This window comes from Mastigoproctus giganteus, chromosome 6, assembly GCF_048544385.1.
Source record: "Mastigoproctus giganteus isolate SK-2022 chromosome 6, ASM4854438v1, whole genome shotgun sequence".
Taxonomy (NCBI): domain Eukaryota; kingdom Metazoa; phylum Arthropoda; class Arachnida; order Uropygi; family Thelyphonidae; genus Mastigoproctus; species Mastigoproctus giganteus.
Window position 1 is genome coordinate 208,130,206 of NC_143580.1, and position 144,179 is coordinate 208,274,384.

Here is a 144,179-nt window from a genome sequence, read left to right on the forward strand (position 1 = left end):
AAACTGTAGAGCCACTAGGCTTTTTATCCTAATTAAGAGATACTGTTCAAAGCTTAGACCCAAATGGAAATCATAGACACAAAAATTGACCACAAGTCGCATCAGATGAACTGAAGAGACTTGTAGCAAATTTGAGTTTAATCAAATTTGAGTCTTGTCAGGAATGCAGTTCTATTGCAGTCACAGCATGGATTTGTTAGTGGCAATGTTGACTGACCAATCTGATTCAATAATATGATGCAGTAATAAAGGAACTGGATATAAAAAATATTCTGAAATCATATACTTAGATTGCAAGAAAGCTTTTGATACTGTTGAACATAAAAGATTGCTGTATAAATTGGAGCAATGTGGCATTAGAAGGCATGTTACTGCTATGGAAGGCACTGCTCTTCTCGAACTAACGTTATTAGTGGGGTCCTTCAAGGTTCAGTGTGCTCAGCCCACTGTTGCTTTCAATATTTATTAATGATGATGAAGGCATATCATGTTTAATGTCTAAATTTGCAGATGAAAGAAAGTTGTTGTTGTTGTTTTGGTTTTTAGGAGCATTAGCAACTAAGGCCATATTGCTCCGGGATATGCGGTGGTCATTCCCTGACCTTTCCACATCTTCCGTATTTGGTGGTGACGGGCTCGAACCCCGGTCTAATCAAGAAGCATATGATATACACTACTGCTCCTTCCCACCTGGCTACGGAGGCACCCTGATGAAAGAAAGGTTGACAGGTTAGTTAATGCGGTGTCCGACAGATGTCGAGTATTGCTGTGTTTCCCTCGAAAATTTAAAATATTCCGCGGCATGCAGTTTGGGAAACGCTGTTTTATGCAATACCCATTTAATTCCATAATTATTTTCATTATCTTTTACATTGTATACAGTTAAAAAGTTATGTAAAAGAGATTTTAAAATTCTTTGTGGACATTCCAGAAAATCAAGGACCAATTATGATTTTTCCTATTGATTATTATATTCGATTAACGCGTTTCCGTTTTGCGCGATGAATCAATTGCGTTAATCGAGGCCAGCCTGTATTTTATTTTTAAATAGCATTATAAAATCTGCATTAGTATTAGTATTGCTATTAGCCATATGGTGCAAGGAAGCATGAGTCTTTTGCTGCACTAGCAAAAAATAAAATAAAACAAAATAAAAACACACACACACGCACGCACGCACGCACACACACACACACACATATAAATAAATAAATAATATAAAATAAACTACCTATGCATTTGACTTCCACCTCATGTAGGTACCTATCCAGCTAACTTTTGAATCTCTCCTAGCTGTTGTCCTCAATAACCCCTGGAGGAAACTTACATCAATATTCAACAACTTGCTGGTAAAAGAAAACTTCCAGCAATCTAGTGTAAACCTCTTTCTCCTAATTTGAAAATATGGCTCCTAGTTCTGAAATCATTTATAATAGCGAAAATTTCACCCTCATTCATTTTATTTTTCTCCTTTCAGAGCCTAATAAATCTCCACTAGGTTTCTTCTATGATACCTAGTTACCATACTCTGTAGCCCACATATTCAAAATATTTCCTCATTCCAATCTCAGGACACTTGATATCTTTTTTTTAGGTGCAGTCCCCATACACAGTATTCCAAGTGTGGTTTTACATTGATTTGGCAGATTATGGCCTGTGCCCCATTATCCACCAATTCACCATTAAAAATCAGAACAAATTAAAGCAGTTTTACAATTGTCTTATACAGTGGTATTATAATTCTACAGTAGGATTACATTCTGTAAGTTGCTAGTTCATTATGGCTTATAGCCCTGTATTGTGTACGGCATGTGCCTTTTGTATGCAATTATGTTAAAATTGAGGGGGCTCACAACCATATATTAGTATTAGTAGTGGAAGATGATGAACGGAAGCAAGCATTTATAACATCAGTCAAAAAAAAAAAATTATCCACCTCTTTTTTATATTTCCTCCAATACTCTACCCAACCCTTCTTTAAATTTATTCAAACTACCTTCCAAAACACCAGATGCAGGTTTTTACTAACAGTTACTGTCTCGTTGAAATAAATATTTGCACATCTATCCTGCAACCATCCTTTCTCAATTTAAATTTATTCTCCCCCCCCCCTTGTGTGTATAATCTGAAAAAGAGGAAGGATTCCATTGTCATTGAGCTTACTCAATCCATTCAAAGTCTTAAACACCTCAGCCAAATCTCTTCACAGGTGCCTGAATTCTAGATGATGTAATTTGCAAAATTGGACTTTCTTGATATGAGTACCCTTTTGTTCCACTCATTAATATTGTTGATGTTCTCTGCATGCATTCCAGCAGATCCACATCCTTCCTAAAATTAAATTTTCAGACTTCTATCAGTATTAAAGATGTGGGTCAACTATTTCCTTGTACACTGACATAATAATGTAATCACAAAACCCCATGAGCTATCCTAGCAGCCTGTATGTACTTCTCAGAGAATTTGTTGCCTGATGGCACAATTTCATCACCCCCAAGTCTTTTTTATTCTCCACTACCTTGATTGTGGTACCACATAGATTGTATGTTACTCTGGGTTTACTGCAATCCATTTGCAATACCTTGCATTTTTCAACGTTGAACTTCAGTTGCCACTTCTCAACCCATCTGCCTCATGTTTCTAGATTTTGTTGCAATAGAATATCCTGATTACTGCTCAAGGTAGTTCACAGTTTCAGTATTTCTTATTAAGTTGTTTGGACCTAACTACTAAATGGAACTGTTAGGTATTTCTTTTGGTCTCGGTGCTCCTTTAAAAACTTACTGAGACACTAAGGGCGCTGTGAACCAAGAAAGTTTGGAAACCTCTGACATAAAATACACAATGAAGAAATGACTGTTGCAGAAATATTTGAACAGTGTTGACTTTCTCTTTTCATCAATCAATTTCCGATAGCCGACAACAATCTTCTCTGGGCCCTGGCAAAATAAATATCGCAGAAAACCTCAAACCTTTTGTTTGAGGTTCTCTGCGATACGAAAGATTTCATCTAATTCTTTTACCATTATCTCTTCGTGGTAACATTTTCATCTGGCTCATTTAAAAATTTGAATTTTTATGCAATTGTGCATTGACTTTATTAGCAGGAGACAAACAAGTAACATGTCTTCGTCTGATGGTTGATGGAACACACCGAGGCAGGCAACAGGCAAACGTTTGTTTATTGACCGTACGACTTGCGGTAAGCTTAACGCACGATTCAAATCTTTTTCAACTATCGCATAAAAAAAAAAAAAAGATCGCATTAACTGGAAATTTGCATCATGTAAAGTGAAAAGTGGTACAATTTTTCAAATAGCATTAACTGAAAATCGCATTAAGCGAACTCACGTCATGCGAGGCCTGCCTGTACTGTTTAACATTGATTTTTCCTTCTTATAATGTTATTTATGTGAGTAATCTGTCTTGAAATAAATTTGAAATATTTTTCAAAATAAAATTATTTTTCACTGTGTCAAATTTAAGTGTTTTTTAGTTTAATTATTGAGCTTTAACATTTTTTTTTTCCCAGTAGGAAGGCTGCAAGAATTAAAAGAGAAAAATTATAATCTAAAATTTTAATAATGGTGTTATAAAAATGTGTTCTATAATTTTTTTTTGCAGTAGAACAACTGAATTCCTACATATAATTTAGTATCCCTTAACAATGGTTAGAACTGAAATTAAAGATTCACTTATTTTTCTGAAACCAGAAATAAACTACAAAATAACAGTGATATTAAATATTACATTAAAAATGCAACAACAACACAAGACAGATGTTTAAAATCTGAGCTATACTATAAAAATAAATAAATAAATAAACTATAAATCTACATTTTATAATAAAACAAATAAATATCAGAAAATATCAATAAATATATAAAAAAAAATAACAAATTTCTTCAAAATTTTTAACTACTTACATCTTTCATAATCCTATTAAAATAAATTCAAAATCACTGAAGTTTTTATGATTAAAAACTGCACTTTATTTTGTAGTATTAAAACAAATATACTTCCCATTTTCACCATCATCAAACATGCAAAGAATTGTGAAACTGCAAAATACCATACAATAACTGCCTGGCTAAGTAGGTGCATCAAGGTTCACACCACTTAAAGTAGTTATCAGCTTTTCTAGAGTTTCAGAAACATCAAATTCTGATGATGGTATGTTTGGTATCAATCCATGTTTGCTACCATTTGGCCTTGGTAATTTACATGGAGAGCATGGCAGAGGAGAAGTAAAAATATATGGGTGAACTAGTGCCTGTAATAAAAAAGACATTTATTAATAAGTTATTTTTTATTTTGAATATTTAATAATGCAGACATACAGAGTAGTTTTATACAGACTAGTATTAAGTAATTCATCTGTAATGCTACTAAATAACACTGACTCGAATCTATAAAATGCCTTTATTATGATAATATAAAATAAAATATGTGCACGCTGATTGTATAACTGTATATTAAAATATTAAAACAAAATAAAATAAATGTTGTATAATAAGAATAAAATACAATAAAATATATAAAATTAAAAGTAATAAAAGTTGTTTAAAATCGCTAGAACCTTCTCGTGCATTGGAACGGGAAACTGGACGGGCCACTCTAAACCGTTCGTCTCTTTGTAGGATAAGGGCTTCAAAGAGTGGATGAATGCGACAGTCCTTATCCCTATTACGACTGTAGTGCTCGGACAAACATATTCTTAAACTCTCCAGACATTTCCGGTTCCAAAAACCATGTGCCTTATCCATGATCACAGCTTTGTTAGCTGTAATGCCATGCCCAATTTCCCAGGCATGTCCCACTACAGCTGAACCTCCATAATTTGCAGTCTTAAGGGCTCTATTGTGTTCTCTCAGGCAATCCCACAGTCTGCGTTTCGTTTCCCCCACATAACACCCCCTACAATCAGGACACTTAATTTCATATATGACTCCACTAGTGTCATTACCTGCAATAGGATCTTTGGTTGCAGACACTACTGTGTGCAGCCTCCAACCTGGCAGCTGCACACAGCATATCTTACTCAAACGCAAAATACAGCAAATAGATTCCGAAATGCCTGGATAGTAGGGGATGTATGCGGTGGAAACAGGTGTTAAAGCATCCCTGGGTCTGTTGTTCATACCTCTTAAATACCTCTTAATGGTGCTCTGGGGGCAACCGCACATTACTAGGTCCGCTGTAACATGTTTAATCTCGTGGCCTCTCTCTCTCTTCAGACGAGGAGCAGTGGGACCCCACCCTTTCCATTAAGGCCTTAACCACACTATTTTTGTGGCAACTGGCCTGAGCTGTTTTGAAGTGTGTGTATTGGCCCCGACACACAGGTTTTCTGTAAACCTTAGTTTTCAAGTGTCGGCCTTCTCTGTATATGCACACGTCTAGGAATGGAAGGCCCCCCTGCTCAACCTACAAAATAAACCAAATATAAGGTGACCTGCTATTCAACCAATTGAGTATTTCTATTTCATGTCCTCTTTGTATAACCGTAAACGTGTCATCGATATATCTCTTCCATGTACATTGTCACCAACGTATCTCTTCCTTAATGTCCATACTGTTTTTCAGTGTGTAGCACATACTTCTTGATTAGACCGGGGTTCGAGCCCGTCACCACTAAATACGGAGGATGCGGAAAGGTCAGGGAAGGGCCACCGCATATCCTAGAGCAATATGGCCTTAGTTGATAATGCTCCTAAAAAACCAAATAACAAGCGATAACAAGCCATACTGTTTGAATTTGGCTATCTCAGTTGAAAATTAATGACACATTTTCTAGTCAGCTGTTTTATTTCTGATATTTTACTGATAAGAATTATTCTGTGTATAATAAGATAATATAAATTAAATAAAAGATTAATATGTTAACTGGAGATCGACACATATGTGCATCATGAAGTTTTTAATCTAATTGGATGAAAAACTACCCAACTTTAAGAACCAATTTCTTCTCATTTAATAGAAGAAAAACCAGACATTTTTGTTAAACAACCTTGACCAGTGACTGGCAGATTAAGTCACCCATAATAAGAAGAAAGCCTAAAAATGTTCCTGCCTACCTTAATCCGGATTGACTCAATCCCATAAGTTTTAAATTTGGTTCATGTCACAAACAAGCCAGCAGTAAAGGTATTAATTAGCCTTTGTTTTACTTATATCACCTTATTATACACAGGATCGTTCAAGGCAGTCAAATAGCAATAATAAAACACCTGAACAAAAAAAATATTTCATTACCCTTTAATCTCTAATGAGCACTATACTCCATTCAAGCAGAAAAGATTCATCCAAATTAATAGGAAAAAATATGCTCTTTGATAATGCCTTGTGTGTGTCCGTGTGCATCTATGAATGAATGAGAGAGAAGGAGGGAGAAAGAGAGAGAGATGACTATTACTAATTACAAGCTACTTTAAAATGTACCAATGGTCTCAGAAAGTTTTTAAATTCTGTACAGTGGGATCAACTGACGATGTTACCAACAGTAAATTCTAAGTGGGAAGCATTCAAGGAATTAATTGTGGATGCTACTAAAAGCTACCAAAAGTTTCATACCTATTAAGAAATATTATTCAAGGTTTAGGCCTAAATGGTTATCTAATGAACTAATGAGACTCGTAACAGAGAAGTAAAATGCATGGGATGCATATAAATTATCAAGCGAATATGGCAGATGTAAGCCTATATCTGCCATATTCCTATGGCAGATATAAGCTAGTCTGTAATCAGGTCACAAAGGAGGTTAGGCAGGTGAAAGAAGATTAGGAGAAATCCTTGGCAAAAGATGCTAAGAAAAACAGCAAGGATTTCTTTACTTGTATAAACTCTAAAAGGAAGGGGATGAATCTGATTGGTCCAATTGACATCGATGGTTCGACTGTTGATGATCCTGCTCAGATAGCAAACAAACTGAATGAGTATTTTGCATCTACATTCACACATGAGGAATTATTAAGGTTTGAAGATGGCAGAAGGTTATCAAATTGTAGCAGGATACTTAATGATTTTGTAATAACTGAGAGCAAAGTGGAGGAGAAATTGTTGAAGTTAAACTGGATAGATCCCATCCACCTGGGGTGGATGGGATCTATCCAGTTATATTAAAGGAGCCGGCAAAGCAACTAAGCAAACCCTTAGCCATAATTATGAGAGCATCCTTGGACTCGGGGGAGGTCCCCACGGACTGGAGATGTGCAAATGTATCCCCAATTCACAAAATGTGTCACTGGTTAAAGATGCATTGCAGGATCATCTAGACAAGACTGCAGCAATAATTCAGACACAGCATCGGTTTGTTAAGGGAAAGTCTTGTCTGACAAATTTGATAGGATATTATGTTGTGGTTATAAAGGAACTGGATGCAAAAAATAATTTTAATATCATATATTTGGATTTCAGGAAAGCTTTTGACAATGTTGCGCATGGAAGACTATTGTACAAATTGGAGCAGAATGGTATTAAAGGTAAGTTGCTACAATGGATAAAAGGATGGTTAAGTGGGAGAAGACAGAGGGTGGTAATCAATGGGTGCTGCTCTTTGTGGACTAATGTTATTAGTGGAGTCCCAGAGGGTTCGGTGTTGGGTCCACTGTTGTTTTGTATATTTATCAACGATATTGATGAAGGTATATCAGGCTTAATGTCGAAGTTTGCAGATGATACAAAGGTTGGCAGGGTTGTTAATGACAGTAATGGCAGTTTGCTACTGCAACAGGATCTAGATAATTTGGGCAGATGGGCTAAGAAGTGGCAACTGAAGTTTAACCTTGACAAATGCAAAGTACTGCATATGGATAGAAGTAACCCCGGAGAAACGTACCAACTGTGTGGTACACTTAAGGTGGTAGAAAATGAAAAAGACCTGGGAGTAATTGTGCAGTCAGATATGAAGTTTTCTGAGCAATGCAGACAGGCTGCCAGGGCAGGTCATGGGGTTTTGTCCATGATATATAGGAATTTTGCTAGCAGGGAAAAGGAGGTGATTGTCCCTCTGTATAAGGCAATGGTCAGGCCACGCCTTGAGTACTACGTACAGGTCTGGAGCCCTCATTTTTGGAAGGATGTAGATTTATTTGAGCGTGTACAGAGAAGGGCAACAAGATTGGTGAGGGGAATGAAGGGATCCTCTTACCAAGAGAGGCTTAAGTTCTGCAAATTGCAGTGGCTGGAGACTAGGCACCTGCGCAGTGATCTGATTGAGGCGTATAAGGCCTTGAATGGGTTGAGCATGCTGAATTCTGATGGGAGCCTTCCACTTGTTCAGATTACGAACCTAAGGGGGCATAAATTCAAATTAAGAAAGGACAGACGTAGAATAGATGTGCGGAAATTTTCTTTTAGCCAGCGGGTGGTTAATTGCTGGAACAAACTTCCATCTGTCGTTGTGGAAGTTGATAGGTTGAATAAATTTAAGGAGGAACTGGAGAGGCATTTGGAGGGAATGGTGTGTTTTTTTTTTTTTTTTTTTCGGCTGATGCTGCATAAGCTCATACACTTGCTTTCTTGCATCAGATGCCGCCACTACTACTAATGTCTGGAGCAACACAAAATTACAGCATTCTTAGACTGATAATTAATTTATGTTGTTCTAAATACAGGGTGATACACTTAAAGGAAAGATATATTTGAAACAAATCTGGATAACTAAATTTACTTTCAAATGTAATCTTATCCTACATGTGATCCCCATTACAAGAGTCTGTGTAGCGTATTTTTATAATCTTCAATTTATTTTGCAAATTTACATGGCATTCATAGATTTTCATTTAACAAAACAAAATTCCCATCTTTGACTCTCGTTATAATATCCATTTTTTATTGACTAGAAAATCACAGCCTGTTTGTTATACAGGAAATTTGCTCATAAGTAACTTAACTGTTTCCTGGCTCTGTCAAAAAATTGCTTTTCTGATAACTCACTGGCTACTTTGATATGATTCACCCAGTCAATTAATAACTTTGATACATGATTTTATTTGCTGAAGTTACTCCCAGGACTGCTTGGGAATCTCTTAATCTAACCTGACATCATAAATAAAAAAAGTTACTAGTTTCACCAACACATAACTTGTTAATTGTGAATGAATTTCCCAATTTCCTTGGACTCAGGGGAGGTACCCATGGACTGGAGATGTGCAAATGTGACCCCAATTCACAAAGGAGGATCAAAGGCTGACACAAGTAATTATAGACCTGTGAGTTTAACTTCTGTTCCGGGAAAATTAATGGAGGCACTGGTTAAAGAAGCACTGCAGGATCATCTAGACAAGACTTCAGTTATAGCTTGGACACAGCATGGTTTTGTTAATTTCCTCATGCTGTGCTATAACTGATAAAAGATATTTGGAAAAATTTAGAAAATAAAGCAGTGGAAAAAACTACATCTTTCACAAACCAATAAAATACAGTGGATTCCGGTTATTTGGGCCACTGATTAATCGGGGCAGCCGTTTGTTTGGGGCAAATCTTAAAAAACAGATCCCAATCAAGAAAATAGCCAGGGTTTACTTCGCTTAATTGGGACAACATGCCGTTTTATCGGGGCAGGAGACTGCAGCACTGGAAATTACTCTACGATTGTCTCCAACCAAACCACCTGGTTCGGTCGGATTTCTGGAGGTCACAACCATAAAAAAATAAAAACAATTAGCAGACACCTGTTTATTGGGCTTTTCTGTTAGTGGAATCTATCATAAACGGATAGTAAACTCGATCTTATTGAATTTGCGATAATACAGACAGCTGGGATTCTGTGGGTTATTATGGTGAAATTTGTTTAAACCTCCATGGAATCTTCAATCATATAAAAAAATTAATTTTCAGAATCTTCTCTTCCTATTTTTAAAGCTTCGTAACTCATTACTCCATTCTCACTTGCACATATCGTGTTACTTGCAATTTGTGTGTGCCGTGTTCTTTGTTATTGATTGCTTATCTTTTTACTGTTTTAAATTTTAACCCCCACCCACAAATGTCAACTAATTAGTATGTACATATTATAGTACGTATTAATTATTCCGATTATCACGTATATTCTTCCGAGTTTCACGTATCGTTTAATTTTTTAATTGGTAAGGTAATAAAGGGTAAATTTGTGCTTAATAAATCTTTACTTTGATAGCCTGTGGACAATATTCCTCCTATCTTCGCTAATTAGGACCGCTGTTTAATAGAATTAAAATTCAATTCACAAACGTGATCACAATGACCTGCACTTACTACACATCATATAGTGAACAGTACTTTACTATGGAGTGTCCATTGTAATGTGATTTGATTGTACAGGGAACCAATTGTAAAGCGGACGTCCATTGTATCGCGAAACTTCGGATAATTGGGGCAGCCGCTTAATCGGGCCAAAATGTACTAGTCCCTATGTGTCCCAAATAACCGGAATCGACTGTACAACGAAATAGCATACTAGTTTCCCATCTCACCTTAGCTGCAATGTCCAGGCTTAACTGCCCATGCGTAGCATTAGATGCATTTTATATATGTAGAGAGAGAGAGAGAGAGAGATAATTCCTATAGAATCCAAGTTCCCCGTTCAGTTTATGATAACTTATATGTATTCGAATTATGAAAACAGGTAATTTTATCACAGCAATAATTATGTGCCTTTTACATCAGTGTTTGCAAACCTTTTTTGCAGATACAGACCACTTTTTTATTTGAAGTGGAAACTATGGATAACTTTTTATATTTGAGGGAGAGACCATGGACCACAAAAATATTAAACTATAGTGTGCATGCAATATATTAATAACTATATTTTAAACACAATGATATGTACTTATATATAATATATGTAGTATACATTATGTTGTTATTAGCATACTGAATCTCCAATCACTATTAACATTAGGCACAAAATGGCTGCTGTAGCCCTTGTGCCATTAAACCCTAATGATGACGACAACAACAATGGGATAAAAAATCTGTTTTATTGTCAAGTCCTGAACCACTTTCATAAGTTACACATACCACACCTGGATCAAAGAACACTAATTGGGAAACACTGTTTTACATTGCTATAAAAAGATTGAAAACACAATGTGCAAATAGACAAAACTCAAATCGTTTTTTGTTATGAAGCTTAAAACTCCAAACTTTAACTAAGACAAACTTTAATCTATGACTTCAAACATTAACAACCTTGTTAACCCTTGCAGATGATACAAAGGTTAACACAGTGGTTAATGACAAGAATCAAGGGATGTTACTGCAATGGGACCTAGAAAAATTAGGCATATGGACTGAGAAGTGGGGATTAAAGTTTAACAGTGATAAATACAAGGTACTGCATACAGGCAACAGTAATACTGGCAGTAATCCTGAAAGTAGGAAAGAACAAAATGATCTATAGGTAACTGTAGTCTGACATAAAGTAGTGCAGACTGGCTGCTAGGGTAGCTCATGCGGTTCTGTCAATTACATACAAAAATTTTGCCAGCAAGAAGAAGGAGGTGTTTATCCCATTATATGCAGCAATAGTTATGTTACATCTCGAGTACTGTATACAGGCAGGTCTGGAAGCTCATCTTATGAAGAATGTGGAACTGTTGGAATGGATGCAGAAAAAAGCAACAAATTTAGTCAATGATACACAGGGGTATACCTACCATAAAGGACTTCGGCATTTTTACTCTTTCTCAGACAACATGCATAAAGGAATATAAACTGAAGAAGGATGGCTGCAGGATAGAGGTCAGAATATTTGCTTTCAGACAAACAGTAATTGATTGTTGGAATAAACTTCTAGCTAGTGTTGTAGAAGTGGATAATTCAAATAAATTTAAAGAAGCATTAGATAAATTATTAGACATGATGGACAGATGATGTGAGCATATTTTTTTTTTGTATGATGCTGTATAAGCTTGCTTCCTTGCATAATTTGCCACTATTATAACTCGTAATACTAACTCCTTTTATGAAGATGTCACAAATCCTGAAATTTCCATCCATTCAAATGTTCCAAAAATCTTATTACACAGTTTTGTGATTGGTTTTTGCAATATAGGCAGAAAAGTTGGATGTCAGTTCAATATTGCTAAGTATAATATATTTTAAATTTATACAAAATAAGTTACATATTTATGCAAATGAATTACAAGAAAATTTCACTGGTTATAAATAGTTAATGGTATCTGATAAGAAGAGAGAATAAATAAACCACAGAGAAATTAGAGTCTCTCTTTCTGAAGTCAACTGCAATAATATTTAATTCAATATGATACATCGGTAATTTTATCATAATAGGCTTGCATTCGAGATAAAATATAAAATTTAATAAATACAATCAAACACAGTTACATCAACATTAAGGGAATCATGATATTCTTAATGCTAGTTTAAGTAACACCATAAAAATGCTCCCAAGCAGAGGGTAACTAACTGCATATATTTGCTGACCATATGTGCAGGTGACACTAGACATACAATGACATATATATATCTCAGACTAAGTTGAGCTTAATGTGGTACATGCATAGGTCATATTCAACCAGTCGAGAAATATTCCAAAGTTTGTTATTATCTCTCTCTCTCTCCAGTTAGAAATATATAATTATCTATACTTTTGAGTCTCTGGAATCTTAAAATAAAAATAATTTTAATGAACATACTTATCAAAACAGATATTGGATAATTGAGACTTATACATGCTAGAAAATAAATGGTAGGGTCAATTAAAATTTTGAGTTTGGCATTTGAAATTATTGCATTATCCCATGTCATACATCAAACAGTATGGCACACCATAGCATTAATTAATCTTACAATGTGTTTTTCTGTAGGTAATCAACTGCATGACCTCATAAATTAAAGCATATCAGATTCCATTACCATTCAAACAAGACTGGCATGCTGTTTATGGAGTTTTTGGAGAAAGGCATCAACAGAAGATAACTGCATGTCAGATTCCATAACTTTCTACACAGAATCAGCATACTGTTATAGTTTTGAGTGCAGAGGGTGGCCAGCTGGAACATATTCATCCTGTAATGAATTCCTTCTAGCTAACAGCCATGGAATAGGATGGGAGATATTGGAGCATCCCCTTTCATTCTGGATCTCCCTCTTGTAATTTTTGTATCTTTGGGTTTCTGTAAAAGGCAATGAAAGAATGGCAATTCCAAGGTGAATGAGAAGAAGCAAATTGTCTCAGATTACTTTCATCAGCAAATGATGGGATTCTACAAGTATAAGAATGATATTAGCATTAGTAGAGGCATATGATGCAAGAAAGAAAGCTTATGCAGCATCAGCTAAAAAAAAAAAACTTCCACTTCACCCCTCCCCGTTCGTTCGAAATACCTGTCCAGCTGAGCCTTAAATTTATTTAGGCTATCAACTTCCACAACAAGGGATGGAAGTCTGTTCCATCAATCAACTACCCGCTGGCTAAAGGCAAATTTCCACACATCTATCCTACATCTGTCTTTCCTCAATTTGAATTTATGCCCTCTCAGGTGATTATTCTGAGCAAGAGGAAGAATCCCGTCACCATTGAGCATGCTCACACCATTCAAGGCTTTATACACCTCTATCAGATCACCAAGCCGGTGCCTAGTCTCCAGACACTGTAATTCACAAAACTTATACAAGGGAATAATCACCTCCTTATCCCTGCTAGAAAAATCCCTGTATATCATTGGCAAGACACCATGAGCTACTCTTGCAGCCTGTCTGCACTGCTCAGAGATTTTCATATCTGCCTGCACAATTACCCCCAGGTCCTTTTCATTCTCTACCACTGTCAGTGTAGTACCACAGAGTTAATACGTTGCTCTGGGGTTGCCACCTCTCAGCCCATCTGCTCAACCTTTCCAGATCCTGTTGCAGCAGCATAGCGTCAGTAGTGTCCTTAACAACCCTGCCGACCTTTGTATCATCTGCAAACTTGGACATTAAGCTTGATATACCATCATTAATATTATTTATAAATACAGAAAACAATAATGGACCCAACACTGAACCCTGAGAGACTCCACTAATAACATTAGTCCACAATGAGCAGTGTCCATTGATTACTCTCTGTCTTCTCCCCCTCAACCACCCCTTTATCCATAGCAGCAATTTTCCTCCAATGCCACACTGCTCCAATTTGTGCAGCAGTCTTCCATGTGCAACAGTATCAAAAGCCTTTCTAAGATCCAAGTATATAATATCAAAGTTATTCCCTGCATCCAGCTCTTTTGTGACTGCATCATAGTATCCAATCAAATTGGTCAGGCAAGACTTCTCCTTATTTCATATCCAAGCTGTGTCCAAGCTATAACTGAAGTCTTGTCTAGATGATCCTGCAGTGCTTCTTTAACCAGTACCTCCATTAATTTTCCTGGAACAGAAGTTAAACTCTCAGGTCTATAATTACTTGTGTCAGCCTTTGATCCTCCTTTGTGAATTGGGATCACATTTGCACATCTCCAGTCTATGGGTACCTCCCCTGAGTCCAAGGAAGCTCTCATAATTATGGCTAAGGGTTTGCTTACTTCCTTTGCTGCCTCCTTTAATATAACTGGATAGATCCCATCCTCTCCAGGTGCCTTTCTTGTGTTTATCTTTAACAATTTCTCCTCCACTTTACTCTCAGTTATTAAAAGATTATCTAGCTTACTGCCAGAGTTGAATACACCTCTGGCATTCCCCCTCGCTGAACAACTCCTCATGTGTGAATGTCGATGCAAAATATTCATTTATTTTGTTAGGTACCTGAGCAGGATCATCAACAGTTGAACCATCGATATCAAGTGGACCAATCTGATCCATCCCCTTCCTTCCAGAGTTTACATAAGTAAAGAACTCTTTGCTGTTTTTCTTTGCATCCTTTGCCAAAGATTTCTCATAATCTGCCTTTGCCTGCCTAACCTCCTTTGTGACTTGTTACAGACTAGCTTATATCTATCATAGGCTTCTGTGTCACGTGTTAATTTATATTTATCCCATGCATTTTTCTTCTTTGCCATGTGTCTCATTAGTTCATCTCACATCCATTTAGGCCTAAACCTTGAACAATATTTCTTAGTTGGTATGTAAAGCCTAGTAGCTTCCAAGATAAGCTCTTTGAAGAGAAGTTCTTCCCATTTTGAATTTGCTGTTGGTAACATCATCAGTTGGTCCCACTGTTTAGAATTTAAATACTGTCTCAGACCATCATAATCGCCTTTACGAAAGCAATAACCCTTCCCTTTACCTCTGATGGTAGTTACCTCTTTGAGTAAATCCCACTTCAGCACACTGTGATCACTGCCACCTAGTGGTTCCTTTATCTGCAGATTCTTAATGCATGAAGAATCACTACTGATAATCAAATCAAGTATATTATTCCCTCTAGTTGCGTCCCGAACATGCTGATGTAGAAAACAATCATCCAATAAATCCACAAAAGCCTTGCTAGTGTGTGAGTGACCAACCCACAAATTCCAGTCAATATCTGGGAAATTAAAATCCCCCATTATAAGACTCTCTGATTTACTGGCCCACTCTATTTCCCTGTACATTTTCTTATTATACTCATCAGAGTCATTAGGCCTATAGCACACTCCTACTCTCAATTTTGATCTCCCAATGCTTGTCACACCAAACTGACTCGACACTGCACTGTCCAGCAATGTCAACTGGCTTCACTTCCTTGGATTTTATGTGTTTCTTAACTAATAACCCCTCCTCCTTTCCTATCCTGTCTATCCTTTCTGTAGACGTTGTACTCCTTATATCTTATCTTATGAAACAATGGAATGAATGTGTTAACATTTAGGGATATTTTATGTGATTACTTTATAATCACAAGCAGACACTCTCAAACAGTTTCTACTGAAGCTTCTTCATATGTGAATATTATATTTGTAATATGACATAAGAAAGAGTACACTGAAAATGAATATTATTTATTAATACTCAATTTATAAATAACATTATTTATGATAAAAATATATTGTACTTATTTCTATAATTAACATTTTAAGGCGCCTCCATAGCCAGGTGGGCAGGAGCAGCAGTGCGTAGTACACGCTTCTTGATGAGACCAGGGTTCGAGCCCATGACCACCAAATATGGAGGATGTAGAAAGGTCAGGGAATGACCACCGCATATCCCCGGAGCAATATGGCCTTAGTTCCTAATTCTCCTAAAAAAAAAAAAAAACAAATAACAAACCAATAAATTAACATTTTAATAATTTAACCCACCTCATTAGCTCGGATACGTTTATCTGATGAATACTTCAAAAAATTACTTAGTAAGTCAAGAGCTTTCTCAGAGGCATCTGGTACTAGTACAGTAAATGGTGTTGGGTCATAATGTGGAAACGAAATTTTTTTGTAGTCTGGTAGCTTAGTCATGCCCTATAATGAAACAATAAATTAATATACCATACAAAAAAGCCTAAATCTTATCTTTTATTATTTAATGTTTTTTTTTTTAAGCAATAAGTAATTACATGTTCATTTAATTTTTTTTTTTTTTTTTTTTGGTAGTTGTTGGCGCATCGGCTTCTGTGGCCATAATGCACCTCCCAAGGTTTTTGCAGTACTTTGATCCAAGCCCGAGGCGGAATTCGAACCCGCGACCTTTGGGTTGCCAGGCAGGTACTTTACCCACCAGGCTAGCCCGGTCGGCTTTAATTTTGTAATTACTGAAATTTAGTACAGTGAAACCTTCCTTAATGGACGCCTCTTACTGTGGACATTCAGGCTTGTCATGGCCAGAAGTACTAAAAATTACCTGCTGTACGACTTTCCAAAACAGAAAATAATAATGATGTGGACACTTTAATAGGTATCCTTTTGGCATTTTCAGCCTCCCCAGATGGGACACTTTCAAGAGTAATTGACATACACATATGCATTTTTGTTGGTCAGTAGGCATTTGCAATGAAGGCAAGTGAAGGTCAAAGTCATTACTGTAATATTAGTTAGACTTATGATGACCATGTATTACTACAGAGCAGAATGCACAATATGTTCTTAATATACTCACCACTTCTGGTAAAGAATGTTTACAAATTTATTTGAGTTGTTCAATGCAGTTCCACTGCCGCACATCACTTAGCAAGGCAATAAAAACTGAGAGATGCTATTTCCAGAAATAAAAAATAAAAAAAAAAGTACTGTAGCAAGTCTGTATGCAGGATTCAGTTTGTGGTATGTACACACATACAAAAAAAAACTTACTAACAGACTGCATAGATAATTTTGACCAGTAGACCATGAAAATTTTCTGCATCCACAAATACTGAGTATTCACAACCCTCCTTTATGAAACTTAAGCATTGTTGTGTGAATACAACATTTCAAACAGAAGTCATGATAAGTGGAGAATTGTCACCTTGCATAAATATGGCACAGATAGAGAGCTGGAATGACAAAGTTAGCAATCAGTATTTACAGATTGTGTTTAGGGGATCTCTTGAAATAAAGAATGGCCAATGAAGAATTACATGGATAATAATAAAGAATTTATCATACAAACTTTGGACCATGGCATAAAACAGGAGAAAACAACAAGCACTGTTGGTTCCATAAATCCACATCATATAATGACCTTATATGGGTGCAGTAACGCTTACTGAGAAATGGAATGTATTTTGTCCAATTCTGTAGTAAGTACAGTAGCTCTGCTCATAAAATATTCCATGATTATCCACTATCAACTTCCTCTAAGAAACCACAGTACAAAATCACCTGAATTTTCAGAAGTTGCTTACACATGATCAATATTATATGGATAATAATAAAGAATTTATCATACAAACTTTGGACCATGCATACAACAGGAGAAAACAATATACACAGTGGGTTCCTTGTGTATTTACCAATGTATCATCTTCTATCGCCATAGAAATATTCTCTACCTCACATTTGGGCAGTGTTGGATTAAGGTATGTACTAGCAGGGCCCTTGCCAGGGCTCTGTTCTTTAATGGGTGCCAAAAACAGAAGAATCTTGAAAAAATAAAATAATAAAATAAATATATATATATATATCCTTAGTAAAAGGGCACCGAAATATCTTTCTGCTCAGGGTACCTTGGTCCTGCATTCAGGAATAGATTTTTATCATGTTTCTATCCGTCCCACTACTATCAAAGCTGTTTCTTTTAATTTCAGTTTTGTGTTACTACTTGCATACACTGAACCTTGCCTTAATCTATTCATCCAGAAGCACATGGTTTTTTAATGACACTATGAATAACACTGGTGATGACATTATGAATTGCACATATGTTGTGTCAATCATAGTGTCATCACAGCACATGGCTCATTTTCATAAACCTGACCACATATGTGCTTGAACATATGAAATTAAATAATTTTTTACACATAATTCTTATCTGCATTATCTACACATTATGCCTTTCAAATAATACAAGTACAGTGTGTGCTTTTTATCAATTAACTTTCTCTGCAAATATGTCAAAATGGGAGAGGTTTAATTATAACCATCCTGTATACAGTTAGATTATAATTAAAATAGTTAGGAATTTGAAAGTTAATTAACATGTTTGCTGCCTTTATTCACATAAGCATAAAATGGCACTACAGGTGATGTGCCACAATGCACATCTGAGTTCAAAATGCATCCAATGCTATAATGCATAAGAGCAGTCATTCTTAAGCGGTCAACCATTAAGTGCCAGAAACGTAAAGGAGCATGAAATTAACAACTAGTCAGTATTGGAACACTGAATGCTTTGCAGTAATGCTTGGCTTTTGTTTATAGACTTTGACACAGTTTTATTTGTTCTCTATTACTGTTGATGTTTTATAAACTTTTTATAAAATTTTAATATTTGTTCTGATTTACAGCTCAGCACAAAAGTAAGTGTTCATTTTTAGCAATGAATTGCAAACTTATAATTTTTAACCATTATGTATGAATTTTTGGAATGCTGGGGATGTCAAAATGTTTTTTTAACGTTCCAAAAATTACCGCACATTGAATGAGTTCTCTCACATTTGGGTGACAATGAATATGTTAATAGGAAAAATTTCTTAAATATAATAAATATGGGTAACGTCGGTAACAAAAATCAAAATGCATACTGGCCATGTTTCTTCTGTGGGTGTCCCTAAAGCTCGAAGTACAAGGCATAGTTGCTCTATATCATTTTCACCCTAAAAAACAGGAATTTTATATCTCTAAATTTATTTGAAATATTTCAAACAGATATTCTTTTACAGTTTACTGATATAACTGGAACAAACCAGTTAATTTCTGAAACTTTAAACAGCTGATTAAGAGTGATATTTCTCTTTAATTATATTTAAATTAATATAGAACTTCAGAAACTGAAAATGAAATACATAAGAAACATATACTTCTCAGAACACACCATCCATATTAAAATTAGAGCACTGAATTTTCAACTTTTAACTAATTTTACCAATTTTTAATCTCCCAACTTAATTTTAAACAAGTTAGATAATGTACATAATATGTTATGTTTAAGGTTTGATTTTTATATCTTAAATTAATTGGATTTTTTATTTTTTTTGATTAACAGAAGTGAAAAGCAAATAACTAATTATCTTGTTACTAATTATAATTAAATACGGTAATAATATTTAACAGTAATTGTTTTCTCTCACTGTATGTACATAGAGCGTATGTACATAGAGCGTATGTACTCAGAGAATTTCATGTTGTTATGTTGTTATTTGTTATTTGGTTTTTAGGAGCATTAGCAACTAAGGCCATATTGCTCCGGGATTTGCGGTGGTCATTCCCTGACCTTTCCACATTCTCCATATTTGGTGGTGACGGGCTCGAACCACAGTCTAATCGAAAAGCGTGTGCTACACACTGCTGCTCCTGCCCACCTGGCTACGGAGGCGCCAGAATTTCATGTCTGACTACACAATTAAACCCAGGACTTTTTCATTCTCTACTAACCTGAGTGTAGTACAGTTCATAAGCTACTCTGAGGTTACTGCTACTCATGTGCAATACTGCCATTTCCCAGCCCATTGACCCAATTTTCCTAGATCTTGTTGCACTAGCTCATCCTGTTGACTGGCATTAACTACCCTGCCAATGTTTGTATCACTGCAAACTTAAACATTAGGCCTGCTATACCTTCAGCAATATCACTGACAAATATTGAAAATAACAATGGACTCAGCACTGAATGCTGGGAACTACACTAACAACATTAGTCCATGAAAAGCAGTGTCCATTGATAACCACTCTGCCTTCTTTCTCTTAACCATTCATTTATCCATAACTTGCTCTTAATGCCACATTGGTCCAGTCGGTACAGCAATGTTTTATGTGTAACAGTATCAAAAGCACTCCTGAAATTCAAGTATAATACTGTCAAAATTATTTTTTGCATCTAGTTCCTTGGTCACTGCATCATAGTAACCTATCAAATTGGTTAGACATGACCACCCCTTAACCAATGGATGCTGTGATTGCAGTATAATTGTATACCTCTCCAAATGATTCTGCATTACTTCTTTAAACAATTATTCCATTATTTTCCATGGAGCAGAATTATTCATGTCGCCTTTTGATCCCCTTTTTGAATTGGGATATAATTGCACATCTCCATACCATAGAGACCTCCCCTGAATCCAATTTTTTTTTATTAAAAGGTTTTTAGGAGCATTAGCAACTAAGGCCATATTGCTTGGGATATGCGGCGGTCATTCCCTGACCTTTCCGCATCCTCCGTATTTGGTGGTCACGGGCTCAAACCCCGGTCTAATCAAGAAGCGTGTGCTACACACTGCCACTCCTGCCCACCTGGCTACGGAGGCGCCTCCTGAATCCAAGGATGCTCTCATAGGCAAACAAACACTTATGGCTAAGTGTTTGTTTGCCTCCTTTAATATAATTGGATAGATTCCATCCACCTCAGGTGTCTTTTTTAAGTCCATCCTCAACAATTTCTCCTCCACTTTCCTTTCAGTTATCACACAGTCATTTAGCTCCTCGTTAGAGTTTGATAAACTTTTGGCATCCTCTTCCCTAAAGAATTCCTCATGTGTAAATGCATACAAAATACCTATTCAATTTGTCTGCAACCTGAGCAGGGTCGTCGACAGTTAACCCATAGAATCAAGTGGCCCAATATGATTCAACCCTTCCTTCTACTGCTAATATAAGCATAGAAGTCTTTGTTGTTTTTCTTTGCCACAGACTTCTCCCAATCTGCCTGAGCTTCCCTAATCTCCTTTGTGCCTTCATTACAGACTAATTTATATCTATCACAGGTTTCTGTATCACCTGATAATTTATATGCATCCCATACACTTTTCTTCTCTGCCACATATTTCAGTAGTTCATTTTATATCCATTTAATACTAACCTTGGATAGTATTTCTTTGTGATATGAAAAGGCTAGCAGCTTCTTTGATTACTTCCCTGAATACATTCCATTTAGAATTTGCTGTTGGTAACATCATCATATGATCCAACTGCACACAATTTAAATACTGTCTGAGCCTCTGTAGTCACCCTTACGAAAGAAAAAGCCTTTTCCTTTATCCTTGACAGCAGCTATTCTTTAATTAAATTCCACATTACTACACTATTATCGCTGCCACCCAGTGGGTCTTTTACCTGCAGATTCTTAATGCATGAAGGGTCACTGCTGATAACCAGATCAAGAATATCGTTCCCTCTTGTTGCTTCTCTAACATGCTGCTGTAGAAAACAGTCATCCAAGGAATCTATAAGTCTTGCTAGTGTGTGTGTGGGACCAATCCACAAATTCCAATAAACATCTGGAAAATTAAAATCCCCCATTATGAGACATTCTAACTTGCTGGCCCACTCTATTTCCTTGTATAGCTGTTTGGTATACTAATCATAGGCATTAGGCCTATAACACACTCATACTCTCAATTTTGCTTTCCCAGTGGTTTTATAGCACAAAACTGACTTAATGTTGCATTCATCACCAAAGTCAACTGGATACACTGCCTTAGAATTAATACTCTTATTAACAAGAGCATAAACCCTCCACCTCTCCTACCCTGTCTGTCTTTCCTGTACACGTTGGACTCCCTATATTCAAATTCAGCATCACTTATATCTGAGTGACACTATGAATAACTCAAGACATAAGTGATTCCTAAAATGAATCCACTATTCCTAAAATGTACACATTTGATGACTAAATCAATACTTGAAATTCATCAAATTAATTTAAAATGCTACCAGAATTAGTGTACATGCACATGTTCTCACTCTTAGTTACCTTAACACAGCCCATGTATTCATTTGTTCGATGATGACCCACAGCAGGGCCTGAAATCCCAGACACCTTACTTTTCAGGCTGCTAAATGAGGCGCCTCCGTAGCCAGGTGGGAAGGAGCAGCAGTGCGTAGCACACGCTTCTTGATTAGACCGGGGTTCGAGCCCGTCACCACCAAATACGGAGGATGCGGAAAGGTCAGGGAATGACCACTGCATATCCCGGAGTAATATGGCCTTAGTTGCTAATGCTCCTAAAAACCAAATAACAAACAAACAAACAGCTGCTAAATGTCCCAATAGCAGTAATGCAAGAATCACTTTCACTTCTGCCTGCAGCTCTAGTTAAACTGTCTGTGTATTAGTCTGTGTATTACCCCAAGCCAGCAGTTTTCTAACTCACCTACCACTGCCTCAATAGCATCAGCAAATATTCTTGCACCCCTTCTATTCAATTGTATCTCATCCCTGTAAAAGCAGTCTCTCCTGTTAATAAGCACAGACCACGCTGAGAAAAATTCCACACCATGAGTCTTGCACATTCTCTCCAGGATCAAATTGATTGACATGGCTCCCAACGTACACTCCCTCCTATTGCATCTGGGCAGAATTGCAGACACTTTTAAATTCAATCCTAACTCATGGCTTTTTGCCAAAATTTCCCTATACTTGTTAAGTAAGTCCTCAGATCTCCTACGCTTAATATCATTAGTGCCAATAATATCACCTTTTGTGCCCTGAAAAACATATCTGCTCTACAATATCATCTACTTTTTCCCCCTGGCAGATATACCCTGGTCTTATCTCGCCTAAACAAAAATAACGTATTTTCCGTTTCTCTGACAATAGAGTTACCAATGATAACTAGCTCCTGTGGAACCAGTACATTCTTCTTTGAAGATTGTTGCTGTGTTGACTGATGCACAAGAATGAACTCTGGCATTGACTTGTGCAGCTGAGAGCTTGATGGGCCCCATTTTAACTCTTTCAAGGGCATCTACCCTATTTTTCAAACTCTTATAAATGCCCATCAGACCACTGAGTTAGTACTTAATTTCTTCACACTCTCTGCACCTAGCACATACAAATACATCTTCCTTGGCTGGATCATGTCCTGTTCCAGAAAGGACTGCAAGCATTTCATAAGTTGCACATTTTTTAGGCTGTGATGCATTGAAGAATTGCCCCCTATGGTTTGAGCCACAGCACAGCAAAATTGCTCCCTATGGTTCGAGCCACAGCACAGCAGAATTGCCCTCTCCTTCCAGCCACAGCACTCCAGCTACTTTGTGACTATTGCTTTGCTGCTCTAATCTATGGCATGATTTCTGTTTAAATACAATTTAATTGAATAACAAAGAAAATTAATAAGATTAATAAATTTAATTGCTTAATTGACAATACTTCACTAAGCTAATAGATTCCTAAATGCAGTTATACGTATTATGCTATCAAGTTTTACATTATACCTCACCTCACACTATCAAGTTCAAGGTATATGTTAGGTGCCTCCGTAGCCAGGTGGGAAGGAGCAGCAGTGCGTAGCACACGCTTCTTGATTAGACCGGGGTTCGAGCCCATCACCACCAAATACGGAAGATGCGGAAAGGTCAGGGAATGACCACCGCATATCCCGGAGCAATATGGCCTTAGTTGCTAATGCTCCTAAAAACCAAATAACAAACAAACAAGGTATATGTTATGCTATACCATGACAATTGCAGTATTAAATTAGTTATATCCTTGCTAAAAAGTAAAAAAAAATTATGTATACTGAACATGCATGGTAGATAGTTTTATGTGAAACATCCTTGGTTTGGAAGGATGTTTAGATAAATTTTATTGGTACAGTAAGTAGCAGGCTCATGCCTGCTACTTACTCTACCAAATAAACATTAGTGACTGCATTAATGTCATTTAGGAAGTGACATAATTTGCATCATTTCCATGTCACATTTTCATGACAAATTCGGTAGAGTAAGTAGTGGGCACGAGGCTGCTACTTACTCTACCGAATCAACATTAGTCAAATGGTAGCTGCATAAAGGATGATTGCAACAATACAAGTTATGATAATTCGCCTCTGGTGGAAGCTGCAGATGACGTCACTTCTGCATCGCATTTTCGTGACTGATCAGATATACTTGGTTAGGTTGCCTCAAGGATGTTTCGCAACAAAAATTCCTTAGCTAAATACAAAAAAGATATATGCCCAAAAAGTGATTAGAACCTTCGAACTACTTATTTATCACAATTTAAACCCAACTATTCCTCTGCACTACTCGTTACAGCCTTCGATATTTGTGCCAAAACACCATACAATAGCAGTATGAATAGTAAGTCATAACTTACAAAATCACTAGTTAAATTTAAAAATATGCTAATGAACATGCCTAAGACTATTTAAACACAATTTGTAAAACACAATTTAATATGTTAATTAATCAAAAAGACAGTAAAAATTTCCAAGAGATTCAAATTGATGAAGAATGGTTGCAGGACAGAGATGAAGTTTGCCTTTAATCAATAGGCAATTAATTGTTGGAACAAGCTTCCATCTGGTGTTGTTGAAGTGGGTAGTTTGAATAAATTCAAGGAAGAACTAGACAAACAATTAGAGAGGAGAGACAGGTGACATGGGAAGTTCTTTTTTCTTTTGGTGATGCTTTATAAGCTTGCTCTCTTTCATCGTTTTACCACTACAGGTTGCTTTACATAAACAACTCCTACACTTAATGAACCTAAAAATTCATGTAAAATTCAAAAAACAAAGTTATAGTGAAGTAATTAATATTTGGTAATTAAATAAGATTGTGAAAATGTACAGAAAATGAATAATGAGAAACAAATTCATCCAAATCACTTCCACATACTGTATCAATCAATTATTTACATTGTGTTTAAAGTGAATGTGTCAGTATATAAGTACCTTCCATTTTGTTCCCATGTTTTGAGTTTTTCTGTACTCCATGTTTTTTATTTTTTTTTTCTATGTGTTATTTCTCTGTTTATTCTATTAAATCTACTTTTTTTGAAAATATAACACTAAACAGAAAATTTGAAGACAGAAAAACCCTATCTTCCAGATCTATCACCCAGCCTCCAGAGCTGTAGTAATGTGTTAATGCTATTGCCTAAAAGTTTAAGCAATAGCATTAAACTAGATAAAAAAAACCCAAATGATATTAGGTAAACAAAAAAAAAAGCCCACAAAAGATATTTTATGTGAAAACAAATTTGACGAAAATGTGAATATGAAATGACATATATTACGTCACTTCCTAAATGACATCAATGTGGCCACTAACGTTGGTTTGCTAGAGTAAGTAGAGGATGTGAGCCCACTACTTACCAGTGGAAGGTGAAAGATGTCATTACCAATTCCAGCCTGTTTGAACTACTTATCAAACCAATTCTCTTTCCAAATGTTGGTAGAACCATTACCCATGTTTTCTCATTCCATTTCTTCGTTTGATTTTCTATTATGCTGTCACTTGATAGGTATATAAGTTACAACAACAACTGAGGCGCCTCCGTAGCCAGGTGGGAAGGAGAAGCAGTGCATAGCACATGCTTCTTGATTAGACCGGGGTTCGAGCCCGGTCTAATGAAATGAATTGAAATGAATTATAAAAATAAATTGCACACATTACGGTATCTTCATTAACTAATGTCTCCTTTTCCATAAAATGAAGAGCTTCTGCTCGCTCATCAGGGATATCCAAACTATCTTGTTCTTAGTTTGTATAAATTTTTTTGCAATTTAGACCAACTGATTTTGTTTGCACTTAGAGTTAAGAACGTAGGTTTACCCAATTGTCTGATCATTGCAAACAGATCTCTTTTACGTTTTGTCCAGTAATAAGTTGAATTAAGAATCGATTTCAAAAACACTAAATTCTTTTCAATGCAGTTATTGATGTATTCTCAAGATTGGATTTGTTCTTTGGTGAGCTTAGTGTCTTTTCTGATGAATTTAAAAGCAACTGTTAACGAATATCAAGTTCTTAATCTCATTATTTCCATGGCCATATAAAGATGATAAGGTGTCGCAAGTGCTGATCTGAACGACGAAGTTCACTCGATGCCATCATAAATGGTGTAAATTTTAAATTATCTGTAAACTCTCAATACTGATCAAGGTAAATTCTAGGAAAGGACGATTCTTCGGCATATTCATCAAAAAGAAACCTTGTGGAACATATCGTTCACAAGCAGCTATTCATAAATATTTGTCATCGCTACATAAAAGTTTGTTGTTGAGCGACTAAACTTTCTTCAATAAGTATAGCTTCACTCATTTCATCATGTTTAGGAGCCTCATTGTGTTCCATGTCTTCATGGAAGAATGCGCCTACACGTTAACGCAATAATCATCATCTATTCTCTGAGGCAACTAATCAATCATCAAATTAACATTTACAGGAACATTTATAATTTGGCCCAAAATTCCGTATCGGCTGAAACCATGTCTTAGTCTTCTAATTTGCATGAATGGTATATGAGGAGAAATGAGCCCCACTATCACTAAATCCAATTGAGGCAGATGAGGTGAAATGGCAGGATAAACTAAACCGTTGTTCTTCGAAAATATTGGAATGGAGATGCTCGACAAGTATTACAAGCCTTCATAGTCATAACGACTATGAAGTCTGCAGTTGAAATTCTAGAAGTAACGGGCTCCAAATATATTTTTCAGAGTTTAATAAAATTTATTTTTTTTGAGAAACAAATTTTATTTCTCAGAGAAATAAAATCTTGAGAAGCAGGTTTTATTAAACTCCGCATTTTTTTTATGTTCTCTATGTTTTTGAACTCGTTCTTTTGTCAACATGGGAGGCTTTTTCAGTGGCTTTAAAGCTTTTATTCTTGCATACTTTTCTTGATTTCGCTCAGCTGGAGTTTTAACCATCTTTGAAATAAAGAAGCACTGCAGGATCATCTATACAGGACTTCAGTTATGGCTCGGACACAGCATGGTTTTGTTAAGGGAAAGCCTTGCCTGACCAATTTGATTGGATACTATAATGTGGTCACAAAGGAACTGGATGCATGGAATAACTTTGATATCATATATTTAGATCTTACAAAGGCTTTTGATACTGTTGCACATGGAAGACTGCTGAACAAATTGGAGCAGCGTGGCACTGGAGGCAAATTGCTTCTATAGGTAAAGGGACGTTTGGGTGGGAGAAGACAGAGAGTGGTAATCAATGGACACTGCTCATCGTGGACTAATGTTATTACTGGAGTCCCTCAGGGTTCAATGTTGGGTCCATTGCTGTTTTCTTTATTTATAAATGATATTGATGATGGTATATCAAGCTTAATGTCCAAGTTTGCATACGATACGAAGGTTGGCAGGGTTGTTAAGGACACTAATGACAGTATGCTGCTGCTACAGGATCTAGAAAAGTTGAGCAGATGGGCTGAGAGGTGGCAAATGAAGTTTAACATTGACAAATGTAAAGTACTACATATGGGAAGCAGTAACCCCAGAGTGACGTATCAACTCTGTGGTACTACACTGATAGTGGTAGAGAACGAAAAGGACCCGGGGGGTAATTGTGCAGGCATATATGAAGTTTTCTGAGAAATGCAGACAGTCTGCAAGGGTAGCTCATAGTGTCTTGTCAATGATGTACAGGAATAAGGAGGTGATTATCACCTTGTATAAGGCAATGGTCAGGCCACACTTTGAGTATTGTATACAGGTCTGGAGGCCTCATTTTAAGAAGGATGTAGAGCTGTTGGAATAAGTACAGAGAAGGGCAAGATTAATGAATGGAACAAGGGGTTGCTCTTACAAAGAAAGGCTTAAATTTTGCAAATTATAGTGTCTGGAGACCAGGCACATGCGAGGTGATCTGACTGAGGTGTATAAAGTCTTGAATGGTTTGAGCATGCTCAATGCTGATGGGATTCTTCCTCTTGCTCAGAATAGTCACCTGAGAGGGCATAAATTCAAATTGAGGAAAGACAGATGTAGGATAGATGTGCGGAAGTTTGCCTTAGCCAGCGGGTAGTTGGTTGGTGGAACAGACTTCCATCCTTTGTTGTGGAAGTTGATAGCCTAAATAAATTTAAGGCTGAGCTGGACAGGTATTTGTAATGAACGGAGGGGTGAAATGGGAGTGGGTTGTTTTTTTTTTTTTCTTTTTTTGGCTGATGCTGCATAAGCTTGCTTTCTTGCATCATATGCCTCTGTTAATGTCTGAGGTTTACAGATGATTGAAAGGTTGGCAGGGTAATTATTAACAAGAATACTCTTATAGATTGTTAAGTGAAATCAGATTTGGTATTTTTACAATTCAATAGTTATCAAAATCCATTTGTAGACTAGTATGACGTCATAACCAAAAACTACTACAAGAAGTGATTGTTGTTTGTTCAAGTGATTGTCTTATTGTTGCGTTCTTGAATCAAAACCGTTTAAATTTTTAAATGGTTTAATCAAAACTTAGTTACTTATGCTACTTAGAAGGTTGATCTTGAGAAGCAGATTTTTATTAAAGTCTGCATATTTTTCGTTCTCTATGTTTTTGAACTTCTTAGATTTCAACATGAGAGGCTTCGAAGCTTTTATTCTTGCATAATATTACTACCCACTGCTTACTCTGGGGTGATTCCATGTCAAGTGGCGTAATTTTGAAGATGGTCCCTGCTCGACCATCTTCAATTTTGTTGAAACTTGGTGTAGATGTTTAAACAGGTTTCCAAAGAAGCTGTGCAAAAATTCAGTTCAAAATATAGTATGCTTGAGGCACCAACACCTTTTTTTGTGGAAGTCAGTTGTGTTACGCAGAGCAAATCGCAAAAAATTTTCAAAGTTTTAAGTGTTACTGTTGCACAACATTGAGAGTTAGTGCTCTGAAACTTGGTATACCTAGTTAACTTTTGGCAGAGAATGCAAAACTTTTGGTGTCCCGGCTCATAAACCTTTAGATTTTTTACAATGTGGTCTAAATCTGGCAACAAAAATTTGTCGCTACAAAGTTAAGCAAGACTTCTGAAAGTCATAATTTTGAAATAAAAACCTTTGGTATCTTCTTCTTTGGGTTCCATTTAACATCTGCATGAATTCAGCCTAACTAAATATGAGCTCTTATACTTGTTTGCTGGATGAGATATTTTCCTTCAAAGATAGACTCAAAATTTGACCTATCTTAGGGGCAAATATCTTAATGTGGGACTTCTTCAATTCTCTCATTTTTGTCACTATTGGAAACAGCAGGTTTTAAGCAACAAGAATCATGGTTTTTCAGTTTTGTATCTTGCTACTTAAGACCTAAAAAATGTCCTTAAACATTTCATATTTTCCACATAATATTTGCAAACTTATTTGATGGTGAAGTTTCACATCTCAATAAGGACAGAACTACTGCATTTCCAAGAGTGAAATTTTCTGCAATTACTCTGCCCTATGGTTTAAGGAGAAACAACATATTGTCAATGCACAAAAAGATCTGTGTTTTTTTACGATGGGGGTGCAAATGGCAAGAAAATAAATTGCATGGTTTCTTCAGTGCAAGTTCCCAAGCCTGAAAAGTACTATTTATTCAGGATTCCAAGCATAAAGATGATGTTCTATTGGTTTCTAAGCTTGAAAGAAGTTATAACTGTAACAAAATTTATTTAAAACGCAATACAATTTGAAATAAACAAGTGAGTGTGAAGATACTGAATCACTGCTTCGTAATGGACTGGAATTTTTCATTGATGGTTGATATTACTACTTCAGTCAAGCTATATTGTTGTCCCATTGTTGTTGTTGCAGCTGGAAGATTGGCAATAATTTGTTGTTCAGGAATCCAGCAGACACCTTGTATAGAGGCCAGTGTAATGAGTGAGCTGCTCCACGAGGATGGAGCAGCTCACTCATTTCACATCATGTTCCTCAAATTAAATTTCACAAATATTTCCAATCCACCAATTATTGTCATAAATACAGGCAATATATTGGCCAGGTTGTAAATTAACAATTGGCACATATTGAATATTGGTTTCACTAGTCTGATCCACATGAGCTACAAATGATGATGGTGTGTCATTTAAATGGATACTGTGTAAACATGAATCTGTCTTGCATCAATAGGAATGAAGTGATGATTTTCTCTTGTTCCAGAAATAGTATGACCATCTATGAATTTTTTCTCTTGAAATGGCCTTATTTGCTCAATTTCCTCTTTAGAAACAAACAGAATTTTATTCGAGTCACATGCTTGTCACAAAATTCAAACATGTTTCTTGGTGTCAGGATTTGGTTTTCAATTGGGCATTGGAGACTTGCACGTGCTGCCAATCGTTTTATTGTTCCACCAATTCCATCACATGATGATTTGCCATGGCTAGTGCCAAAGAAATTCCATTAAGCACTGATATCAAAATCCTTTTGATGATGATACAAGTTAATAAAATTCTTGAAATTCTTGTATTGAGCTGCAGAACCATCATCATGAAGTAGTAAATGTGCCTGATTTCTGTCATGAAAACCTTCAAATATTCAATTAAGATGGTTAGAAAGACATGCACTGCAATTGTGTCATGTCGAAGGCAGTCACTGATTATGCAGAAACTTATATTCTGAAGTTCAACATCCTTGTAATATATGACAAATGGATGCAATGTAGCCTGGATATTCTCCCAGTGGAACTCTTGAACAGCATCTTGCACAACAAATGAATAATTTTCTGAAAAATCCATCAAGATGACCAATTCTCCTGTCATTTGGCTTTCCTTTGTTGATTTCAAATGGTAGCTTTGATATTTAGCAATGTAGTGATGACAGGAAAGGTTAAATATCTTTGTACTCAACTCTTCAATAAAATCTTCTGTTGTTAATTGCTGTGTCCAGTGTATCTTTGTCAGTGTGTATCCACTGCTTGAATTCAATATCTTCTGGTTCATTTTTTTCAAAAATATTCTCTAGAAACTTTTTTAATTAATCTATTTCTGGGCATTTTTCACACCAATGAAGCATACAATCTTTTGGCTCCAAATCACAGACTTTTATTAATGAGAACCTTGTAATCACATTCAACAGAACTTGCTGCTAGCATTAACTTGACATTTTGATGGATTATGCATACTCATACAGAATGTGTTCTTGGTGCACCAACTGTGACACACAACTTAGGCCAAAGTTCACAAAATTTAGAAAATCCAATGTCAGATCCATTTCTATCTCAATAAGTTATAAACATTTCCTTCAAGTTGTTGAGTAGTAGTCGCTTTTGTATTTGCATTTTTGTTCCATCTGCATTTCTACTGGAAATGTAATCTTTCTTTCCAAGGCATATCTGACTAAATTCATCATCTTCAAAAAATTCCATCACCTTTTGCTTCACTTGCTCAGAAAGATTTTTTCCTTACTTTTTCCAGGTATGGCCATGATTCCTTCTTCTGCTTTAAGTTTTCTAGCTTTCTTGACCATTCTTTCTGAGACACTAAACTCTTCCATTGTTTTCTTTATGGACCAACTAACTGGAGCTAGTGTTAATATTTGAAGTATTTCTGAATGACTTGGACATCAACTTTTCTTTCAATATTTTCAGCAGCTCATTGTAAAACAGATAAACCATGATCCTTGTAGCTGAAACTCTGCTAACACTCATTCCAGAGGTGGCAAAAATGAGAGAATTAGAGGCATTCCACATTAAGATATTTGCCCCTTAAGATAGGTCAAATTTTACTTTCAAATTTCGAGTCAATCTTTGAAGGAAAATATCTCAGCCAGAAAACAAGTATAAGAGCTGATATTTAGTTAGGCTGAATTCATGCAGTTGGTAAGTGGAATGTCCAAATAAGGTACCAAAGGTTTTTATTTCAAAGTTATGATTTTCAAAAGTCTGGCTTAGATTTGTCATGACAAATTTTTGGTGCCAGTTTTAGACTGAATTGTAAAAAAATGTGAAGGTTTTTGAGCCTTGACACCAAAAGTTTTGCATTCTCTGCCAAAAGTTAACTAGATATACCAAGTTTCAGGGCACTATCTCTCACCGTTGTGCAACAGTAACACTTAAAACTTTGAAATTTTTTTGTGATTTATTCCGCATAACACAAGTGACTTCCACAAAAAAGGTGCTGGTGCCTCAAGCATACTATATTTTACACTGAAATTTTGCACAGCTTCATTTGAAACCTTTTTAAACATCCACATCAAGTTTCAACAAAATTTAAGATGGTAGAGCAGGGACCCCTAGGCCACTTGTCATGGAATGACCCTCTACCCAATCAACATTGGTGACTGAGCTGGCATTATTTAGGAACTGAAGTCATTTCCATCTCTTAGTAAGAACGATGCAACGTTTTATTCTCACAGCTGCTACTTACTCTACCAAATCAATGTTAGTGACTGAGTTAGCATCATCAGTGCCATTTAGGAAGTGACGTCATTTGCATCATTTAAAATCTAACCGCCACTTAATAGAAAGTGACATCATTTGCGTCATTTCCGTAAGAAAATTTCGTTACGAATAGGTTTTACTCCAGTGCCACCATAGATGTTTTCACATCAAAAAGGTTTATGGGTTTTTTCAAGGTTAATATTTTTATAAAAATTATGTGGAAGCCATTGTAGATAGCCACTATTCATCAATGCACTTTGAAAATATATAAGTGACACTAAGTCAATTGATGCCTAGTAAGTTTCAGTAAATAGTGAAAAGTGATGAAAAAATGGCTACTCCAATTAGTTATTCGAGTTTACTTTATAAGTATAAACAAGGCACAAATGCTACACAAAGGCTATACGAAAATTGGTTCAAAAATTTAAATCAGGTGGTAAGTCACTAGATGCACGGAATATCCAACCAACATTGATGATGAGCTGAAGGTACCATTATGCCAGATTCAAGCTTAACATACAAGATGCTCTCAGAAGGATTCAATAAAAGCAATGAAATCATTCATTTGCATCTGCAACAACAAGGAATGGTGTAACAAACTGAGCAACTGGATTCCACACAAATTCCACTGACAACAAACCCCAGAGACTATTAATTGTTTGTTGTTACTTTTGCATCACAATACTGAGGCATTTTTGCACTGTTAGTTGTTGTGCAACGAAAATGGCTTACATCGGCAACATATATAGTTATTCAATAGCATTTAAGCAAAAATGACTCTATATTTTCATAAAATATGGATTCCACACAAACTCCATTACTTTATTAGCAACATTACAACTTGTTATAATTTTGCTAATAAAGTAATGGAATTTTTTGCTTGAATAATAAATATCATGAACCTAACAGCAAACTACAGACAAATCAGAATCACTAATTTTACCAGTAAGAGACCTTTTCTTTTTTCATCTCTTTTGAGAGATGAAAAAAGAAAGCCTTCTCTAACCTGACAATGAATAATTTTACTATAAATTCCAATCACAGAGGCTTACATAACTGTTAGGCTACAACTTTTGTCTCTTGTAATAATGAAATGGTATCTTAATAAATAATGCACACTAGAGGTGGAGGTTTCAGTTAACCAACAGATAAGCCCTTTACTGCAATCGGCTAAAATCCTGTGTAATTTCTTATGTTTGGAAAATAATGATAAATCTAGCCAATTTAAGAAACATTAAATATGGGAACAATAATAGTTTACCTCTCTGCCTATTTGTTAAAATGTATCTTGCTAATTTAAGATAGAATTCACAAAATACTCTTAACTTTATTTACAAAATAAGGGTATTGCATGACTTATGCCTTATTTTATTTTATTTATGAAATAAGGATTGAGCATGGTTGCATTGTCAAGTACTTAGATTTCAACTTCTTCCAGTCAAACATTAATTGAATTTTCTAAGAACAACACGGAAAAGCAATGAGGATACCAACAGAACAAGGAATATGCATATTTATGGTTTTGATACAAAGGAATCTCCTCTTTACATTTTTTTTAAAATGAAATAGCAACATAATATGAATTTTCCAATTACTGACTAGTTAGGATATTCTTTCATGGCTTTGGTCAAAGATGCAAAACCCAATGTGACACCTAGCCTGCCACTTTTAAGTCTAAAATATTGATGGGCTGATATTCATGTCATACAGTTCAACTGCATAAGAAGAATTTCAACAAAGTCTGATCATTCTGTGCCAACAAAATATCAAAGTACTTATACTTTGGTGATAGTGGGACTGTTAGGAACTTTGGGTATCCTCCCCATCTCCCACATGTGATAAGCTATGAAGGGTAATCGAGTTGCTCTGCACCTCAGGTAGAAAATATGAACAACAATGCAAGTATTTTTATTTTTCAACATGATCTCCTGCAACACCAATACACTTTTCCCAACAATGTACCAAGGCTTTAATTCCTGCTAAAAAAAATTGTTTATAAACATTTGTTGGCCAGAGAATTACATAACCAAATGAGTAATATTTAAATCAAGAATTCACACCCACCCACCAAAAGTTTAGTGCAAAACAACATTAACTACAAAATCATTTTGTAGTCGACATTTTTGCAATTAACCAAGAAAAGGTCATTTTAAATTTTCTTGGTTTATGGAAATGTACTTACAGCCTAAGCTAACTTTTAAACTACCAGACAGATACAGTTCTGACATGATATGCATTGTTATTTGTATAAAGTAAAACTAAAGTTATCACAAAAAAAAAAAAAAAAAAAAAGCAGTTTTGTAGTTGTTTGACGCTAAATCCTCAACACATTATTAAAAAACATCACACACACTACAGGTAAAAAGACAGAATGACATCAACAATCTGCTTGTGGTAATGGTGGTCTGAGAATAAGAATATATTTACATTGAGATGGTGACAACCTAAAGAGAGAGAGAGAGAGATATTCAATGAGAGAGAGAGAGAGAGAGAGAGAGAGAGAGTAATTAATGAAGACTTTTGCTTGGTACTCCTTGGGGAAATATGCTAGCCAACCTTATCCAAAATACGTGAGGCTTCCAAGCATTTAAGAAACATTGGACCCTGCATGTAATGATTTTATTTGCAATGACTTCTTGAGTTGGGCCAGTTTTTAAGTCTGCTCAGGTTAATATTCCATAGAGAAGAGAAGAGAAGAGACCTTTATGTGAATAGCAGCTGACCCGATTTCAGCTACATATAACACAGACCAAAGAAGATATAGTAGAGGAAGATAACTGAGTTGGAGACATGAAAAACCCATTACTCAGCACTGCATCTTATGAAGAGATACAGTTTTAAGAAAGTTGATGCAAGAATGAAAGATAAGGTTAGTAATACACAATACTAAAAAATCTCTATACGACAGAACTGATTTAACACGAGGGGTAAAATTAAAAAGGAGATTTTTTTTCGAGAAGGAAATATGGAAGAAAATATAAGTACAGTTATTGAGATTAGTATAAAAGCCAAAAAAGGCTATAATGTGAACTCCTTTGCTGTGCCTCCTCAGTTGAATTGCAAATAGTCCAGATTTTAATATCAACAACATAAGTGATGAGGGGTACTTGCATATTAAGGTGATAAAGAGAAGGGCAGAAAGTATGCGACTCTGCAGAATTCTGCCAGATACTTTTTTAGTAATAGTAATAGTATTTGCCATATAGTGCAAAAAAAGCCACAGGCTTTTGCTGCACTGGTTTAAAAAAAAAAAAAAGTGTAGATAAGAATATACAATTTATACACTTCTCTCCTCACACAGGTAACTATCCAAATGACCTTTAAATAATTCAAACTGTCAGCCTCAACTACCTGCGAGGGCAACTTGTTCCCACAATCAATGACCTGCTGGCTAAAAGAAAACTTCCTACAATCTAATCTTTAGACTAGGCATCGGCGAGGTGATCTGATAGAGTGTATAAAGCCTTGAATGGTTTGAGCATGCTCAATGCCAATGGGATTCTTCCTCTTGCTCAGAATAATCACCTGAGAGGTCATAAATTCAGATTGAGGAAAGACAGGCGTAGGACAGATGTGCGGAAATTTGCCTTTAGCCAGCGGATAGTTGGTTGGTGGAACAGACTTCCATCCCTTGTTGTGGAAGTTGATAGCCTAAATAAATTTAAGGCTCAGCTGGACAGGTATTTCGAACAAACGGAGGGGTGAAATGGAAGTGAGTTTTTTTTTATTTTTTATTTTTTATTATTTTTATTTTTTTGGCTGCTGTATAAGCTTGCTTTCTTGCATCATATGCCTCTATTAATGCTAATGCTAATCTAAATCTAAACCTCAACCACTGTAATTTTAATTTATGACCCCTAGTTCTGGAATTCTTTATAACAGTGAGCACTCCACCTTCATTCATTTTACTAACCCCTCTCAGAGCCTTGTAAACCTCAATAAGGTCACCTCTGAGGTGCCTGGTTGCCAAACTCTGTAGCCCACAATCAGGGTCTTTCCTCATACAGGTGTCCTTTTGCCAATCTCACCAATCAAGTTGCCCACCTTTGAGGCTCAATATCTTTTTTCAGATGAGGTCTCCATACTTAAACACAGTATTCCAAATGTGGTCTTACAATTGCCTTATACAGCGAAATTATTACTTCCCTAGCTCTATAGGATAACATTTGATAAATCATTGATAGGACACCATGGGCTTTCCTGGCTTCCTGTTTACGCTGTTCAGAAAACTTCATATCTGCCCATATTGTAACTCTTGGATTCCTTTCCTCCTCCACTGTTTTTAATTCAATGCCACCAAGTGTATAATTTAGTGTGGGTTGTAAGACCTTGCATTTTGCTGCATTAAAACATAGATGCCACTTTTCTCACCATTTTTGAATCCTGTTCAGATCCTGAAGGAGTGCCGCTTGGCACTGACCATTAACAATTCTTCAATCTTTACATTGTCTGCAAATTTTAACATCACAACTTCTACCCTTTTGTCAACGTCATTTATGAAAATGAGAAACAACAGTGGTCCAAAAACTGATCCTTGGGGGACCCCACTCCTGATGTTACACCAATCTGAAGAATATCCATTAATCGCAAATCTCTGCCTTCTGCCCTGCAGCCACCCATCTTAGAATCTTTCCAGTTACCCCAATCTGTTCCAGCTTATACAGAAACCTCTCATGAGGGACACAACCAAATCTTTGCTAAAATACAAATAAACTTAGTAGAAATTGTTCTCTACATCCAGCTCTTGAGTAACTGTGTAAAAACAGCTTACTAAGTTAGTTAAACATGATTTTCTCTTAACAAAACCATATTGTGTGTCCTTCAGAATGCTATCTCTATCTAAATGTCCTTGGATTGTACTCTTAATCATTGCCTCTAAGAATTTCCTTACCACTGAAGTCAGACTAACCAGTGTCTGTAGTTACCAACTTCACTCTTAGAACTGCTTTTATGTATTGCCAATATATTGGCACTTCTCTAATCCAAAGGTGCCCTCAAAATTAATCTCAATGGTTCAATACACTGTCTCATGCTCTCCCTCAAAACTACATGGTATATGCCATCAACTCTGGGAGCCTTACTTGGCTTTATGCTCAAAAGATTTTTCTAATAAACAGTCATCCGTAATTAGGAAATCACTAATTTGATATGGCTCAGCCTCTTCTCAGCATGAAGGGTATTGGATCAGTAAATATCAATGCAAATTACCTATTTAATTCATCCAGAATATCACTGGCATATCTAAGACCTTCCCCACACGTAATACACAAGGGTCTAATTTTTTTCTTTCTTTCTTTTCTTTCTTTTTCTTTGTATTCATGTACATGAAAAATTTCTTGTCTCCATTCTTTGCTCTCTTAGCCAATGCTTTCTCATATGCAGCCTTGGCCTCCCTAACCTTATTTGTGGTACTATTACAGATCGACTTGTACTTATCAACATTTTGATAAGAAAGGAATCACTTAACTATAAAAGAAGGGTTCTATGGATGAGAGATTCCTCTATGAAAAAGAGCAAATTACCTTGTTCCATAAAATATTTCTGATAGGTAAAGAAGTATTGACTGGTGAACAGCAACAAATTCAGTCAAGATAAATCAAGTCAAATTGACCCTTGTGGTCCACGGCATCATATACCAGAAAGGTAGTTAGTAGAAGATTTATATTAGTATAAATACCCGGTTTTTTTTACAGTGAATATGAAAGAAAGGAGGAGATAGAATTTGTGGCATTACAGGAAGCAGAATAAAATTTTCTGAAACAATTTCAACAGTGGGGTGGATATGGTGATGGGCCACCAGTCTTTTAATAATTTAGTTTAGGAACTTTGGGAATGAAAAAGAAAGTAATCACACTAGCATGGAAGGAAATATTTTTAAGTTAAACATCTGTTAAATAGAGAGAGACTAATAATTCTAAAATATAAGCACTAGAAATTTTTATAACAAAGTTGGGAATATTACTGGGCCTGTGGCATTAGAGAGTGGGATTAAGAAGTCTCTGTAAAGAAATATCACACCAGGGATACAAGTACTATCTTTAAAGTGGAAGGAATTAGAGAAAATAATTAGGAAAAATGAGATGCTTGGTGGTCAAGGAAACTTATAGTTGAGATTATGACTGAAAAAGTAAATAGAACTGGGATGACTGCGGAATGTAATGAATGGACATCACTGAAATTCGAAATGAAACAACATACATCCATGAAATGAATTAAGAAGTTTTTGGGAGGTTTAGACCTGTTCATAGATAAGTTCATTACGTTCGTTTGATCATTTGCAATGCACTGATGTAGACATGTATATAAAATTGTGAAATTTTTAGGTATACCATAGGCATGGTAAGATATACCTAGTTCCTTAAAATAACATGTTCTTGGCAGCATTATCCCATGCATAAATATTACTTTGATTCCCCTTCAGTACAACTGGCAGAATGTGGCAACAAGATTATGAACTAGTTAATCTAGATGCCTCTTAGAGAGTTATACAAAATTTAGTCCAGCAGACTACTAGTATCTGGCCTGCTAGATCAACTTCAAATAAGAATGGCATGCAAGGAATATTAGTTCTCACCATGATGCCATCATAACCACAAAGATTCGCACTGTATGACAGACGAGATGGGGAAATGTTGGAGCTTACTGTAGAGGCTAAACATCATTTTTGCCATTTCAACCCTTTGTAAGCAAAGTGGTGTAGTGTCCCAAGTATTGCTTAATTCACAGAGGTTTGGCTAATCTTCTGTGTGATGTGGACTTCACATCTCAACCCCTGTTTATGTTGGTTCATACCAAGGTGAGAAAAAGGCATTCATTTCTCCAAATATACAACCAACAGCATTGCAATCAGAATGAGTAATTTATAAACTTCCATTATACAGGCTATATCAATGTCCAAGATTGCTGCTGGGAAGAAATTAAAGCTATACATGATAAAATATTATACAGCATATTTAGAAAAAATTGAAACCATTACAATAGGATTTATTTCCTTAAGTTACATTCTCACACCTTGTTTCCTTACATATGCTGGTTCATACCAGTGGCCACCCCTCCAGTATACTAGGCATTCATAGTATTTTCAAACCTTGCACATTGGGATATACTCAAGGGCTACTAACAATCCCATCAGTGTGAAGGCACAAGCAAAGGATTTTATTATCACAGAATGACTGAAGTTATCTAAAATTCAATGCAATTTGTCTCACAAGTAGAATCAGCTCCATTAGTACTTCTGACTTCCAAGTAGCGGAAGCGTTTTTCTTTTTTCTCCTCCACACTTATGAAAGTTGGTAAAAAAAAATCCAAATGACAAATGCACACATTTGTGTTAATATTTAATTGTTCTATATTTTATATAGTATTAAATTAAGTTTTCGTACCAACATATAACTGTGTTGGTATGAATGACATGAATATAAAGACATGACATGAATATGAAGTGGATCTAATGCTATACTTTAATAACTGGTCACTACATATTTATAAAGAACCTAAAAATTAAACTTTAGGGTTACTTACCCTGAACAATGGAAATTTATTAAGCATTTCTCCAAATATACAACCAACAGCCCTGCAAATAATAAACAAATAATTTCTAAACTTCCATTATACAGGCTATGTAAATGTCCAACAATAAGAAATTAAAGCTTTCATACCAACATATACAGGGTACATGTTGGTATGAAATAGGGTATACGTTTTATAAATACAGGGTATTTATAAAAAGTTACAACCATCATGATGGAATTTATTTCTCTAAGTTACATATTTTTACCATTTCTGGTATTATGCAAGAATGCTGGGTATTAGAATCTTATCAGGCTGCTTATAACAAACAGCATTAAAAAAAATTGCAAAGCAGCACATATTTATAGTGATTTTTTTTTTTAAATCAAATTGGCATAAAAATTTGTCATGATCCTCAATATCGCTGAGGTGCCGGGGGGCACCAAAGCAATGACTCTTTCTGACTACAAGCCATTCTTATTTGAAGTTGATCTAGTTAATAGTAAATCCATACTTAATAATACAGGTGCAAAGTTTGAAATCCAGCAACTGTGGGGCTTGGAAATTGCCAACTTCTGGATTTTTCCATTTTTTGGACAATAAATCTAACCAATCATGAAATGTAAAAATTCAAGCACTGATGAAGGGAGAATATGCATTGGCAGCATGACCATACAATTTTTTTTAGTTATTAATTTATTTTGATTAACTATTATTAATTTATTCTTTTATTCCGTTCCCCTCAATTTTTTTCTCCACCATATCCTTTATCAATCCCTCACTTTGCAACATATCTAATCCAATTTCTCTTCCAACTTCTGAATTATTTTAACCAACCGTCTCTTCTCATCCACCCTTCTCAAAACTTCGTTTTGTGCTTTATCAAACTATCTTTATCTTTTTCATCCTTTTCCATACCCTCATCTCAAAACTTTCCGATCTTCTATCTTCCATTCTCAATGTCCATGTCTCTGCTCCAAATACCACACTCCAAACCAGACATTGTACAATTCTTTTCCTTAAACCAACTCCTCATCTCGTAATGTTCTTTTGCACTTCTCAAAATCTTTTTTTATCCATTGATCTTGTTCTTATTTCTCTGCTGCTCTTTGCTTCTTCCATCCAAATACCTATACTTGTTCACCTGTTCTATTCTCTCTCCTCCTATTTCAATATTTAACTCATGCCTTTCTCTTCCTACTCTCATAACCTATTCTCATTGCTATTCTCATTCCTTCCTATTCTCATTGCAAACCTATCACAACTTTCCTTTAGTAACTAATTTCAGTAATCCTTCCTCAGAATCTGACACCATACCATATCATCTGCAAATCTAACTCAATAATTTCCCTTCCCCATCTTTACAATTATTATTCAATTACAATTATTCATTATCTATCATTTCCTTTATAAAATGGCTCTTAACAATTTCTTCTACATCTCTCTATAAATTAAAAAAGTTTTCCTCCTAGTGATATTTATATGAGACAATGGGAGAAGAGAGGGCGGGGCAATTATGTCATTACAAATGCACAGGTAAATAATTACATAGGTCATTTCCTGATTAGATTTCCATCAGCGAATTATAATGTTATTATTATACAAATATTTACGAAAAACTAAAATATTTACAAAATACTAAACTATTTACAATCATACCTCTACTATATCGGGACAATGTGTCCCTCCATCAGCTGACATTAATATACAAAAAACATTACAATGGAACATCAAACAATGCCGGGCATGGTCATGTGTTAGACAGTGAAGCATGAGCACGAGGTTCGTGAACGTTAAATGGAAGGAACACAAACTGGGCAGAATCAATCACTTGCTGTTGAAAATGTAGAGCGTATATGTGGGATGCATGCCAATGTTTGCAGCATTGAAAGACAACTGCCACCATAACCTTCACCAATCTCGTGCACGTGTTTCACTATCTAACACACGACCATGCCCGGCATCATTTGATGTTCCGTTGTAACATTTTTTTGTATATTAATGTCAGCTGATGAAGGGACCCGATATAATTTATATATTTGTAAATAGTTTAGTATTTTATAAATATTTTAAATATTTGTATAGCATAGTTTGTAAATATTCCATCAAAGCTTCTCTGGTGATGGAGAAGTGTTGATGGAATGAGCTAAACGAGTGAAAAGGACTGATGTCTTGGAAATCATTCAAAGTATAATGAACAAAAACCCACATGCGAAGATGTTTAAAACCCTTCACAAAGTGTATGAATCTGGCAAAGACAAAGAAGTGAGTTTGACATTAAGAAGGGGGTTGGCGAGCGAAGCAAGCAGGGGGAGGAGTCCCCTAGTATATATTAAAAAAAGTTGAGGATAATACCAGGGTACTGTCTTCAACATCTGGGTGGTGGTATATCCACTGAGAATAAGTAACTTTAGTTTTCTCCATGGGTGACGTGTTGCTTATTTGAGGTATTCACAATATGAGATATAACAAAAACGATGCCATTTCATCTACTTCAGTGGTTCACTATGTACTAATATAATGCAATTGCACAAACTTGTCCGTTTAGTGAATCTTTCCGTAGTTTGAGGCTTTAGCCCAAAAAATCTTCTTAGTCTATACTATTGCACATCATCTGGCATCTCTCATATTGTGGAGTTATACTTCATAACTGGGTTGTCACTTATTGTAACACCAGGGTACCTACCCACCCACCAATGACAGGCCAAAAAGTCTTGAAATGGTGCCGTCTGGGTGGTGGTATCTGCCAAGAATAAGTAACATTACTCTTCTCCACTGGTGAAGCATTGCTTATTCGAGGTAGTGCAATTTCAGGGAAATTCGTTGTGAAAGCATTCACAATATGAAATATAACAAAAACGATGCCACTTCACCTATTTCAGTAGTTCTCTACGTACTAATATGATGCAATTGCACTAACTTGTCCATAGTTTGGTGCTTTAGCCCAAAAATCTTCTTAGATCAGATTTAATTATAAAACAGCCAGATTATGTCACATTTGATTACAAACTTATTGATCACCTTTCATATATATGGTAGCTGTTCTTATTTTTCTATTTCATCACTGCCACTCAAACAAAGTACCTTTGAATATAAAGATTGTAATCAAATGCAGTGATTTCACCATAAAAATTTTGTAAGTCTGGCTAGTAAATATTTCTATCCATTTTAGGAAAACTATTGCTTCACATCTAAAAGTTTAAGTTTTAAATCTCAATTGCAATTTTATTTAAAAAATATATTAAAATATTAATATATTACCACAGATCCACACCTTCATCATACTGAGAAGCTCCATATAGAAGTTCTGGAGCACGATACCATCTGAAAAGTAAATAAATTCTCTGAAAAGGCTTTCATTAGTTTACCTATAAAGTTTCAGATTATAAAAATTTCATATAAGAAATGGCAGTCTCAAAACATAAATGGTTATCAATCATATTTTATGAGTCAAAAAAGGCAGTGGTGTAATCCTAAAAAAATAATATCAAGTAAATACAAAAATTAAATGTAAATTAATATGTAATGAATGAAAGGTTAATTAATTTACAAATCACGATAAATGAATGATAATATAATTTTAGTTTCTTATAATGTAATTTTATAATTAAATTAGGATTTATAATTAAGAAACAGATAAATCAATATGGGCCATTGAGAGAATAGACTAGTGCCTCATAATGTAAAGTCAATTAAACAATATAATTATTATAATGTAATCAGTATATTATTTAACATACTTAATATAGTTAAAATGGCTGTAATAACAAGTCAATTAAAACAGTGTTCTTAATACAGCATTATTGCAAAGTAGCACTAAAAGAGTGTATGACAGATGCATGTACTTATAATCATGCCAACCACTACCTTGCTTATTTTTTTACTTATTGGAATATTTTCATTCAGGCTTTTACAATTTATAAAAAATTGCAAAAAATATCCTTATATTCATATTAATAACAAAATGCATCGTCCATAGCAGCACAGTGAACATACCACCCTGCAACAGTTTCAAAATGGTAATGTTTGATTCCTTTTATAGATTGGAGAGCTCTACGATTTTTTTTTTTCCCCACCCAGGCTATAGCTATCTGGTCTTGGGTGAAAATGTATTTGCTCCTGAAAAATTTAGATTTTTCCTCTTTCATGCATCCACACCATTTACATATACTGGAAACCTTTGAACTTTGGAAAGCAGAAGATATCATGATTTTTATCGAAAAAAAAAGCAAGATACAGAAGGATTTTTTAAAAATATTTATTATTTTTTCTAATTTTTATTTATTTATTATTTTTTCTAATTTTTTTATTTATTTATTATTTTTTAATTTTTTTATTTATTTATTATTTTTTAATTTTTATTATTTTTTTATTTATTTATTATTTTTTAATTTTTATTATTTTTAAAATTTTATTATTTTTTTTCTAATTTTTATATATTTTTTGGTTCCAGGCCTTGGCCTTGAAATTAAATTTCGCTAATAACATTTTAATATTAGTATTAGCTATATAGTGCAAGGAAAACACAGGATTTCACTATACTGGCCAAAAATATATAATAAAATTAAAAATAAAATGAAAAAAGAAAATAAACAAATTACATGCTTCCTCACATGGATAACTGTCCAGTTGACCTTTGAATTTCTTCAAACTGTCAGCTTTAACTTGTTCCAGTAACCAACAACTCATTGGCTAAAAGAAAACTTTGTACATATCTAATCTAAACTTCTTTTCCTGCAATTTGAATTTATGGCCCCTAGTTGTGGAATTATTTATAACAGTAAAAATTTCAAATTGATTCATTTTAGTAACCCCTCTCAGAGCCTTATACACCTCAATCAGCTCTCCTCTAAGGACCTGGTTGCCAAGCTCTGTAACCCAGATAACTGAAGTCTTTCCTCTAACAGCTGCCATTCACTGATCTCACCACGAGAGTTATATTTCAAGAAGCTCAATGTCATTTTTTTAGATATGATTATGATCTCCCTATTTCTGTAGGCTATTGTTCAATAAATCATTGATAGGATACCAAGGGCTTTCCTGCCTACCTGTTCACAGAACTTCATATCTGTCCATCTCATAACTCCCTGATCGCTTTCTTTCTTTAGTACTTTTTAATTCAACCCCATAAAGTGTATAATTTATTTTGGGGTTGCTATTTCCCAAGTGTAAGATAGACTTTTCATTTAGCTGCATTAAAACATAATTGGCACTGCTCTACCCACCTTTGAAGTCTGTTCAAGTCATCCTGAAGGAGCACTGCTTGGCACTGATCATTAATGACTCTACCAATCTGTATATTGTCTGCAAATTTTGACATCATGTCTTCTATCCCTTCGTCGATGTCATTTATGAAAATGAGAAAGAACAGTGGTCGAAGAACTGATATTCTTGGGGGACCCCAATTTTGATGTTATACCAATTTGAAGAATATCCATTAAACACAATCCTCTGCCTTCTGCCCTGCAGCCATCTTGTGATCCATCATACAACCTTGCCAGCAATCTCAACATGTTCCAGCTTATACAGTAATTTATCGTATAATGAAAGTCTAAGTCAAATGCCTTGTTAAAATCCATATAAACCGAGTTGAGACTGTTTCCTACATTTAGCTCAGGAGTAACTCAATGTCCTTTAAAATGCCATGTCTACCTAAATTGTTTATCCCGAATGCAGTCTTAATCATTGCCTCCGAGATTTTCTCTACCACTGAAGTTAGACTAACCAGTCTGTAGTTACCAACTTCAATCTTAGAACTACCTTTACGTACTGGCAATACATTGGCACTTCTCAAACTAAAGGAATCTCTTTCAAATCCAATCATGCCCTCATAATTAACTTGAATGGTTCAATACACTCTCTGGCCACCTCTCTCAAAATTACTCCCTCAAAGTAAAGCCCTGGAGTTGATGGTATATGCCACCAACTCCGGGAGCCTTGCTTGCCTTTAGGCTCGAAAGTTTTCTTAATAAACAGTCATCTTTAATTTCAAAATTGCTAATTTCATATGTGTCAGCCTCTCCTCACCCCAAATGGTCTTTCATCAGTAAGGATCGATATGAAATACCTATTCAGTTTGTCAGCAACAGCAGCTGAAGACTTTTCCTCACCCAGTATACAAGAGTCTAATCTGATCAGTTGCTTCTTCTTTGTATTCACATACATGAAAAACTCCTTGTCCCCATCCTTTGCTATCTTAATCAGTGCTTTCTCATACTCAGCTTTGTAGCTGGTGTAGGTTTCACTATTTTTCATCACTCTGTAGCTTTCCAATGCCATCTTTTTCTGATCTATTAGATTGGCCAGGTCTGTATTCATCCATGTCTGCATCTTCCTTGTGCCATATTTTCTTAATGGCATATATGTATTCATGGCTTCTATGATTATTGCTTTAAAGGCATTCCATAGTTCTAACGTAGTCCAAACTGATAAATGCTATATATACTTCCATATTCCCCTTTTCTGACATTAAAACCCATGCCTTTATCTTTAACTATTACAATATCTTTCTTTATTTTCTAACTAACACTACATAATCACAACATGCCAGTGGTTTCTGTACCTTAAAGCCCTGTGATGTCATCTGATTCATGAGTAACAATGAGATCCTAAATATTCTTATTCCCTAGTATTTTCTCTAACATACCCCTAGTATGTTAGAGAAAATACAAATAATAATCATCTAGTTTATTTAAAAATACTTAGTCCAATCAATTAGAGGAAAATTGAAATTACCCATAATAAGACATACACACTTGCTTGCCCATTCCATCTGCATGTAGAGACTCTCGTCATATGCTTCACAATCTTCTGCTCTGCAGATTACTCCCACTCTTATTATACCTTTGCTTCTGACTAACTCAGACCATATAGATTCTATGCTGGCAGGCATAACTTCTGACACAGCAAAAGCTCTTTTTGTGCTCAGGCCACTTTTGATAAAAAGCATGACCTCACTATCCCTACTATCTTCTCTATGCTTTCTAAATACATTGTAGCATACCACAGTGAAACTCATCATTCCCAATTTCTGGATGACATAAAATTTCTATTAGTCCTATTAAGTCAGCATTAGGTGCCCTAACCAGGAGCTCAAATTCACCAATTTTATCTCAAATACTCCTGAGACTATGACTAAGTATTCTTTTATAGTTTACCACCCTGACACACCCCTCAAAATTATTTAGGCTTGTTTTCTTAGCTTTATCTTCCTGCTCATCCAAAATGTTGCATCCTCAAAACATCTTTCCAACATTGGCCACTGCAGCAACAAACAAGAATTCCTGAGATGCAAGAAGCATTATTTTGACTGACAACATCAGATAAATGCATGTCTATTTTACTCTTCTCCCCCTAACTATCAGGAAAAAACCCTTGCAACACCTTTGTTCGAATGAATACCATCTCTACAAAATAGATTCCTTCTACCCACAAGTGCAGGCAACTTGTGGATAGAAGGCTGATAAAAATTTCTTTCCAAAAACCTTGCATAGTTTCTCAAGTCTTGAGTTAATCCACAAGGCATTCAGCAATTCCTCCTATTGTGTCGGGGCAGAATTGCAGACTTATACACATTCTGATCTAACTTTCAGCATAAATTGTTAGGTCATGTTTGCTTAACACTATTAAATTCTAATGCTATTAATTTAATATCATTAGAATTTAAATTAAGAAGAAAGTATTACAGAAATTTAACTGTTACCAATATTTTATCCACTAGTAAAGTTAAAATTAAGTTACCAAAGTTACTGGAAAGAATGTAACTTAGCAGAAAACTTTTATATTAATTTTAATTTTTTTATTTAAATATAAATATAAATTTATATTTTATATTAATACAAACTTTTATATTAAGATAAAATCATAGGACTGTTTATCAGCATATTATGCTTTCAAATATTAGCATAATAGGAATTTTCTGTCTGTGGATTTGTCTTGGATTGTCTATTAGACACCATCTCCATCATCATTGCTTCAAGGAAATACTCTTGCAAACTTTGCCCTTTACAGACAAAGTGAGTTAAAGATTTTGCCAATATCAATGGCCCTGTGTCGAAATTTGGCTACTGTCAGAGGAAACACTCTTCAGACTGCTTCTCTAAGATCTGATAGGTTAGTGACTAAAAGCTCAACAATTTTGTTCATCACATTAGTAATGTGACCTTTACTACCCAACCAAATTCTAAAACCATATCTCATTCCCAGACAAGAGACAGTTTTGTTTTTTAGTGAATAACTTTTTTTGTTGTGATCACAATGTTGTATTGTTTCTCACTGGAAAAGGCTAAGATGTATGAATCAAATAATTCATTCTAACATTATTTAAATTATTTATGCAAGTTGCATTACATTAAATTTATATCTTTTCTGAATGCAGAGGGCATATTTCCTCAGTCTTAGTTCTATACCAACAATGTATCTTTCCAAATATACACCACAGTACAGTACATCATATCAGTATCTTTACCTTGTTGCTACTTGGTGACTGTAGTTTCTTCCTGTGCCCTTCTCAAAAAGTCGTGCCTGACCAAAATCAGCTATCTTCAGCCATCCTGTAGAGCTGACAAGTAAATTAGCTGGCTTCAAGTCCTAATATCAAATTCACATGTAAAAATAAATAAATAAAATACTCTTCATAAAAGTGTGTTAATGTATAAAAATAAAAATTAAAGGTGAAGCAGTGCAATGCGGAATTCATTAAAATAATGTATAAAAATATATGTATAAAATAACCTTATAAATTTTAAAAAATTAATATAAAAATAAATTTATACTGAATAAATCATCAACTAATATTTAGTGACCAGCCCTTAGTCAATAATAATCTACAGAAATAAAATCTGTTAGTTTACAGACAATTAATTGGTGACCAAGGCAATGAGAATTAAAAATGCAAAATGTTTTTCAATTTTGTTTTTCTTTGCATACATTCTCATTTTTTCGGATATTTTATACTTTTTATAAATGCTTTCATAATTCTTATGTGACTCATACCATACTAACATGCCATGCCATGAGCATCACTATCAAAAAAGTGAATTCTTCTGTACAACAAAAATGTTCATTCACATAAATGCCAAACATTGGCAGCATTTTCATTCATAAACGAGAAAGTTTTTTAAATTAAATGTAACATATTCTTATCGACCCAGCAACTGGCCACCAACTAAGTATTGTTTAGACTGACTCCAAGCTTACAGATATATTAGTAAATAAAAGATAGTTGTGAAATAGTAATATTAATAGGTGTATATGATGCAAGAAAGCAAGCCTATGAGCATAGCATTAGCCAAAAAAAAAATAAAAAATCACACAACCATTCCCTCTAAATGTTTGTCCAGTTCCTCCTTGAATTTACTTAAGCTATCAACTTCCACAACGACAGATGGAAGTTTGTTCTAGCAATTAACCACTGGCTAAAGGCAAATTTCCGCACATCTATTCTACAACTGTCTTTCCTCAATTTGAATTTATGCCCCCTTAGGTTTGTAATCTGAGAAAGTGGAAGGATCCCATCAGAATTCAGCGTGTCAACCCATTCAAGGCCTTTTACACCTCAATCAGATCACCTTGCAGGTGCCTAGTCTCCAGGTGCTGCAACAAAGGTTGGCAGGGTTGTTAAGAAATATTGTTCAAGGTTTAGGCCTAAATGGTTATCTAATGAACTAATGAGACTCATAATAGAGAAGAAAAATGCATGGGATGCATATAAATTATCAAGCGACTCAGAAGCCTATGGCAAATATAAGTTAGTCTGTAATCAGGTGACAAAGGAGGTTAGACAGGCGAAGGCAGATTACGAGAAATCCTTGGCAAAAGATGCTAAGAAAAACAGCAAGGATTTCTTTACTTATATAAACTCTAAAAGGAAGGGGATGAATCTGATTGGTCCACTTGACATCGATGGTTCGACTATTGATGATCCTGCTCAGATAGCAAACAAACTTAATGAGTATTTTGCATCTACATTCCCACACGAGGAATTATTAAGGTTTGAAAATGGCAAAATGTTATCAAATTGTAGCAGGATACTTAATGATTTTGGAATAACTGAGAGCAAAGTGGAGGAGAAATTGTTGAAGTTGAACATAAGAAAAGCACCTGGGGTGGATGGGATCTATCCTGTTATATTAAAGGAGGCGGCAAAGCAACTAAGCAAACCCTTAGCCAAAATTATGAAAGCGTCCTTGGACTCAGGGGAGGTTCCCACGGAACCTCCCCTGAGTCCAAGGATGCAAAATTCCTGTATATCGTTGCTATACTATACTGCTAGCAAAATTCCTGTATATCATTGCCAAAACCCATGACCTGCTCTTGCAGCCTGTCTGTATTGCTCAGAAAACTTCATATCTGACTGCACAATTACTCCCAGGTCTTTTTCATTTTCTACCACACAGTTTGTACGTTGCTCTAGGGTTACTGCTACCCATACGCAGTACTTTGCATTTGTCAATGTTAAACTTCAGTTGCCACTTCTCAGCCCATCTGCCCAAATTTTCTAGATCCTGTTGCAGTAGCACTGTCATTAATTAACAACCCTGCCAACATTTGTATCATCTGCAAACTTCAACACTAAGCCTGATATACATTCATCAACATCATTGATAAATATATAGAACAACAGTGGACCCAACACTGAACCTGTGGAACTCCACTAATAACATTAGTTCAACAAAGAACAGCGTCCACTGATTACCACCCACTGTCTTCTCCCACTCAACCACCCTTTTATCCATTCTAGCAACTTACCCTTAATACCATTCTGCTCCAATTTGTACAGTAGTCTTGTATGCGCAACAGTGTCAAAAGCTTTCTTGAAATCCAAGTATATGATATCAAAATTATTTTTTGCATCCAGTTCCTTTGTAACCACATCATAGTATCTAATCAAATTTGTCACACAAGACTTTCCCCTAACAAACCCATGATGTGTCTGAATTATTGCTGCAGTCTTGTCTAGATGATCCTGCAATGCATCTTTAACCAGTGACTCCATTATTTTACGCAGAACAGAAGAACAGCAGAACTTTTATCCAGTCTAGCAACTTACCCTTAATACCATTCTGCTCCAATTTGTACAGTAGGCTTGCATGCGCAACGGTGTCAAAAGCTTTCTTGAAATCCAAGTATATGATATCAAAATTATTTTTTGCATCCAGTTCCTTTGTAACCACATCATAGTATCCAATCACATTTGTCACATAAGACTTTCCCCTAACAAACCCATGCTGTGTCTGAATTATTGCTGCAGTCTTGTCTGGTTGATCCTGCAATGCATCTTTAACCACTGACTCCATTATTTTACGCAGAACAGAAGTTAAACTAACTGGTCTGTAATTAATCATGTCACCCTTCAATTCCTTTATTTGCAAATTCTTAATACACAAATGATCACTGCTGATAACCAGATCAAGAGTATTACCCTCTCTGGTTACCTTTCGAACATGCTGCTGCAGAAAACAATCATCCAATAAATCCACAAAATCTTGCTAGTGTGTGAATGACCAACCCACAAGTTCCAGTCAATATCTGGGAAGTTAAAATTAAGACATTATAAGAAATTCTGATTTACTAGCCCACTCTATTTCTCTGTATGATTGTTCGTTGTACTCATTCAAGTTATTAGGCCTATAACACACTCCTTCTCTTATTTTTTCTTTCCCAGTACTTAGGTCACATCAAACTGACTCAACATTGCACTGTCCGTCTATGTCAACTGGATGTACTTCCTTTGATTTTATGTTTTTCTTTATTAACAGCATAATCCCTCCTCCCTTCCTATTCTGTCTATCCTTTCTGTACACATTGTCCTCCCCAAATTCCAATTCTGCATTCCTAATATCTGTGTGAAATATTAAATATACATCACAGTCTGATTTTACATTTTGTGTGTATGCATACTCTGATTGTTGTCAAAAGGGAATATGTTTTATTTTACAATACACAAATTTGTTGCATAACAGTCTGGCTATGGACAGTGTTGTCTTTTTTAACACCTATCATGGTAGATTTGGCTTTCTTTTTTTTTTTTTTCATCTGAAACGAAAAACTGCAAGTACTAGAAATGAGTTATTACTATACTAACAAGAGACACATTTCAATCGTGGTTCATTTGATCCTCGCATATGGCATTCTGAACCTGACCAGTGTATTGGGAGGAACCCTTCCCGTAATTAGCGTTTATCCTGTGGTGTTCAGAGAGGGAATAAGCAATGACCAGGCAGAGTAAAACATCTACTTCGGCCACTACAAAGCATTAAGTTTTGTTAAGTTTATGATTTTGAGGTCCATTTGCCATTTCACAACAACATTCTACCCTTGTCTATTGCTCTGTTTCTATACAGCCGACAAAACCCGGACTTTGTTACTGGCCACGAATAATACATTTTATAACTGCTTTATATGTACTGTATAGAAAAAAAAGAAAATGTATCTGTTCTGTTTTCGTTTGTGGTGGGAAAATTTGTTGCAAAGTTAATTAAAGGAAAAGAGAGTGGGAAATGCAACAAAAAAATTCAGCCAATCACAAAGATTTTCATTTGCTTTATTGGCAGAAAAAGTTCTGCAGCGCTTATCAAGCATCATGTACCTTCAAGCTTCTCAGAACATGAAAAAATTTACTCATTACCACCATTTTTTTCCAACTTGTGATAGAAAGGCTGAAGATGTAAGTAAATTTATTATTCCAGTTTTCATTAGTTTCCAGTTTTTTTCATTAGTTTCCATTTCCATTCACAAATTGTGGATCATAATTTGTGAATGTGGGCCATTCACAAATTATGAATGATCCATGACGTTGTCCAGTTTTGATATAATACAGTGGATTCCGGTTATTTGGGCCACATGTTAATCGGGGCAGCCATTTATTTGGGACAAATCTTAAAAAACAGAACCCAATCGAGAAAATAGCCAGGGTTTACTTTGCTTAATTGGGACAAAATTCCGTTTAATCGGGGCAGGAGACCGCAGCACTGGGGATTACCCTACGATTGTCTCCAACCGTACCACGTAGTTCGGTGGGATTTCTGGAGGTCACAACCATAAAATAATAAAAACAATTAGCAGTCACTTGTTTATTGGGCTTTTCTGTTAGTGCAATCTATCATAAACGGATAGTAAACTCGATCGTATTGAATTTGCGATAATTCCAACAGCTGAAATTCTGTGGGTTATTATGGTAAAATTTGTTTACACTTCCATGGAATCTTCAATCATATAAAAAAAATAATTTTCAGAATCTTCTCTTCGTTCCTATTTTTAAAGCTTTGTAACTCGTTACTCCGTTCTCACTTGTGCGTATTGTGTTACTTGTAATTTGTGTGTGCCGTGTTTTTTGTTATTGATTGCTTATCTTTTTACTGTTTTAAATTTTAACCCCCACCCACAAATGTCAGTGAACAGAAATGTCAACTAGTTTAGTTAGTATGTACATATTACAATGCATATTAATTATTCTGATTTTCACGTATATTCTTCCGAATTTCAAGTATCATTTAATTTTTTAATTGGTAAGGTAATAAAGGGTAAATTTATGCTTAATATATCTTTGCTTTTATAGCCTGTGGATAATATTCCTCCTATTTTCGCTAATTAGAATCGCTGTTTAATAGAATTAAAATTCAATTCACAAACATGATCACAATAACCGGTGCTTACTACACATCATATAGTGAACGGTACTTTACTATGGTGAGTTCGTCATAATGTGATTTGATTGTACAGTAATTGTAAATGGTGGGGGGTACATTGTATTTTTATCTATTTACGTGAAACTTCGGATAATTGGGGCAGCCGCTTAATCGGGCTCATTGCTGTAGATTTATTTATTTTAATATTCTTTGCATTCTGTTGCAATTTGACAGAACAATTTGTAATTTTATTACTCTGGTGTCAGTAATTTTTTTTTTTTTTTTTATTGAAACTTTGTTGAAGGGTCATTTACAGATCAGAGAAAGATATAATATGAATTTCAAAAAGCTATTTTTCTTCTCGGCGCTTTTTTTTTTTTTTTTTCGCGCTTAGTGAACAATGAATGCGCACCTCTGAATAGAGAAGTATGCATTGATTTCCTTTGTGCGCAATGCAATGCCAACTTTGTAGTGATTCGGTAATAAGTGATTTTATTATTAAATATAAGTGAATTTATTAATCCAGTTTTCATAAGTTTACATTATGGACATTCACAAATTATGAATGGTCCATAAGTTGGCGATCGTCAAACGTTGTATAGTTTGTAATAATAATAATAATAATTTATTGTTATTATTAGTAGTAGCCATATGGTGTGAGGAAGAAAAAAAAAAAAAAAATTCCCAAGTTACCCTGCGAGAGAGAATCAGAAGTAGAAAGGAATCACCAAGAAAGAGAAGAATGATGATATCCAGCTCAGGACCCTTGGTGTGCCAAGCCCATACTCACCAGTATAGGCTTGGCACACCAAGCTCCCGGGGTTAATATGTTACTCATTGCTGTAAATTTATTTGATTTATTTATTTTTTTATCTATTCTTTGTCTGTGCACGTAGCACAGTGACATCACCACTATCCTTTCCCTACACTGGGTGGAAAAGGCCCAAGTTTGAATCCCATCAATGGGGCAAGGAACTTTAATGGGCTTTTTTCACTCCGTGGCTGAGTTAGTTGGTCTCAGGTTTAGATAGCAGTTTTTTTCCTCAGAAATGGGATTTTTTTTTTTCCGTCTAGCAAACAGGCAAATCAACCAGAGAACACATGCAATTTTTGGACAAAATAAATATATCGGTAGATGTAATCATTTATATGGGACCCTAATATTGTAATTTTTTTTTTTACTATTCTTTGCATTTTGTTACAATTTGACAGAACGATTTGTTCTGTCAAACAAAAAAAAATTGTTCTGTTGACAGACACTAAATATAAGAACTGATTCTGCAAATTAGTTGGTGATTATTTAAAATGTTTTTTGAAAATATTGTACATGCATGATGACAGCCAAATTAAAGGCTGAGATTCCCTTGTCTGCTTCAGTGAATGATATACACACTATCAAGTGTGTATATCAATCACTCCAACTAGTGGTGTTGATAAGTGTCTACCACGAAACAGATTTTCTTATTCTTCTCACACCCACCTGTTGAACAGGCTAAATATAAGAAGCTTTATAGTTTAAAAATGATGGAGTTCCACATATGATTGCTGATAAACCACAAAGTGCAGTTATTTTATAAATTTCATTATTCTACAACAAGTAAGTTGAAACAAAACATGCAAGAAAATTTTTTCTAATCAACTGTAATTATAATTTCTTATAATACAATTATAAGAAAATTATAATTTCTTTTTAGAATGTAAAAAAAAGAATAAAAGCACACAAAGCGGTAATGCTAAAAGGAAGAGGAAAAGAGAGTCCATAGCAGCACTATAAAAAGAATTTTTCTAGTGCAATAAAATCTGCCAAGTATTTTGCTGTTATTCTTGATTGTACATCCGATATCAGCCATCAGGAACAAGGCCAGATTAAGGTATTCCTGCGCCCCTTGCAGAAAGATTATTTCGTTGCCCTTTGCATATCCTAGAAATCTGGGTAAAGGCGCCAACTCCGAGCTATAATCAGCTTCTGGAGCCCCTGTGTCTGCACGGGTAGCACAATGGTATCGTCACCGTCCTCCCCACACCAGGTGGAAAAGGCCCAAGTTCGAATCCCGTCGATGATGCAAGGAACTTTAATGGGGTTTTTCACTCCGTGGCTGAGTTAGTCGGCCTCGGGTGTAGCTTGCAAGGATTTTCCCCAGAAACTGGGGTTTTTCGTCCAGCAACAACAGGCAAATTGACCAGAGAACACATGCAATTTATAGGCACAAAAACACATGGGTAGGTGTAATCAATTACGGGAGACCTTAATAAATTTATTTTTTCTGAAGCCCCTGTAAGAATGATGCCCTGGGCGACTGCCATATTAGCTCATGTCTTAATCCAGCACTGATCAGGAACAAACACCCCAGATAATTAGATACATCTCCAACGGCACATTCCCCAATACACCAGTCAGTGTGTATGAACAGTTCATAAAATTTATCAATGTACCGCAGAAAATTTGTACAATGTGCTGAAACAGAAATTCGATTAGGGTTAGACAACTAATATCTGAGGGCAAGGTTATGACACTGGAGCTAATATGAAAGGAAAAGTTTCAGGTGTTCAGGCAGAACTTTTAAAGGAAAATTCAAGGATATTTTTTACACCATCTGCTTGTCACAGTTACAATCTAGTTCTATGGGATATGGCCAAAACCTGTCCTGATGCAATGACCTTTTTTGGGACACTTCAATGTCTGTACGTGCTCTTTTCAGCATCAACAAAGAAATGGTCATTTTCCAAAAATATGTGAAGGATCTTTCTGTAAAGCCTCTCTGTGAAACAAGGTGGGAGTGTCGAATGCAGTGTAAGGTATCAAGTTGGTGATTTCGATGATGCACTTTTGGAAATATCATCAGAAGATGCCCAAGCAAGAAGTGAAGCTGAATCACTAGCTAACCAGATCAAGGAATACAAGTTTCTTGTTTCATTAGTATTTTGACATGATTTTTTTGTTTCACATAAGTAAAAAACTGCAAAATGATTCTACAGATCTTGCTACAGCTCTTTCTTTTTCATTTAAAAACCTTCTGCACTGAATGCCAAAGTACAGGCATACCTCGAATAACGAATAGGATGCGTTCCACGAAATTACTTCGTTAAGCGAAACTTCGTTTTCAGAGGTAAAAATACTATGGCCAGAATAGGGATACATTCCTACGTAAAGAAAATGAAAAGCTTTTTTTTTTCGAACAAAGAAAAGTTTTATTAAATAAACAGTCAACTTACATACAAAGTGAAATCTCATTTTAAAATATGAGCCTAAAGTTGATTGTTTATGCTTTTTCCCTCTTTCATTTAGCGATTGCCTATACGGAGTTATTGCATTTAACACTGATCGCTTAACAATAACACTTCTTCCTAAATCAGGATCATTTTCACTAAAAAAATTTGAAACGTTTTCAATGTCATTTAAGCACCTTTTTAAATCTTTGGTTGTTAACACTTTTTCGGCAGGAACTTCTTTAACTTCGTCTTCATCATCTTTGTCTTCGTTGCTAACAAGGTTTTCTAAATCTTCCACTGAAAAACCATCTTCTGCATTCAATAAATTTCTAACATCCTCTTCATCGACATTTTCGAAACCTAGTGATTGAGCCATCTGGATAACTTCATTTCTAATTTCTTGGATGTTATTTTCTTCTTCTAGTACAACTTCTGGCCATATTTTGCACCAAACTCCATTTAAGCATTTCTTAGTGACTTCTTTCCAAGAACTATCAACGTTTTCAATTGCGTTTTTAATGGTGTAGTTTTTCCAAAAAGTTTTAACTGTCATTTCCTCTTTATCCTCTAGTTCAGTTAAACTGCTTAATGTTCGACGCAGATAATAAGCTTTAAATGATGCTATTACTCCCTGATCCAATGGTTGAATCAGGGAAGTTGTGTTTGCTGGAAGAAACACAACTTTGACAGGAATGCATGTGTCCAACGTGTTAAGATCAGTAGGATGTCCCGGAGCATTGTCTGACAACAAAAGAGCTTTTTCTTCAAAGTTGTTTTTTTTGACAATACCGTTTTACTTCAGGACAAAAGTGGTTAACAAACCAATCAGTAAATAACTCCTTGGTAACCCACGCTTTTCTATTTGCTTTCCATATTACAGGTAAATTCATTTTTATGTTACCTTTTAACGCCCTCGGATTTTCTGAATGGTAAACTAATAACAATTTTAATTTATAATCGCCAGAGGCATTTGATCCAAAGAGTAACGTTAAACGGTCTTTGGCTGCTTTGAACCCAGCAGCTGATTTTTCTTCAATAGAAATGAAACTTTTTGTTGGTAGCCGTTTCCAGAACAAACCGCTTTCGTCAACATTGAACACCAAATTTGGAAAATTTTGACGTTCAATTATTTCCTTTAGTTTTTCTGGAAACTTATTTGCAGCTTCTCCTGTTAATTTTACACTATGAATCCTGGCCCGTTTTTTAAATTTCTCGAACCAACCACGAGAAGCCCCAAAGGTTTCCGTAATTTCTTCAGTTTGTTTAGATTTCAGGTGATTAAACTGGAATATTTTTTTTTTATGTTAAATGGGGATTGAAATTTCCGACTTCGTTATATCGAAGCTTCGTTAGCAGAGGTAACGTTAACCGAGGTATGCCTGTATAGGGAGACTGGCTTTCAACAAATCTTAGTTGATGTCACAAAAAAATTATTAATATTATTATTATTACCCGTAATTGATTACATAAACCCGTATTTGTGTCTGTAAATTGCGTGTGATCTCTGGTCAATTTGCCTATTTTGCTGGATGAAAAAATCCCAGTTATTGGTGAAAAAAACCTTGCTATCTACACCCGAGACCGACTAACTCAGCCACGGAGTGAAAAAAGCCCATTAAACTTCCTCGCATTGTCAGCTGGATTCGAACCCAGGCCTTTTCCACCTGGTGTGAGGACTGTGACGATACCCATGCAGACTAGTTGGTGCCACAGAACTTGCGACAGAATTGAAAGAATTTCCAGAATTTCACACAAGAAGATTACAAAAAAGAAAGAGGCACTTCAATTACCAGCCTGCTGATGAACCTATAACATATCCTAAGGAAGCTTACAAGGTAAACTGCTTTAATAAAATCATAGACAAGGCTTTGCAGCCCCTAGATTCATGTTTCTAGCAGTTAATAAAACATAATGATCTTTTTTTCTAAGAATTCCAAAGGATGAGTTAAGAAAACACATGCAGATTTAGAAATCACACTTTCAGATGCTAAAATCATTGAGGGCAACGAATCAGTCAAGTCTGTGAAGGTGGCAGATATTGATGGCCATATGCTAGTGGAGGAAATGGAAGCACTGAAACCAATTCTTCCAGAATCGTGCTTTGAAAATCCTTTAAATATTTTACAATTTCTAGCAACTAATGAAAGAGCCACTGGATTTTCGAATTTATTGATATCGCTAAGAATATTTTTAATGATTCCAGTGACTGTAGCGTCTGGTGAAAGAAGCTTTTCCAGATTAAAGTTTATTAAAACATAATTAATTAAATAATAAATATTTAAATTATAAATTATACAAATTATTCAATTAAAACATATCTAGGGTCGACAACACTTCAAGAGAGACTCACCAGCCTTGCTGTTGTATCCATTGGAAGAGAAGCAAAGAATTTGAATTTTGAGAAAGTCTTCAAAGATTTTGCCGATAAATGGGCAAGAAAAATATCCTTCTGATTAGTTTTGTTTATATTATCAACATTTCTGGTCAATTGTTAACAAATTGTAATATAAAAATAATAAACAATTATTATTAGTTTTAGTTTTTCACTATTTCAAAATATTGAGGGATTAATATCGAATTTTTCAAGAGGCCCTGCCGGCATATTCCAATCGGGCCCCACATTTGCTAAGGATGCACCGGCACATTTTGCTCAAGTTTTGACCTGGTATCTAACTAGAAGGTATGGTCAACGGTGGATAGATAGAGGTGGGCCTGTAATGTGGCCTCCCAGATCACCAGACTTAAATCCTATGGATTTTTGTATCTGGGGTCATGTAAAAAGCTTGGTGTATACTTCTGACATTAACACAGTTGAGGAATTGCAGCATCAGGTTGAAGGAGCTTTTCAGCAAAACAGAAATGACCCAGGAATGCCTGAGAGGATTTGCAACTCAATGTAGAGAAGACTACAAAGCTGCGTACAGATGCAAAGACAGCATTTTGAACACCTTTTGTAACATCTGTAAAATCCTGTGGTGTTGAAACCAAAAAATTAAAAATGTATTATCTTATGTTTAAATACCATCAAAAATATCTACATCTTGGCTAGAAATCACTGTCAACAACGTGCACTCTTCTGGCAGCATGTTTTGCTCCATTTGGTAAAAATGGGGCAAAACATGCGATTCAAAATTTTGGACACTAAATGTATGTGACTGCATTTATGCATACAAGTGACTTAGATGGTGCAATTCTCCTTGAAATTGATGAGCAAACTGCATATGAAGAAGAGGAAAACAATTCCAAAGCGGCACCAAAAGTATTTTCAACAGAAGATTGGAGAAAGTTTTTCGGGGGGGGGGGTGAGTAACATGGCCTGCGAGGCGATTATGAATGGAAATCCAAATGTTGAACGTAGCATCTAGATACGGAAAATTTTACAAGATGGGATTGAATGCTACAAAGACTTGAACGCCAAGAAAAAGAAAAGACGACTTCACCAGACTTCATTATTGAAATACCTAAATAAACAACCGCCTTTTAAAAGCTATTTTCTCATCTCTCGTGATGCCTTTTCATTAAAAAATTTTTGCAATATTTTTTTATTTCAAATCCTTTTAATTGGCTATCAAGCGCAAATTGTTTATAGATTTATTATAATTTGTTTATAGACTGTTTCTCTGGTATGCATTCAATTGAAACCCATTATAATTATAATTCAATCAGCATGGTTTCACATAACACGGAATAGTTTCAGTACCAATTTTCAGTGCTATGCGGGGTATTGCTATATATTGTTTGTCAGTACATGCCTACCTGTCAATCAATATATCATTCTCGACTTCTGTGTCCAGACTGATAATGCCTACCATCTGTAAATTACCGAGTGAGCAGTGATAGAGTGGGGCAGTGGCAAAGTAATTTTCCTGGTAAGTTAGCCAAAGTTTCCCATGGTTGTCGTGTTGGCTTCCTTTACCTTCGCCGATTAAGCACTTAAAAAGTGCTTAATCATATTATAGTGTTTTAATGAATATATCACACTCTTTAATTATATTGTATTGTATATCTGCCAACTTTTGACTTCTGCAAATCTGGAGATCAGGTAATTGTAAGCAGGAGGAAAATTTGGGTTTTTTTTTTTTTTTTTTGCTAAAACAAGCAAAAAATAAGAGTTTTTCACAAAAAAAAAAGCAGGTGGAAAATAGAATATTTTTTGGAAAAAGTAGGAGATTTTTTAAAGTCCACTGCACTAAAAATTAAATTTCACTAACAAATACTGTACATACATTTTATATTACAATACAGTCACAGCACCATTTATCAATATAAGTATCCTTTCAAGCATTATCTCACCTGGTATTTTTCTGTCTAACAATCCAAACCAGATTTCGGTTTGGATTGCCTGTTAGACACCAACTGATTGTGATTACTTCAAGAAAGACACTGTTGCAGACTTTGCCCTCTTCAAAAATGCTGAATCCAAGTTTTGTTCTTACATTTTGGAAATGTGTTTTGGACTACATTTTGGAAATGTGTAGTCTTGTGTAGTTGCAGAATGGAAACTAAGCTGTTTCTATTCTGCAACAGGGACTACCATACCTGACAGTGAATTTGTTAACAAAAAATAAGTAGAAATTTATAGAACTTTTTTCAAAATTTAAATTTTAACATTTTACTGTTTTGTACTGTTTTACTATTTTTTTTATATTTGCAAAAAGAAAAAAAACAAGAAAAAGTGAGATGGAGATTGAGTCAAAAATGCAGATTCTCCATCATAAACCCAGAGTTGTAATGTAAATTTAAACTTCTAGCATAACTATGTTTAGAACAAGAACCAACAAAGTCAGAATGAGTTGTTATGCTTGCACTGCTTAATGCACAGATGTTGAGAGAGAGAGAAACTGAGTGAGTGAGTGATGAAATGAAGAAATAAAGCAAAAAATTTATAAATCAACTCTTTTCCTCAGGCACTGAAGAAAAGAGCTGATTTTCTGGAGAGAATTAAATCAGGGGGCTCAACAGGTAATTACTATCCACCATAATACTAACATATATTTCCATGCATCTGCATGGCCAAATCAGCAGGTTCCACATTTCCTTTCCTTAGCGATTGAATTGCCCATTCTGGGCAATTCAATCGCTAAGGAAAGGAAATGTATTCTGTAGTAACAAGGATAACAGAACAGAACCAAGGAATGTCTGTCGGGTGCAAAATTTTATAATACTTCATCACCTTTTAAGGGTATAAAAGGTGATATTTTTGTACAAGTATTAATAATATTAAAACATAGATTGTTGTTGTTGTATTTGGGTTTTCTGGCACAAGGGCCTCTTGGGCCATATTGTGCCTGTTCGATATTTGCTTATCACAAATTTCTCATGTTATTGTGATCATAGGCTATTATAGAGATTTATCTGTTTTAAATAAGTAAACAGTTCCTCCAAATTTGCATCATTGCCAAGAATCTGCAATAAGTTTATCGGTTCCTTCAAATGGGATAGGGATGTAAAGGTTGATTTTCTGGTAGTTGAAAGTTGGGGACATTCAATGAGAATATGATATATTGTCAACTGCGACTGGCACAACAAACACTGAGGAGGGTTCTCTCCCATAAGCAAATACAGATGAGTTGTATGTGAATGTCCAGTGCGGAGCCTTGCTAGAATTACTTCTTTCGCCTGCTTTTCCTGATACTAGATGTCCACAATTTTGGCTCTTTTTTTATCTGCAGCAGTTTATTATTTATTTGAGCTTTCCAGAGGTCAGACCATTGCTTCCTACATGATGTTTCAATGATGGATTTGTAGTCGGTGTAGGGCACTGTTTGTTGCCTGGAAGTGCTTGAGTCAGGGTGTTTAGCGGCGGCGTCCGCTTGTTCATTACCTGGAATGCCTGCATGACCAGGTATCCAGCAGAAGGTAACCTTCTGGTTGGCTTTTTGACAGTAAAATAACTTGGACCGTATCTCTTTAAGAATCGGATGTGAGGGCGACATGGTAGTTTGAATGGCAGTGATTGCACTTAAGGAGTCTGTGTATATCAGAGATTGCTTTATACAGCTGTTGTGTATTCTATCTAGAGCTAGTTTAATTGCAAATAATTCTGCAGTATAGATAGTGCATTCCGTAGGAAGAGACACAGCAATTGAGAAGGCAAAAGAAACTGCTGCAGCACCAACGGCTGCATCTGTTTTGGAGCCATCAGTATAGATAGGTACTTTATCTGAGTTTTCCAACAAATGAGTTTTATGGAGCTGTTGATAGTTTATATTTGCCAGAGAGGATTTTCCCCATCTTGAAAAGAAAATGTCGCAGAGAGGTGAGAATTCAGTCCAGGGAGTTTCAGGAGTAGCAAGGTCTTGGAATATGTTGTGAAATTTAAGATCCCAACTGATCGTGAGTTCTTGCAGTCGAATCCCTGCGGGGCGGTTTTCATTAGGCTTATTGTGATATAATTCAGCATATTGAGGATCAAACAGGTACTGCCAGCTAGGGTGGTATGGCATGCTTTTAATTTTTGCTGCATAATTACACAATAAGGATTTTCTCCTGAGATGCAAAGGGGGTTCATTTGCCTCAATATACAGGCTGTGGACCGGAGATGTTCTGAAGGCTCCCACAGCTATCCTAAGAGCACTATGCTGTATGGTGTTCAGACGTAATGGTGAACTTTTCCTAGCAGAGTCATAGATCTTATCTTATTAAAGCTCTATACAGATGAAGGAGAGAGCTTCTGTCAGCACCCCAGGACTTAGCAGAGACTGCTCTCAGGATGTTCAGTTTTTTAAGACATGTAGTTCGAAGGAAAGCAATATGGGAAGCAAAATTAAGTTTGTTATCTAAATATAACCACAACAGACGGAAATTGTTAGTGACAGGAATCAGGTTGTTTTTTAAAAATATTTCTGGATCCGGGTGAAGTTTGCGTTTTTTACAAAAATGAATTGCACTAGATTTCTTTTCTGATAGGGAATAGCCATTCCGCAATGCCCATGATTCAATTTTAGCGATGTAAATTTGGAGTTGTCTTTCAATGGTATTCATGGTTTGGGATTGACAAGAAACAACAAGGTCATCAGCGAACATATACGATTCTACTGTATTAGGTACATCCTGTGTCATGTTTGTAATTCTTATTGAAAATAACGTCGGACTAAGAATGGACCCCTGAGGAACACCCTCCTCTTGTTCAAATGATTTAGATAAATTGTTCATGTATCTAACCTTCTCTCGAGCCAAAAGGATGAAGATCTTGAAGTACAGTCTGTCCTCGTATAGCACGATAGTTGCGTTCCTAGAAATCCTCGTGCAATGCGAAATCGTGCAATATAAACAACAGGCCCTATGGGAAAAGTAGGGTTAGGTGCCGACCACCCAAGATTGAACACACATTTGGAACCAAAACATTACCAAACAATAAATAATCGGGTAATTTTAATCGTTATAAAATACGTAAGCATTTTATAACGATTAAAATACGTAATAAAAATATTATAATAAAGTATTAGTATTTTTTAATACTAAAAAAGTATTTTTTACGAATAAAATACGTATTTTATTCGTAAAAAATTATTATATTAAATAAAATAGTCGTAATAAAATACTTACGTATTTTATAATACGTAAGTATAAATTATAATACGTAAGTCGTAATAAAATATTGCTAATGCTTTTGCTTCTATCGTAAGCAAACTTGCTTTTTGTTTGATTTTCTATCCAAACAGATGACAGCCGTTCCATCTCTTCCAATTCTTGTGTCTTAATCTAATGGATTTTAATTACGCTGAGTTGTTCCTGCTATGAAAGTTGTTTTTATTTTCTCCGCATTCTTTGTAATTCTCGGCGTTGCCTGATTTAGGTCTATAGCACGTGCAATATCACATGGCCTTTCATTTCGCTCAAAGCGTTTCACAATTTCATATAAGGCCTGACGTAGCCCAGTGGTCAGGAGCGAGAGTGCATAGCACGCGTTCCTTGAGTGGACCGGGGTTCAAGCCCGTGACTACTAAATACGATAAATATTTGTATTGACGATTTATTGTAAACTCTACTGACTTGGTTGTCGTGCCGGAGTATAAACAGAAAATTTATTTTTATTTATTTATATATTTTTTTCTATCGACAGAGGAGGACTGGTCATAAGCCTTACCCGGGAAATCCCGGTGGGCCGGAGGCCGGTGTGATTTTGGCCATAAACCGTAGTATGAGGCCACTATAAATTTTCCCGGTTAAGAATTTTTGATCCAGTCCGCCTCTGTTTATCGATATTGCTTTTTTTTTTTCTCTGAATCTGCAATGTCTTAGCCAGAACGCTTCCTTTTCACACCTTTTAAGTATTTTACTCATTTTTAGGGAACAAAGCACAATTACAAAACGAGGAGGCACGCTTGATACACATAAACAAAGCTGCGCGCGTGTAGCAACTGAATAAACAACACCGTAAAGGCCGAGATACACTATTAATTAACACCCCACATTTTACTAAAGCACATTTCTGGGGGTTACTACCATAAAACAATAAAAACAATTTCCAGTTTCGTTTCTGCTAGTGGAATCTGTTATAAACTGGTAGTAAACTCCATCTAATTGCATTTGCCAATATATCGATAGCTGGAATTGTGTTGGTTTTTACGTTATTATGGTGAAATGTGTTTCCCCTTCACTTATATAAAACACATAAATACATTTTCAGAATCTTCTTCATTCCTATCGTGTTGCGTTCAGTTGGGGGTGATTCCGCGTTCGACTGCCATTTCTTGTAAACACAAAGGCGAATCGTGTATAAGCGAATTCGGTTCGTGTTATATAAGATAACGTTCCCCTATTTATAAATCGTGTATGATCGAATTCGTGTAATGTAAACACGTGTTATACGAGGACCGACTGTACACCGTATCGCCAGGTGTTATCAAAGGCTTTCTCAATATCAAGATTGATCATGACCAGATGTTGTCCCCTTATGAAGGCATTTCGGATGTTTGCTTCTGCTTTTATCATTACATCTAACGTGGACCAGTTCTTTCGAAACCCGTACTGATTGTTATTTTGCAAGTTGTTAGTTTCCAGGAACCACGTTAGCCGCCTGTGAACCATTTTTTCCAAGACTTTGCCTAAGCAGCTGGTCAGTGAAATCGGCCTGTAATTATGTGGAAAGCTGCGATCCTTTCCTGGCTTTGGAAAGGCTAGTATAATTGAGTGACGCCAGGAGTTTGGGTAAGTATTTTCTAGAAATATTCGATTGTAATATTTTAACAATGCCCTTTTTGTTCTGTTGTTTAGTTGGCTTATCATGACGTAGTAGATCCCATCTGGACCAGCAGCACTACTGGAAGTTTTATTGAGCGCCCCTAAAAGTTCTGTTAATGTAAATGGCTGGTTGTACGGGTGTGAAACTCTAGTGGAGAAATTGATCTTATGCTGCTCTGATGATTTTTTAATTTTCTGAAAGATTGGGTTGTAGGTGGATATGCCTGATATACTGGCAAATGATTCGGCTAAGGCATTTGCAATTTCTGCCGGAGAGGACAACTCCTTTCCTTTCCAGTTTAATATTGAAGCCGGGGACTGGACATATTTGCCATCAATTGTTTGTATTTTCTTCCAGATGAGTCTTATATCTGTGTCCTTGTTTATACTAGAGGAAAAGCTAATCCATGCTTCTCTTTTTGCTTTCCTTCTTATTGGGCGGAACTTAGCTTTCATTCTTTTAAAACTAATTAGGTTACTGGTTGTGGGGAATTTGCGGAACAAATTCCAAGCCCTATTTTTTTCCTGTTTAGCGTATGTACAATCCGGATTCCACCAGTAATTATTGTGTTTGCATTTCCCAGGCAAGGACTTTGGTATTGTAGAGTTGGCAGCTTGTAATATTTGATTAGTTATATGTTGTGTGACATAATCTATGGGTTGAAGTTGAATTATTTCATCATCTAACTGAATGTTGTCCCCTTATGAAGGCATTTCGGAACATCTGAGGCATATTCATTCCAGTGTGCCCTACGAAATTTCCATTTGGAGCAACCCGGCAAAGGGGAGTTTACCCGTGTTTGCAGCTTGCAGAGAATTGGTAGATGATCACTATTTAGTGGATTTTCAAGAACAGACCACTCCGTATTAGTACATATGGAGGGAGAGCAGATTGAAAGGTCTATTGCACTCATGGATCCTGTAGAAAAATGTATATAAGTAGGCTGTCCAGTATTCAAAAGGGTAAGTTGGCACACATCGAGAAGATTTTCTATTTGTTTACCTCTTTTGTCGATTGTTGGAGATCCCCACAGCGAATGATGAGCATTGAAGTCTCCGAGCAAATAGAAAGGAGGTGGTAGCTGGTCTATTAGATTTTCTAGATTTTCTGAGGAGATTGAGGAATTTGGGGGAATATATATAGATGCTATTGTGATAGTCATGCCAATTTCTGCGCGCATTGCCACTACCTCAAAAGGAATCTGAAGAGCAACAGGTTTAGATGGCATATTATTTCTAACAAGAACCGCCACGCCTCCACGGGCCAGCGAGTCGATACTCCTATCTCTTCTGAACATGGTATAATTCTTAATGGTAGGACACACTTGTGGATTTAAATAGGTTTCTTGTAGGGATATACATGCTGGTTCATAGCAGTTTACGAGATCATGCAAGTCATCTTTTGCATTACGAAAGCCTCTACAATTCCACTGAAGAATACTTTCCATTATGCGATCTTGTTAGTTGTTTTTGCTTCTGACAGTTTTTTGGTTGTAGCTTGTTTATACCTCTCTATTTTTACTTTGTCTTTCTTAGGAAAGAAAGGACGTGTCATGTCCATCTCATCAGTTGCATGGAGTTCTAAAATTCCATCATCTGAATTTTTCTGCTGATCAATATCCATTTCCGTTGAAATCCGTGGAGGCACCACTGGGGTTTCTGTAGCTTTTGGTTTCATTGTTGACGCATCGGCTGGAATGGAGATTGGAGTATTGCTGGCTTGTTCAGTTGATTGTTGTGAAGGACACTGATTGGGAGAAGTGAGTATGGATCGTGCCCAATTCGCGATAGATGTATTAGGAGGAACTGTAACGTCTGTTTGGATACTTACTGATTGCACCTGTTTGGCAGCTGTGGCATACGTACGCTTTGGCTCCGTTTTGATTATTTCTCTTCTCGCCTCTGAATAAGTGACTTTGTTTTCCACTTTATATTTCTGTATTTTTTTCTCTTGCTTCCATAGTTCGCATATTTTGGAGAAAGCTGGGTGATTATCTTTACAATTTGGGCAATGAGGAGTGGTAGCATTGCAATCGGATTGGTTGTGGTCCTTCGATCCGCAGTTAGGACATATTGCCTCACCTCTAATGCAGTCTGAGAGTGTCCATATTTTTGGCACTTATAGCACCTGATTGGGTTTGGGATGTAGGGTCAGACACGGCAATGGAGATAGCCTGCTTTGACAGATGTTGGTAAGATGGGAGAGCTAAAAGTGAGGATTATGCTCCTTGTTGGAACAAGAGTACCATCTTTACGAGTCATGATTCTCCTGGCTTGGATGACTCTTTGTTCTCGTAGCTCTTTGACTATTTCCTCCTCTGATACGGTTACTAAGTCCCATTCTGCAATTACTCCCTTGGAGGAATTTAAGGTGGCATGGGGAGTTACTTTTATTGGATGTCCGCCAAAAGTTGTCAGATTTAATAACTTTGCAGAATGCTGGGATTTCATGGTCTCTACCAGAAGATCCCCAGACTGGAGTCGTCTTACTGATTTTGGTGAACCTGCGACAGCCTCTAAGCATTTTTGCACAAGGAATGGGGACAATTTACTCAAAGGCTGGTCTGATGTAGAGTGCAGTATGAGGAATGCTGGTATCTCCTCTTGAGGATTTGTTTTCAACCTCTTGGGTTGGGAAAAGTCATCATCGGTGTGTTTTGAGCTCGGAGGCTCTAAAGGTGGGAACGTATTGTTATCCATCTTTGCTCCTTTCAGCCCCGGGAGAGTGGATTTCTTCTCCCAGGTTACCGGCCCCGCCACGAGGAGGCAGGAGCAGTGCCGCTAGAGTGATCAAGCGGTATAAAAGTTAGTATATTAGTTTAAATGGAAAAAAGAAAGGTGATTTGCCTTTCTGAAACTTAGTTACAGATCGTAAGTCTAAGTTTACTAGTATTTAATGAAAACGTAAGAAAACTTTTTTAACTGAACAAAAACTGCAGCTTCGAGAAAAATGCTCTAGAAATCACTGAGAATCGCTTGATCACTATAACGCTTGGCACCCGGGGCCATTAAAACATAGACAATCTGATATTTTACTTCATAGTTAAGGGATGATATTGAGAAAAATCCATAAGTTAAGGCTCAATGGAAGTGTCTGGAATATTACACAGGCATGAGGAAGTATATGACCTGAATCTTGTCAATCAACTCCACCCTAAAAAGGACTGTGCAAGGCTCTTGGGGGAATTTTTCAGAGAATGGCCTGCACTTCTTGACAAAAGGAAATGTTTTTGTGTAGAGGGAATACAATTGAATAAAATAGGTGCAAAATGGTAAGTGTACGCAAAAAACAGGCAATGGTAAGTGTTTTCAGTGCGACTGTAAATGAGCTATGCATGGTGCATGTGAATATCTTAATCAGGCCCTGCATAGTAGTAAAGGTTATGGAGTTATACTTCAATGCAGACATTAAAATCACTTAAGTGAATGCAGAAATGCACACAATTCTTATAATAAATTTTCTGCAAAACCTAAAAAAATAAAAATGAAAACAAACACACACTACCTTAAAAGACATGCTATCTAGAAACTTTCTGGGAAACTGAAAGGGCTGGCAGGTATGATAACCAAATCTTTATGGCATAGAAGTTTGGTTATTATACTTTGGATGAGAACTGTTGATGTTGTCTGCAAATAATGTAATTTTGCATAACTGTTCATTAACCACTCAAAGATATTTTATTATGAAGAAGTAGCTACATCTTGTGGAAAGAAACTGATTTCATCCTAAAACAAGAGCTAACAGAAACAATAATCTTTTGAAAATTAGCCACCTCCTCAGGACTACAACCTACAAACTTTAAGAAAGCAAACTTAATAATTTCATATTAAGTCACTGAAGAATCTGTAATAAAATTAATTATTCAAAGCCAATTTAAATCTTCAAACCTACCCGATGCATAATTCCTATTTCATGACAATATTCTACTCCTTTTAGCAGCATGACAAGATAAGCCTTGATTTGATCTTCATATAACGAAAAGCTTGGATCATGTAACAGAACTGATAAATCAGTAGGCATATATTCAAAGACAAGTACTGTACTTGCACCATGAGGAAATACATCTAAGAGTTTCACTATCTATAATAAAAAAAAAAAAAAAATCTACTCAGAAATACTTATTACTATTTTGCAGACATGTTTAGTAAATGATAAAAAAATTTCAGGTTGGTGAGAAAGGACAAAAAAGTTTAATTTTACCAAGGTCTTACACAATATAAAACTCCAAAAAGTGTGAAGGATGAAATAAGAAAGTTTAAGTTATATTTATCCAAGCCTTCAGAATATGAGTGAGGAATTTAAACTAAAATCAAATTTAGATCAGCACACAAGGGACATATTTTTATCAAATACAAGAGCAAGCCAAATAAAAATTGGCTAAGATGCGTAATAAGAACTATTATATTTATTTGAAAATACTCTCCAAAGCTATTAATGCTTTTAACTCACTGTGTCATCACCTTATTCATATCATGTCCACAGAAAGATTTTACTAGTTACAGAATTATTTTGATAACTACATCAGTGATTTCATCATTCAAATTAAAATTATGGCCATTCTGCTTTACATTTAAAGCAGAATGGTCATAAGCCATGGGTCCAGAATGTATAATGGGTGCTTCAACAAACATTTGTTATTATTACTGTATGGAGGTTGACATTATTATGAAGAAATGTCCCATACCTGTTTTTGATGGCCTTACACAAATGCATCAGCATTTGAGAAAAGCATTGCTTACAAATTCTCTCTATGTCATACAACTCAACAAGTGTTCCCTTGTGGTCAGAGAATATTAGCAAAACTTTGAGTAACCAATGCAAACCTTACCTTCTTTGGTGATGGAGAATTAAAGCACTTCCAATGACAATTTCGATATTCTAATTCAGGTTCATAATTGCAACATAATGAGTCGTCACCAATTATGACAATGTGCAAATAAATTGAAACATTCACTACTCTAACAAAGTAAATGTGCCATTATCGTATCTCTTCAACATTAGTGTTTATCAAAAATTATTATAAAGTGTAATAAATAAATCACTTACCATCTTTCATGGTGGCTCTTTAATGATAATTTGCTTCACTGTTTTACAGCTGTTATTTTGTTATTTGGTTTTTAGGAGCATTAGCAACTAAGGCCATATTGCTCAGGGATATGCGGTGGTCATTCCTTGACCTTTCCGCATCCTCCGTATTTAGTGGTGACGGGCTCGAACCCCGGTCTGATCAAGAAGCGTGTGCTACGCACTGATGCTCCTTCCCACCTGGCTACGGAGGCGCCTACTGTTTTACAGCAATTAGATACAGAAAACATTCATTCTTCTATGAATCTCAGAAGACTACAAAGAAGGGCAACAAGATTTCTAACCAGAATCAGTTTCAAACCAACCAATCTTTGATTCCTTTGAAACAGTATGGAGTTGAGTATGAAATGTTCCAGTTGTTACTCTGTGCACATGCACAGAATTCTATGAAATATGATCAGAGACTGAACTAATGTTGGAAAATATTAGTTATTTTAACATTTAGTGGGTTTTTAGCATTAGCATTAGCAGAGGCATACGATGCAAGAAAGCAAGCTTATGCAGCATCAGCCAAAAAAACAAAATAAAAAAACCTCCCATTTCATCCCTCCATTTGTTCCTAATGCCTGTCCAGCTCAGCCTTAAATTTATTTCTCAAGGCTTCCACAACAAAAGATGGAAGCCTGTTCCACAATCAACTATCCGCTGGCTAAGGGCAAATTTCCGCACATCAATTCTACAACTATCTTTCCTCAATTTGAAACTGTGCCCCCTCAGGTTCTTAGTCTGAAGAATCCCATCAGCATTCAGCTTGCTCAACCTATTCAAGGCCTTATACACCTCAATGAGATCACCTGGCAGGTGCCTACTCTCCAGGCACTGCAATTTGCAGAACTTAAGCCTTTCTTGGTAAGAGCACCCCTTTGTTCCCCTCACCAATCTTGTTGCCCTTCTTTGTACTTGTTCTAGCAACTCTACATCCTTCCTAAAACTAATCAGAGGGTTACTGATTATTCAGATGGATTACTGTATACACTGATTCAAAAGCTTCCGCAACTTCTGGAAGCATTCCTGATAGGCTTCCTTTGGAATTGTGGAGCTGTGAGTGTCACATTCTGAATAATTCCTTCAGCTGTTGCGAATCTGTGACTTTTCAAAGGGGACTTTAAGCTTGAGAAAAAAAATCATATGGAGATAAATCCAGTGAGCATAACAGATGGGATACTACAGTGATGGACTGCTCTGCAAGAAATTCTTGAAAAGAAAACACCAAATGTGCATAATGCAAGTGACAATTCTCTGACACCCACTTTTCTGGACATATATACAGGATATTTCAGAGACTGCTGGGAGTCACTGCGGTACAAGTAACCACATGAGTTGTGTTAGGGTAGTGAAGAATAGGAACAGGTGCATGTATACTTGCATGAACACCAATGCTAGGAGTTTGGTAAATAAATTGATGAATTTGAGGTATTGCTCAAAGCATCAAAGGCGGATATTGTTGGGATATCAGAGACGTGGTGTCACACAGATATAAGGAATGCAGAACTGGAATTTGGGGAGTACAACGTCTACAGAAAGGATAGACAGGATAGGAAGGGAGGAGTGGTTATGCTATTATTTAAGAAACACATAAAATCCAAGAAAGTGAAGCCAGTCGACATCGCTGGACAGTGCAGTGTTGAGTCAGTTTGGTGTGACATAAGCATTGGGAGATCAAAATTGAGAGTAGGAGTGTGCTATAGGCCTAATGACTCTGATGAGTATAATAAGAAACTGTAGGGAAATAGAGGGGGCCAATAAATCAGAGAGTCTTATAATGAGGAATTTTAATTTCCCAGATATTGACTGAAATTTGTGGTTTGGTCACTCACACACTAGCAAGGCTTTTGTGGATTTATTGGATGATTTTTTCTACATCAGCATGTTCGGGAAGCAACTAGAGGGAGTAATACTCTTGATTTGATTATCAGTAGTGATTCTTCATGCATTAAGAATCTGCAGACAAAGGAACCACTAGGTGGCAGTGATCACAGTGTGCTGAAGTGGGATTTACTCAAAGAAGTAACTACCATCAGGGGTAAAGGGAAGGGTTATTGCTTTCGTAAAGACGACTACGATGGTCTGAGACAGTATTTAAATTCTATACAGTGGGACCAACTGATGATGTTACCAACATCAAATTCAAAATGGGAAGCATTCAAAGAACTTATCTTGGAAGCTACTAGGCTTTACATACCAACTAAGAAATATTGTACAAGGTTTAGGCCTAAATGGATGTCAGATGAACTAATGAGACACATGGCAGAGAAGAAAAATGCATGGGATATATATAAATTAACACGTGACACAGAAGCCTATGATAGATATAAGCTAGTCTGTAACAAGTCACAAAGGAGGTTAGGCAGGCAAAGGCAGATTATGAGAAATCTTTGGCAAAGGATACAAAGAAAAACAGCAAAGAGTTCTTTACTTATGTAAACTCTAGAAGGAAGGGGATGAATCAGATTGGTCCATTTGATATCGATAGTTCAACTGTTGATGATCCTGCTCAGGTAGGTAACAAACTAAATGAATATTTTGCATCGACATTCACACATGAGGAGTTATTCAGCAAGGGGAATGCCAGAGGTGTATTCAACTCTGGCAGAAAGCTAGATAATCTTGTAATAACTGAGAGTAAAGTGGAGGAGAAATTGTTGAAGATAAACACAAGAAAGGCACCTGGTGTGGATGGGATCTATTCAGTTATATTAAAGGAGGCAGCAAAGGAAGTAAGCAAACATTTAGCCATAATTATGAGAGCTTCCTTGGACTCAGGGGAGGTACCCATAGACTGGAAATGTGCAAATGTGACCCCAATTCACAAAGGAGGATCAAAGGCTGACACAAGTAATTATAGACCTGTGAGCTTAACTTCTGTTCCAGGAAAATTAATGGAGGCACTGGTTAAAGAAGCACTGCAGGATCATTTAGACAAGACTTCAGTTATAGCTCAGACACAGCATGGTTTTGTTAAGGGGAAGTCTTGCCTGAATAAACTTGATTGGATACTATGATGCAGTCACAAAAGAACTGGATGCAGGGAATAACTTTGATATTATATACTTGGATCTTAGAAAGGCTTTTGATACTGTTGCACATGGAAAACTGCTGCACAAATTTGAGCAGTGTAGCATTGGAGGCAAATTGCTGTTATGGATAAAGGGGTGGTTTGTTTCTTTGTTTGTTATTTTAGGAGCATTAGCAACTAAGGCCATATTGCTCCGGGGATATGCGATGGTCATTCCCTGACCTTTCCGCATCCTCCATATTTGGTAGTCACGGGTTCAAACCCCGGTCTAATCAAGAAGTGTGTGCTATGCACTGCTGCTCCTGCCAACCTGGCTACGGAGGCGCCATAAAGGGGTGGTTGAGGGGGAGAAGACAGAGAGTGGTAATCAATGGACACTGCTCTTCGTGGACTAATATTATTAGTGGAGTCCCTCAGGGTTCAGTGTTGGGTCCATTATTGTTTTCTGTATTTATAAATAATACTGATGATGGTATATCAAGCTTAATGTCCAAGTCTGCAGACGATACAAAAGTTGGCAGGGTTGTTAAGGACACTACTGACACTATGCTGCTGCAACAGGATCTGGAAAGGTTGAGCAGATGGGCTGAGAGGTGGTAAATAAAGTTTAACATTGACAAATGTAATGTCAATGTGGAAAACATTGACATTACATTTGTAATGGCAATGTTTTCCACATATGGAAACTATGGAAAACTACATATGCAAAACAGCAACCCCAGAGCAACGTATCAACTCTGTGGTACTACACTGACAGTGGTAGAGAATGAAAAGGACCTGGGGATAATTGTGCAGACAGATATGAAGTTCTCTGAGCAGTGCAGACGGGTGCAAGAGTAGCTCATGGTGTCTTGTCAATGATACACAGGAATTTTTCTAGCAGGGATAAGGAGGTGATTATTCCCTTGTATAAGGCAATGGTTAGGCCACACCTTGAGTACTGTATACAGGTCTGGAGGCCTCATTTCAAGAAGGATGTAGAGCTGCTGGAACGAGTACAGAGAAGGGCACCAAGATTAGTGAATGGAACAAGGGGTTGCTCTTATGAAGAAATGGTTAAGTTTTGCAAATTACAGTGTCTGGAGACTAAGCACCGGCGAGGTGATCTGATAGAGGTGTATAAAGCCTTGAATGGTTTGAGCATGCTCAATGGTGATGGGATTCTTCCTCTTGCTCAGAATAATCACCTGAGAGGGCATAAATTTAAACTGAGGAAAGACAGATGTAGGATAGATGTGCGGAAATTTCCTTTAGCCAGCGGGTAGTTGGTTGGTGGAACAGACTTCCATCCCTTGTTGTGGAAGTTAATAGTCTAAATAAATTTAAGGCACAGCTGGACAGGTATTTCGAACGAACAGAGGGGGAAGTGGAAGTTTTTGTTTTTTTTTTGGCTGATGCTGCATAAGCTTGCTTTCTTGCCTCATATGTCTCTACTATTGCTAATGCTAATGTTCTCTGAACAGCATTGTGCAATCACAGGGCAAATTCAAAATGAACAATGCCCTATGAGCCAAAAAATAAAGTAACGATGATCTTCATTTGAGATTATCTTGATTTTTTTGATCAGTCTTCCAGTGAGAGGGGTGACCTTTGTTTCCAGGTCACAGCCATATATCCACAATCTGTGGATGTATGACTGGATGGATGTATGGCAATGGTTATACCAATGGCTGTCACTGAGGACTCAGCAACAATTACTCAATAATTCCAGATCGATGAATGTTTATCAAGTTCACCAAATTTTGTGAGAAAGTGGTTGATATTGAGTGTGTTGCTGACAGCTGAATGTCCAAAATGACAGGATGTGGTTGAGAAGAAACCCATGGTTACACTATGTAAATTGAATAACATAATCATGGCTGTGACCTGGTCACAGCCAATCCATCCACAATGAAAGAAACAAAGTTTTGGTCAGCAGTAGCATTTTGACAACAATCCTGATATATGAGAACTCACTGCTCCCTGTAATCATCAGTAAAAATGAAAAGCACAAACTTTGCTGAAATGTTCTACATTCCCAAATCTTGTGTTAAATTGACTGATATGTCCCATATTGTGGTGTTGGCAGTTGAGGTGAGCGGATGCGCTTCGTCAAGGCTCCTCAGTTAAGTGGATTGGATTACTGTCGATTAGTGCTTTTAAATATTTGATTTATTTAGATATTGTTGGATTATTTTGTTATAGGTTTTCCTGTAACAGTTTGATTTTATTAATATTATAGATATAATTTTTTAAAGTTAATTTTCATTGATATTTGGCTAATTTTATAATGGTAGTTACGAGATCTGCCTTAAACATGTCACAGGGTATTGTGACTCACATGGAAATAGCCGATGGCGATTTACGGGTGAGTCATGATTTAATCCGTTGCAGAACCTGTGGAATGTTTTCCAAGGTCGACCTGGTGACTAATCATAGCTCACCTGGGGATTCTTTTCTTTGTGATTGATGTAAGGAGTGCGCCGATCTTAAATTACAATTTGGTGCACCGATGGAACAATTTGAGTCCCTGAAAAAACAGGTACTTGCCCTCGAAAATAATACATCTGGGAGCTAGTCAGGGACTCAAGACTCCAACAATATACCAAGAGATGCACACCCGATTCGGGCCTCAAAACATAAAAACCAAGTGCAAACTACTCTGGTTAAAAAGAACACTTGTAGGTAGAAAGAATTTGTTTTGTAAAGACAGGATACACTTAAACAAATGTAGTGCAAAAGTTTTTTCGTATTATTGAGGATACCTTAAAGGTTCAGGGAAACTGCTAGTTGGGGGGGGGGATGTGGGTAATACTGACACGTGTTTATCTGATAATATTGGTCAAAGTAACTCTTGCACATACCTCAAGAGTTCTTATCTGCTACCCCAACTAGACATATTATCTAGATATTCTGGGGGCAGAAATGTTTCAAGTGAGTGGGTAGCTAATGCCAGGGGAAAGAGCCTAAAAAACTTCAAGGGTTGTGTTAGGGTTGTTAAATATACAAGAACAGTAAGTCTTAATTGTTTATATAGTAATTTTAGTAGTGTCATCGTCAATAAAATGAGTGATTCAAACTGCTGGTTAAAACAAGTAACGCGGATATAATAGGGCTTACAGAGACATGGTGCCACCCGGAAATTGGGGATGATGAGTTTGAGTATGGCTTGTATAATGTATTTAGAAAGGATATGGTAGATAGAAGGGGTGGTGGGGTAATGCTTCTTATCAGAAGCAGCCTGAGTGCGACGATAGCTTTCCAGGATTCAGATGTTTCACATGCTAATATAGAATCTGTATGGTGTGAGATAGTTGGAAACAAAGATATAATGCGAGTAGGAGTAATCTACAGACCAGGTGATTGTGAAGATTATGACGAAAGCCTCTACATGCAAATGGAATGAGCAAGTAAGCGTCAATGTCTTATTATGAGTGATTTCAATTTGCCTCTAACTGATTGGAGTAAATGGGAAGGAACCTCGACATGGGGAACAAAATTTTTAAATCAACTAGATGACTGTTATTTGTATCAACATGTCAGGGAAAGTACTAGAGAAAAGAATATCCTAGACCTCATCATCATCAAATCAGATGACATAACAGGGCTGAGAGTAGAGGAACCAGTAGCAGGAAGTGATCACGGAGTTCTACGGTGGATGATGACGAGAGAGGTAGCAGAAGTAAAAGGCAAAGGAATGGGTTTTAATTTCAGAAAAGGAAATTACGATGCCTTAAGGTACTACATGGCCTCTATTAACTGGGTAGATATCGCGCTGAGAATGAATACAATTGAACTGTGGTACGCTTTTAAAATATTAATCACAGATGCCTTGAATGCGTATATACCATTAAAAAAATACTCCACGACAAGGGTTCCAAGTTGGATGAATAGTGAAGTTGCCACATTACTTGAGCAGAAAAAGGTGGCATGGAAAGGTTACAGAGCAATAAAAAGTACTGAAGCCTATAACAGCTACAAGATGATCTGTAATAGAGCCACAGAAAAGGTTCGACAGGCAAAGGCAGTTTATGAGAAATCACTAGCAAACAGAGCAAAGATGGGGGGGGGATAAGGAATTCTTCACATATATAAATGCCAAGAAGAGCAGGACAAACCAGATCGGGCCTTTACGTAAGGGAAAGGGGATAAGTATTAAATACACCAGCTTCCGTTGCAGATGAACTCAACAGTTATTTTGCATCGATATTTACAAATGAAAAACCTTTTGTGGCAATGGCAAATTGTGGAAGTGAAGTTGAAAAATGTGTAATTAATGATATTGAAATTTCGCAAGATTATTTAATGAAAAAACTTTCAAGCCTACAGGCCAGTAAGGCTCCTGGAGTTGATGGAATATACCCGATAATCTTAAGGGAGGCGGCAAGTGAGTGCATTGAACCATTGAGGCTAGTTATGCGAGTATCACTAGACTCTGGGGAGATTCCCTTGGATTGGAAAAGTGCCAATGTATCTCCCATACATAAGGGTGGCTCTAAGAGTGAAGTTGGAAATTATCGACCTGTCAGTCTAACTTCAGTGGTAGGGAAAATCATGGAGGCAATGATCAAGGGTGGAATTCAGGATCATTTGGATCAAATTAAAATTCTCAAGGATACTCAGCACGGTTTTGTAAAGGGAAAATCATATTTAACAAATCTGGTTCGCTATTTTGAAAGAGTCACTCACGAGCTGGATTTAGGGAATAATTTCAACACTGTTTATTTAGATTTCAGAAAGCTTTTGACTCAGTCCCACATGAGCGGTTGCTTTATAAGCTGGAACAGGTTGGAATCACTGGGAAAATCCTTAGATGGATAGCAGGATGGCTTCAGGGCAGGAGGCAGAGGGTTGTGATAAATGGCTATTTCTCAGATTGGGTTGATGTAAAAAGTGGGGTTCCCCAAGAATCATTATTAGGACCACTGTTGTTTTTAATTTTCATAAACGACATCGATGAAGGGATAGAGGGCGTGATGTCTAAATTTCAGATGATGTTAAAATTGGTAGAGTAGTTAATGATCACTGTCAAGCTGAGCTTCTTCAGAGAGACCTAGATAGACTTCAGGAATGGTCAGAAATATGGCAACATTGCTTTAATCCAACAAAGTGTAAGGTATTACACCTGGAAAACAGTAATCCCAAAATAACTTATTCACTTGGTGGAGTTCAACTAAACCCAGTACTGGAGGAAAGGGACTTGGGTGTTACGATACAGTCAGACATGAAATTCTTTGAGCACTGTAAACAGGTTGTAAGGAAGGCCCATGGTGTCCTATCGATGATCTATCGAACTTTTGCAAGTAGAGATAGAGACGTGATAATCCCATTATATAAGGCTTTTGTTAGACCACACTTGGAATACTATGTTCAAGTATGGAGACTGCACCTAAAGAAAGACATCGAGCTTCTTGAAAGGGTGCAAAGACGGGTAACTCGCCTGGTGAGATCGGCAAAAGGGCGTCCTTATGAAGAAAGACTTTGAATATGTGGGTTGCAGAGTTTGGAAACTAGACACCTTAGAGGAGATTTGATTGAGGTGTTTAAGGCTCTGAGAGGCATCAGTAAAATGAATGAGGATGAAATTTTCAAGATTATAAATGATGCTAGAACTAGGGGACATACATTCAAGTTACGGGAAATGTTTAGATTGGACTGCAGGAAGTTTTATTTTAGCCAGCGAGTTATAAATTACTGGAATAAGTTGCCTAAATGGGTGGTAGAGGCTGACAGTTTGGGGAAATTCAAAGGTCATCTGGATAGTACCTTCGGGTCTGGGAAGCGTATAGGATGATAGGTTTAATTTCCTTTTCTTTTATTAATTATTATTTTTTTTTTTTTTTTTATCATTGTTTTATTCAGGGTTTTTTTTTTTTTTTGGATGGTGCAGCATAAGCCATAGGCTTTCTTGCACCATGCGGCCATTACTAATACTAATATAAAATACCAACTCTGCATAAAGTTAAATGTCAATCACTTCTGATCAGATCATAAATATTAGTAATTGAATCACTGGTTTCTGAAGCTAAAGGGTGGCCAGAGTGAGGTTCATCTTTGACAAAGAAGTGGCAATCTTAAAAGTTTACAAAACTATTGAAAAGTTTTCATATGACACATAGCATATTTTCTGAAGCTGTCTTTAGCATTTTTGGCTTTTGTTACCCTAATTAGAAACAAAATCTGATGCACAGTAAAATCACTAATTTTAAATGGGATGAAACAAATACAGCACCTTCTATTCACCATGCACTAATTCAGACTGACTGCAGATAAATGGGAGGTTCGTGTTCAATTAATATGCCCAGATGAGTCACCAAACATTTTGTGACAAGTTGCTATAACACTACAACTTAATGACAGAAAGTCAGTCCTCTAACTTTTTTAAGTCCACACACCATCCATTTACACAACTGACAAGTAAATATTGATTCACATTCATTGACTTGCCATTATATTTATCATATTATCAAATAAAAATTTGCTTTTTGCAAATACTGGCAGTCCTTGGGCTTATGAAGATTTTTTCAAACTGATTGTTTCATTAAACCATGACTTAAGAGGGGAATCTTCTCCCTTTTCCCTCAATAATTTTTAAGATGAAATAAATCAAAAATGCTTAAAAGTTATTTTAAAAAATATGCTCTACATATGTGTTGTTGTTTTTATTTGGTTTTTAGGAGCATTAGCAACTAAGGCCATATTGCTCCGTGGATATGCGGTGGTCATTCCCTGACCTTTCCGCATCCTCCATATTTGGTAGTCATGGGCTTGAACCCCCGGTCTAATCAAGAAGCATGTGCTACGCTTCTTGATTATGCCCACCTGGCTACAGAGGCGCCACATATGTGTTTAGCACTGTAGTGTTTCTGGAAACAGAAACTTCTTTGTATGTAGAATTAGAAGTGAATTGAGGCATCATCATCATCATCATCATGCAAGCATATTTTTATATTTTTTAAATATTCTTTTTATGTATTAACACTATTAGAAATGTTAACCCATATAATTAATAAATAAATTAATATACATATATATACACGCACGCACGCACACACAAGGTGTATCATTTACAAGGGTAGCGAGGTCTATCTTGCTTATTTAAAGTGTACCTTTTTTATTGAAATTTTGCTAAAATTTTCGAATTTCATATGAAAATTGGACTATTACTATTTATATTTTATTTCACCAGAATATGTATGTATGTATTTTATGATTTCTAAATTTAAATTTTGCCTAATCAACTGTTTTTTTACTCAATTAGAAGTTGCTCCCCATTCTTGGTTTAGTCTAAAAACATCATCAGTGTATTTCTGAAATGGATGTAAACAGATTTTATTTAAAAAATAAAATAATAATTATAAGACAATGGTTGTAGCATGAGGAGATGTGACACAAACTGCCCTCTACAGCTAGCTGTTTTATATGTTGAAATGAGTGCACTGAAGATCAAACATTTCATACAATCATTGTGCTATTATTATTTTTTTAATTCAACAAAATTGGCTTACATTCATTTCAGAAGTACACTAATGATGTTTTTAGACTAAACTGAGGACAGTGACAACTTTCTAATTGAGAAAAAAGTAGCTGATTAGCAAAGTTTAATTTAGAAATCATAAAATCTAAATAGTATTTTTAGTCCAAATTTTAACACCAAATTCAAAAATTAGCTGAAATATGACAAAAAAAAAAAAAAAAAGTCCAAACAAATAGTCCAACCTATTTTTCCAAACAACAAATAATTTAAAAATATGTGAGATAAGCCCACAGCCTATTAATTGAAATATCCTGTATATACAGTATCCAGAGACTTTAAGTCATAACTTCAGGAGGTGATTCCTGAGGTCATCCTTCCATGTAGTTGCTGATAGCACGATAATGGGTGGTCAGCTTTGTACTTTAGACTTGAAAATAATATTGGGAGCTGACCACCCATTATCGGCAACCACATGGTCACTGATAATGTGATAACAGGTGGTCAGCTTCACACTTGAAAACGATATCCACACATAAAAATTGTCCTCTAAATGGTTGGGTTACTAGAATGTTTTCTATAGAGTTTTCTTTGCAGCTTTTAGTTTATTAAAGTTTGCTTTCCAGCTTGATTCAATATACTTGATAATTTTTTGTCTTTAAAATTACATGGACTGCAGGGTTTAGCATTAACATTAGTAGAGCCATATGATGCAAGAATTTTTTTTTTTTTTTTTTGGCTGATGCTGTATAAGCAAACTTATACAGCATCAGCCAAAAAAAAAATAAAAAATAAAAAACTTTCCTATTTCACCCATCCATTTACTCCAGAAATTTGTCCACTTCTTCCTTGAATTTATTTAAGCTATTAACTTCCACAATGACAGATTGTTTAATCTCTTATTAGAATTAGAAATTATTACATTATATTGTATAGTACAATGATCAAATGGAAAAGTATTATGTTACACAATTTACATAGTGTAACCATGGGTTCCTCCTCAACCATATCCTGTCAACAACACACTCAATAGCAACCACTTTCTCACAAAATTTGGTGAACTTGATAAACACTTTTCGATCTGGAATTATTGAGTAATTGTTCCTGAGAGTCCCCAATGGCAGCCATTAATATTACCATTGCAAAACCTATATGCAAACTATACGGAAAACAAACGGCATGTTTGCACTTGACTTACACAGTCATACATCCCTTCTATGCATACATGCTACGTTTCAAATAAACACAGCTCAATGACGGTTGAGAATTGGACCCGTGTTAATATAACATTTTGCACTCAGAATGACCTTGGCAATCATAAAGTTGCAGGACAACCTGTTATATATGAAGATAAATATAACATATATATATCCAAATCCTTAACATAAAGGGTGTTTCTAATTACACTGACAAAATTATAAGGGGTATTTTTAAGTATCAAAACAATTGAAAAAGTTTACATTAAAACAAGCAGACATGTACCGAATAAAACGTTGACTCATGATACATGTCTCCTTATTCTTTTTATTATTTTTTACTACTGAAAATACCATTTAAAATTCAATCAATTTCAAGAAATTCAATTTTAAATTTCAACATTCATGGCTCCATAACCATTCAGAATTGGACACATATTTATAAGAACTGTTTTACTATTCAGAACTATCTCTATAATTTTGTCAGTGTAATTTAAAAGTACTCTATATGTATAATGTACAAAATAAATAAATATAAATACACTTACATTTTCATGGTCAATTTGCTGTAGAGCTTTGATCTCTCTGCAAAAACACTTGAAATGTAACAAATATCATTTTATAAATTTTCATTAAACATAGTAATATACATATAATACATATCACAAAAATCTGGAGATACTTACATTAAAATATGAAATCAAGTGATGAATATCAAAATTAAAGGACTTAAAATTAGCAGAATCATTCACTATACAGGCCGTACTGAAGAGAAAAAAAATGGCTAAAGTAAAGAAAGCCAACATGAGAACCACAGGAAACTTCAGAAACTTTACCAGGCAAACTCGTTTCTCTCTCTCTCTCTCTCTCTCTCTCTCTCTCTCTGCATTCTCGGTAAACAGATAGTGCGTGTTATCGGTAGTGGCAGTAGAAGTCAATAACGATGTATTGATTAGTTTTTTTCTCATTATTAAAGCAGATTATTAGATTTCATGAATGGGCTGAAATTTAATACAGGTACACCTTCCAGACTGCTTATGTCTTATAGTGTTTATCCCCCCCCTTCCCGCTGTTTTAACCTGATAGGAAAACAACTTCTACCGCCATTATTGATAACACGCACCATCTGTAGAAGTTGTCTTCCTATTTTAAAACAGTGGGAAGGGGGATAAACACCTTAAGACTGAGGCAGTCTGGAGGGTGTACCCGTAAGTAAATTTCAGCAGCAAAGGCATTATGCTCACAAACTCCAATAATCTGCTTTTATTAATGAGAAAAAACTAATCAATACATCATCATTATTGGCTTCTACTGATACTACTGATAACATGCACCATCTGTTTACAGAGAATGCAAGGAGAAACTGGGGTAGCAGGAAATAAGTTTGCCTGGTAAGTTTTCCAGAAGTTTCCCCGTATTGGCTTTCTTTACCTTCACCAAAAAACTTCTTCCCAAGGCAATGAAAAGTGGAATTCAGTAAAGGAAATACTTACATCAATATTATTAATAAATATTGAAAGCAGTAAAGGATTCCAGCACTGAACCTGTGGAACAACACTCATAACATTAGTCCACAAAGAGCAGTGACCAATTATAACCACTCTCTATTTCTTTACGGATATCCCTTTATCCATAGTATTAACTTGACCCTAATGCCACACAGCTCTAGTTTACACAACACTATTCACATTGACCAGTAAACGATATTAAAAAGACAATATTGCATTTCTCTATCAGGGATTGTCCTCACTTCTAATCTCTCTTAGCATAAGCATATCACAAATAGTGCTTCCTTGCAACTAAAAAACTGGGTTTAATCTTTTGCTCTTGGCATTACTTTTTTTCTACACAACTACTCACTCTATAAAAATCTCAAATCTGCCTAACCACAGAATATTATTCCTGCATCTGGAGTGATGTACCCAAAATCTCTCTCTCTTGGCAGTCATATAAATTAATAACCCATCTCTTATAAAGTCTCTCCAATCTCTGTCTCATAAATGTTCTGTTTCTGCTGAATGTCTTTTCTATAGATACTCCAATGGGCACTGTTCAATTGGCATCTATAATTTTCCCCCCATAAGACTTTGAAACCAGTCCAAACACATGCTGCAACCAGTCAGCATCCATTTAGTGTATAACATCAAATTCATAGAACCAACTTTTCTTCTGCCTCATTTATCCCTTCAACATCTGTTTTCTAGAACAATCTTCCTTTACATGTATTTTCTGAAAATTACAATCTACAGAAACTCAAGTCCAATGTCAACAAGTATCTTTTGTCTTCTCAAACTTCAACCCACTCACAGTTCTAAGTACTATAGGCTCTAATATCTTTTATGTCTAGGGTTCTCCTAAAAAAAAAAAATAATAAAAAAAAACACCTTTGTATTCGTTAGTGACAACTTGGATAATTAGATTCGTCAGATATCGTCTTCACATAACACCTGAGAGGGCATAAATTCAAATTGAGGAAAGACAGATGAAAGATGGACGTGCGGAAATTTGCCTTTAGCCAGCAGGTAGTTGGCTGGTGGAACAGACTTCCATCCCTTGTTGTGGAAGTTGATAGCCTAAATAAATTTAAGGCTCAGCTGGACAGGTATTTCGAATGAACGGAAGGGTGAAATGGGAGTGGGTTTTTTTTTTTTTTTTTTTGGCTGATGCTGCATAAGCTTGCTTTCTTGCATCATATGCCTCTACTAATGCTAATGCTAAAAGAAGGAAAAATTTAGAATCATTTTGTGGAGCTGGACTGGTTTGAATTGGAATGCCATATACCAACGAGATGATTGTCCTTAACACCAGCTGTTAAATAGATTACTTCAAAACTGGCCTGCTATTAAGAGCCATTTCCAAAATATTGATGATTGCCCCAAATTTTTCTCCAAATTATTTCAAAGTGAGGATACAGATTCAGAAATAAAATTTCAAATGGTTTTTAAATTTTTTTTGTCAATGTTGGAGAACTGCTAGATGTTACTACTAAAATTCTTGAAAAAAGTGACTTGAGTATTATGGATTCATATAAATCAATGACAATGACCAGAAATAAAATAAAATAAATTAAATAATCCAGAATCAATACTTCAGAAATTCCGCAAAGTAATTTTTGAAAAATTTATCCCAATGCAAACAGAAAAAGATTGTTGATGAATGTTGCATTTTTATTCAAATCTATTGCAATACCTAGAAAAAACTATGACTTCAGTGAAAAAATAAGTGTTCTAAGTTAATAAACTTTTCTCTGGAAACAGAAGAAATTAAGTATCAAGATTCTGAAATGGCAATTGAGATATTTCAACTCCAAGAATGTGTAAATCTGGACGAGTTGTATGAAGATTTTTGTGAGAATAGGTTGAAGTTTCTGGAAAGTATTAAGTGTACAGGAAGTGATATGCACAAGGGGCTTGATTTTTTTTCTAAAGTTCCTAAAGAAAATGTACCCAATATCAGTAGAATAGTAGGATATTTGTTAAGTATTCCTTGGTCAAATGCTTTAGTAGAAAGGGTGTTTTTGTTAATGAAATTGAAGTGGACAGATGTCAGAAATAGAAGTCACCGAGAATTATTCAAGGCAGAGTTGCAGATTGCAATGAATTTCTCTTTTACATGTAGAGTTCCTTCAGTATATAAAACAGGATAAACAATTGTTAAAAAGGGCAAAATGTCAAAATAAGTACAATTAAAATATCAGACAATTTGAATTTTCTTGTATTTTTTTGAAACTAATTTTATCAACAAAAATCTTTCTTTTTTTTTTTTTTTAGGAAAACCTGACAACCCTAATGCAGAAGCAGTTTTCTTGAGATGGTCACTGTAAAAATAATATGTCACAGTATTGGCTTACTTAGTGAAAGGTGTGTTCATTGTCAAGCTTTACATTTTAAGTGTGAAAAAGTTGGTGATCATTTTATTTTACTGCAAAATATGGCAATTTCAGAAGGATTGATCAATGGTATGAGACTTATAGTTATAGTTATGTATCGGAATTGTTTGGATCTAGAAATAATAACAGGAGAAACTAAAGGAAAACAGGTGCTCTTACCGTGTGTAGATATGACTCCATCCGATTCAACTTTACCATTCTCATTTAAGAAACGGCAGTTTCAGCTTTTGCGATGACTATAAGTAAAAGTCAAGGGCAAATGTTTGATAGAGACAGAATTTTGCTTACTAACCCTGTATTTAGTCACGGCCAATTGTATGTAGCAATGTCTCGGGTCAGATCATTCCAGCATGTTAAGATACTAGAAGGGCACAAGAATATAAAAAATGTTGTTTTCAAAGAAGTATTATACAGACTGTACTACATTCAGAAAGATGGTGAAACGAAAGAAAATTTATAAGTTTCCTCAGTTTCAAGAAATGAGAAAGGATTCGACACATACTGGCTTACTTGCTCACAACAAAACACAGACTACATTTTTTTTAGGACAGCTAGAGAAAAACTCTGCTACCAATTGCAAAATTTTTGCAATGGGTACAGCTAGTATAATATAATAAAATAAAGTACAGTCCATTCTGGTTATTTGGGACACATTGGGACTAGTGCATTTTGGCCCAATTAAGCGGCTGCCCCAATTATCTGAAGTTTCACGTAAATAGTTAAAAATACAATGTACCTCCCCCTTTTACAATAGATTCACTACAATCAAATCACTTTACGACGAACTCACCATAGTAAAGTACCGTTCACTATACGATGTGCAATAAGCGCCAGTCATTGTCATCATGTTTGTGAATTGAATTTTTATTCTATTAAACAGTGATTCTAATTAGCAAAAAAGGAGGAATATTATCCACAGGCTATAAAAGCAAAGATATATTAAGCACAAATTTACCCTTTATTACCTTACCAATTAAAAAATTAAATGATACGTGATAATCGGATAATTAATACGTACTGTAATAAGTACATACAAACTAGTTGACATTTCTGTTCACTGACATTTGTGGTGGGGGGTTAAAATTTAAAACAGTAAAAAGATAAGCAATCAATAACAAAGAACATGGCATACACAAATTGCAAGTAACACAATACGCGAAAGTGAGAATGGAATAACGAGTTACAAAGCTTTGAAAATAGGAATGAAGAGAAGATCTGAAAATTAATTTTTTTATACGATTGAAGATTTCATGGAAGTGTAAACACATTTCACCATAATAACCCACAGAATTCCAGCTGTCGGTATTATCGCAAATTCAGTAAGATCGAGTTTACTGTCTGTTTATGATAGATTTCACTAACAGAAAACCCAATAAACAGGTGACTGCTAATTGTTTTTATTGTTTTATGGTTGTGACCTCCAGAATTTCGACCGAACCACGTGGTACCACGTCGGAGACAATCGTAGAGTAATCTCCAGTGCTGTGGTCTCCTGCCCCGATTAAACGACATGCTGTCCCAATTAAGCGAAGTAAACCCTGGCTATTTTCTTGATTGGTTTCTGTTTTTTAAGATTTGCCCCAAATAAACGGCTGCCCCGATTAACCGGTGGCCCAAATAACCGGAATCCAATGTAATATAATAAATTTGTTATATTTTAAAAATATTATTCAATTTTGATATATATTATATATATCATCATCAACAAAAGAAACAAATATTTAAACCAAAACAAAGAAAAAATTATTGCAACAAAAATCGTTTCTTATAATATTGTAATGCACTTGACAAATATTGCCTCTTTAATATTGCTACTGAACGAAAGTCACATAACACCTGCAAAAATATTGATAACAAGGGCTATCTGAATATTAAGCTGTAGCTTTTCAAATACTTGACTAAATACCAAAATAACCTAACCTACATAACTATATGGATTCAAACTACATATTAACTACAATTTATTATATTAAATAAAAAAAAACCTCAAAATTATTCCAAAAACTATCCTACGAGTTTGCAAAATGCACAGCCACCGTATACAATCAAGTGCAGCAATGTACTACACATGTGCACTGGTTATTGTCACACCTACCATGAGATAGGTAGGTGAAACAATAACCTCATCCATATTTCTTTAGCATTAGTAGAGGCATACGATGCAAGGAAGCAAGCTTATGCAGCCTCAGCCAGAAAAAAAAAAAAACGCTCCCATTTCACCCCTCTATTCGTTCCAAATACCTGTCCAGCTCAGCCTTAAATTTATTTAGGTTATCAACTTCATCTATCCTACAACTGTCTTTCCTCAATTTGAATTTATGCCCTCTCAGGTGATTATTCTGAGCAAGAGATAGAATCCCATTAGAATTGAGCATGCTCAAACCATTCAAAGCTTTATACACCTCGATCAGATCACCTCGCAGGTGCCTAGTCTCCAGACACTGTAATCTGCAAAAATTAAGCCTCTCTTCGTAAGAGCAACCCTTTGTTCCATTCACTAATCTTGTGGCCCTTCTCTGTACTCGTTCCAACAGCTCTACATCCTTCTTAAAATGGGGCCTCCAGACCTGTATACAGTACTCAAAGTGTGCCCTGACCATTGCCTTATACAAGGGGATAATCACCTCCTTATACCTGCTAGAAAAATTCCTGTATATCATTGACAAGACACCATGAGCTACTCTTGCAGACCATCTGCACTGCTCAGAAAACTTCATATCTGCCTGCACAGTTACCCCCAGATCCTTTTCATTCTCTACTACTGTCAGTGTAGTACCACAGAGTTGATACGTTACTCTGGAGTTACTGCTTCCCATATGTAATACTTTACATTTGTCAATGTTAAACTTCATTCGCCACCTCTCAGCCCATCTGCTCAACTTTTCTAGATCCTGTTGCAGTAACGTACTATCATTAGTGTCCTTAACAATCCTGCCAACCTTCGAATCATCTGCAAACTTGGATATTAAGCCTGATATACCATCAATACAGAAAACAACAATGGATCCAACCCTGAACATTGAGAGACTCCACTAATGACATTAGTCCACGAAGAGCAGTGTCCATTGATTACCACTCTCTGTCTTCTCCCACTCAACCATCCCTTTATCCACAGCAGCAATTTGCCACCAATGCCACACTGCTCCAATTTGTGTAGCAGTCTTCCATGTGCAACAGTATCAAAAGCCTTTCTATGATATCAAAGTTATTCCCTGCATCCAGTTCATTTGTGACCACATCATAGTATCCAATCGAATTGGTCAGACAAGACTTCCTCTTAACAAAACCATGCTGTGTCAGAGCTATAAATGAAGTCTTGTCTTAATGATCCAGCAGTGCTTCTTTAACCAGTGCCTCCATTAATTTCCCTGGAACAGAAGTTAAACTAATTACTTGTCTATAATTACTTGTGTCACCCTTTGATCCTCTTTTGTGAATTGGGGTCACATTTGCACATCTCCAGTCCATGGGTACCTCCCCTGAGTCCAAGGAAGCTCTCATAATTATGACTAAATGTTTGCTGCCTCCTTTAATATAACTGGATAGATTCCATCCAACCCAGGTGCCTTTCTTATGTTTATCTTCAACAATTTCTCCTCCACTTTCCTCTCAGTTATTACAAAATCATCTAGCTCACTGCCATTTAATTCACCTCTGGCATTCCCCTCCCTGAATAACTCCTCATGTGTGAATGTAGATGCAAAATACTCATTCAGTTTGTTAGCCACCTGAGCAGGATCAGAAACAGTTGAACCATCGATATCCAGTGGACCAATCTGATTCATCCCTTTCCTTCTAGAGTTTACATAGGTAAAGAACTCTTTGCATCCTTTGCCAAAGATTTCTCATAATCTGCCTCTGCCTGCCTAACCACCTTTGTGACTTGGTTACAGACCAGTTTATATCTATAATAGGCTTCCATGTCACCTATTAATTTATATGTATCCCATGCATTTTTATGTATCCAATTGGGATACATATAAATATACAATTTATATGTATCCCATGCATAAAAAACCTTCATTTCAGTCTCCTTTACACCTTATGACTGCTTCCCAACATTTGGATAATTTTTGTATGCTGTTCAACTGTCTGTTGAAGTTAAGCTGTTTGATGCCTTGGGTCAGAACTGCACTCAATGCTTCTAAAGACAGAAATCTTTGTCCACATAACAGTTTCTTGAAGTTGGAGAATAGATCATAATCACAAGGACATATCAGACTTTTTAGGGGAGTGAGGTAGTGCTTCCAAGTAATTCGTGAAACTCTACTTTGACATGGCTACTGCAAAATAGAAGGTATACAGGGAATAGAGGGAATACAGGGAAGCTACACAGAGAACTGTGTGATGGAATCGCACTGTCATAGAGTATGAGAACACCGGCTTCCAACATCTGTGGTCCCTTCTGATGAATTTTCAGGTGGTGTAATTTCTGAAGAAGCAATGTTGCATAGTAGTCTCCAGTTATTGGCCTTCTAAGTGGCACTGTGGTCATCATGGCCTAATCATAAGCCACGATGACCATTTTTTTTTACCCTCAATGGCAACAATGTGTTTTAATGACACTTCACCTTCTTGTCAGTAATGTGCAAGTAACTGCATTGCAATTTCTTTACTTTTGCTCATCGTTTATCACACAGCAAATGTGGGACCCATCAGGCAGTGGCCCTTCGTTTTTGTAACACTGTGGTTAAAATTCAATGAACAGATGATTTCGATATTCCAGATTCATTGGCTATTTCTTCATAAGTCATACAGTTGTCTTCCCTCCAAAATGGTGGTAATAATGACTGCCAATGTGCTGTCCGTAGATGTTCTCAGTCTATCTGAGCACTGCACTTCTTCAACACTGGTCTGACCTTGACGAAACCTATGAAATCAGTGTGAACTCATCTACAATTTACTGTTGACTCATCACACACTTCATGCAACAATTCATAAATTTGTATCAGCATTCAGAAACTCATAAAGTTTTGATTTTGATAAAGGACCTTTGATCTGAAACTCTAATACTCTTTATTATACAACAAAAAAAATAAACACTACTGTTTTACAAGCCCTTCATGGCCAGAAAGCCTGGGGTAATCTAATCTAAGGCAATTTCACCCTGCATTTCAAGAACTCTATTTCACTCTGTTTCAAGCCCACTACTGCTCAGGTTAAAGTTCAACTTATTATCCAGATAAAATGTCAGTCATGTAGGTATATAGAGCAAAGGGCATGTGCATAATGTGTATTACTTGTGGAATAACCCTTGTATAATCATCCCATGGATTTTTATTCTCTTCCACTAAGCTCATCAGTTTATCTGACATACATTTTGGTCTAAACCTTTAATAGTATCTCCTTAGTTGATATCAAATGCTTAGTTGTTTTTTTTTTTTTTTTTTTTGTTAGTTGTTGGCACATCGGCTTCTGTGGCCATAATGCACCTCCCAAGGTTTTTTGCACTACTCTGATCCAAGCCCAAGGCAAGATTCAAACCCACGACCTTTGGGTTGACAGGCAGGCACTTTACCCACCTGGCTAGCCCGGTCGGCTCAAATGCTTAGTGACCTCTACGATTATCTCTCTGAACAGTTCTCGTTTGGCACTTAAATTTTTTAACATTAATTAGTCCCACTGAAAAGAGTTTAAAAAATGTCTGAGCACATTATAATCACCTTAATGCTCGACAGTAGTTATTTTCTTGAATAAATCTCACATCATTATGCTATAATCACTACCACCTAGAGGCTCCTTTACTTGAAGATTCTTAACATGTGATGACTCACTACTAATAAACAGACCAAGAATATTTCTTTCTCTTTCTGCCTCTCTAACACGTTGGTGGAAAGCGGTCATCCAGTATACTAAGAAATATTTTGCTACTTTGTGAGCTGCCAATCCACAAGTTATAATTTGATATCTGAAAAGTTAAAATACACCCACAATAAGACATTCTAATTTTCTGGCCCACTCTATTTATCAATAATTGTTCATTATACTACTAACAGTCATTTGTCGTATAATAGACCCCAACTCTCATTTTTGTTTTACCAATGAATGTCACACCAGACTGACAACATTACTGGCAATCTGTGTCTATACAGTTTTAAAGTCTATGTGCTTTTTAACCAAAAGCACAACTCCTCTCCTTCCCTCTTCTTATTACATCTCCTTTCTGTATACATTATAATCGCCATATTCAACTTCTGCATATCCAATAACTGAGTCACACCATATTTCTGTTATGCTTATAATGTCAGAATTTGATGATTTAACTAATACTTAAAACTCTTCAAATTATTTATTATACTCCTAGCATTTGTTTAATGTATAAGAAATTAAATGTGAGTGTTTGTGTTTTTAGTAACTCTTACACAGCCTATGTAACTGCTAGTCCCATGTGGACCCTTGCAGCAGGCCTTGTAAATGCTACCCATCTCTTGCTTTTCGGGCTACTGCATGTCAAAATAGAAGGTATACAGGGAATAGAGGAAATACAGGGAAGCTACACAGAGAACATGTAATGCATAAAAATGTTTATACATATGTGCTTTACCTGAAGGTTGTACAAGGGATACCACTATCCAATTTTCTTAAGGGAACCTTCTTTAAAGCAACAGTTTCCCCTGATAAAATATGCTTAGCTCGCAGAACAATGCCATGGGCTCCTTCTCCAATCCTTCCAGTTACAGAATAGTTTTCCATAATTCCTGCAAAACAAAAACAAAAAAAAAATTGAATTAAAGAACACCATTACTAATGCACTTTATGTGAACAGTCAGAAAATTAATAAATCTTCAGTATTACTACTAGAAATTTAATTTGTTAAGCAGTAGAGTTATTCAGAACCTTGTGCTAAGGGTAAAAATAACATTAATAATGCAATGAAAAAAAGTCATTTTTTACCAATGATTAACATTAAAAGGTGCTATTAGCATTAGCATTGGTAGAGGCATATGATGCAAGAAAGCAAGCTTATTCAGCATCAGCCAAAAAAAAAAAAAAAAAAAAAAACACACACCACTCCCATTTCACCCCTCCGTTCGCTCGAAATACCTGTCCAGTTGAGCCTTAAATTTGTTTAGGCTATCAACTTCAACAACAAGTGATGGAAGTCGGTTCCACCAACCAACCACCCACTGGCCAAAGGCAAATTTCCGCACATCTATCCGACATCCGTCCTTCCTCAATTTGAATTTATGCCCTCTGAGCTGATTATTCTGAGCAAGATGAAGAATCCCATTGGCATTGAGCATGCTCAAACCATTCAAAGCCTTATACACCTCTATCAGATCACCTCGTCGGTGCCTAGTCTCCAGACTCTGTAATTTGCAAAACTTAAGCCTTTCTTCGTAAGAGCAACCCTTTGTTCCATTCACTAATCTTGTTGCCCTTCTCTGTACCCGTTCCAGCAGCTCTACATCCTTCTTGAAATGAGGCCTCCAGACCTGTATACAGTACTCAAGATGTGGCCTAACCATTGCCTTATACAAGGGAATAATCACCTCCTTATCCCTGCTAGAAAAATTCCTGTATATCATTGACAAGACACCATGAGCTACTCTTGCAGCTCGTCTGCACTGCTCAGAGTTTAAAAGCAGTAAAATCTATGTTTAAAAGCAGTAAAATCAATTCATAAAGCAATCTGTTAAGAGGCTTTCTCAAGAAAGAAAGGTTTCACCTCACCAACTACAATGACCACAAAACTTATATTGTTAAGTAAGAGGCTGTGATTCCCAAATTGTTCAGGAAACCCACTGATAGAACACACACAAGCTTCCAATCTTTAGAAAGATCCAACCTTAAATCTCATCACTGATGAAAACTTGAGGTCTTTAGCTGATTAGTCTCAAGCAGACAAAGATATGTTCTGAGAATGAAAACCCAAGAGGGCTTTTCATTCTCAAAACAGATAACTTAGATAACAACCTAAAATAATTTAGGAGGAATATGCAATTTACAAAAAATAAACTGATATGCCTCCCCAAATCACCTAATACCACAGGAGTGATTTGGTACTCAAATCACTCCTGTATGGATGAAAAAATCCCTACCCTGCAGAAGCACTGTCAGAGACAGCAACGTATCAAAATCACTCTATGCATGACCATATGAGTATGAGTGTATAATGTCACTTGTTTGGATAGGTGTACGCTCAAATCCATTCAAGGACTGGAGAAATTCTTAAAAGGGGGCTGTAGTTAGCTATCTCAGACATGTAAGGGAGCAAAATTTCTTCCCCATGAGCTATTCCACATTTTTTATTCCTGAATATACACTTAACAGACTGGGGTAATATGTCCTAAGGTTCTGATGCATTTAAAAGCAATAACATTAACTTCTGTAGGGATGGAATTTAGTTGTTTGGGCAGCATTTTATTTTCTTGCTCCAAACAACAAATTTCTAGACTATAACCCCAAATAAGGGCAAATGCTGATCTGAATGACCCTAGAATCCACATGAATGCTTCAACCACCACTACTATATATTTTGAAACTTGTTGGTGCCAAAAAATTAGTGCTGTACTTAATTTTCAGAAATAATGGGGGGGGGGGATTCCTTCCCATCACTGAAAAATCTTGCAGTGTTCTACTGATAAATAAACTTGGAAACTTTTACCCAATGAAGGGAGAATTCTAGCAAAGCAACATAAGTAATTTAATGATCTATTCAGTGAAATTTGGTATGTTCTAGGAGAAAGTGCCTAGTGGTCTGATTTCACTGTTTTGTACTGAGAACAGAGAAACTTCTTGGTGCATAACATTTCCTGATCATTGCAAGGTTTGTAAATTTCAAAAGTATTTTTAAGGCAGATTAATAATACACTGATTCCTAAGATAAATCTCTTGTTAACTGTAAATTCTAGAAAACTGTAATCAAGATACACTTCTTTGCATTACTAAGTTAACTGAACAATGGCACTGATCAATTAATTTACAATGGTAAAATATTACTGTTATTAATTGCTACCTCAGGCAAGAAAATAAGATGCACCCCCTAAAGGTGGCTAAATGCCTTCTCTACAGAAATGCTGCTTCATGCAGTTACCTCGCCAAATTAGACTATACCACAACTCTATATGTAAATATGACCAGTTAACTTATCAAATAAAATACATATGCATGCAGAGAAGCATCTTGATTTGCATTTCTCTACCTTTACCACTTATCAATAATGGAGGGCCCATTCCACAGAACTGTCTGATTGTGAGCACCATGGAATTGTCCAAGATGTCAGTGAATGACTCGGCATTGATGGTTTTAGTCACTATAACCAATAATCCAAGAGAACCATGAGAAGCAGCTCCACATAACTGCACCTCCTCCAAAATTGATTATAGGCAAAATAAGCTACAGTAGATGTTGTTCATCCAGGCACTCTCTACATCCACAATCTACCATTAGGTTACCAGATGTCCCCAAAACATCTGTGATTTTTAGAATGTGTCCAGAAAAGGTGACCCACAATAACTGTAAATCATCACATACTTGATACTACTCTCTCTCTCTCTCTCTCTCTCTTTCAGGAGTTTATAAGGACTCATATATTCAGCACATTAGAATAAGCTCTCTCAAAATGATCAGTGATAACATGTTTGCTTACCATTACTATGGATACGTTAATGTCAGTGCTGTAACGAGTCAGGAGCAGCCCTAGACTAGTTGCCAGAAATTTGCAGCCCACAAATTGCAAGAGCAGATGTGGGCTGAGGTTTGGAAAAGATTTTTCTGAATCATCATAGGTGATTTCATGTTACAAATGAAAAAAAGAATTCATATTATTTATATTTGCAGGTCTGAAATACCAATAAATCTCAGAAAAGTAAGAAAATGGATTAAGTCATATTCCCTCTATACATGTGTGGGAAATGAGTAAAAACAGCCTTATATTATTTGTATTTTTTTTTTTTTTTTTTTCATATTTTTCATTTCTCTGGGCAGTGCAGACAGGCTGCTAGAACAGCTCATAGGGTTCTGTCAATTATATATGAGAATATCTTTCAGCAGAGAAAAAGGTGATTATCCCATTGTAAAAAGCAATGCAATAGTTAGATTGAGTAATACATACAGGTATGGAAGCCTAATTTTTAATAAAAATGTGGACCTCTTTGAACAGTTCTGCCCAGACACGATAGGAGGGAGTATATGATGAGAGCCTTGTCGATCAATTCAGCCCTGGAAAGATTGTGCAAGGCTCAAGGGGTAGAATTTTTTTCAGCCTGGACTGTACTTGTTAACAGGGGAGAGATTGCTTCTACAAGGATGGGATACACTTAAATAGAAAGGGTGCAAGAATATTTGCTGATGCTATCGAGGCAGTGTTAGGTGGGTCGGAAAACTGCTAGCTTGGGGGGGGAGACAAAGACCAATAGATTGACAGTAGCCACTGGCAGAGGTGAAAGAGATTCTTGCACTGCTTCTATTAGAATGAGCAGAAGCCTGAAAAACAAGATGCATGGTATTTCAGAGACTGCTGGGAGCCATTGCGGTACAAGTAAACACATGGGTTGTATTAGGGTAGCTAAGAATAGAAATAGGTGCAGGTATACTTGCGTGTACACCAACGCTAGGAGTTTAGTAAATAAATTTGATGAATTTCAGGTATTGCTCAAAACATCGAAGGCAGATATTGTTGGGATATCAGAGACGTGGTGTCACACAGATATAAGGGATGCAGAACTGCAATTTGGGGAGTACAACGTCTACAGAAAGGACAGACAGGATAGGAAGGGGGGAGGGGTTATGCTATTAGTTAAGAAACACATAAAAACCAAGGAAGTGAAGCCAGTCGACATCGCTGGACAGTGCAGTGTGGAGTCAGTTTGGTGTGACATAAACATTGGGAGATCAAAATTGAGAGTAGGAGTGTGCTATAGGCCTAATGACTCTGATGAGTATAATAAGGAACTGTACAGGGAAATAGAGTGGGCCAGTAAATCAGAGTGTCTTATAATGGGAGATTTTAATTTCCCAGATATTGACTGGAGTTTGGGGGCTGGTTACTCACACACTAGCAGGGCTTTTGTGGATTTATTGGATGATTGTTTTCTACATCAGCATGTTCGGGAGGCAACTAGAGGGAGTAATACTCTTGATTTGATTATCAGCAGTGATTCTTCATGCATTAAGAATCTGCAGATAAATGAACCACTAGGTGGCAGTGATCACAGTGTGCTGAAGTGGGATTTACTCAAAGAGGTAACTACCATTAGGGGTAAAGGGAAGGGTTATTGCTTCCGTAAAGGCGACTACGATGGACTGAGACAGTATTTAAATTCTATACAGTGGGACCAACTGATGATGTTACCAACAGCAAATTCAAAATGGGAAGCATTCAAAGAACTTATCTTGGAAGCTACTAGGCTTTACATACCAACTAAGAAATATTGTTCAAGGTTTAGGCCAAAATGGATGTCAGATGAACTAATGAGGCATATGGCAGAGAAGAAAAATGCATGGGATACATACAAATTAACACGTGACACAGAAGCCTATGATAGATACAAGTTGATATGCAACCAAGTTACAAAGGAGGTTAGGCAGGCGAAGGCAGATTACGAGAAATCCTTGGCAAGGGATGCAAAGAAAAACAGCAACGAGTTCTTTACTTATGTAAACTCTAGAAAGAAGGAAGGGGATGAATCAGATTGGTCCACTTGATATTGATGGGTCAAGTGTTGATGATCCTGCTCAGGTAGCTAACAAACTAAATGAATATTTTGCATCGACATTCACACATGAGGAATTATTCAGCGAGGGGAATGCCAGAGGTGTATTCAACTCTAGCAGTAAGCTACAGAATCTTGAAATAACTGGGAGTAAAGTGGAGGAGAAACTGTTGAAGATAAACACAAGAAAGGCAACCGGGGTGGATGGGATCTATCCAGTTATATTAAAGGAGGCAGCAAAGGAAGTAAGCAAACCCTTAGCCATAATTATGAGAGCTTCCTTGGACTCAGGGGAGGTACCCACAGACTGGAAATGTGCAAATGTGACCCCAATTCACAAAGGAGGATCAAAGGCTGACACAAGTAATTATAGACCTGTGAGCTTAACTTCTGTTCCAGGAAAATTAATGGAGGCACTGGTTAAAGAAGCACTGCAGGATCATTTAGACAAGACTTCAGTTATAGCTCAGACACAGCATGGTTTTGTTAAGGGGAAGTCTTGCCTGACCAACTTGATTGGATACTATGATGCAGTCACAAAAGAACTGGATGCAGGGAATAACTTTGATATTATATACTTGGATCTTAGAAAGGCTTTTGATACTGTTGCACATGGAACACTGCTACACAAATTGGAGCAGTGTGACATTGGAGGCAAATTGCTGCTATGGATAAAGGGGTGGTTGAGGGGGAGAAGACAGAGAGTGGTAATCAATGGACACTGCTCATCGTGGACTGATGTTATTAGTGGAGTCCCTCAGGGCTCAGTGTTGGGTCCATTATTGTTTTCTGTATTTATAAATGATATTGATGATGGTATATCGGGCTTAATGTCCAAGTTTGCAGACGATACAAAGGTTGGCAGGGTTGTCAAGGACACTACTGACACTATGCTGCTGCAACAGGATCTGGAAAGGTTGAGCAAATGGGCTGAGAGGTGGCAAATGAAGTTTAACATTGACAAATGTAAAGTACTACACATGGGAAACAGCAACCCCAGAGCAACGTATCAACTCTGTGGTACTACACTGACAGTGGTAGAGAATGAAAGGGACTTGGGGGTGGTTGTGCAGGCAGATATGAAGTTCTCTGAGCAGTGCAGACGGGCTGCAAGAGTAGCTCATGGAGTATTGTCAATGATATACAGGAATTTTTCTAGCAGGGATAAGGAGGTGATTATTCCATTGTATAAGGCGATGGTCAGGCCACACCTAGAGTACTGTATACAGGTCTGGAGGCCTCATTTCAAGAAGGATGTAGAGCTGCTGGAACGAGTACAGAGAAGGGCAACAAGATTAGTGAATGGAACAAAGGGGTGCTCTTACGAAGAAAGGCTTAAGTTTTGCAAATTACAGTGTCTGGAGACTAGGCACCAGCGAGGTGATCTGATAGAGGTGTATAAAGCCTTGAATGGTTTAAGCATGCTCAATGCTGATGGGATTCTTCCTCTAGCTCAGAAAAATCACCTGAGAGGGCATAAATTCAAATTGAGGAAAGACAGATGTAGGATAGACGTGCGAAAATTTGCCTTTAGCCAGCGGGTGGTTGGTTGGTGGAACAGACTTCCATCCCTTGTGGTGGAGGTTGATAGCCTAAATAAGTTTAAGGCTCAGCTGGACAGGTATTTTGAACGAACAGAGGGGTGAAGTCGAAGTGGGTTTTTTTTTTTTTTTTTTTTTGGCTGATGCTGCATAACCTTGCTTTCTTGCATCAAATGCCTATGCTAATGCTAATAATGCTAATGCTAATGCTAGTTGCATAGAATAGCAACCAGATTAGTTAAGAACACAAAGGGGTGCTCTTTTTGTTCCTTTTTTTCAATCTTTTCAGTTTTTTGTGGTCCTTGCCAAAAAAAAGACCAGTTTTGCAAATCGCAGCACTTGAAAACTAGGCACTTGTAACAAGACTGAAGTGTTTAAGGATTTAAATGATTGAAATGTTTAAGGATTTAAATGGATTAAACTTAATTATTCAAACTCTTTATTGGACAACACACATACAAGGTAATGTAACTTGAAAAAGGATGGCAACAGGACAGATGTTGAACTACTTTCAGCCAGAGAGTAACTGTGTTGGAACAAAATACTCTCTGGTATTTTGGAATTTGGTAGTTTGAATAAATTTAAGGCAGAATAAGACATTTTAAAAGGGATGGACAGATGAGGATAGTAGTGGTTATTTTTTTTTTTAGGCGGATGCTGTATAAGCCTTGCTTCCTTTCATCATTTACTACTAATACCACTAATAATAATAACACCCACACTCTGTCTTCTGCCATTTGACCATCCTCATCCATAGTAGTAACTTGCCATCAGCTCCACACTGCTCCAATCTGTACAGCAGTCTTCCACGTAGAACGGTGTTAAAAGCTTTACTGAAATATTTTTTGCATCCAGTTCCTTTGTTGCAGTATCATAAAAGCTAATCAGATTAGTCAGACAACACCTCCCCTTAACAAATCCATGACATAATTTTTGAATAACTACATAAAGAAGTTATTCTTTAATCAGTGACTCCACTTATTTTCCCTGGAACAGATGTCAAGCTACAGTACTACTAATACCTCTAATAAAAGCTACAGATGTCAGGTCTATAATTAATCATTTCTCCCTTTGTGAATAATGGAGAGAGAGAGAGATTTCAGATGTCCAATCAATATGAACCTTCCCCCTCCCCACCCAAATCCAACGATTCTCTTATAACTATGGCCAAAGTTTGCTTACCTCGCTTGCTGTTTCTTTTAATATAACTGGATAGATTCCATCAGCTCCAGTGCTTCATTTCCTTTTAACATCAAGTTTCTCTTCCACATTCCTGTCAGTTATCACAAAATCAATCATCTCTCATTTATGACTTGGTATACTTCAGTAAACTGCAGCCATTATCAACTCACTGCAGGATGGAAGTCAGACTTTTGTGGAAGAGAAATTGTTGAAGTTAAACATAAGAAAAGCACCTGGGGTGGATGGGATCTATCCAGTTATATTAAAGGAGGCGGCAAGGCAACTAAGCAAACCCTTAGCCATAATTATGAGAGCATCCTTGGACTCAGGGGAGTTTCCCACGGACTGGAGATGTGCAAATGTATCCCCAATTCACAAAGGGGGATCGAAGGGTGACACGAGTAATTACAGACCAGTTAGTTTAACTTCTGTTCCGGGTAAAATAATGGAGTCGCTGGTTAAAGATGCATTGCAGGATCATCTAGACAAGACTGCAGCAATAATTCAGACACAGCATGGGTTTGTTAAGGGAAAGTCTTGTCTGACAAATTTGATAGGATATTATGATGTGGTTACAAAGGAACTGGATGCAAAAAACAATTTTGATATCATATATTTGGATTTCAGGAAAGCTTTTGACACTGTTGCGCATGGAAGACTATTGTACAAATTGGAGCAGAATGGTATTAAGGGTAAGTTGCTACAATGGATAAAAGGATGGTTAAGTGCTAGAAGACAGAGGGTGGTAATCAATGGGTGCTGCTCTTCTTGGACTAATGTTATTAGTGGAGTCCCACAGGGTTCGGTGTTAGGTCCACTGTTGTTTTGTATATTTATCAATGATATTGATGAAGGTATATCAGGCTTAATGTCGAAGTTTGCAGATGATACAAAGGTCGGCAGGGTTGTTAATTAATGACAGTGCTACTGCAACAGGATCTAGAAAATTTGGGCAGATGGGCTGAGAAGTGGCAACTGAAGTTTAACCTTGACAAATGCAAAGTACTGCATATGGGTAGAAATAACCCCAGAGAAACGTACCAACTGTGTGGTACTACACGTAAGGTGGTAGAAAATGAAAAAGACCTGGGAGTAATTGTGCAGTCAGATATGAAGTTCTCTGAGCAATGCAGACAGGCTGCCAGGGCAGGTCATGGGGTTCTGTCAATGATATATAGGAATTTTGCTAGCAGGGAAAAGGAGGTGATTATCCCTCTGTATAAGGCTGTTGTTGTTGTTGTTTGGTTTTTTAGGAGCATTAGCAACTAAGGCCATATTGCTCCGGGAATACGCGGTGGTCATTCCCTTGACCTTTCCGCATCCGCCGTATTTGGTGGTGACGGGCTCGAACCCCGGTCTAATCAAGAAGCGTGTGCTACGCACTGCTGCTCCTTCCCACCTGGCTACGGAGGCGCCTGTGTATAAGGCAATGGTCAGGCCACGCCTTGAGTACTGCGTACAGGTCTGGAGACCTCATTTTAGGAAGGATGTAGATTTACTTGAGCGGGTACAGAGAAGGGCAACAAGATTGGTGAGGGGAATGAAGGGATCCTCTTACCAAGAGAGGCTTAAGTTCTGCAAATTGCAGTGGCTGGAGACTAGGCACCTGCGCGGTGATCTGATTGAGGTATATAAGGCCTTGAATGGATTGAGCATGCTGAATTCTGATGGGATCCTTCCACTTGTTCAGATTACGAACCTAAGGGGGCATAAATTCAAATTAAGAAAAGACAGATGTAGAATAGATGTGCGGAAATTTGCCTTTAGCCAGCGGGTGGTTAATTGCTGGAACAAACTTCCATCTGTCGTTGTGGTAGTTGATAGCTTGAATAAATTTAAGGAGGAACTGGACAGGCATTTGGAGGGAATGGTGTGATTTTTTTTTTTTTTTTTTTGGCTGATGCTGCATAAGCTCATACATTTGCTTTCTTGCATCACATGCCACTACTACTACTACTCCTCAACAATTCATACTGAGGGAAATGGACCATAATCTGCCACACTGATCCAGTGTGGGTTGGCAGATCGACTGTATTTAGCAGTCAGGGGCTTGAACCCTGGTCTATTAAAAGAGCGTGTGCTACTGCACTCCCGCTCCTGACCACTCGGCTACGGAGGCCAACTTTTTTTTTTTTTTTTTAATATACTTCTAGTATTCCCATCCCTAAAGATTTCTTCACGCATGAACACAAATGCAGAATACTTATTTAGTTTGTTGGCAGTTGAACTGGATCTTTTTTTTTTTTTTTTTTGCTAGTTGTTGGAGGATCGGCTTCTTTCACCATATTGCACCACCCAAAGTTTTTGCATTTTCTACTCTGATCCTAGCCCAAGGCGGGATTTGAACCCGCAACCTTTGGGCTTCCAGGCAGACAGACACTTTACCCACCCGGCTAGCCCAGTCGGCCTGAACTGGAGCATTAACAGTTTTACCATTCATATCTGATGTGGCAATATGGTTCATTCCATTCCTAAGATAGATTTTATTTTAAAAATGCAACTATGATTTTTATTATCTGATTTTTTTTTTTTGGCACAGTGATTGGCAAACAAATTCTGTGCGAAACAAAAAAAAAACCATGTCAATATAAAGAATTTCATCTTCTAGCAATTTACTATTCTAATGTTGACACAGAACATTCAAAAATAGATGCAAGTATGCAGGGTCAATCCAAGGTAGAGAACAGAGGGGTTAATAGCTTCCAATGATCAAAATGATGTATTTTTTTATTCTTCTACATGATGATTAGCACTCAGTGATTCCCTGAAACACTGTTTTAGTTCCCCCCCTCCCAAGAAAAAGTCCTGGGACTGACCCTGATTGGGTGAAAGGTTGTTTGGATTAACCCTGTGCAAATAAAAAAAAACTGAAAATGCTCTATATTATTTGCAGTATGATAAAAATCCAATATCCATCAGAGGGCAACTAATTTAGCTCTGCATCAAAGGGCCTCATTTCTTTGCATCAGCAGAATTTGAACTTGAACCTTTCCAAACAAGTAACAAATTTATTTGATCATGAATGTAAGAAATTTCAAAAAAAAAACTATACCTGTTGACTAAAAAACTAGCCTTTGAAGATCAAAGAGTGATGTCTTAAGTATTTCTGTTCTATAGTGCTAAGTTAGGTGGATCAGAAAACTGCTAGCTTGGGGGATTCACAGACTAAAAGATCAACAGTAGCCACGGGCAGAGGTGCACATGATTCATGCACTGCTTATATTGGAATCAGCAGCAGCAGAAGCCTAGAGAGCAAATTGCTGAGGATTTCAAGAACTGCTGGGGGTCAGCATGGAACAAGTAAATACATGGGCTGTGTTAGGGTAACTAAGAGTAAGAAGAGGTGCATGTATACTTTTATGTACATCAATAAAAGAAGTATAGTAAATAAATTTGATGAATTTGAAGTGCTGCTCAAGACATCAAAGGCAGATATTGTTGGGATATCAGAGACATGGTGTGACACAGATATAAGCACTGGAAAATTGGAATTTGGGGAGTACAATGTGTACAGAAAGGATAGAAAGGGAAGAGGGGTTATGCTTTTAGTTAATAAACACAAAATCAAAGAAAGTGCATCCAGTTGACATTAATGGACAATGCAATGTTGAGTAAGTTTGGTGTGACATGAACACTGGGAAAGGGAAAATAAGAGTAGGAGTGTGTTATAAGCCTAATGACTCTGATGAGAACAATGAACAATTGTACAGAGAAACAGAGTGAGCCAGTAAATCAGAATGTCTTGTAATGGGGGATTTTAACTTTCCAGGTACTGAATGGAACTTGTGTATTGTCACTCGCACGCCAGCAAGACTTTTGTGGATTTATTGCAGGATTGTTTTCTACAGCAACAAGTTTGATGGGCAACCACAGGGAAGAATATTCTTGATCAGATTATCAGCAGTGATTATTCAGGCATTAAGAATTTACAGATAAAGGAACCGCTAGGTGACAGTGATCACAGTGTACTGATGTGGGATTTACTTAAAGATGTAACTACCATCATGGGTAAAGGGAAACACTTTTGTTTTCATAAAGGTGACTACAGTGGTTTCAGACAGTTTTTTAAATTCTATACAGTGGAATCAACTGATGATGTTAAAAACAGCAATTCTAAATGGAAAGCCTTCTAGGAATTAATCTTGGAAGCTACCAAGTTTTCCATACCACCTAAGAAATACTGTTCAAGGTTCAGGCCTAAATGGATGTTAGATGAATTATAATGAGGCTCGTGGCAGAGAATAAAAATGCATGGGATGCATATAAATTATCAGGTGACACAGAAGCCTATGGCAGATATAAGGTATTCTGTAATCAAATCACAAAGTAGGTTAGGCTAGCAAAGTCTGGTTATGAGAAATCCTTGGTAAAGCATGCAGAGGAAAACAACAAAGACTTCTTTGCTTATGTAAAATCTAGAAGGAAGGTGATGAATCAGATTGGTCCACTTGATATTGATGGTTCGACTGTTGATGAACCTGCTCAGATAGCTGACAAACTGAATGAGTATTTTGCATCTACATTCACACATCAGGAATTCTGTAAGGAAGGGGAGGACAGAAGTATATTAAACTCTAATGGGGAGCTAAATGATTTTGTAATAATGGAGAGCAAAGTGGAGGAGAAATTTTTGAAGTTAAACATAAAAAAGGCACCTGGGGTGGATGGAATCTGTCCAGTTATATTGAAGCAGGCAACAAGGGAAGTAAACAAACCCTTAGCCATAATTATGAGAGCATCTGTATATTCAGGAAAGGTCCCCATGGACTGGAGATGTGCAAATGTATCCCCAATTCACAAAGAGGGTTCAAAGGGTGACACAAATAATTATACACTTATTAGTTTAACTTCTATTACAGGGAAAATAATGGAGTCACTAGTTAAAGAAGGATCATCTAGAGCAGGATCATCTAGAGAAGACTGCAGTAATAGTTCAGACACAGTATGGGTTTGTTAAGGAGGTCTTGTCTGCCCAATTTGATTGGATACTATGATATGGTCACAAAGGAACTAATTTTGATATCATAGACTTGGATTTCAGAAAAGCTTTTGATATTGTTGCATATAGAAGACTGCCGTACAAATTTGAGTGCTGTGACATTAAGGGCAAATTGTTACAATGGATAAAGGTATGGTTGAGTGGGAGATGGCAGAGAGTGATAATAAATGGACACTGCTCTACATGGACTAACATTATCAGTGGTGTCCCCCAGGGTTCGGTGATGGGCCCATTGTTGTTTTGTGTATTTATCAAAGCTATCGATGAAGATATATCAGGCTTAATCTCGATGTTTGCAGATGACACAAAGGTTGGCAGGGTTGTTAATGACAGTAATGACAATATGCTACTGCAACAGGATCTAGAAAAGTTAGGCAGATGGGCTAAGAAGTGACAACTTGAAGTTTAGAATTGACAAATGCAAAGTACTGCATATGTATAACAGTAACCCAAGAGAAATGTACCAACTGTGTGGTATTACACTCAATTAAGTGGAGTAATTGTGCAGTCAGATATGAAGTTCTCTAAGCAGTGCAAATGGGCTGCCAGAGCAGGTCATGGAGTCTTGTCAATGATATATAGGAATTTTGCTAGCAGGGATTATTATTATTACTACTAGCCATATAGTGCAGTCAAGCCTGAGGCTTATGCTGCACCAGCTAAAAAAATTTCCAAGTTACCCTGAGAGAGAGAGAGAGAGAGAGAGAGACATACAAGGGAATCACCAAGAAAGAGAAGAATGATGATATCCAGCGCAGGACCCTGGGTGTGCCAAGCCCATACTCACCAGATGTGTGCCCCTAGAGTTAAGGTGGTGATTATCTCCTTCTATAAGACAATGGTCAGGCCACACCTTGAGTGCTGCATACAGGTCTGGAGGCCTCATTTTAGGAAGACTGTAGAGTTGCTAGAACGAGTACAGAGAAAGGCAACAAGAGTGGTGAGAGGAACAAGGGGATGCTCTTACGAAGAAAGGCTTAAGTTCTGCAAATTGCAGCGTTTGGAGAATAGGTGACCTGATTGAGGTGTATAAGGCCTTGAAATGATTTGAGCAGGCTCAAAGCTGATGGGATTCTTCCATTTGCTTAGATTAAGAACCTGAGGGAGCATAGATACAAACTGAGGAAAGACAGTTACAGAATTGATGTGTGGAAGCAGAGCCGGCCCGAGGGGGGGGGGTGCGAACGATGCGAGCGCACAAGGCCCCACGTTTCTGAAAGCCCCACGCCGCTGACTGATTTCGCAAAATAAAAATGGTTTCATTTTTTTTTTTTTTTTTTTGTTTTAATACTGTCGCAAAATCTAGCGACATGGCTATAAAATGGCCATATTTTTAATATACATAAGAAAGAAAATGTCAATAATCATGTTATTAACATTATCTAAAAGCCCGCCAAAATTTCTCCAAAGAACACGGAAAAATATATTTTCTTTCAAATATATTTAAAATATCTCTCCTTACAAGTCACTCAGACGTACGATTATACGTTGCCAGCATTTGCATAGTTAACGTACTCTAAAGGCTATATATACCACCGACTAGGTTTTCTCGGCCCTTTTTTGCTTTCTACCTTCGAGAGATCGAGTGAATTCGAAATTATTCAAAAAGTCGACTTAAATTTTCTTCTGAGAAAATTTTAAGTTAATAATACTGGTTTGACCAAAGCACTTATCCTGCAAAAGAATTCCAAAGCACAGTAGCCCTGCTGAAGTCATAATTTGAATTTAGTTCTTAGAGACATTTCAAAATTATCTTCTCTTGCAAATTCATTTTGTGGGACTTTACAAAACATATATAATATTTTTGCAAGTTCTGTGATACGCTGGGATATATTAAAAGAGCACGCCAAACATCTTACTCCAAAACCACTGTCAGCAACGAGGTGGAAACGTCACCTCGAAAGTGTGAAATGTGTGAGATACCAAGTACCACAATTTTCTCTAGCTTTGAAATACCTTTATGAACATACCAGTGACATGAAAACGAAATGCAATCAATCGAAAATAAACTTACTTCATTTGAATTTTTATTAAGTTTGGTCATTTGGTATGACATACTGAATGAAGTAAATATTGTGAGCAAGATATTTTAAAATTCAAATATAGATATCGGTACTGCAAATTCACATTTAAAAGGCCTTTTAATTTTTTTTTAACAGTATCGTGAATCAGGATTCAAATCTTCTTTAATAACTGCAAAGGAAATAGCTGAAGAATTACAAGTGATATCTGAATTTAAGAATCAAAGAACTGGACGAAAAACAAAGCAATTTTGTTAAGAAGGAACCGATCAGCCTATTTCATCAGGCGAAGAATATTTCAGAATTCAATATTTTCTAGTCATAATCGATAGTGCGATTATTTCTTTTAAGAAAAGATTCGAAATTTATCACGAACATGGTTTTTTATATAATTCGGATGATATTCAAAAACTGACTGAAAATGATCTTCTTAAATGTTGCAAAGACTTATATGCTACCTTGCGAGACGATATTGATTGCATTGATTTATTTAATGAAATCAAAATTTGTCGTCGTGTTTTGCCTTCCAGGATCACAATATTTACTAAAAAATAATTTATTTGAATTGTATCCAAATTTTGTTACTGTTCTGAAAATTATATTAACCTTATCAATTACTGTCGCATCTGCAGAAAGATCCTTCTCAAGATTGAAAATAATAAAAAATTACTTGAGATCTAGCATTAGTCAAGAACGAATTACCTCCTTAGCCATTTTATCTATCGAATCCGAAATAGCCAAAAAACTAAATTATGATGATATTATCAACGAATTTGCTATAAAACATGTAAGAAAGTGAAACAAAAATCACATATTGTGACCTTATTCGATTAAGTCGCATACCAAATTGTATTTTGTAAGTATATGAAGCAATTTTTTTCTTATTTGATTTATTAAAGATTTTTTTGTGATTGAAATGTTAAGTTTATTAAAATAATTTAATTATTTATCATTTTCATGTAATCCTTACTAAACCAATTTGTGCAATGTAATAAATATCAAAATGCAATAAATTATTATTTTGTTGTACGAATTTATATCAAGGCCCCGCAAGTCAACTTTGCACCGGGCCCCACTTTTGTTCGGGCCGGCCCTGTGTGGAAGTTTGCCTTTAGCCAGACAGTAGTTGATTGCTGGAACAGACTTTCCATCCTTTGTTGTGGAAGTTAATAAATTAAATAAATTTAAGGCTGAACTAGGCAAACAACTGGAGTGACCAGATGGGTGAAATGGGAAGGGATTTTTTTTTTTTTTTTTTGGTTTTTTTTTTTTGGCTGATGCTGTATAAGCTTGCTTTCTTGCATCACATGCCTCAACTAATGCTAAATACAGGAATGTGACAGAGGATAAATAAATTTCTATTCTTTGGTGGATTTCCACTGATTTATTAGAGTACAATTCATTATGACAAATTACTGGTGGATTAGTTTCATAAATAACCAGATAATCAACTACACTAAACTAAAGCATTCATACTATGGGGAAGTAATACAGTATGATGAATGCTAAATAAGTGGTAGGTGATGCTACCAGAACTATAGCAGCTACATGACGTCTGAAGTAACCAAGAATTTTTTGTAACGAACTGAACACGCAAGGAGTACCTTCTGGCAAAATACCATTTGTATCTAAATTGTGCATTAATTCAATTAAGAATACGTATTGAGGAATAAAGATGTCAAAATTGACTACAATGGATGTGGTAAAATTATCTATGTATATAGGGTTACCTCAGTAGCGGATTAAGGTCGGTTGAGGCCCCGGGCGCAGAATAAAATATTGGGCTCCTTAAAAAAAGAGAGAGAGACAGGGAAAATAAAAATACATGTTAACCATTTTTTAAACAAATAAAAAATATTATGTACTATTAATGTTTTATTTCCAATAAAATTTGAATATAATATATGTATAATATAATTAATAATAGCATAATAATAATCACAAAGTTTTGGAACTAATAGTTGAACATATTAGTTCAACTAATTTGTTGGGGTTTTGCGTATAAAGTTGGGGTTTTTCGTGGGCCCTTCAGATGTCGGGGCCCAGGGCGCGCGCCCGGTGCGCCCGCCGTTAAATCCGCCTCTGGGTTACCTATAAGGTTGCCTATGTAGATAGGGTTACGAGAAACCAGTGTCGAAACTTTTCATAATCGATATCGTGCTGAGTATTCCTTTCCCATTTCTTCTCTCTATTGCCAGTTTCGCACCCATTTTCGGAAAATTTTACTACACTAAAACGAACAAGAAGTTATTCCATATTCAAAAAGGAAAGCTAGTAGACAAAAACGAATTTTCAGTACATTCTCAACTCGAAAGAATGTACTACCACATACACGTGATATATGAGCAAAGAAAGAGAATAAAAGCATCTTTTAACTAAGGGAAAGAGTACTAACTTTAATTAATTACATATTTATTTTACTTCTTTTTATAATCGATTGATCTCATAAAAGCAAGTGAACCTCATTTGAAAATCACAATAGCCAGAGATAAATTAAAATATGAAGATGGCGCCACATGTTCTATGAGCTCCACCACATAGTAACATGCTGTATTTCTTATGCTGTTAATGGCGCTTTTAACAACATTCACTTGTCGAGGGTCACCGTTTCAAAGAACGACCTTTTGTCGGAGTAGAGAGCGAGCGAGTAAATTGCGTAGCTCTCTTCTGAAAACGCAAGTTGTGGAATAGGTTTGATTTGGGACAACCCAGACCTATTCTGCTGCCTTCACATTTTTTTTTCTTTTTTTTTTTGAGAGAGAGAGAGGTGTGGGATAACAATATTAAAAATGGGCTCCGCTTACATTTAACGCTGAAACATGCAAAAACGATTCCTTTGAGATAATAAATAAATAAATTTCCCGTTTATACTCTGGGACGACCACATGATCAGAACAGTTTCTTGGTGTGGAGTAGAGATTTACCTTATAACTGTCGCCACAGACCACCGATCTTCTTCCCTAGGTTGGATTCTCATTACGGATAGATATTAAAAAATACTTCCCTTTGGAAAGAGAGGAAATTAACTTTTCCACACCACAGCGGAGTCAGTCTTAGCAATAGCCTTGTTTATTTTCTCGCGGAAATCCTTTTTTTTTTTTTTTTTCTCTCAAGAAAATAACATCGCAATTATAGACACAACACACTGACGAGTATTCGACATGCCCTTGGTGTTTGGTAAAGTCCTAAATGACCAAAGAGTCCAACTGCTCTAAGACATGGTTTGGTTATCAATGTCGCTTAAATGTACAACATCCTACCAAAATAGGATATTTTACGCCTGAGTTAGTCGGTCTCAAGCGTAGATAGGAAGGTTTTTTTACCCAAAAACTGGATATTTCGTCCAGCAAACAGGCAAATCGACCAGAGAATACACGCAATTTAGAGACAAAATAAATATATCGGTATACGTAATCATTTACGGGGGAACCCTAATATCATAATTTTATTGGACAGAACCAGTTGAACAGATGAGAGAAAAAACACATATAAAGAGTGCTAAAAGGAAGAAAACATAAAAAAAAAAAATTTTAAAGATTATATTCAGAAAGGTAATTTCTTATGTTTGTTAACAGTAGTGCTATTAATCTCCAGAGAAGTAGAAGACCACTCTGCATTCAGCTACTCCCATAAAATCTATAAGAAGGCTTTCAAGTGAGTTAAAATAATACTCATTTCAAGGTTCAGGATATATGACAATTACATTCTAGAATTGCATAAAGCAATTAATAAGAATAATCCAGATATATGATGATCAAATCAAATTACTATATTAGGGTTACCAGTAAATGATTACAATAACCCGTATTCGTGTCTGTAAATTGCGTGTGTTCTCTTGTCGATTTGCCTGTTTTGCTGGACGAAAAAACCCCAGTTTCTGAGGGACCGACTGACTCAGCCACGGAGTGAAAAAAGCCCACTAAAGTTCCTCGCGTCATCGACGGGATTCGAACCCGGGCCTTTTCCACCCTGTGTGGGGAGGACGGTGACGATACCACTGCGCTACCCACGCAGACCAGATATATGAAGAGTTAAATTTGCAGAATTTTGCAGATGTACAAAGATACTTAAAATTTCCCCATCTGGCAAGGCAATTTTCAAGGTCAAGTTCACTCGCCTGATTAATTGACAAAATTGTATTTACTAGATAACAATGAACCCTAACATAAAAACTGAAAAGGAATTAAACTCTTCAGATGTTGTTTGGCAGAAATTTATTCTGAGATTAAAGGACTTCTTTCCAACGAAAATGTTCCTTCACAGCTATTAAATGTTATGATATTTTGCTTATAGTAATAGTAATAGTACTTGCGTCACAGCTATTAAATGTTACAACAACATTTTACTTATAGTAATAGTAATAATAATCGTGGCATGTGATGCAAGCGTATGAGCTTATGTAGCATCAGCCAAAAAAAAAATTCACACAACCATTCCCTCTAAATGTTTGTCCAGTTCCACCTTAAATTTATTTAACCTATCAACTTCCACAACCACAGATGGAAGTTTGTTCCAGAAATTAACGACCCGCTGGCTAAAGGCAAATTTCCGCACATTTATTATACAGCTGTCTTTCTTCAATTTGAATTTATGCCCCCTTAAGTTCGTAAACTGAACAAGTGGAAGAATCCAATTAAAATTCAGCGTGCTCAACCCATTCGAGGCCTTATACACCTCAAACAGATCATCTCGCAGGTGCCTAGTCTCCAGCCGCTAATACGCAGAACTTAAGCCTCTCTTGGTAAGATGATCCCTTCATCCCCCTCACCAATCTTGTTGCCCTTCTCTGTACACGCTCAAGCAAATGTACATCCTTCCTAAAATGAGGCCTCCAGACCTGTACACAGTACTGAATTGGTCTGACCATTGCCTTACACAAAAGGATAATCACTTCCTTTTCCCTGCTAGCAAAATTCCTGTATGCCATTGACAAAGCCCCAAGACCCGCTCTTGAAGCTTGTCTGCATTGCTTAGAAAACTTCATATCTCACTGCACAATTACTCCCTGGTCTTTTTCATTTTTACCACCCTAAGTGTAGTATTAGCATTAGCAGAGGCATATGATGCAAGAAAGCGAGCTTATGCAGCATCAGCTAAAAAAAAAAAAAAAAAAAAAGCCGCTCCCATTTACCCCTTCGTTCGTTCCAAATACCTGTCCAGCTCAGCCTTAAATTTATTTAGGCTATCAACTTCCACAACAAAGGATGGAAGTCTGTCCCACCAACCAACTACCCGCTGGCTAAAGGCAAACTTCCGCACATCTATCCTACATCTATCTTTCCTCAATCTGAATTTATGCCCTCTCAGGTGATTTTTCTGAGCTAGAGGAAGAATCCCATCAGCATTGAGCATGCTTGAACCATTCAAGGTTTATACACCTCTATCAGATCACATCGCAGGTACCTAGTCTCCAGACGCTGTGATTTGCAAAAACTAAGCCTTTCTTCGTAAGAGCAACCCTTTGTTCCATTCACTAATCTTACTGCCGATCTCTGTACTCGTTCCGACAGCTCTACATCCTTCTTAACATGAGCGCTCCAGATCTGTATAAAGTATTCAAGGTGTGTGGCCTGACCATTGCCTTATAAAAGTGGATAATCACCTCCTTGTCCCTGCTAGAAAAATCCCTGTATATCATTCACAAGACACATATGTCATAGGGGTTTCCAAACTTTCCCGGTTCACGGCGCCCTTAGTGTCCCAGTAATTTTTTCACGGCACCCATAGGCCAAATTAAATACCTAACACAATGGTTATCGACCTTTAAATTAATTTTATTTTTTATATAGAGGTACTAAATAACGATCAATTATAGACCACTACAAAATTTAAAAAATACGGCACAATGGATACCGTACACCATTTTATAATGAAATAAATGTATAAATTTAAAAAAAATAAAATAATAATAATAATTATAATTTTAAGTAACTTAAACCCAATTACACGGCACCCCAAGAATGTTGTTGCAGCATTCTAATGTACCGCGGCACCCGGGATGAATACCACTGACAATGAGCTACTCTTGCAGAGCGTCTGCACTGCTCAGAAAACTTCATATCTGCCTGCACAATTACCCCACGTCCTTTTCGTTCTCTACCACTGTCAGTTTAGTACCACAGTTGGTACATTCCTCTCAGGTTACTTCTACCCATATCCAATACTTTGCATTTGTCAATGTTAAACGTCAGTTGCCACTACTCAGCCCATCTTCCCAAATTTTTTAGATCCTGTTGCAGTACCACACTGCCATTACTGTCATTAATAATCCTACTAACCTTTGAATCATCTGCAAACTTCGACACTAAGCCTGATATACCTTCATCAATATCATTGATAAATATACATAACAACAGTGGACCCAACACCGAACCCTGTGGGATCCCACTAATAACATTCGTTCACGAAGGGCAGCGCCCATTGATTACCACCCTCTGTCTTCTCCCACTCAACCATCCTTTTATCCATTGTAGCAACTTACCCTTAATACCATTCTGCTCCAATATGTACAGTAGTCTTCCATGCCCAACAGTGTCAAAAGCTTTCCTGAAATCCAAGTATATGATATCAAAATTATTTTTTGCATCCAGTTCCTTTGTAACCACATCAAAATATCCAATCAAATTTTTCCGACAAGACTTTCCCTTAACAAACCCGTGCTGTGTCTGAATTATTGCTGCAGTCTTGCAATGCATCTTTAACAAGTGACTCCATTATTTACCCGGAACAGAAGTTAAACTAACTGGTCTGTAATTACTTGTGTCACCCTTCGATTCCCTTTGTGAATTGGGGATACATTTGGACATGTGTTTTGTAAAGGGCGGCTCCTAGAACGTCTGTTCAACTCCGCCTCGTATCTCTGTGAAGAGCAGTATCACTACAAATGGGCCAGAATGTGAATGACGTAGGTGTGTATGTATTATGTGTGTGTTCTGTTGTTCTGTTCTGTTCTGGCCTCTTTGCTACCCAGAAGCATCAGTCACCTGGACAGATGATTCTGGGTACTCGTCCACACCACGGGAAGGTGGGCCAGTCCCAATAAAACACGTACCGTCTCAAAAGAAACTCTGATCCACCTGATGTCAAAAGGTGGACCAGGTTCCTCTGGGGGCCCATTCCAGAGGAAGTGAGAAAAATAAATAAATAAAATAAAAAATAAATAATAAATAAATAAAAAAACAATAATAATAATAATAAAAATATATATATATAATAATAATAAAAAATAAAATAATAATAATAATAAAAAAAAGAAAAAAAAATCCCGTGGTGTAATGAAAAAAAAAAAAAAAAAAAAAGAGAGAGAGAGAGAGAGAGAGAGAGAGAGAAGCTACACTAATGGGGAGAGGAATGAAGGGGAGAAAAAAAAAAAAGTACGTTATCACGAAGAAAAAATAAAATAAAATAAATTAAAAATAAAATTTTAAGCTGCTGTCTGGGGATCCCCATTAGTAGCCTGCGTTATTCTGTAGGAGGCTTTCCTGAGCGTGAATACTTGTGTCGAGAAGTTCTGGAAGGCAGCAAGGTTCTGTGCTGTCTGTAACAGAATGTCCAGTTGGTTTTCAGTGAGAGGGATGGTATTTGCCAGGTCTTGCCTCAGGTCCTCATAGAGAGTGCACTCGAAGAGAAGGTGGAACCAATTCTCCTTGGCCCCGCAGTAACAAACGTCTATGGGTATTAGGCCTAGTTGGAAGAGCTTCTCGTTCAATGAGCCATGCCCAGTGACTAGGAACGATGTCTCAAGAGTTAGAGAGAGCCACTTCTGTGCCGACTTAGAGGAGGGGAAAGTCACATCCGGCAGGAATCTCCTTGTAACTGCTCCCTTGGTGGAAGTGTCCCATCTTGTCTGCCAGATAGTTATCATCTCATTGTAACAGCGTGTTTTCTCTGCCTTAGGGTCAGTGTTCAGGTTTAGATCAATGTCTAAGATCTTGGTTGGAATTTTCTTGTTGATTCTAAAGGTCAGGCCACGGAAGGTTACATACAAGTCCAGTGTAAGGGTCCCAGCTAAGACCTGGATAGCAGCAGTGGATACTGTCCTGCATACCCTTTGGGTAGCCAGAAGCATTGTCCGTTGTATAGAGCCTAATTTGCCTATCATATTAGCCAATCTAGCTCGGTGGAACCAAGCACCTGCAGCAAACGTCACGATCGGAAGGAAGACGGCTTTATAGTACAGCTGAAGCGACCGCTTGGACAGGCCCCATTCATTCCTGGTGATTCTGATGATTGAGCCTGAAAATTTTTTCACCTTGGAGCTAAGATGGATGAGGTGGGGGTGAAAGCTTAATTTGTGATCCAGAACCACCCCTAGCACAGTGGTCTGTGTGACAATGGGAAGTTATACCCCAGAGACTTTAACTTGAGGAGGCCGCCTGAGGTCCAACTTATTTTTAAACAGCATCATTTTAGTCTCGCTTGGATTTATCCGTAGTTTATTTAGTGCAGCCCAGGAAGAGAGGTCGTCAAGGCCCCAATTAGCATTGTCTTCTATGGCTTTGCGAGAGCGGCCGGACACCACTATCGTGAGATCGTCCGCAAAAGCAACAATCTTGGTATTAGCAAAGGAGCAGGAAAGCCAGTCTTGTAGGGTCATATTCCACACGAGGGGTCCCAGGACTGAGCCCTGAAGGCACCCCCGGGTGATTGGCCTGGAGACGTGATGGTATTTTGACTTTAGAATTACTGTTCTATCTGAAAAGTAGCTTTGAAAATGTCTATAGAAATGGCTGGAACAGGAGGCTGTCCGGAGGCGTGCCAGAGCACTGTCCCACCAGACAGTGTCAAACGCGCCCTCGAAGTCAATGAAGATGGCAAGTTCAAATTTTGCTTCAGAGTTTTCTATGTGCAGAACTAAATCAAAGAGAGCCTCCTCACAGGATCGTCCAGGAGTGAAACCATACTGGCAGGGGGAGAGGAGATTCTATGCTTGAAAGAGAGCTGTGGTCCTGAGTGCCATAAGCCGCTCCAGTATTTTTCCAAAGTTTGCAAGTAGCGCAATTGGACGGTGACAGCGCGGGTCAGTAGGGTTTTTGTGCTGCTTCTTAATAAGTCTCAGTAGCGAGATCTTCCAGTCCACAGGAAAACATCCCTCCTGAAGACATTTGTTGTACAGTAAGAGTATATACTCTGGCCGAAGCTTGTGAAGACGGAGGATGAAACTGTATTCAATGAGATCTAATCCTGGACATTTTTGGATGTTAATATTTTGGAGAACTGCTGATAATTTTTCCAAGGTGAAAGGTTCTGTGGTTTCATTTGATTCATAACTGTTGTTTGCAGCACGAATGGCAGTATGCTCAGACAAGTCCTGAGCAGTGTCGTCTGGTGGAAATAGCTTATCCAGGATGTGATTGGCTGAGTCCTGCCAGTTGGAAGTCTCCCGGGAGTCTGCAATCACTGTGCTGAAGATGTCCGGATTGTAGATTTTTCCCCGCATGATCTTGAAGACCAGGCCCCACGGATTTGTCGTGCCCGATTCTCTGACAAAGTCAGACCATGTTGCCTTCTCCCTAGTTGCAACAGCCTTTGTGTATTCATTTTTCTTAGTGATGTAGTCACTGTATAGTCGTGCTACTTCTGGGGCTGGCCAGTCACGGTGTCGCTGGTAAAATCGGCGAGATCGGTGGACGGACCGTCTAATCAAGGTGAGTTCCTGAGTCCACCAAGGGCATACAGTGGGACGGAAGATTTTCTTCTTGGCAGATTTATAAGAGGCCTTCAGGACAGCTTGCTGCAAGGTGGTAACTAATTCGTCAGCAGTGGGGACACTGCATTGGGTTGGATCCGTGAGAGGGAAATCTGAGATAATAGATCTTTCGAAAGCTTCCCAGTCAACATTTCTGATGGAAAATCTAACAAAGTCCAGAATCCTAGTTTCATTGGTGTTTATGGTTGTAGTTAATGTTATGAAGAACAGGATAACTCTGTGATCGCTAATTGTCCAGTTGGGAATAACTTCCCAATTTGAGATTAGAGGGCTACGTTTCCTTGTGGAAATGGTGAGATCAATGTTTGACTCTCCAATGGAGTGCTGTAAGTTGTATATTGACTAGGCTGATTGTGGATCGTTAGATTCCTGCTGATGAAGTCCTCAACTAGCATTCCCCGGGTGTCGGTAGTAGAACAAAACCAGAATGGTGATTTTGCATTGGCATCTGTGGCTATGAGGAGGCCGATGAAGTCCAGGGCGTACTCAAAGAAGTTAAGGGAGTCATTGATATCTGCTGATGGCGGGCAATAGAGTGACATCAGGTAGAAGGACTGTTCAGAGTATGTGACTTGGATGGACGTTGCAAACTGGTTGCAGAGTCCCTGAATGACCAAGACCATCCAGAACAAAACCGACTATGGCTGTACACCATAATCGCCATTCCACCAACGTCCTCAAAATTCTCCAACTGAATGCCCAAAGAGCCAGAAATGTGGTCGAACAAATTAGAATGAAAATGGATGAAGAAGAAATTGATATCCTCTGCGCTCAAGAGCCCTACACCCACAAGGGACGGATACAGGGTTACCCTCGCGCATATAGGATCATTGAGACAACCACAGATACTCCATGGGCAGCCATCATTATTAGGAATACTACAATTACAGTCACAAAGATCGACTCCTTATACACCCCCTTTGGTGTTTGTGCACACATTATCAGCCAACAAGGTTCTCTGCACGTAGTCTCATTGTACTGCCGACCACGAACTGATATCGCACATTATATTGAATATCTCCAGTCAGTCATAACTCTCTTACCTTCCAGCAAAATCCTAGTAACGATGCCGATGGATGCCAATCTCGCTTGTGGCATAGCCGGGTGGATGGTCACGTAGTTTCCCAGAATGTACAGCGATTAGAAGATTTCCTTTCATCTTCTCCATTTGAGGTCCTTAACAAACCACATCACCTTTCTACCTTCAGCAATACCCTGTGGGAAAGCAACATTGACGTTACTCTTGCCACATGGTCCATAGCACAAAAGTTCTCATCATGGATGGTACATGAGGCCTGGACCACCTCAGACCACAGGTTCATCTCCTTCCATCTATCGAGACAACTTGATAGTACTCCTCCCATATACCACGATATCATCAGATACTCCAACAAAACAGCTGATTGGAATGCCTTCAAGGAAAATATAAAATCAAAGCTACAAATGAATACATCTCAACTAAACCATCTTGATCCACAGGAGCACCTCTCCCTCCTAACAAACACAATCCAACAAGCATGTGAGAGAACTATGAAAAAACGTCAGAAACACCTAAAAGCAGTCCCTTGGTGGTGCAGAGAACTAGAAAACCTAAGGCGCCAAGTCCACACTGCCCGAAAAGCCTTCCAGAGAGCGAGGCACTCCTGGCCTCCTGCTGAGGTCTAGGCTCTACGGGAAGCATATAGAAGATATCGTAACGACTACACAAGCCTCATTCGGCAGAAAAAGAAAGTGTCTTGGCAGAACCTTGTGACAACTACTGGAAATGCAGACCCTTGGGGGGTCGTTTATCGCATTGTTATGAACAAGCTGCCCAGGGGAGAGATGTTAAATGCAACCCTGACTCCTGATGGCAATCCAACACACACATGGGCTGAATCCATGAATAATATTCTGAATGCCCTACTTCCGACTGATGAGAGTCCCCTCAATGATGAACAAAAGCAAATTAAACAAGACAACCAGGCCTTCTCCAACAATAAAATCGAACCTCCTTTCACCTCTGAGGAAATGAACAAAGAACTTGACAGAACAAAAATAAATAAATGCCCTGGTCATGATAATATTGAGGCTGAGGTCATCAAGAAAGCAGCAACACATCTCCCAAACCACATATTAGCACTGTTCAGCAAATGCCTTGCGAAAGGAATTTTCCCTGATTCTTGGAAACAGGCAGTGCTTCGACTCATCCTAAAAGGTCCAGATAAAGATCTTACTCTACCCAAATCTTACCGCCCCATTGCTCTTCTCCCGGTCTTGGGAACGGTAATGGAGCGGCTGCTTCAATCCAGATTATTCACCTACTACCAGACAGCCAACTTAGACTCTCCAAAGCAGTATGGCTTTAAGCTAGGATGCTCCACTGAAGACGCTATGAACAATCTCAACACAGCAAACTCAACCACAGAAAAATATCTACTGGCTATCTCCATTGACTTTGGTGGTGCCTTAGATTCCATCTGGTGGCCCAGCATTGTCAGGAGATTACGTCAACTCAATATTCCACTCAACCTCTACCGCTGTCTCCAGAACTACCTCTTCAACAGCTCAGTAACTGTTCAAACAAATTTTCAGAAAACCTCCCGACCAGTTGTTTGAGGGTGTCCACAGGGCTCAGTTCTTGGGCCCTACTTCTGAAACTTGATACTAGATGAATTCCTTCTTATGGATCTAGGTCCTGTGGACTGCATGACCTATGCAGGTGACCTCATCCTCCTTATCAAAGCTGATTCTAGAACTCAGCTGGAGCAAATTGCCTCCCCTGCCTTAACGATCCTCCAAAATTGGGCAACCAACCACATGTCAGTCATCTCTGGGGAAAAAACGAAGTCTATCCTCCTCAAAGGATCTTTGGACATAAGAAGACCGCCCCAAATTAAAATCTCTGGGCAGACATTGCAACTCAAAACAGAACTAAGGTATCTAGGAGTAACCTTCGACTCCCGATTAACATTCTTACCTCATCTTAATTACCTCTCCAACAAAATACGTCGTTATACTGCCATGATCGTAAGAATTAGCAGAGCAGACTGGGATTTGAAGAGGAGGACTCTCATGCTACTTTACAAAACCATCTTCTTACCAGCTGTGTGCTATGGTGCAGCTATATGGTTCCCTCGTGCCATCATTGCCCGTAATAAAGCAAAGCTACATACAATTCAACGCAATATCCTACTCACTGTGACTAGAGCTTGCCGCACAGTCAGTAATCCTGCCCTGCAGGTCTTAGCAGGTACTCTTCCTCTGGACCTGGAGGTTATTTGTCGCGGCCTTGCATACCGCATAAAGAGAGGAATTCCCACCACCATTCTGGATATAACACTCGATCTAGCTAATGATCCAAAAAACGAAATGAAACAGATTTACTCTAAGCTTTTCCAGCATTGGCAAAGATCTTGGGAGCAAACAACCAAAGGTGAAACAACTAAAAGATTTCTTCTACAAGATATGATAACTGCACCAAAACCTCCTCCATGGTACTCACCAGGCCTTCACGTCTCGTTCTTCCTCACTGGTCATGGATCGTTTCGGGCCAAGCTGCATGCCCTGGGTCCCAACGATTCTCCTCTCTGCACATGCGGCGACAATGAAGACTGGATTCACCTCATGTATAATTGCCCTCTTTATGATTTAACCAGAAGTCTCCTAATTACCAGAACTGGAAATATACCCAGTGGGCAGGAACATCTCTACATAATTGACGAAGCCAACTACAAAGCCTTCACTACTTTTGCCCAGACTGTATTTGAAATGCGTCAAATTCACCTACAGCAAACTGTTCAACGCACCCCCATCTTATAATGAACCCAAAACTCAATTCACAGAACATATCCTGAATGGAATCAAAGAAAACACAAACAGATATTGATCTTTATCCTGACCTAACAGGAATCTCTTGACGTTCACAAAGGAAGCTATCTGACAAACCCACGAACCCAAAAAGAACTTTTCTACAATAGACACAAGAACTCCAAGCAATCCTCGAGCTTCATGAATCCATGTGCCTCCTCTCATCCCCTAAGAGGTTATCCAAGTCCTCTACCCAGTGTGGGACACTGCTCATTGCCCACAAGTCACCCTTGGATGAAGAAGATTAAATTGCTGACACTGGGCCCTTGCCCAATGTGGCAACCACTCGCTTGCCGGCACCTCCTCTCTTCAAGGTGTAGGACAATATCTGATTTTCCTACTTGTGTAGGAACTCATATAAATACTCCTCTGGGAGTGGGACTGGCATTTGACATCAAATGCAGGGTCATACTATTAGGCAATCTGACTTTGTGGGTCACTTGACCTCACAATCTTTTCTCTTCTTCCTGAGGCAGGGTGGGCTTCCCCTTTGGGAGGAGCCCACCCTACCTCGCCCTCTTTCTTCTGCTTACTTTCTTTCTTCACCTCAATCTCTCACCCCTTCTCCTATTTCAAAAAGAAAGAGAAGAGGAAGAAAAAAAATTTTTTTTTATTTTTTATTTTTATTTTATTTTTATTATTATTTTTATTTTTTTTATTTCTTTATTATTTTTTTTTATTTATTATTATTTTTTAATTTTTTTTATTATTTATTTTATTTTTTAATTTTTTTTATTATTTATTTTATTTTTTTATTTTATTTTATTTTTATTTTATTATTATTTTTTTATTTTATTTTATTTTATTTTATTTATTTATTTTTTTTGGCTCTCCCTGGGAAGCTCAGGCTAACCCAAGGGTCGGCCAGCCAGAGTTCTCTTCCCACATACCTGGTCCGGCTCTCAGTGCCAGTGACGGTAACTAGCAGTCTGTGGTGTTCCACGGACCCTAGGCTAAGCGGCCAAATGAACAACATAACCCGCACTAAGCAAACATGAACATACACTAACATATGCTATCTGGCCTTGACAGTACTGTCTTACTTCACAAGAGATTCAAATGCGGAGTTGTGCGAAAGCACCGGTGCCGCTTGTCAAAAAAACACTATGTCACTATGACCAAGACATCCAGATCTCTGTTAAGCACCACAATGCATGTTTTGGGATCTGCCTGAGCAGGTTGAATAATGCGGGTGTGAATGGAATACCCGGTGATTTTTGCAGAGAGAAGAGAATGGGTCCTAGTGACATACAGCTCCTGAATCAAGATGATGTCAACAGAGTGGCTCTCTGCAGCAAGGCGGATTTCGTCTGCCACAGTATGTGACCTGTGCCCATTGATTTGCATAATCTTTAGACTCCGGGATCCAGGTATGGAAGAGGAATTTTCAGTATAGTGGAGGAGGCTAGCGATGGAACCATCTCGAAGAGTAGAGCTGGTTGGACTAAACATTAGCAGTCCTTTGCCGTACTAGTTCTAATGCTCTTTGGTATTCTGGACAGGAGATGTGCCAGACAGAATGGTTATGTTCCCGTCTTCGCCTTTTGCAATTTATGCAGCTAGGCTCTTCATCTCGGTGGAGACACTCAGCATTAACGTGTCCACTGAGAGCACAGTGTCCGCAAGAGGGGGAGCTGTGGGAACAAATCTGGGAGGTGTGCCCATAATCCACGCAGAGGAAACATTTTGTTATCACTGTGAATGGGCGGAATCTGTGTATATTGCAGCCAAGGTAGATTCTATCAGTTGATAATATGTACTTGTAGAGGCGTGGAGAGAGACTAACAACGCGGTGGTCTGTCAAACTGGATTTGGCCTTAATGGCAAATCTTACTATGGTTTCAAATTTTACTTCCTCCCAAGAGAACCCAGAGTCAGCCAGGTTCTTGTAATAAAGGTCTTCAATGAGGGCCTCGTTGGATAAGTCTTCAGACGTCTCATAAATCAGTAGCGAGGGATTTGATTTCCTGGGTGGGGTAATGACAATACCTGCAGTGGCCAAGGAGTTGGAGGTGGAGATACTAGACAAATCCTCTTGTGTAGTTGTTTCCAGTAGGACACCCCGGTTTCTGATAGATCTCAGTGATCTTACTTTGATACTTCTGTAATCAGTCTTGAGTGTTTTGGTGACCAATTCTTTTATATCATTGCTCGCTTTCAGCTCCGAAGTCTCGTTGGCCCTCAAGAGCAGCAAGTGCTGTGGTTTGCTTATGGCGACTGGGGTCTGCAGTATTTTGCTTTCTTGAGTAGCGGTCAGGGTTTGTCCTTTGCGAACGACGCTTGCGTAGGAGGTGGCCTCAGTCGAAGGTCAGGAAAATCTGTGGTTCTCAGAAGAACAGATTTCAGAACCAACAGCAACAGGAAGCTTGGAAAACTTGTCTACTACCCTCTCCAGCACAGCGGTCCTCGATCGCAGCTCTTCATTCACTGATTTCAGCTTTTCGTTGTCAATTAACAACTGAATAGTAATGATCTCCAAAATTCACCATAGCTCCTGGACATAATTACCTGCTGTCTTAGTGAAACGGTTGGCATCATTATTCAGGAATGAGACTAGTTGAAGTTTGGATATGTCCTGGTGCAAAGTAGTTGAACCAGAAGTGGCTCTTGGAACAGCAGCACTAGGTGTGCGGTGGAGTTTGGATATGTCTTGGTGCAATAAAGTTGCATCAGAAGTGGCTCCTGGAGCAGCAGTAGGTGTTTGGTGGAGTTTGGATATATCCTGGTGCAATGAAGTTGAATCAGAAGTGGCTCCTGGAACAACAGCACTAGGTGCTTGGTGGAGTTTGGAGATGTCCTGGTGCAAAGGGGTTGAATCAGCAGTGGCTTTTGGAACATCAGCACTAGGTGCCTGTTGGAGTTTGGAGGCGTCCTGGTGCAAAGAGGTTAAATCAGAAGAGGGTGGAGAGATTCCTAGCCTTGGAGAAGATTTGAGGCCAGATGCAATGGTAAGGGCCAAGGCAGAAGGAGGACTTATCAGTGCAGGAGTCTTGGTGGCCAGTTGGGAGGTAGCAGTAGAGCTGGCTGGTAAGGCAGAACATAATGGGTCATCAGGGCCCTGATCAGATTCCACAGACAGTGGGCAACCCTCATCTTGGGAGGGGTATGCAGCTAGGGAGATGCCAGCTCTTGGTTCTTTGATCTTCTTTCTCTCCTTTTTCTTCTTCTTCAATACAAGATTACCACTCTTTGATGGAGTCTTAGTTAGGACACTGGGCTGAGGTGGGCTACCAGGAACAGGCCCTTCTTTAGTGGTAGAACTGGAGCTTTCGCACGTAATCATGGTAGAAATTCCAGTCCGTAATTAGCATTAGCATTAGCATTAGTAGAGGCATTTGATGCAAGAAAGCAAGCTTATGCAGCATCAGCCAAAAAAAAAAAAAAAAAAGTAACATAAATAAATAAAAATAACCACTTCCACTTCACCCCTCTGTTCGTTCGAAATACCTGTCCAGCTGAGCCTTAAACTTATTTAGGCTATCAACTTCCACGACAAGGGATGGAAGTCTGTTCCACCCACCAACCACCCGCTGGCTAAAGGCAAATTTCCGCACATCTATCCTACATCTGTCTTTCCTCAATTTGAATTTATGCCCTCTCAGGTGATTTTTCTGAGCTAGAGGAAGAATCCCATCAGCATTGAGCATGCTCAAACCATTCAAGGCTTTGTACACCTCTATCAGATCACCCCGCTGGTGCCTAGTTTCCAGACACTGTAATTTGCAAAACTTAAGCCTTTCTTCGTAAGAGAACCCCTTTGTCCCATTCACCAATCTAGTTGCCCTTCTCTGTACTCGTTCCAGCAGCTCTACATCCTTCCTGAAATGAGGCCTCCAGGCCTGTATACAGTACTCTAGGTGTGGCCTGACCATTGCCTTATACAAGGGAATAATCACCTCCTTATCCCTGCTAGAAAAATTCCTATATATCATTGACAATACACCATGAGCTACTCTTGCAGCCCGTCTGCACTGCTCAGAGAACTTCATATCTGCCTGCACCACCACCCCCAGGTCCCTTTCATTCTCTACCACTGTCAGTGTAGTACCACAGAGTTGATACGTTGCTCTGGGGTTGCTGTTTCCCATATGTAGTACTTTACATTTGTCAATGTTAAACTTCATTTGCCACCTCGAAGCCCATCTGCTCAACCTTTCCAAATCCTGTTGCAGCAGCATAGTGTCAGTAGTGTCCTTGACAACCCTGCCAACCTTCGTATCGTCTGCAAACTTGGACATTAAGCCTGATATACCATCATCAATATCATTTATAAATACAGAAAACAATAAAGGCCCCAATACTGAACCCTGAGGGACTCCACTAATAACATTAGTCCACGATGAGCAGTGTCCATTGATTACCACTCTCTGTCTTCTCCCCCTCAACCACCCCTTTATCCATAGCAGCAACTTGCCTCCAATGCCACACTGCTCCAATTTGTGCAGCAGTCTTCCATGTGCAACAGTATCAAAAGCCTTTCTAAGATCCAAGTATATAATATCAAAGTTATTCCCTGCATCCAGTTCTTTTGTGACTGCATCATAGTATCCAATCAAATTGGTCAGGCAAGACTTCCCCTTAACAAAACCATGCTGTGTCCTAGCTATAACTGAAGTCTTGTCTAGATGATCCTGCAGTGCTTCTTTCACCAGTGCCTCCATTAATTTTCCGGGAACAGAAGTTAAACTCACAGGTCTATAATTACTTGTGTCAGCCTTTGATCCCCCTTTGTGAATTGGGGTCACATTTGCACATCTCCAGTCAATGGGTACCTCCCCTGAGTCCAAGGAAGCTCTCATAATTATGGCTAAGGGTTTGCTTACCTCCTTTGCTGCCTCCTTTAATATAACTGGATAGATCCCATCCACCCCAGGTGCCTTTCTTGTGTTTATCTTCAACAATTTCTCCTCCACTTTGCTCTCAGTTATTACAAGATTCTCTAGCTTACTGCTAGAGTTGAATACACCTCTGGCATTCCCCTCGCTGAATAACTCCTCATGTGTGAATGTCGATGCAAAATATTCATTTAGTTTGTTAGCTACCCGAGCAGGGTCATCAACAGTTAACATCGATCTCAAGTGGACCAATCTGATTCATCCCCTTCCTTCTAGAGTTTACATAAGTAAAGAACTCTTTGCTGTTTTTCTTCGCATCCCTTGCCAAGGATCTCTCGTAATCTGCCTTCGCCTGCCTAACCTCCTTTGTAACTTGGTTACAGATCAACTTGTATCTATCATAGGCGTCCGTGTCACGTGTTAATTTGTATGTATCCCATGCATTTTTCTTCTCTGCCATATGCCTCATTAGTTCATCTGACAACCATTTAGGCCTAAACCTTGAACAATATTTCTTAGTTGGTATGTAAAGCCTAGTAGCTTCCACGATAAGTTCTTTGAATGCTTCCCATTTTGAATTTGCTGTTGGCAATATCATCAGTTGATCCCACTGTATAGAATTTAAATACTGTCTCAGTCCATTGTAGTCGCCTTTACGAAAGCAATACCCCTTCCCTTTACCCCTAATGGTAGTTACCTCTTTGAGTAACTCCCACTTCAGCACACTGTGATCACTGCCACCAAGTGGTTCATTTATCTGCAGATTCTTAATGCATGAAGAATCACTACTGATAATCAAATCAAGAGTATTACTCCCTCTAGTTGCCTCCCGAACATGCTGATGTAGAAAACAATCATCCAATAAATCCACAAAAGCCTTGCTACTGTGTGAGTGACCAGCCCCCAAATTCCAGTCAATATCTGGGAAATTAAAATCCCCCATTATAAGACTCTCTGATTTACTGGCCCACTCTATTTCTCCGAACAGTTTCTTATTATACTCATCAGAGTCATTAGGCCTATAGCACACTCCTACTCTCAATTTTGATCTCCCAATGCTTATGTCACACCAAACTGACTCGACACTGCACTGTCCAGCGATGTCGACTGGCTTCACTTCCTTGGATTTTATGTGTTTTTTAACTAATAGCATAACCCCTCCTCCCTTCCTATCCTGTCTATCCTTTCTGTAGACATTGTACTCCCCAAATTCCAGTTCTGCATTTCTTATATCTGTGTGACACCACGTCTCTGAAATCCCCACAATATCTGCCTTTGATGTTTTGAGCAATACCTCAAATTCATCAAATTTATTTACTAAACTCCTAGCATTGGTGTACACACAAGTATACATGCACCTGTTCTTTTTCTTAGCTACCCTAACACAACCCATGTGTTTACTTGTACCCCAATGATTCCCAGCAGTCTCTGAAATATCCTGCATCTTATTTTCCAGGCTGCGGCTCATTCCAATAGAAGCAGTGCAAGAATCACTTTCACCTCTGCCAGTGGCTACTGTTAATCTATTAGTCCTTGTATCCCCCCAATCTAGCAGTTTTCCGACCCACCTAACATTGCCTCGATAGCATCAGCAAACATTCTTGCACCCTTTCTATTTAAGTGTATCCCATCCCTGTAGAAGCAGTCTCTCCTGTTAACAAGTACAGACCAGGCTGAAAAAAATTCTACCCCTTGAGCCCTGCACAATCTTTCCAGGGCCGAATTGATTGACAGGGCTCTCATCATATACTCCCTCCTATCGTGTCTGGGCAGAATTGCAGACACTTTCAATTTCAACCCTAATTTGGGATGAAAAGTATGCAGTGAAATATGAGTGTAGGGATGCAGCTCGTTAGGGGTGAAAAGGAAGTGACACAGGATTGGGTGGTATTGGACTGTCCAAATGGTTTAGTTATTAATCAGAGTATTGGTTCGTAGCGCGTCCAGAAGGGGGAGCTACAATTTGCATACCAAATCAAATCCACGTGTTGGCAGTCACGTGACTTTTGGTCTACCAACAAAACTTTTGTTTCTAAGGGGTAAGAAGCAATGGCCACCCTCTAGCTTCGTAAATTTATCGTTAGCACTAGTATACGTATGCAAAAACCCCGTAACTCATCATGGTAATATGCATATAATGTGTCGAGAGTACAGTTAATCTTCCCAGTGTTCCAAAATTAGAAACTTAATAGCTAACAATCAGCAAAATACTACTAATTCCAAGTGAAATAGGGAGCAGTTCATCAATAAGCAACAGCCAGACTAATATGAGAGCAGCCATGTTCGTTAGGAACAACGTGGTAGCTGGAGCAGCAAAGAAATATTCTGAAAATCGTTAATAACATTGCTGTTCCCTAAAAGTCTGGAATAAAAATGGCATGTACGAACTCACCGACTCAAGGAGAATACAGGACGTCAAATTATATCCAATAATGCACAGAGAATATCACAAATTAGAACAACTTTTGCAGATACATTTGCACATTTCCAGTCCATGGGGCCTCCCCTGAATCCAAGGATGCTCTCATAACTATGGCTAAGGGGTTGCTTAGTTTCTTTGCCGCCTCCTTTAATATAACTGGATAGATCCCATCCACCCCAAGTGCCCTTCTTAACTTCAACAATTTCTCTTCCACTTTTCTCTCAGTTATTAGAAAATCATTAAGCACTCTGCTACAATTGATAATCTTCTGGCATTTTCAATTTTGAATAACACCTCATGTGTGAATGTAGATGCAAAATACTCATTCAGTTTGTTTGCTAACTGGGCAGGATCATCAACAGTCGAACCATCGATATCAAGTGGACCAATCTGATTCATCCCCTTCCTTTTAAAGTTTATATAAGTAAAGAAATGTTTGCTGTTTTTCTTAGCATCTTTTTCCAAAGATTTCTCGTAATCTGCCTTCGCTTGCCTAACCTCCTTTGTGACTTGATTACAGACTAGCTTATATCTGCCATAGTCTTCTGTGTCGCCTGATAATTTATATGCATCCCATGCGTTTTTCTTCTCTGCCACTAGTCTCATTAGTTCATTTAATAACCATTTAGGCCTATACCTTGAACAATATTTTTTAATAGGCATGAAACGTTTAGTAGCTTCCACGATTAATTCCTTGAATGCTTCCCACTTAGAATTTGCTGTTGCTAACATAATCAGTTGATCCCACTGTACAGAATTTAAAAACTGACTGAGACCACTGTAGTCACCTTTACAGAAGCAAAAGAGTCCACAATAGTGCCCTGCATATTATTCCCTCAAAGTTAAAAAAATTCTAAATCAAATATTACCAAACAAGTAGGGGTGGGAGGCTTTTAGGAGTATCAACGACTAATGTCATATTGCTCCGTGTTTATTGTCTGTAAATTGCATGTGTTCTGTGGTCGATTTTCTGTGTGCTTGACGAAAAAACCGGAATTTCCGGGAGAAGAGACCATGTTATCCTCGCCTGAGCAACGTTGTGAAAAAGGCCTATAAAAATTCCTCACGTCATCGACGGGACTGTAACTCAGGTCTCTTCCAGCAGGCGTGGGGAGAACGGCGCTTCTACAAACTTTGCTACCCATGAGGACACCAAACAACTGAATTAGACATAATGGTCCTATTGAGTGGTTGCCCAGATTTTCAACCCTGGATATTTTTTCTGTGGGACTATAAAAAACACCCGGTGCATTTCTTGCCACCTCTACTTCACTGTATAATTCAGTTGTTAATAACAGTTCTGCAAAGGTCGTTCTCCCAGGGGCTTCATCCTTCACTATTTTTGCCCCAAGCTCTCCTCTGGTTCCTCTAGTGTTCGTCATATATTTTAATAACCTCGCAATAGATCTTTAAAAAATCGATGTCAAATGGAAAATATTTGCTGATGACCCTATTAACTGCACCGTTTCGATTAAATGTGCAATTCTCATATTTTAGTCTTCTCTCAAATTCGCACAATGAAAACAATTTATCTTTAAATACAAGTAAGTTCGAGTTATGTAGGTTTTTAGTTTTTTTTCGAAAAAGTTGATATAAACTAGTACTATTGAATCAGGATCATAGTGTTGATCGGTTAAAGGTAAAGGTTATTGATCAGAAAGAGGTCAAGGTTGTTGATCAGGAAGAGATTTTGCATCGTTCCGAATTGAACGTTCCGTTAAATTGCATCGTTCCGAAAGATGTTCGGCTTCTATGTCTCATTAAACGCACCACCTCACCTATCAGTAGTGAGGTTACTGTTGTAATCATTTTAAAGCAAATAATTTTACCTGTCGTTGACTACTATGACATTATTTGGTCTTCATCCCAGAAATATTTTTGGGACCTACTCGAACGTATTCAAATTAAATTTATTCACTTCCTTTGTTTCAAGAAACACATTGCAAAGATTACAGCACCCAGACTTCGTTTAATTCCTCTAAATTTACAATGTAATTTTCAGTCTTACTGTTTCGTTTATAATTTAGTTCACGATTTTATTGGCAGTCCATCCCTTCTCTTATTACTTGGCATGTTCCTCAAGCAAATTCCCTTCAACATTATATGTTCTCCTTGTCTCTCCTTAGAACGAATTATTCATCTAGGAGTCCGATATTTCAAGGTATGAATCTGATTAATATTCACAGGATTGATATTTTTGTACCCAAAATTTTGCTCAAGAAGCTAACTTTGGTGTGCCAAAGTAACTTTTTTCTCATTATTTTATTAACTAATGTTCAGTTTACTTAATTTTTATTTATTTATTTAAGTAATCCTTATGAAAGACTAACCAAGGGTATTTAACCTTTCAACGTTATTATATGTTGTTCAAGGCTGCAAACAGTTGCATATTACATGAGTGATCACTGAATTATGACCACCGCTATGAAAACTGATTGCGACCCGTTGACCACTTGAGGTACAAGAGTGCGCAGTTAGTTGACCTACGTAGTATAGATAAGGTGTCAGTGGTTCAGTAGGTAGTAAAATTCCGAGCATGATGGGTAGAAGGAAGGATTTATCGGACTTTGATAAAGAACAGATTGTGTGTGGGCTCCACGAGCTGGTGCCTCGGTTTCCCAAACGGCTGAACCGGTGGGGTGTTCCAGAGCCGCCATAGTTAAAGTGTACCAGGACTGGCGTCAAAATGGAGAAAGAACGAACCGACGGCAAAACTGCAAAGTCAGCGAAAAGTTGATGTTAGAGGTGAGTGCTGGGTCCGACGACTAGTACAGGCAAACAGGCATAGCCCTGTTGAAGAGCTGACTACCCAATACAACATGGGCAAACCCGGAACAATATCTGGCACAACCATGCGTCGCATGCTCTCACGGATGGGCTCTACCAGCAGACGACCCCCTACGGCATCCTCTCCTCTTAACTAAGGTTCATCGGTGTCAAAGTCTCGCCTGGTGCAAAGAGCATGCAAGTTGGACGTTAGAAGACTGGAAGGTGTGCTGGTCGGATGAGTCACGTTATTTACTCCACACCGTGGATGGTCGTGTACGAATTTGCCGTTAACAACATGAGGCTCCTCATTTATCATGCAAGGTATCAAAACTGCAGGCCGGTGGAGGCGATTGTATTAAATTTTCTGTTTATACTCCGGCACGCCAACCAAGTCAGTAGAGTTTACAATAAATCGCCAATACAAATATTTATCGTATTTAGAAGTCACGGGCTTGAACCCCGGTCAACTCAAGGAACGCCTGCTATGCACCGTCACTCCTGACCACTCGGCTACGTCAAGTGTGGGGCATGCTTTACTGGCAGGAACTTGTACCCCTGGTGCCTGTGGAACAACGTATCACTGGTCTCCGCTATCGTCAACAGATTGCTGACTGTGTACACCCCACTATGTTACACTTTTTCCGGAATGGCGATGGTGTCTTCCAAGATGACAATGCGCCGAGCCATCGGGCATTGTTCTGACTTCCAGCATATCGATTGGCCTCCAAACTTCCCACGATGTTAATCACATAGAACACTTGTAGGACACTATGGAAAGGCATATCAAGCGTCTGGATACACCAATCACCTCCATACCTGCATTGCTGACCGCGCTACAGACAGCTTGGTTGGCCATACCTCCCGAACGCTTCCGACATCTTGTTGAATCAGTGCCACGTCGGATAGCTGCTGTAGTTAGGGAAAAGGAGGACCTACGAAGTATTAGGTAGTTGGTCATAATTCAGTGATCACTTAGTGTATTAATCATTGTATATTCACATTTTTTCTTATTTTGTACTTTTGCTGTTGTTGATGTAGGGTTTTAAGAGCATCAGCGACTACGACCATATTGCTATATTGCATCGTGTATATTGTCTGTAAATTGTGTGTGTTTTCTAAAATCGATTTTCTGTTTGCTGGACGAAAAACTCGAGTTTCCGGGAGAAAAAAACAATAGAACAGTTGAGAACGAGTGTAGCCTGTGCGAACGTACATTTTTGCCGCTCCTGGAACAGAGAAGTTTTTTCTGATTTATTTTCTGTTTTATTAGCTTAAATTGGCATATTAACTTATTTTCTATAGTAGTTTTATATTCTTATTTACGATACTTAGATTAAAGTAACTTAGATAGAGATTTTGTAGGTATAACTTAGTATCGGAAAGGGTATGAAATCCACGTGTTTACCGTTCGTAATTGCCGCCATTGTTACGCGATAATAGATAGCTTAAGCTTAATATAGTATAGTATAGTACATAATATTGTAAATTAATCAGATAATTAATCTTGTTGAACTTCATTGTCAATTAAATTGTACTTTTCACTATACATATAACGAGTTGGGTTAGTAACATAAATAATTAGGAAAAATAAATAATTAATACTTAACTTGATAAGGAAGTTATACAAAGGGATTTCGTAGATAACACTCGATACTGAAACATAAATATAGCGTTATAACTGTTTTGAGATATAAGTTTAGGGTTTTAATTTTGTACTGAAATTGAAATTTTATTGAAATTAAATCGAAATCATGACTCTGACTAGAGCAGCAAAACAAAAGGCTCTAGCTAATGGGAGTGCTGTGGCTCAGGGGAGAACTGAGGGGGGCAGTTGCCTTCTGAATCACAGCCTATTAAAATGCACTACTTGCTTGATGTTTGTGGACAGTCAGGTACGGGACATGATACTGCCATGGGGGATGTCTTTGTGTGTGTGTGCGCGATGCAAGAAGTGTAAAGAAATCAGGCGACAACTCAGCATTGTTATGGGCCTATATAAGAGCTTGAAGGACAGGGCGGATGCCCTCGAAGGATTAAGAGTGAGGGGCCCATCAAGCTCTCAGTTGCCCACACCAATGCCAGAGCTTGCACTTGGTCATCACGCAAAACAGCGGCAACCCCCAAGGCAGAATGCGCTGGTCGCAAAGGAACTAATAGTTGTTGGTGACTCTATTGTCAGGGAAACGGGAAACATGCTTTGTAAAAAGGATAGGTGGAACATGACCAGGGTATGTCTGCCAGGGGCAAAGTTGATGACGTTGTAGAGCGGATATCATCTTTTAAGGGCACAAAAAGGTGATATAGTTATAGTTGTACACGTTGGCACTAATGTTATTAAGAGTAGAAGACCGGCGGAATTACTTAACAAGTACAGGTCACTGTTGAAAAAAAGCCGTGAATTAGGGTTGAATTTGAAAGTGTCTGCAATTCTGCCCAGCCACGATAGGAGGGAGTATATGATGAGCAGGGCCGGCCCGAACAAAAGCGGGACCCGGTGCAAAGTTGACTTGCGGGGCCTTGATACAAATTTCGTACAACAAAATAATTTATTGCATTTTGATATTTATTACATTGCACAAATTGGTTTAGTAAGGATTACATGAAAATGATAAATAATTAAATTATTCTATTAAAATTAACATTTCAATCACAAAAAAAATCTTTAATAAATCAAATAAGAAAAATAATTGCTTCATATACTTATAAAATACAATTTGGCATGCGACTTAATCGAATAAGGTCACAATATGCGAATTTTGTTTAATTTTCTTACATGGTTTATAGCAAATTCGTTGATAATATAGTTTTTTGTTTAGTTTATATTTATATAATTTAGTTTTTTGGCTATTTAGGATTCGATAGATAAAATGGCTAAGGAGGTAAATCGTTCTTTACTAATGCTAGATCTCAAGTAATTTTTTATTATTTTCAATCTTGAGAAGGATCTTTCTGCAGATGCGACGGTAATTGGTAAGGTTAATATAATTTTCAGAACAGTAACAAATTTTGGATACAATTCAAATAAATAATTTTTCAGTAAATATTGTATTATTTGTAATGTTGTGATTCTGGAAGGCAAAACTCGACGAAAAATTTTGATTTCATTAAATAAATCAATGCAATCAATATCGTCTTGCAAGGTAGCATTTAAGAAGATCGTTTTCAGTCAGTTTTTGAATATTATCCGAAATATATAAAAAACCATATGATGTCTCATGTTCGTGATAAATTTCGAATCTTTTCTTAAAAGAAATAATCGCACTATCGATTATGACTAGAAAATATTGAATTCTGAAATATTCTTCGCCTGATGAAATAGGCTTATCAGTTCCTTCATAACAAAATTGCTTTGTTTTTCGTCCAGTTCTTTGATTCTTAAATTCAGATGTCACTTGTAATTCATCAGCTATTTCCTTTGCAGTTATTAAAGAAGATTTAAATCCCGATTCACAATACTGTTCAAAAAAATTTAAAAGGCCTTTTAAATGTGAATTTGCAGTACCGATATCTATATTTGAATTTTGAAATATCTTGCTCACAATGTTTACTTCATTCAGTATGTCATACCAAATGACCAAACTTAATAAAAATTCAAATGAAGTAAGTTTATTTTCGATTGATTGGATTTCGGATTTCGTTTTCATGTCACTGGTATGTTCATAAAGGTATTTCAAAGCTAGAGAAAATTGTGGTACTTGATATCTCACAGATTTCACACTTTCGAGGCGACATTCCCACCTCGTTTCTGACAGTGGTTTTGGAGTAAGATGTTTGACATGCTCTTTTAATATATCCCAGCGTATCACGGAACTTGCAAAAATATTATATATGCTTTGTAAAGTCACAAAAAATGAGAAGATGATTTTGAAATGTCTCCAAGACCTAAATTCAAATTACGAATTCCGCAGGGCATATACGGTGCTTTGGAATACTTTTGCAGGATAAGTGCTTGCACGCCTTTATATAAACCTCTCATATGAGCTCCGTTATCGTACCCGTGTCCTCGACAGTTCCCTAAATCTAATTTCTCCTTTTCTAATATGCTTTCAATTTTGGCTGATAACCCTTTTCCTGTCAAGTCTTTTACTGTTTCAAAACAAATAAATCGTTCTTGTATACTCACATCACTTTCAGAGTTATCTACATTAACATATCTTAAAATAACAGATAATTGTTCTTGATGGCTTACGTCTGGAGTGCAAAAATTGTGAAATACTTAGCTTTCCGAACTGTATTTATTATTTCCTTTCTAACTTTTTTAGCCAAAGCAGAAATCAGTTCATCTTGTATTCTATGAGATAAATAGGAACGCGATGTTGATTCTACGCACCGATCTTGCAAATCTTGCAAGTAATTCTATGGGACCTAAGAAATTACCGTTGTGCAGTTTATATAAAGCATCGCTACTGCCCCTGAACGCCAAATTATGCTCTGATAAATATAAACTTGCAGCCACTATTCGTTCACAAACACATTTTAAACGCTGTGTTTCGTTTTTAATTATTTTTTCATGTTCTTTGTCAATAATGTTTCCAAGTTTCAAATTCTTTTCAAGATGTAACAATTTGTACATAGCTTGTAAATGATATTCTGATCTTTCGTGACTTTGTAATCGCGAACTTAAATGTACCCAATCGTTAAGTCCAGTTAAACACAGAGAAGTGGTATTTGAAGAGAATAACTTACACGCATAACACAATGTGGCATCTTTGTACTTTGAGTAGAGTAACCACCTTCGTTCTTGACGTTCCCCATTCGTTAATTTTCTTAAATAATAATTTTCAGAAAAACTTCTGTTATTTTTATCTTTCGGAAAATCGTAGTTTTTTACTTGTATCACGCCATTTTGTATGATAGCCATTCTAAATTTATCAGTTATAATTTGAGACCAAGTACCAGGATCATTGATATCGACATTTTCGTCTTCGTCACTTTGAAGCTGCGGTCCTCGGAATAACTCATCTTGTTTGTTCGACGCTGACAAAAAATCCTCCATCTGTACGTTTCCCTCTGCTTCATGATTATCTTCCCATTCTACAGTTTTCGTATCATCGCTTTCCTCTTCATTAGGACGAGAGCTGGCTTTATGATGATCAGGATCGTTTTCGTGGATTTCGCGAGGCATAATTTCATTTCTGCGAGCTTGATCTTCCAGTAACTGTGAATTATGCGTTTCTTCAGTTTGTTGCACATTTTCGGTTTTTAAAAATTTTGCGAGGGAGTTCCTCTGTTTTTCCGTAATTTCTTCTCTCTTTCTTTTTTTTTTCAAATTATCAGAGCCACACATACACTTTCTTCCTGCATCTCTGTCTCTACTAGTCATGTTGCGAAATCAGGAAAGCTTTTGACACTGTTGCGCATGGAAGACTATTGTACAAATTGGAGCCGAATTGTATTAAGGGTAAGTTGCTACAATGAATAAAAGGATGGTTGAGTGGGAGAAGACAGAGGGTGGTAATTAATGGGTGCTGCTCTTCGTGGACTAATGTTATTAGTGGAGTCCCACAGGGTTCGGTGTTGGGTCCACTGTTGTTTTGTATATTTATCAATGATATTGATGAAGATATATCAGGCTTAGTGTCGAAGTTTGCAGATGATACAAAGGTTGGCAGGGTTGTTAATGACAGTAATGGCAGTGTGCTACTGCAACAGGATCTAGATAATTTGGGCAGATGGTCTAAGAAGTGGCAACTGAAGTTTAACCTTGACAAATGCAAAGTACTGCATATGGGTAGAAGTAACCCCAGAGAAACGTACCAACTGTGTGGTACTACCCTTAAGGTGGAAGAAAATTAAAAAGACCTGGGAGTAATTGTGCAGTCAGATATGAAGTTTTCTGAGCAATGCAGACAGGCTGCCAGGGCACGTCATGGGGTTTTGCCATGATATATAGGAATTTTGCTAGCAGGGAAAAGGAGGTGATTGTCCCTCTGTATAAGGCAATGGTCAGGCCATGCCTTGAGTACTGCGTACAGGTCTGGAGTCCTCATTTTAGGAAGGATGTAGATTTGCTTGAGCGTGTACAGAGAAGGGCAACAAGATTGGTGAGGGGAATGAAATGATCCCTCTTACCAAGAGAGGCTTAAGTTCTTCAAATTGCAGCAGCTGGAGACTAGGCACCTGCGCGGTGATCTGATTGAGGTGTATAAGGCCTTGAATGGATTGAGCACGCTGAATTCTGATGGGATCCTTCCACTTGTTCAGATTACGACCCTAAGGGGGCATAAAGTCAAATTAAGAAAAGACAGATGTAGAATAGATGTGCGGAAATTTGCCTTTAGCCAGCGGGTGGTTAATTGCTGGAACAAGCTTCCATTTGTCGTTGTGGAAGTTGATAGGTTAAATAAATTTAAGCAGGAATTGGACAGGCATTTGGAGGGAATTGTGTGATTTTTTTTCTTGGCTGATGCTGCATAAGCTCATACACTTAAATAAAATAAATTTTCTGTTTATACTCCGGGACGACCAAACGAGTTCACAAGATAGACAGAATACAAGAAACAACACCGTATTCACGGGCTTGAACCCCGGTCATTCAAGACACGTGTACTTATGCACCCGCGCGCCTGACCACTAGGCTACGGGGGCCTGTTTGCTTTCTTGCGTCACATGCCACTGCTGCTACTAATAGATACGAATATGTTATTTATTTTCACACTTCGCGAATCGCGATAAAAACGTACGATGTATGATCAGCTGTCATAATATATATATACTGTATATATATTCGTATTTGTGGGGAATATTTATTCAATAATTTCAAATGAAACTCCAATAAATTATTATATACTTATTATTTTTATTTGCAGGAGAGATATTTTAAATATATTTGAAAGAAAATATATTTTTCCGTGTTCTTTGGAGAATTCTTGGCGGGCTTTCAGATAATGTTAATAACAAGATTATTGACATTTTATTTCTTATGTATATTAAACATATGGCCATTTAATGGCGATGTCGCTAGATTTTGCGACAGTATTAAAAAAAAAAAAAAAATGAAACCATTTTTATTTCGCAAAATCAGTCAGCGGCGCGGGGCCTTCAGAAACGCTGGGCCTTGTGCGCTCGCACCGTTCGCACCCCCCTTGGGCCGGCTCTGATGATAAGAGCCCTGTCGATCAATTCGACCCGGGAAGGATTGTGCAAGGCTCAAGGGGTAGAATTTTTTTCAGCCTGGTCTGTACTTGTTAACAGGAGAGACTGCTTCTACAGGGATGGGATACACTTAAATAGAAAGGGTGCAAGAATATTTGCTGATGCTATCGAGGCAGTGTTAGGTGGGTCGGAAAACTGATAGCTTGGGGAGATACAAGGACTAATAGATTAACAGTAGCCACTGGCAGAGGTGAAAGTGATTCTTGCACTGCTTCTATTGGAATGAGCCGCAGCCTGGAAAATAAGATGCAGGATATTTCAGAGACTGCTGGGAATCATTGGGGTACAAATAAACACATAGGTTGTGTTAGGGTAGCTAAGAAAAAGAACAGGTGCATGTATACCTGCGTGTACACCAGTGCTAGGAGTTTAGTAAATAAATTTGATGAATTTGAGGTCTTGCTCAAAACATCAAAGGCAGATATTGTTGGGATTTCAGAGACGTGGTGTCACACAGATATAAGGAATGCAGAACTGGAATTTGGGGAGTACAATGTCTACAGAAAGGATAGACAGGGTAGGAAGGGAGGAGGGGTTATGCTAATAGTTAAGAAATACATAAAATCCAAGGAAGTGAAGACAGCCGACATTGCTGGACAGTGCAGTGTCGAGTCAGTTTGGTGTGACATAAGCATTGGGAGATCAAAATTGAGAGTAGGAGTGTGCTATAGGCCTAATGACTCTGATGAGTATAATAAGGAACTGTACAGGGAAATAGAGTGGGCCAGTAAATCAGAGAGTCTTATAATGGGGGATTTTAATTTCCCAGATATTGACTGGAATTTGGGGGCTGGTCACTCACACACTAGCAAGGCTTTTGTGGATTTATTCGATGATTGTTTTCTACATCATCATGTTCGGGAGGCAACTAGAGGGAGTAATACTCTTGATTTGATTATCAGTAGTGATTCTTCATGCATTAAGAATCTGCAGGTAAATGAACCACTAGGTAGCTTCCCTTTACCCCTAATGGTATAACTACCATTTACCCCTAATGGTATAACTACCATTAATGGTATAACTACCTTTACCCCTAATGGTATAACTACCATTAGGGGTAAAGGGAAGGGTTATTGCTTTCGTAAAGGCGACTACGATGGACTGAGACAATATTTAAATTCTATACAGTGGGACCAACTGATGATGTTACCAACAGCAAATTCAAAATGGGAAGCATTCAAAGAACTTATCTTGGAAGCCACTAGGCTTTACATACCAACTAAGAAATATTGTTCAAGGTTTAGGCCTAAGTGGATGTTAAATGAACTAATGAGACATATGGCTTAGAAGAAAAATGCATGGGATACATACAAATTAACACGTGACACAGAAGCCTATGATAGATACAAGTTGATCTGTAACCAAGTTGCAAAGGAGGTTAGGCAGACGAAGGCAGATTACGAGAAATCTTTGGCAAGGAATGCAAAGAAAAACAGCAAAGAGTTCTTTTCTTATGTAAACTCTAGAAGGAAGGGGATGAATCAGATTGGTCCACTTGATATCGATGGGTCAACTGTTGATGATCCTGCTCAGGTAGCTAACAAATTGAATGAATATTTTGCATCGACATTCACACATGAGGAGTTATTCAGCGAGGGGAATGCCAGAGGTGTATTCAACTCTGGCAGTAAGCTAGAGAATCTTGTAATAACTGAGAGTAAAGTGGAGGAGAAATTGTTGAAGATAAATACAAGGCAGCAAAGGATGTAAGCAAACCCTTAGCCATAATTATGAGAGCTTCCTTGGACTCTTGGGAAGTACCCATGGACTGGAGGTGTGCAAATGTGACCCCAACTCACAAAGGAGGATCAAAAGGCGACACAAGTAATTATAGACCTGTTAGTTTAACTTCTGTTCCTGGAAAATTAATGGAGGCACTTAAAGAAGCACTGCAGGATCATCTAGACAAGACTTCAGTTATAGCTGAGACACAGCATGGTTTTGTTAAGGGGAAGTCTTGCCTGACCAATTTGTTTGGATACTATGATGTAGTCACAAAAGAACTGAATGCAGGGAATAACTTTGATATTATATACTTGGATCTTAGAAAGGCTTTTGATACTGTTGCACATGGAAGACTGCTGCACATATTGGAGCAGTGTGGCTTTGGAGGCAAATTGCTGCTATGGATAAAGGGGTGGTTGAGGGGGAGAAAACAGAGAGTGGTAATCAATGGACCCTGCTCATTGTGGACTAATGTTATTAGTGGAGTCACTCAGGGTTCAGTATTGGGTCCATTATTGTTTTCTGTATTTATAAATGATATTGATGATGGTATAGCAAGCTTAATGTCCAAGTTTGCAGACGATACGAAGGTTGGCAGGGTTGTCAAGGACACTACTGACGCTATGCTACTGCAACAGGATCTGGAAAGGTTGAGCAGATGGGCTGAGAGGTGGCAAATGAAGTTTAACATTGACAAATGTAAAGTACTACATATGGGAAACAGCAACCCCAGAGCAACGTATCAACTCTGTGGTACTACACTGACAGTGGTAGAGAATGAAAGGGACCTGGGGGTGGTTGTGCAGGCCGATATGAAGTTCTCTGAGTAGTGCAGACGGGCTGCAAGAGTAGCTCATGGTGTATTGTCAATGATACATAGGAATTTTTCTAGCAGGGATAAGGAGGTGATTATTCCCTTGTATACGGCAATGGTCAGACCACACCTAGAGTACTGTATACAGGTCTGGAGGCCTCATTTCAAGAAAGATGTAGAGATGCTGGAACGAGTAGAGAGAAGGGCAACAAGATCAAGATTAATGAATGGAACAAAGGGGTGCTCTTACGATGAAAGGCTTAAGTTTTGCAAATTACAGTGTCTGGAGACTAGGCACCAGCGAGGTGATCTGGTAGAGGTGTATAAAGCCTTGAACGGTTTGAGCATGCTCAATGCTGATGGGATTCTTCCTCTTGCTCAGAATAATCACCTGAGAGGATATAAATTCAAATTGAGGAAAGACAGATGTAGGATAGACGTGAGGAAATTTGCCTTTAGCCAGCGGGTGGTTGGTTGGTGGAACAGACTTCCATCCCTTGTCGTGGAAGTTGATAGCCTAAATAAGTTTAAGGCTCAGCTGGACAGGTATTTCGAACGAACAGAGGGGTGAAGTGGAAGTGGTTATTTTTTATTTATTTATTTATTATTTATTTTATTTTTTTTTTGGGCTGATGCTGCATAAGCTTGCTTTCTTGCATCAAATGCCTCTACTAATGCTAATCCTAAGAATCAGGGTTATGTGGGCAATCATAATTTCTTGATTGGTGCTGATATCTTTCAAAAAGCTATCAGCACCAATTAGAAATTCTTCCTGGTCCGGATGTAACAACTTGACTCCATGGACAGATTTTCGTGAAATTTTTATTTGGACCTTTTAAAAAGATTCCTCGAAAGATTCCAAATTTCGATGATTTATTTTCTTTTCTTCTTTTTTCCTTGATGTAATTACTTGAATCCTACTAGGACTTTCATGAAATTTTATATTTAGACCTTTTAGAAAGAGTTGTGTTCAAACCGGGTTCCATTCCGGTCAGCAAAAAAAAACATGTATGGTTAGATTGGGCTTTAGAACACTACCAATGACCATTAGATGGTGAGAAAATGTTGCTTGATCTGACAAATCCCAGTTCCTGCTGTTTTCACGTGACGGGAAAACCAGATTATGGCGAAAACAGCATGAGGACGTGGACTCATCCTGCCAGTTGGTGGAAATGTAATTTAGTGTGGGAACTGTTTTCGTGTTGCATATTTGGTCGTTTGACACTAGTGGAGCAACATTCGGATGCCACATAGTATCTGGAAATTGTTACGAGCGGGCGCATTTAAAAGTTACCGCTGACAGTTACAGGCTCCGCAAAAACGATAAGTGTTTGCCTTTTATTTACATGATTGTTGTTTTATATTGTACTTAATACGTAGTCATATAGTTATAGTTACGCTGGTTATTTTTTATTTTAATTTAGATAAAGAGTTTTTGTGGATTTTACTTACGATAGGTAAAACCGTTATTTTTGTTCGATTTTTGTAGCCATTGTTTTTGTATATAGGGAATTCAAAGTTTTTGTAGGGAATTCAAATTTTTTAATTGAGGTAGCTCTAACGCATAATTATATAGTAATACGCTTCACTGTTTCTATTTCATAGTTTCTATTCAAATACTACTGACATTTAATTTATTGATTTTATTAATTTAAACTACCATGCCCCGAACTAGAGCAGCAAAGCAACGGGCACAAAGTGGCAGGAGTGTTGTGACTCGGGGGAGAACTGAGGGGGGCGATTCTCCAACGCGTCACAGCCTAAAAAAATGTGCAACTTGTGAAATGTTTGCCGAACTCTCTGGAACGGAACATGATATTGCCATGGGGGATGTCTTTGTGTGTGCGCGATGTAAGGAGTGTAAGGAAATCAGGCGACAACTCAGCGTTGTTATGGGCCTATATGAGAGTTTGAAGGACAGGGTGGATGCCCTCGAAGGAAATAAATTGAGGGGCCCATCAAGCTCTCAGCTGCCCACATCAACGCCAGAGCTTGCACTTGGTCATCACGCAACACAGCGGCAACCCCCAAGGCAGAATGCGCTGGTCCCACAGGAACTATTAGTTGTTGGTGACTCTATTGTCAGGGAAACGGGGAACATGCTATGTAAAAAGGATAGGTGGAACAGGACCAGGGTATGTCTGCCAGGGGCAAAGGTTGATGACGTTGTAGAGCGGATATCATCTTTCAAGGGCACAAAAGGTGATATAGTTGTACACGTTGGCACTAATGATATTAAGAGTAGGAGACCGGCAGAATTACTCAACAAGTACAGGTCACTGTTGAAAAAAAGCCGAGAATTAGGGTTGAATTTGAAAGTGTCTGCAATTCTGCCCAGACACGATAGGAGGGAGTATATGATGAGAGCCTTGTCGATCAATTCGGCCCTGGAAAGATTGTGCAAGGCTGAAGGGGTAGAATTTTTTTCAGCCTGGACTGTACTTGTTAACAGGAGAGATTGCTTCTACAGGGATGGGATACACTTAAATAGAAAGGGTGCAAGAATATTTGCTGATGCTATCGAGGCAGTGTTAGGTGGGTCGGAAAACTGCTAGCTTGGGGGGATACAAAGACTAATAGTTTAACAGTAACCGCAGGCAGAGGTGAAGGTGATTCTTGCACAACTTCTATTAGAATAAGAAGCGACCTGGAGCGAGGGGTGTTGGGGGTTTCAGGGACGGATGGCAGTCATCCTGGAATAGTTGGGTATATGGGATGTGTTAGGGTAACAAGGAATAGGCATAGGAGCATGTATGCTTGC

The 144,179-nt window shown here is 37.4% G+C and overlaps 1 protein-coding gene across 4 annotated transcripts; it reads right to left on the reverse strand.

Annotated features, from left to right (window-relative positions):
• Window positions 1–4,027: 4,027 nt before the first annotated feature.
• On the reverse strand, window positions 4,028–111,173 carry LOC150084912 (cyclin-dependent kinase 20-like). 4 transcript variants are annotated; one of them, XM_090375639.1, is made up of 10 exons: window positions 111,065–111,173; window positions 93,285–93,438; window positions 83,400–83,436; window positions 69,993–70,181; window positions 48,544–48,665; window positions 43,338–43,400; window positions 40,089–40,140; window positions 19,061–19,132; window positions 16,206–16,361; window positions 4,028–4,273 (listed from the first exon to the last, which is right to left on the reverse strand). In XM_090375639.1, the coding sequence occupies exons 2-10, from the start codon at window positions 93,431–93,433 to the stop codon at window positions 4,091–4,093; spliced, it is 1,023 nt and encodes a 340-aa protein (XP_090231765.1). In that variant the 5' UTR covers window positions 93,434–93,438; window positions 111,065–111,173; the 3' UTR covers window positions 4,028–4,090. The 4 variants fall into 4 exon arrangements, with proteins under 4 accessions (XP_090231765.1, XP_090231764.1, XP_090231767.1 ...); XM_090375638.1 differs by lacking the exon at window positions 111,065–111,173 and adding an exon at window positions 110,536–110,617; XM_090375641.1 differs by lacking the exon at window positions 111,065–111,173 and adding an exon at window positions 110,549–110,574.
• Window positions 111,174–144,179: the final 33,006 nt, after the last annotated feature.

Bases quoted from the DNA above. Each gene is read 5' to 3' on its own strand.
- LOC150084912 (XM_090375639.1), bottom strand. From the start codon at position 93,433: ATGGAAAACTATTCTGTAACTGGAAGGATTGGAGAAGGAGCCCATGGC. The intron at 40,141-43,337 runs GTAATATATTAA...TATTATTTGCAG, and splicing joins GATGAAGGTGTGGATCTGTG to GGCTGTTGGTTGTATATTTG. The intron at 16,362-19,060 runs GTATGCATTTTG...GTTTCATTATAG, and splicing joins CCACAGAAGAAACATGGCCA to GGCATGACTAAGCTACCAGA.